This window comes from Pleurodeles waltl, chromosome 1_2 (genome assembly GCF_031143425.1).
Source record: "Pleurodeles waltl isolate 20211129_DDA chromosome 1_2, aPleWal1.hap1.20221129, whole genome shotgun sequence".
Lineage (NCBI taxonomy): Eukaryota > Metazoa > Chordata > Amphibia > Caudata > Salamandridae > Pleurodeles > Pleurodeles waltl.
In genome coordinates, this window is record NC_090437.1 from 1,143,502,223 (window position 1) to 1,143,646,401 (window position 144,179).

Genomic DNA, 144,179 nt, shown 5'->3' on the forward strand with positions numbered 1-144,179 from the left:
ATTTCCCGCTGAGTTGGAATGACCACTTAAGAGTGACTACAAGTGAGAGAGTGGGTGACTGATAATGAATAAACGTGTATGCGGGAGTGTTAGGGCGTGTGAGTGACAATGATAAAGAGTGAGTGACTGTTGGACTTTTGTCCTTATCCAGGGTCATCACCAATTTTTTTGCCTCCTGCCTCTTATTTTTTCTTACCTGTTCTTGTTGGCTTTAGAACTCTGAGCACTTTACCACTGCTAACCAGTGCTAAAGTGCATATGGTCTCTGTGTAAATTGTATTGTTGATTGGATTTCCATGATTGGCATATTTGATTTACTGGTAAGCCCCTATTACAGTGCACTAGAGGTGCCCAGGGCCTGTAAATCAAATGCTACTAGTAGGCCTGCAGCACTGGTTGTGCCACCCACATTAGTAGCCCTGTAAACATGGCTCAGACCTGACACTGCAGTGTCTCTGTGTGACGTTTTAAACTGGCAATTCAACTTGGCAAGTGTACCCACTTGCCAGGCCTAAACCTTCCCTTTTCTTAAATGCAAGACACCCTTAAGGTAGGCCCTAGGTAGCCCCATGGGCAGGGTGCAGTGTATGTTTAACGTAGGACATATACTAATGTGTTATATGTCTTAAAAGTGAAATACTGCCAAATTCGGCCTATCTCTCTCATAAGTTAACATGGGGGCTGCCTTTAAATATGATTAAAGTGTAGATTCCATTTGGGAGAGGATAGACATATGGGGTTTTGGGTCTCTGAGCTCACAATTTAAAAATACATCTTTTAGTAAAGTTGATTTTAAGATTGTATGTTTGAAAATGCCACTTTTAAAAATGAGCATTTTCTTGCTTAAACCATTCTGTGACTCTGTCTGTTTTTGGATTCCCTGTCTGGGTCAGTTTGACATTTGGGCTGTGGAATAAAAGTTAGTGCTAGAGTGATTGAGAATTAATGAGTGCTAGTGACTGAGAAAGTATGAATAGCAGTGAGTGAGAATGAGTGTGTATGAAAGCATGTAAGACAGTGTTAGAATGTGTTGTCATGCTTGCAAGTCTACCACTGGCCCTGAAATACCAAAGGTAATTATTGGCTTATAAAGGCACCACATGCAAAATACTAATGCTGGCATACTAGAGGCAATTCTTAGCATGGCAGGCACCTATTGCAAAATACTGGTACTGGGATAGTGTAGGTCATTCCAATGGGATCTAGTATAAAATACTTGCAAACTTGGAAAATGCTGGAGCTGGCATAGCTGAGGACATTTTTGGCTTGGAGGCACCTACTGCAAAATGCTGATACTTGCGCATTAGAGGTAGTACCTCACCTAAGGAAGGACAACTGTGGCATAAAAGAATGGCAATCATGAAATAATACTGGCCCTGACACACTAGAGGTATTCTTTCAAAACAGATAACCACTTTCCCCACCACTCCAAACCAACCCCCACCTCTCCTGTGGTACATGGATGGCCTTAATGGCAAACTTCTGGCATAGTGTATGTGATTTATGGCATAAAGAGGGCACCCATCCACACATTGAAAAAAATGGGGAGCATCAAGATTCATTGGCTTTCCACACTATAAAGGATTTGAATATTAATGAGTCTCCCTACAGAGCCTATGACTTTTGAGCACATTTATGTGAACATTGTGCTATCAATGAAGTATTTGTTCCTAATAAAAAAGTATTACTATTGGAAAATAAATAGTACAAAATTAAAACTAGATCATAAAACGGGGGCAGGCAATTGGCAAATTATGCACAGGTCACTGTACCCCCAGGACGTCAAGTGTCAAATGGAAATAAAAGCAGAAAAAAATGAAGTTAGCCGAAAAATGTATGAAGATTGGATGATGTTACACAGTAACCGAAAAATGTTGGCCGCATGCACAGGTGCCTTAGCAGATTCCTAGAATGTAACTACATCCCCTGCTGTAGGTATGCATGACTGGATGAGAAGTTGCATGTAACATTGATGCAACTTTTCTTTCTCCGAAAATAAGAAACTCTTCAGTATTCAATCCTTTGAGGCGGCCCTACCCCATACTCCTGTTGAGTTGCAGGTAAAATTCTCTTTTGCCAGCCGCTGATGTCAGACTGTGGCTGAGAATCAGGTGCGGATTTGCTCTCTTCCAAGTTCAGCATAACAAAGGGGCGAGCCCTACAGCTTGACTCAGTGCTTAATTTGTAAATAAAAAAGTGCCGGTGCCAAAAGCACTCCTCTTTAACACGCGGCTGCTGCAATTAAATGTAGGAAAACGGAATACGGAGACAGCGTAATCCTTCCTAAATCCATCTCGGTCCTCTTCAATACATTTAAAGCCACTCCCTGCCTCTTCAGCTCACTGTTGCAGCTTTCTGCTTTCACCCATTGTGGTGCTTTTTCGTTTTTCTCTTCCCCTTCCTTCACAAATGTGTCTTTTGCTCGCAGCAAATGCTTGAGGCAGAAGAATAAGCGCCAGCCCTCAAAAATAAGTGCAGGTGCTCAGCACCGGAAACAACAAGCACAAATTAAGTACTGGCTTGACTCAAGCTCCATTGAAGGAAAAACCGGCAGCACAGGGCTGCAGCTGTGGGGGAGGTAATCCACTGGGGCTGTTGTGCTAATATCTGCACCCCCGAACGAAGCCGTTTGCAGACCAAGTTGGCAAATAAACTTCCAGTTTATATTAAACTTGTCTTGTATTATGAACATCAGACCTGATTAAAACATGTTCTCATGTAAAAAAAAAAATCATTTCCAGAACAGGATTTCATTAACTCTTAACCTTTTACCATGCAATACGATTAAGCTTACTTTAGACGCTGATGTCCAGCAAAAGAATGGCAAGTGCACCTATAACTCAATTTAAAGACTATTTTCTCTTTTACAGAAAAACATATTTCTCATACTAGGCCTTCTTTTACCACATATACAATGTTGTTATGCTGCACATTGCAAGTTATCGAAATTCCAATGTTACCATAATTAGCTTACAATGATAAAATATTTAGGGTTCAGGTAATGGGCACATCAGCAATCTGGCTTTGACAAATCTAAATCAGAGTGCTACAGTAAGGTTGTAAATTCACATTAATAGTAAAGTTGTTGGTGGTTTACCATAAAGCTGGGTTATTTGTAGTTCTATATTTCTGTTAAATGCCTATATACAAATAGGCAACCAAAGTCTGAAATGTAGAGTGTGAATAGTTAAGCATTCATTTTTACAGGATAATGTAAATCGATAGATTTTGCGCCTTGTCCCTGGGTTCTTACTGAGCGTTCTGCACTAAAATACATTTTACAGCTAGAGCATGTCCCTTTATCTGCACTGTTCACTGTTAATCTTCAAGTTTCTATCACATTCTGGTTTCTACATTACAGTCACCAGAGTCCTGCACACATATTTCTGAGTAAGGGACCTCATGTTTGAGAAGTTCCTGCTTCGATGAAAGTGTTTTCAGTACAACATGACGCTATTCCTGGAAATTATAGGCCTGAGCTTCGCCATACAGATGCTCTGCTGATGGGTTGCAGTCAGCCACTGTCGATTGAGACCCTGGGAATTGTGGACAGATGTAGTCACTGGCAACGAGATAGGGGAGGCTGACATGGTAGGACATGGCAATGGACAGAGGGGGGAAGACACATACATGTACAGTCATACAGTGGTAAATGGAGAACACAGGGTCATGGAGGCACAGGGATAATTACACAATAAAATATGGATCAGATAGGCAAAAGGGCATCAAAAAATTCAGGGATATAGGGATGCGAAGACACAGGAAGACAAAGGGAGATTGAGACACATGGACAATGACCTGGGGAGATAGAAATGCAGAAAAACGAGCTTAGCGAGATATGGACATATAAAGACATGCAAATAGGAGGCATGAGGGGAACAAGAAAAAACACTGGGACAGAGAGAGACAACTGCAATGAGACAGGGTTACATTGACTCCAGTAGAAGGAGATGCAAACATTAGGACATGAAGAAATGTACACTGAGGAAGAGACACTGGAACAGGGAGTCACAAACTCCAAGAGATGGCCTTAGACCAGGGCAGTGGTAGAGGGGTGGTACAGACAGCAAGGCAAAGATACATCACACTGGGACATTGGAACATTGACAATAGTTCAGGGAGTCAAAAGCTCTTAAGAGAGTGAGAAAGGAACACTAGAAAGATATAAAGCGGCCTGATTCAATGAGGCAATTTTCACTTTTGAGAAGTTTACACTTTTGAGGAAGTTTACCATTGAGTGTAAATTACAAGTTACACTTTTTGAGTAGATTTACACTTGGATTTTATGAAGTCAAAAAACAGTAAACTTACTCAAAAGAGTACATTTCTCAAACATGCATAGTTCAGAGGCCCTTCATTTTGGTGGAGACATATGAGTTACATTTTTGGAGTAAATTCACACTTTAATTTTGTGAAAAAGTAGTAAACGTAGGCAAAAGTTAAATCACTCACAAGAAGTCAGGATTATTTTAGAGGCAATGTGTAAAGTATTTGTACAGACACACACAGTAACACAGTGAAAACATCACAAAAGGACTCAACACCAGTTTAGAAAAATAGCCAATATTTATCAAAATCAAACAAGACCAAAACGACAAAAAATCAACATACACAAGCAGAGATATGAATTTGAAAAGATTAAGGCCCACATCATGACATTGGCGGTAAATCCCGCTTACCGCCACAGTGAAGTCCGTCAACATACCGCCACGGTGGAGGATATCCATTCACCATATTATGACACACACACACACACCAATCCGAAAGAATACTGCCACATACACAAATCTGCCAGCCCAAAGGTCAGTGCTAAAGTGGCGGTACCAACAACCATACCGTTATGTCAACAAAACAACGCCCACCACATCATGACCCACGAATCACCACAGTGGATATTTAATGGTGGTAAACCATTGTCGGTACACACCGGCGTGCTCAGAATGGACACCGAAATACTAAACTACACAACATTGGCCAATACCAAATACACACACCTGACACTTATACACACACCACCCCACCACAGCACTATAAAACACCCACCCACAACCCTTTACGAATACAAATTATTGCCACCAGACTGACATCAAGACCACTGCGACAACTAGACACACACAGCCATACATCCCTTACACACCCCACTTCGCACACCCAAACACAGTACCCAACACCCACACATTTACACACACCACACAACACCCATGTCCCCACACAGGCACCCCTGTTTCACAGATGAGGAGTTGTGGGTCAGGGTGGAGGAACTAGTCAGGGTAGAGCCACAGCTGTTTGGAGCACAGGTACTGCAAATATCTATTGCCAGGAAGATGGATCTATAGCGGAGAATCGTGGACTAGGTGAACGCCGTGGAACAGCATCCATGTACATGGGACGACATTATGAAGAGGTGGACTGACCCACGGGGGAAGGTATGTTCCGTGGCAGCAAGGCACCAGCTCGCCATACAGAGGACTGGCGGTGGACCCCCACCTCCTCTCCCACAGCTCACAGCATGGGAGGAGCAAGTCTTGGCATTACTGCATCCTGAGGGACTCACAGGAGTTGCTGAAGGACTGGACACTGGTGAGTCTACATTTAATACTTATCCCCCCATACCTGCATGCCATCTCACACCCTCACCCTCACTCCACTCCATCCCACACACTCCACCTACACATATGACTAACCCCAATGCTAAACACTGCATGCTATTCCAAGGCATGGACAGCCCTCCCAGCCCTGCATGGACACCCATCACAAAAGCATGCACAGCATAGGGGAACTAACAATCCCATAATACATCACCATACACAAAAGGTGGCAGGGAAACAGCAACTATAGAAGGAAAGCTATGGATGTGCAATGTGTCACAGACACGGAGCATATTACTTTGCTTACATCTCCACAGGTGCCACAGCCAATCTCAGCAGAGAGGAGGTGCCATGACTAACCAGTCCCTCACAAAAAGATGCCCCCAGTGATGATAGTAACTCTGGACTTCAGGATCTGGAAGAACTACCTGGCCCATCAGGGACCACTGGTCAGTCGGTAACCCCAGCCCACCCTCAGTCCACCACAGAGCCTCCCCATCAGTATCCAACACCACAGTACCCACCCAGCATCGCCACACCGCTGTCCCCAGGACACGTCAATCAGCAGTGTGCCCACCTGCAAAGAGACCCCAGTCCACACCTCACATCCAAGACAATCAGGGACCTGGGGTCAGTGGCAGTGGGCACACCGTTCATGGGACAGAGGCACAGGGTATCAGGGACACTGGGAGGACTGCTGTGCGCCACGGGGGAGGACAGGTCCATGGGACCAACTCTCCAGGAGGCACTCACCAATGTCCTGGGGGCCTACCAACAATCCCAGGACACGATGGGCCAGATCCTTACCAACATGCAGGAGAACAAGCGTCTGCAGGAGGAACACCATCAGGAGTTTGGGGAGGACTTGTGGGCTCTCAGCACCACCATGAGCTCCATAGCAGGGGTGCTGGCAGACATGGCCAAGATCAAGAGTAAATGCCACTAGCCAGTCTATTGGCCAGCTGTCCACTTCCGCTGCAGCTAGTGGGCAGGAGGCCCCCCACAGGACCAACAGGCTACCAGCACCCCTTTCCCTGCAGAAGGTAAACCACCCCACAAACATTCCCTGCAACCCAGACAGAAGCCAGAGACACTTGCCAAGACCAAGACCACCGCCAGGAAATGAGACTCTCCTGATTGTCCCCATTGTGTCCCACCCTGTCACCTTGTCCACTTTGAACTGCCTTTGCTCCCCTTCCGATGGCCCCTGGGACACTGGAACTGTGCTACAAACAGACTGGAACCATACCCTGGACTTTTCTCTACCATCACCCCATTCTATTGCACCTTTCCCTCAATTATTTTCACTACAATAAACACTGTTGAACACAATTTGACTGACACAGTTTTATGTGTTGAAAATGTGCATTTATGGAAACAGTCACATCTAGTGCAAATGATCTGAACATTGTGATAGCATACACATAATGACCTGTAGCTGACTGTAGTAAACACATCAGGACACTGTTGTCATATCACCAGCATCTGTAGAAAGACAAGCCATAGGTGACAGTATGTTGAGATGCAAAGGACATGAATGCCTTCATGCTACAGCCACACAGAAAACATCAATAGTCAGAGTAATGGTCAGTTGCACCTTCTCACCTGTGTGTCATTGGAAGTATTAACCTATAACTGATGATCTGTTGTCCACATCTTCATCCTCTGCTTCCTCATCCTCACTCTCCTCAGGGTCCAGGGGCATCTCCAGTCTTCTCCTCCTGCAGAAAAGGCACATGTCATCTGAGGGCCAGGTTGTGCAACATGCAGCATACCACTATTATCTGGCAGACCATCTCGGATGAGTAGCACAGGGATCCACCTATCAGATGCAGGCATCTGAACATGGCCTTCAGGAGGCCGAAGGCCCTCTTGATTATTCTCCTGGTTTGCCCCTGTGCATCATTATAATGGTTCTCAGCCCCTGTCCTGGCATTCCTCACAGGGGTCAGGAGCCACAATAGGTTTGGGTAGCCAGAGTCAACTGCAAATAGTGAGGGACAACATTTTGCCTTACACAATCCTATTGGGATAACACTTGAAGGTATACACTGATACACAGTGGGTGGGGACTCTGGCTCACCTATTAGCCACACCCTGTGCCTCTGTAGTTGGGCCATCACATTTGGGATGCTGTTATTCCTCAGAACGAAGGTGTTATGCACGGACCCAGGACACTTGGCAGTGACATGGGAGATATACTGGTCCACCAGGCACACCATTTGCACATTCAGTGAGTGGAAACTCTTCCGATTCCTGAACACCTGTTCATTCTGCCAGGGGGGGGAATGCAATATGTGTACCATCAATCGCCCTAATAATATTGGGTATATGTCCCATTGCATAGAATCCGGCCTTCACAGTGGCCAAATCTTCCACCTGGGGAAAAGAAATGTAGCTGCACATGTGTTTCACCAAGGCAGACAATACCCTTGCCAGCACGATTGAGAACATTGTCTGAGACATTCGTGCTGCCAAGACCACTGTCACTTGGAAAGAACCAGTTGCCAGAAAATGGAGCACAGATAGAACCTGCACAAGATGGGGGATCCCAGCTGAATGATGGATAGCTGATATCAGGTCAGGCTCCAATTGTGCACACAGCTGGGTGATTGTGGCCCTGTCCAGTCTATAGGTGAGTATAATGTGCCTGCCCTGAAGTGTAGCCAAGTCCACAAGAGGTCTGTACAGGAGGGTTTGTCTCCTCCTCCTATTCATCCGCAGTGGTAGGTATCTAAGAGACACAAGAGTGAGTAGGCCGTCAAAATTTGAACAATGGAAACAGCAACTCAGTGTGCATACAGCATTAATATGATGGGACAGTGGGAATGGCAATATATGTGCAATTTTTGGCAATGACGCAGTTATGGAATATCTGTATGTAGTCCACCAACATGAAATGGTGACCGCCTGTACTGTACTTAGGGACAGGTGGAAGTGAGGTAACTCCGCTGACGTTGGGTGTCGTGGTGGAATGCAGTCTTGCACCGCCGTGCAGTTCCTTATTGGCTAATATGGGTCCCTATGGAGTACAGTGGCCAATGGGGATCAACGTCAGCGGTGACGGGGTACAACGTCGTGGACATGACCGACATTTTCTGTCTATAACCTCACTTGATGCCTGAGTTTCCACAGGAGAACACCTACACTGCATGTGCTGCTGTGACCTGTGTCTGGAACCTACCATGGCGTGTGTGACTGGGGAAAGGGCCCCTGCCTTCACTTCAGAGTAGTAGGAGCACTTGACGGATGGGGTTCTACCTAAGCATAGACAGCTGCATGGGCCTCCTGGGGTACAATGCATGTGGAAAGGTTACATGGAGATGTGTGTGCAGGCATCGTGTCATTTGGGGGGATGTTTGTAGGTCATGGTGGGCGCAGGGCGATGTGTGTGCCAATGGATTTGGAAATTAGATTTGTGGGCCATATGTGTGACAGGCTGAATTGTATGTGTAATGGTGTCCTCCTGCCTGCATCCCCACTGCAGGTCAGCAGCCATCAAAAGAAGGGATTGTGGCATGCCATTGCCAAGAATATGCGGATCCTGGGGGTCTACAGCAGGCAGAGCACCCACTGCAGGAAACAGTGGCAGTATCTGAGAAGCTGGGCACGAAAGACAGTAGAGGCCCAGCTGGGGATGGCCTCCCAAAGAGGAAGGAATGCCTGTCAGAACATGACCCCCCTGATGGCGGTGGCCTACTCAGAGCTGGATAGGTGCTTGATGGCATCACAGCAGCCACAAGGGGGTGAGTACAGTGGGCATTACTACAGTAATTGGTAGGTGGCATGGGATCCGGGTGGTGCGTGTGAGTTAGTGGGAGCGCCTTAATGGCAGGCCAGACATTGCAGCATGATCCAGCTCAAAGGTAATGGGTGTATGGTAAATGCAGGTAACCTAGTTCATTTGCATTCCATGTCAGTCAGGGCTTTATGGGTCCCAGGAGGTGTGCAGTTGGCGGTGTTTGGCCCTCATCTTGCTGTGGCATCTAGCCAAATCAATGCCAGTGCAATGCATAGTGCTCAATCCTGATCCCTGTGAGTGACGGTGCTGTGTATGCCAACTGTGGTTTTGCTGCTGTAACTGACCCAGTGCTCCCTTCCTCTCCCACCCCCCTTCTCCTGCTGTCAGCCTGTCCATGTGTGCATTAGCATCATCTGGCAGAGAAGCAGGGGCACCGGCAAACAGAGGGAGCTGCATCCCACAGTACCAAGGAGGCAACGTCCACTGACACCTAGGGAACCAGTGGGACGGAGGGTGAAGGGAGCACAACAGCGGAGACAGGAGGTGACAACACTGACTCAGATACCTCCTCTGATGGAAGCTCCCTGGTGGTAGCGGACACCTCTGTGACCACCCTAGCTGCAGGTACAGCCGGCACCCCCGTACCAGCACGACCCTCCCAGTAACCCCTCAGCGAGTTGCCCGTGCCCGCTCGCCCCGGAGGCTGGGCATCTCCTTTGCCCCAGGCACCTCAAGCCTTGACCCAGTGAGCCCTGCTGCTCCGAGTGAGGAGGCTATTGATCTCCTGAGATCCATTTCTCTAGGGAAGTCAACCATTGTGAATGCCATCCAGGGGCTGGGATCCCAGATGCAGCAATGCAATGCATTCCTGGAGGGCATCCACAGTGGATTGGCAGCCCAACAGAGATCGATTCAGTCTCTGGCCTCCTCTCTGATTGCAGCCATTGTCCCTGTTCCTACCATCCCCCCTCCAACTACCACTTCCCAGTCTCCTCAACCCCAACCCATCCCATGCACACATACAGATGAGCATGCACACAAGACATCACACAAGAGTGGCCAGTCAAACACAGGCACCACACTTCAGTCCACAAGCACTCACACATACAACAGACAGTTGCACATACATCCACATCCACTGCCTCCAATGCCTCCCCCTCCTCCTCCACCTCCCTCACAGTCACGTCCACACTCACACCTGCATGCACTGCTTCAACAGCCACCTCCAGCATCACCACACCATGCAGCACACACACCTCACTAGCAGACACCTCCACAACATCCATCCACGCATCCCCTGTATCCTCTCCCACCCTGTCTCCCCCCCTCCTAAAGGACACAAATGCAGGCACTCAGATACCCAACAGCCATCCTCCTCACATCAGCACACTGCCCATGCACCTGCACCCAAGTCCAGCAGACGAACTCCTCCAACAATCACTCCCACAACCTAGACTCCCATCCCTCCTCCCACCTCCCACCCCAACGCCCCTAAGAAGCTTTTCCTTGCACGTCTTGACCTCTTTCCTCCTCCCCCCCCCCCCAGTCTTGCCCATAAGAGCAGGGTCCCTATGACCCAGCCCAGTACCTCAGCCAAACAGTTCACGGGGTCAGTGGAGGAACCTCCTAGTCGTGGACGCAAGACACTGAAGGATCCCACTCCACCAGCCAGGTAAGGGAAGGATCCCACTCCACCAGCCAGAAAAAAGGGAATTATCCCACTCCACCAGCCAGGGAAGGGAAGGATCCCACTCCACCAGCCAGGAAAGGGAAGGATCCCACTCCACCAGCCAGGAGGGGTAAGGTTCCCACTCAACCACCAATGCAAGAAAAGGTTCCCACTCAACCACCAATGCAAGAAAATGTTTCCAGTCAACCACCAATGACCGGCAAGAAACCTACACCTCCAGCTGTAGCTGCCCAGGTGACACCTTCCCCTGTAGATACAATGCAGCCCTCACCTCCAACAGAGGCTGCCCAGGTGACACCTCCCCCAGCAGATACACAGCAGCCCTCACCTCCAGCAGAGGGCATGTAGGTCACCATCCAGGTACTGTTGTACAAGGAGCCCCCTCCAGGATCAGTGGGCAAGATCCCCACCTCAGTGACTGATGTCCTTGTACTCCCCAGCATTGGAAAATATGCATGGAGCCCCCTCCAGGATCAGTGGACATGTTCACCACCTCAGTGACTGTGACCTTGCACTCCCCAGCATTGGGAAATGGGCATGGAGTCCCCTCCAAAACAGTGGGGAAGTTCCCTACCTCAGTGACTGTGACCTTGCAGTCTTCAGCATTGGGAAATGGGCATGGAGCCCCCTCCAGAACCAGTGGGCAAATTCCTGACTTCAGCTGAGGTGCCTCCCACCCCCATCCCCCTGAGGTGCCTTTCCACTTCTGTGACGATGCCCATGCACAGTTTTGTGCGGAGTTAGCCAGGATCAAGTTGGGGCTTGGACTGTGCCTTGTGGTCATGTGGGCCTTATGTACTTTGGACTGGGCATTGGCCCTTTCAGGACAATTATTTATGTCCATCTGTTCAAAATTGGTTCATATGGTGGCTTTTGCCTTGCAAATACATTTTCAGTACTTCTGAACTCTAGTCCTTGTATTATTATGCTGTGTGTTGTGTGCCATTGGTTTTCCTCTGCAGCTGGTTGTGTGTATGGTGTGTATGTGTGAATGGTATGTGTTGTGCATGTGTGTGTCACTCTCCTTTTCCTCCCTCCCTCCCTTGGGTGCTAGGCGGCTGTACTCACTGTTGTTGTCTTCGTTGGCATTGGTATTCCAGGTGGAGCATGGCATAGAAGAGCATTGGGAAGACTTTAAGTTCCGGTTCCATGGCAGCGTTGAGCTTCTCTGTCTCTCTGTTGATGAGTCTTTGGTCTTCTGTGATGTGTTTCCACCAGGCTATTGATGGTGTTGGTACTGCCCCGGAAAACGTGGTGGTGTGGTGTGTCATAATGTGGTAGGCGGTACCTTGTCTTCCACCTGGCTGTTGATGGCTACCGCCGTGGTGCGTGGTGTTTATGCCCTGGCAGATGGTGTGGTACATTTGCTGTCTATGGGAGTTATCACCGCCATGGTCATAATTTAGCAGTAATTACCGCCAGCCTGTTGGCCGTATTACCGCAACTTTAACAGTCACCGCCAATGTCATAATGACCAAGTAAATCCCAATAACAACACTTGGAAACACAATAAATAGAAATGAGGCCATCACAACTTCGTTTATGTGGTTGTTCCCAACAATCCGATGCGACTAGCGTGGAGGACAGCGCCGGTCACAGAGACGCACCAACCCCCCGGTAAAGTAACTTTGGTAATGAGAAAAACAAGCTGGTGCACGAAATAGGGGCGGAGAGGTGTTGCTGCATCAGGTGTGGCATCGGCTCTTTACTGCAGAATAAAGGAGGTGATTCGGAGTTGGGTGTCATGGACATCGGTGACACTATACTTGGGACTCACTATATCACAGTACTTCATCAAGGCTGAGGTGGCATCGGGCCTGAGGCATTGGTCGGGTTTGTCACACTCCAGCAGCTCAACTGTCAGTCTGACCCAGATGTGTATTCAGTAGCCAGACAGAGGCGCGGAATGGTTAAGCAAGAAAATACCCACTTTCTAAAAATGGCATTTTCAAACAGACAACCGAAAAATTCAACTTTAACAAAAGATGTATTTTTAAATTGTGAGTTCAGAGACCCCACACTCCACATCTCCATCTGCTCCCAGTGGGACACTGCACTTAAAATATATTTAAAGGCAATACCCATGTTAATCTATAGGAGAGATAGGCCTTGCGATAGTGAAAAACGAATTTGGCAGTATTTCACTATCAGGACATGTAAAACACCAGTACATGAACTACCTTTTAAATACATTGCACACTGCCCATGGGGCTACGTAGGGCCTACCTTAGGGGTTTCTTATGTGTAGTAAGATGGATGGTTTGGACCTGACAAGTGGATACACTTGCCAGGTTGAATTGGCAGTGCAAAGCTGCACACACAAAAATTGCAGTGGCAGGTCTTAGACATTTTTACAGGATTACCCATGTGGGTAGCATAAGCAGTGCTGCAGGCCCATCAATAGTATTTGATTTAGAGGCCCTGGACACCCCTAGTGTACTTTACTAGGGACTTACTACTAAATAACTTATTTGCCAATCATTGAAATGCCAGTTACCACTGCAATTTAGACAGAGACCATATGCACTTTAGCACTGGTTAGCAGTGGTAAAGTGCCCAGAGTCCTTAAGCCAACACAAATAGGTCAGAAAAAATAGGAGGGAGGAGGAAAAACGTCTGGGGATGACCCTTCAGAAAAGGTCATGTCCAACAGTAGTCAAAAGCTTAATGACTCAAAATTGTATGTTAAATTTGTAAATTAGGCCCATACACTGGGAGCAGAGAGCTGGGAATTAGGACAAAGTAGCATAAATAGGGCACTTTTGATGACACTGCAGCGTAACCCAAACAACCCTCAGGTTTGAATAGTATTTGTGCTTTCCAAATTCCACTTTACATAGCATAAAATGCAACCATTCATACACAGTGCTAATTAGTATTTGTGCAATCAGTGAAGTGTTGGTACTGTCCACAAAATACAGGAGATCCTGCAGGAAAGTGGTTGTCGAGGTTGTCCTGTTTAAAGTGGTTTGGTACTGGAAAGAAGTGTTGGCAATCAACTATATAAGTGCAGCAGCCTTGCTGAGAAGGGTTGGTAATGTGCAATAAAAGTGCAGAAGCCCTCTTATGATGTGTTAGAAATGTTCAATGAAAGTAGTGCACCACTGGGTAGTTTTGGAACTCACTGCTGAGAAGTGTTGAGAGTATCCAAAAAACGTATGGGAGCCTTACGAAAAAGGTTTCCCTGGCAATCCTAAACTAGAAAAAAAGCAGACCATCCACTGTAAATAGGCTGGATGGTCTGATGCACCTAAACCAAAGAATCCAACTCAGTCGGGCTATTGGTACAGGGTTTCTACTGGCGCAGCCTGCGCAAACACTGCCATCAAAAACATAATGGCAGGGTAGACTCAAATAGAGCAGGTGGAGAGTCTGTTTGGCAGACAGAGGAGTATGCCACTTTTGTGCCAGAGTGCCCTGTCTGCCAAAATCAAAATCAACCTATGGTCTGCCAGCTAACCTGGAAACGAACACATTTCGCCTACACCAATCCAATGCTGCCATACTAACTGCAAAATACTTTGGTTGCAGTTCATTTATTGGGGCCCTCCAAGTTTCACATCTTCCGAAATATAGTAGCAGCTTGGAATCATGATGCCATACGTGCTTTAGAAATGCAGTCAGTGACAGTATGTGTAGGAGTAAATCGCAATAGGATAGCTCAAATGTTTTGGTGTCTGTCTCAGAAATATGTTTTTAATCTATCACAAGTGCCAAATGAATAAGACAGCTTGTGAGGTTCGTGTGTCCTGCTGTAGTTGTGCATAATATATCTGCTCTTGAGATACAAAAAAGGATTTGATGAAATGTAATACCACTCTGTAGTCCAAAAGATAGAAATTAATAGTCAATAGAAGCTGGATAACTATTCTGTTTTATAGTTCCTTGAATTAATTTAAATTTCATTTATATTCCTCAACATTTTTACTCAGAAGTACCTAAAGTATTTTATTGGACACCCAAAAAGTTCATATAAGGTAACAGTTTTAAGGACAATTGACAACGCCTCCTTTTTACATATAAGATGCTTCAGCCTACCGACTTTTTAAGACCATCTCAAGGGAAATGAGAGGTCATAATTGTAAAACTATTTTCTTGACTGTTTACTGATTCATATTCTCTGTTTCTCATGCAGTTCCAAGGTATTTGTTGTCCATCAGGTACTCCTTTATTAACTTCCCTATTCTGTGGATGATACTGCCAAAAGCACTTTCTCATATAATCTTGTTTTTTTGTTAATTACAACAGGCAACATGGACGTCCGCTTCCTCAAGGCTGGAATTTTGGACAACTGGGCCGATCGAAAAAATGAAATCCATTGACATTAATTAAAGGTATTACATCAATAGATTACAGCAATAGCAATAATCTTGTATTAGATGGTATATATATTTAGAAAGGTGAAGTAGCTGGTGGAGACTTGAAAGGAATCTCACCATTATGTTTGTGTTTCTTATAATAAACAGTATTGACCTTGGGTTGACACCCCTTCCTAATCTGATTAAATATATGGCTTTATGAAAAAGCAGAACAGCACCTTAGGCATCTTAGATCTAGGTTAGTTGACCACTGCTCTTACTAAAGCTACATTGTTTGCCCTTTTTAATATTGTTTTTAAAACTGAATTTTAAAACTGAATTTGAATTTGACTGCGCCACTCTTTTTTGTGTTTCAATGCCTAATCGTTTTATGTTTAATTTGAAGTGACTGTATGTACTGCTGATCACTACATAAATCGACTCGCAGTTGTGTTGGGAGTCTTAGGGTGTGGGGAACTGGTTTTTAGTTTGCACTTGCACTTTTTAACCAGAAGGCTGGGCCGCAAATCAGTTGGAGGCTCCCTTTTTCCCACTTTGCCTGCCATTTTGGGAGGCAGCCAGCAGTCGTATTGTGGGCCAGGGATGTCCCTAACCTTTTTAAGGAAATCCAGTGTGCAGATGGCAACCCCATCTACACTCAGCTGCGCTCAGCCCATGCTCAGCACCAGCCATGCTTCCCGATCTCCCCCAGGTCAGGGTCAATGTTTAACCTTCTCTTTGTTGGAGCTTCATTTGCTACACTCTGGCTCACATTGTTAAGGTATGTGCTCTACCCTGATTTCATCCCTCCCCAAGTCTGCACATATTGTTCCCATGACGTGCCAGGACCAGACTAGCCAGAGAACTTCACTCATCTGCCTCCCGGACCCACTATGAAGTCTGTCAATGTTTTAGAGGTCTAGGCAGCACAAATTAACGTTTGCTCCCTCTATAAGAATGAACTACATATTTTTGATCTAATAAGGGAGGGACAGCTGGACGTCCTCTTTCTCACTGAAACTTTGATGTCAGACAGCACAGTCCCAGATTTTGCATTAGCCATTCCTAAAGGTTACATAGTTTTTCATTGTGTTAGAGTAGACAAAAGAGGCAAAATGTAGCTATCATTTTAAGAAATGTCTTAAGTGTACCTCCTTTGAACTAACTAAGCTCCAGGGGGCAGATTGCTTGGCTTTTGCCTCACCCTATCAACTAAATCAATGGTGAGGGTCTTACTTTTATCACCTCTTCAGCTATGCTAGAGAATTTTTGTCAACTTTGGGCGACTGTCTATCTAGATATCTCCTGAAATACTCTAACTTTACTGTTCTGGGAGATCCGAACCTCCATCTTCATAAAGCTTCTGACCAGCATGTTCATCTTCTTGACAACATGACAGCTTTGAATATGAAACAAATATTAAGCTGGAACATGGGGCCAGATGTAGGAACCATTTTGCACGTCGCAAACTGTGAAAAACGCAGTTTGCACCATGCAAAACGGCCATCGCGATGCTGATTCACATTTTGCAAGTCGGTACCGACTCGCAAAATATGAATCCGACTCGCAAATAGGAAGGGGTGTTCCCTTCCTATTTGCGACTCGCACCGCGATGCAGAATTGCTTTGTGACCGCGAAAGCGGTCGCAAAGCAATTCGCAGTTAACACCCACTTGAAGTGGGTGGTAACTCATTGGCAAACGGGAAGGGGTCCCCATGGGACCCATTCCCCTTTGTGAATGCCGCTAAAAATAATTTTTCAGAACAGTCAGTGGTCCAATGGAACTGCAATTAAAAAAAAAAAAAACTGCTTTATTACAAAAGCAGTCACAGACATGGAGTTCTGCTGTCTCCAGCAGGCCACCATCCCTGTGGGTGCAGGGACTCGCTATGGGGTCGCAAAATGCGAACCACCTCATTAATATTCATGAGGTGGGTCTTTGCGACCCCATAGCGAGTCGCAGAAGGTGTCTGAGACACCTTTCTGCATACAATTTTGTGAGTTGCAAATTACGAGTCGGTCAGACTCGCAATTTGCAAGTCGCAAAATTTTCTTTTGCTACATCTGGCCCATGGTCCTTTAGGTAAAAGGACTATTTCTTTTTTTACCCTATCCAAACTGGGCAAAAGCCCCTAAGTTGGAGATCAATTACATCAATCCTCATCAGCAGTACACCACATCTGAGTGGATTTCCAGGCAGCCAATGTCTGCCTGTGGTAAATTGATAACATCATTGCTCCCATTAAGGAGAGGATTGTCTTTTCTAAAACCAGACATCCATCTGCTCCTTGGTTCAATGATGAGCTCAGGAAACTGCCCAAATAGTTCAGAAAACTGGAAAGGTTTTGGAGAAGGAGCTGTCTGACCTCAGACGTCTAACTCTATAAAAAGAGTTAAATAATTATCAGGGTAATTAAGGGGGCACAAGTGGATTACTGTGCCAATCAAATCTCTGAATCTGACAATAAACCAAGAGATATTTTCAAGATTGTCAAATGTTTTTTCATCTGGATACTTTGATACAGCCTCTAGAGGCTTCCCCTAAATTATGCACACAGCTTTCTGACTTTTGTGATAATAAAATTAACGTTATTGTGGATACTCTTGATCTTTCTGGACTTGATAGTCCCTCAAATATGAGCTGGTTGGAGGATCAGTCTATTTTACCACAAAAAACAGGGTTTCTTATCAGGGTTTGCTTCCATATTGCTAGAGAATCAGACCAAGCCCTAAAAACTTGAAAATCAGGCTCACCAGATGACGCATGTCCCCATTATATTCTGGCGACTAATAGTGCAACTTAATCTAACTCTCAACCTTATTTCAAGTAATTGCATACTTTAGGACAATCCCGAGTTGTTGAAAACAAGCTAAATTAATCCCTCTTTTGAAGAAGCCATTGGCCGATAAATCAGTTTTGTCTAACTTCAGGCATATCTCCTTTCTGCCTGCGTTTTCTAAGATATTTGAGAAACTAATTAATGGCCAACTGTTTAAGTATTTAGAATACCGCCTGCTGCTGCACCCATCTTAATCAGTCTTTCACCCTGGTCAAAGCACAGACTCTCCTCTTGTGGAAGTTTCTGACACTATCAAGCTGGCGGCTGGTTAATGGAAGCAAGTGACTTGGATCTGCTTCTTTTTATCTAACAGAAACCAGTCAGTCTTAAAGTCCCTAAGCCACTAAAGTTTAGTGCCCTCAGAGATCTGTCCTGCATCCACCGCCGTTTAATATTTGTATGACCTCCCTGGTGGAATGATTCCTTGGTGGAATCTTTTGGCATGTAGGTGTTGTCCAATGCCGATGACATGCAGCTTCTTCTTAGTTGGGACAGCAATGGATCAAATGCCCTAAGTAGATTTGAGGCCTCTCTGTCTGCAGTATTTCAGTGGATGTGACTGAGCAATTTACAGTGTAACACTAACATAACTGAAATATTAGTATTTGGCAGTTCCTCTTCCACTGGAATGGAGAATACTGTCCCAGTCTTGTTCCGCCTCCACCGACCCCTGCCACTGTTGTAAGTAACCTTGGGGTAAAGTTTGATAACAGAATGGCCTTTGGCCCCCAGGTGGACCGGGTGGTGGGTGTCGGTTTTGGCCTACTGAGATCTTTAAAGACGTTTTTGCTACCCAGAAGATGGTAATATATGTCATTATTACTTCTCAGCTGCATTACACTAGTTCCCTGTATTGGGGCCTACCAGTGTGCCAATTTAGAAGGCTCCAGATGGTGCAGAGTGCCTCAGCTTGGCTGTTAATAAACTTTCAGAGAGGACACCAAATCCACCATCATCTTAAAGAGCTGCATTGGCTGCCAGTCAACAAGAAAGTTTGGTTCAAGGGACTTATGCTGGCCCACATATCATTTCTTCAGACTGGGCTACAGTATCTAGATAAAAGGCTTACACCCTACTTCCCTGCAAGAACCCTTCATTCCTCAGATGCTATGTTGGTTGCTGTACCTAAAATTAAAAAGATAAAATGAATCTCTAGCCTAGAGCCTTGCACTCTATAACACCTTGATTGATTGATCTTCTTCACTTCCATTTCACTAGACAGCAAAGAGCAATGCAATGAAAGCGATATTACTCTGTTTTCTGGTTGACACAAAGTTTGTCATAAACTACTATAAAAATAATGTTGTGAAAACTTTTGTGATAAACTTTTAGCACTGGTGCATTAAACTGGAGTTTTGAGGACATACAAAACTGACACCAAAAAACACAAGCTTAGTATTGCTACACAACATAGCAATATCATCCTTTGGCAGGTGAGGTAACCACTCCATTTCATTTTCCTCCATACTGAATGGAAGGAAAATAGCCTATAAGGTTTAGGGATGTGACCTCTTCACACAGGAAGTGGTCACATAGTAGGTGTAGCCACTTAAGGTAACGGGCCCATTGGCCACTACCTGGTACTCCCCTAAACGCCCACTAAATGAAGTATTTAGTGGGCATCCCTAGAGCTGCAGATCAGATTTGATGGACACAAGAAGGCCAGTGACAAAGAAGACCCAAGGCTTAAGAACAGAAGTCCTGCTGCAAAAAGAAAAAGGCTCCAAACCCTGCCTGCTGCACCCAGGACTCGGCAATCACTGCTGAGGAGTCGACTGGATATCAGCCAGCCTCTAAGAAAGCCCATATGACCTCCAACCTTCTAGAAATTGCCAAGAACCTCCCTCTAGAGTCAAGGCATCACTCCCTGCACCCAGCAGGCAAGAACTAGTAAGGTCCAGTTCACTGACCAACCACTGACCAATGTACAGGACACAGCAGCCAGACCAAATTTCCCCCGTTGGACCCAGAGGACAAACCCTGTCAGTGCCATATTTGGTGGCACTGTGACATCAAGTGTCCGAGATATGTTATAGCCAAAGAAGCAAGCTCCAGTCTACAGACTTCAAGACACCCAAGGACCACCTCCCCGGAGTGGCCCTGCTGACCTCTAATCCACCCAAAAAGTGACCTGCTCCTGGCTCCAAAGACTTCCTGATGACATATCTGGATTGCACCCACCCACCATGGCCCCTGCATCGGAAAACTAGCTGTGCTGTAGGGATCCCTAACCCATTGAAACCTCTACCTTCCAAGAGAACTACCAGACTCACCATTAGGTCCATCTGTGCAGAGTGTTTCCAAGTGGTGCCCTTCTCCATTCTGCATCAGCTCCATGACTTGCAGCCGCTGCTCCCACTTGAACCGGGATCCGCCCAAACTTCCCCAGCTGGCCTACAGGACATCTCGAAGACCTCAACCTAAAAACAAAAGGTGACACCTGTGAGAGCATTGCTTGATTTTATATGCGTTTTTAAGGTTTTCTCCCATTGATTCTAATGGTGCGTGATTACGCACAAAAAGATTATTTTTGCTAAAATTTGAAAAATCATAACTTGAAAAGTACTTACCCATTTTTGATGATCTTAGTCTTAAAAATGTTATAAAAACATGAAGTATTTTTGTAAATTGATCTCGAGTTATTCTTTTGCGTGTGTCCACATTTATCAATTCTGTAAGTACAACAAAAGATTAGCCTAGCTGCTCAACCAAGCTACAAATAGAGCCTTAGGTTTTTTAATAAATACCCCTGGATACCAAGTTGTGGTTTCCTGGACTCTCTGCACAGAGCTCATTATTTTTGTACACTATATAGAGAGCCAGCCTCCTACAGGGGCCCCCTTTTTTCCATCTCTGCATAAAGGCGAACAGTGCATTTCCAACAAGAAGATCTTCAGTTCTTAATTCTCTGAAACAGCCGCTTTCCCTTCCTGTTGAGCTACGGGAGGACAGCTTCTATTGTCATGCCTAAAGCTGAGAAAGATGTGTGAACGGGCACTCTCCCAGGCAGCTCTGATAACAAAGGACTTCGGTCCTGATAATGAGTTTGGGGGTCCGTGGACCGCCTTGGTGGCAGCGGCAGTCCGACTGCCAGTGGCTTCATGGTCAGACCGCTATATTCAGATGCATGCGGTTCCATAGAGGAAAGATCTCAGTGGTCCTGCCGGCACCTCCATAGCAGCACAGACTGCCGCAGTGGCGACACAGGTCAATGAGGCCGCTGGAGCCAGTGTTTCCGCCAGTCACATTACAATGTTGCTTTCTTCCAACGTGACCATGGCAGAAACAGAGAGTGTAAAGGAAGGAACTCACCTGCAGGCAGCATCACACACCCTGTGCTGCCATGGAGCCGATGACACACATCCTACTGTTTCTCATAGATGGGAAACAAATTACACACCACCATCGTTTCACCCGATGGGAAGAACACACACCCTCCATGTGAGGACAAGCAAAACTCTAGCTTCCACACATGAGATGAATGCACAATCCACATCAGAGAGATGAGTCTAACACGATACATGCTGACAGTGGTCAACCCAAGATGAAGTACCTACCAAATCAAACATAACACAATGCAATGACACCCTGTTTGGATTGCCAAACACATATTCATACATTGAACATCTACCCTTGCCCTGGGTGACACCAGCACTGACCACAAAGTCAGATTTTGCCAACAACAGCAAATGCATCAGCAATCAGGATGAAACACACACAACTGTAGGCATATAACACAAACTACTCAGGAACAACAAAAAGGTAGAAATGTAAGGGCAGGACAAATGTGTACCCAACAAAACAACAACTTGAGTTTACTTACAACAAATGCTGAAGAGCAAGGGCCATTGACTAGTCAAAATACAAGTCCATGCACATGATTGTGCCAAAGCTTGACTCCAAGCACTGCCAGGGGACCTCCACAGGAAGGGGCATCAAGTGGGCATGCAGGTACCTCATGGATCATGTTTGGATGTGGTGGGGCTGGATTTGGGGCGGGTAGGTTTGGGAGGAGGGCTGTTTCTTCAGAGGGGTAAGCTTCTTTTTTTAGGGAGGGGTGTGAGGTATTGCAGAGGGGCAGGTGTGACAGGGGAAGACTTCGATGTGAAAGATATGGGTTGGAATGTGGATGGGGCCTCTTGGGTTTGGAACGGGGGCGTAGGTAACAGTGGAAAGGGCAAGGTCAAAGAGGAACATTTCTTCAGGAAAAAGGTGGGGTCATCAGAAGGCATTGGGGATTTGGAGGTTGAGGGAGTGGTGGTGTTGTCTGTGGGAATTGATGCTGCTGGTGTGTGAGGTATGCTTGTGTTTTGATGGTGTCCATTGCGTGTGTGAGTGTGGGTGTTTGTGTGTTTTGGGGGCTGTGAAGCAGAGGCACTGGGTGATGTGGGAGTGGTGAATGTGTGTGCAGCTGTTGGGGTCGAATCTGTAGGTATGGTGGATGTGGTAGATGTGTCTTTGTGTTGAGGTGGTGTCTGGGGGTATGATTGAAGTGGTGGATGTGTCTGTGGGCGTTGTGGTGGAGTCTGGGGGTATGATGTCTGCGATGTGTGGGTCTGTGGGTTGTGAGGTGTTGTTTGGGTGTATGGTGGGTATGGTGAATATGTCACTGGGTGTTATAGTGGTATCTGTGGGTACAGTGGTTGTGGTGTATGGGCTGGTGGGGTTAGTGTGGGTGTCTGTGGAAAAGGTAGCTGTTGTGGTGTCTATGGGTACATGCCATGTGTCTTATGGTGCTTGTGTCTATGTGTGCTACTTGTGTGTGTTGTGGTGGGTGCATGCGTATGGGTCTGTGTGCCTGGGACAGGTATGGGAATATGGAATTTAAGCAGGAGATGGTGGGTGGAGGATTGTGAGGGGTGGATATCTGCCATCGGTAAGGAGGCCAGAGCCTGAAAAGATCTCGGCATGCCTTCCAGGTATGCATTTGTCTGTTGAAGATGGCATTCACAATGGCAGTCTACCCTGCAGAGATACTCTTCAGGAGGTCAATAGCCTCCTCACTCAGGGCAGTAGGGGTCACAGGGGTAGGAGGTGATGTGCCTGGGGCGAAGGAGACAACCACTCTTTTGGGTGAGCTGGCATGGCCAACTGGGTGGGAAGCAACATGAAGAGTGGCAATAGAGCTGGGAGAGACAGACAAGGATGCAGGTCCTGATGGGCCTGCCACCACTAGGGAGTGGCCACTGGAGGTAAAATATAAAGATGACCATCTTGATCCTGTGTTCTCCGTTGCACTCCCCTCACTCTCTGGGCTGCTGAGTCCCTCTGTGTCAGTGGTATTATCCCCTGAGGCATTTTGGCCAAATGCTTACCTACTTGGTTCCGCCCTGTCTCCTTCGATTGCCTGGGATGATGCTGCAAATTCAAAGAGAAATAGGGTCAGTACATGTTGCTGATCACACTTGAACAACAGCTGTCATTAGCAAACATTATTATGACAGAAAGTAGGCCCAGGCACCAAAGTCCATCAAAGTTGCTCCTACATTTAGTTTTGAACAATTTTATTATTTTTCAAATTAGGCATACAGAACATTAATAGTAGTGCTGTATGTATCTGATAGTGATTACAACCGTGCTCAGGCAGTTTTACATACATGCTGTTATGTTGAGACAGGAGTTTCTGTTTCCAACCTTGAACTAACAAGCAAACTTAACGTGAGCCAAACAGGCAAACTGCAAGATTTATAGCTATAAGTGACATCAGTATTACAAACAGGCACATTACATTCCTTGAGGAGGATGGATCAGGCAATCCCACAGGAATCTCTGTCTATTGGTAAAATGGTATGATTGTATGTCTACACCTCTACGATATACCCAGACTCTGATTCTCTAGGTTTTACAGTTCATGATAGTGTGACGTCCACTGTCTGCAGTCCCCAATATGGGGAGTCATCATGCAGTCCTGGGGTGTGGATGCCAGGGGGTCGAGGGGGGTGTTCAATACCTTTGCCAATTAGGACTCTGTATTTCTACTCTTGGTCATGAAGGCACCTCCCCTAAGGCACCATTCATTTGTGGTACTCATGCAGCTCCTGCATATACATGCCCCAGCCACTTGCAATTGGAACCCTATGTAATCCTCTGTAATCCTCCCACCTAAGTTCAGTCTCCTCCGCTCTAGCCCATTTTAACAAGGCGGCACCCCAGTGGGAGAGTGTTGGGAGCGTGGGTGATTTTGAAATCATTGCAATAGCTCTTCTATCTATGAGAGCACCAGATCAATGAAGCGATTTGTTACAACTGCTCGCTTGGAGCGGTGAAAGAGTCCAAGCAGGGCGCTTTCTGCCTTATATAGGTCCGTACGTTACTCTGTGATGACCCCATTATTTGTTGCCAGAAACTGACCTATTCCGGACAAGACCAGAACATGTAGAGCATACTGGCAACTGGATCATGACACTGAGGGCACTCTGACGAGGTCCCAAACATACTATTTAGTGCATCAGGGGTTAGATAAGCCCTGTGTAATATATTGTACTGTATGCATTGGACTTTAGCATTTCTGGAAACTTTTTTGTGGTATATCAGCACTCTATCCCATTCTTTATCTCCGAAATCCCTGCCCACATCTTATTTCCATCTCGCATGCAACATCTGCAGGGGGGTCTCTGGTCGTGTGAACTAGTGCCCAGTTGAGCCAAGCGAATAGGTTCTGCCCACTGCCCGTGACATATGGCGCATGCATAATGGGTCAGGATCCGGTTCTGTGTCAGTTATGCGCAATTGCTCAGTCAGTATGGCAGTTAACCTAGAGTGTGCTATGAAATGTCCTTTCGGTATTCCCTCTTCACTATGCAGGTGATCAAAAGACTTAAGTACTTTATCATGGAATAATGCTCCCAGTGTCTATCCCTACCGCTTCCCACTGTTGCATGCCCGCCAGGCCCATCATTGACCGGAAGAACCTACACGACGCAAATTAAATTTTGGGGGAATACATCTGTAGCGCAGGCATTATTTTAATGCTTTGTTTATAACTTATATGTGCCACTGATAGGAGCGCACTGCACTGGCGGTGTAGCAGATGGAAGGAAAGTTTCTCGGACCAAGCTCTATGCATTGGCACTAGTACGCTGCCCCAGCTTGTCTAATAGTCTCCCCTCCAACCAATATGCCGGCCACTGCAGCTGTGCTGCTAAATATTAATGCTCAAAGTTGGGAGCTCCTAACCCACCTTTCTCGACTGGGAGTTGCAGCTTACGAAGTGCCACTTGGCGTCTGCCTTTGTTCCAGAGAAAGGCCCCCAACACAGCATGCAGCATGCAGAAGACCTTCCTGGGTATAACTATAGGGAGATTATGAAAAAAATACAACAGGCGTGGCAACGCTAACATTTTAGACAGCGCAATTCTGCCTTGAACTCTAAGTGACAGTGTGCTCCAGAAGAACATCTGTGAGAGTATGGTTGTAATAGCTCATGTGAGGTTTCCGTCTAGTAGATCCTGCGTAGCATGGTAGATGTTTATGCCTAGATAGCGAACGGTGGTAGTCTCCCAGTGTATATCCTGAGTTTCCACCCGGAAATGCTGTAGTGGGCAGCCGGGATGAAAATGGAAGAGACATTACTTGGACCAGTTGACCTCTATGCCTAACACCACCCTGAAGTCAGTTATTATCTTGGTTATAGCATTTACACTTTGACTTATATCCCAGATGTAAATTAGAACGTCATCCCCATACAAAGAGACTACATGCATGGTTCTGCACAGTGGAATCCCCTACTCTGCACCCTGCTGTCTAATATTTTGACCTAGGGGCTCCACAGCCAGGGAAAACAATAGTGGAGACAGGGGGCAGCCTTGTCATGTCCCCCTCGCCACTGGGATAGAGGGGGAGATGCACTGCCCCACTTTTACACAGGCCATGGGGTTCGCATAAAAAAGTTGTATAAGGTTATGCAGGCGCCCAGTTATGCGAAAGGCAGTGATGGTGGAGAACAGATAGCTCCAGTCCAGTGTATCAAAGGCTTTTTCCAGGTCCAACACTAGACATGCTGCGTATGGCCAGTCTTTCAGGGCCTGTTCCATGATTCGAAATAGCCTATGTATGTTGAGCATTGTAGATCTACCCGGGATTAATCCGTTCTGGTCTGTGTGTATTAGTAGGGGCAGCTGGGGTAATAACCTTGAGGCAATGAGTTTACTCAGTATTTTATAGTCGGACCCAAGCATTGACAGGGGACGGTAAGAGACCGTGTCCTGTGGGTGTTTCCCCGGCTTAGGAAGAGATATAATCAAAGATTCTCCTATTGTCTGGGGGAGTCTACTCTCTTGTAGCGCTGTCTGGTACATCTCCAGCAGTTTAGGTGCTAGTAATGGTAAATAGGTTTTAGAGAATTCAATGGGGTATCCGGCCATCCGCGGAGTCTTCCCAATGGCAGACGCTTGTACAGCTTTGCTGATGTCCTGGGTTGTTAAAGGCACATTTAGAGCCTCTGCATCAGCAGATCGTAGTCTTAGTGGTATCACTCCCTATAAAACGTCCTGTATCATCTGGGCTCTATTCAGTAGTAGGGGATTATATAGGTCTCTGTAGTAGGCAGTGAATGCATCATGTATGTCTACTTGATTGGTAAGCAAGCGTGTAAGCAAGCGTGTGGGAGACAGTCTGATTGCTGTGGTCTGAGACATGGGGGCCAAGCTATGCAGTAACCAGGCCAGTAGGTGCCGCGATTTGTCTACCTCAGCATGTATCCGCACCTGATATGCCTTAAAATCTAGGCAGCGGAGTTGATCTATGAGGCGGGCATGAGTTTCTGTGGCTGCAAGCAGTAGGTCCCTGCCTTCTGGGGTGTCCTGTGACAGTAATTCTATCTCCCGGAGTTTAGCCTCTAGGGTTACTAACTCTCTGTGTATCGTTGCACAAACCCCGGCTGTTGTGCGAATGCAATGTATGCGCAGCACTGCCTTCAGCGCCTCATATTCAACTGTGTGGGAGGTTGCTGTGTTCCAATTGTCATTTAGGTATTGTTTTAGAGCGGTCCTGAAACCCTCAGTCATTTAGGGCCCCCGGCTGTAATTGCATTGTGGGGTCTGGTGGTCACAGCTGCCCCCATCGGAAGTTGTCCACTATTGAATTAGGATTGGAGAAGGTTTTCCCAAGGTATTCTGCTGCAGTAACCAGTAACTGTAGGGAGGTGTGGCACAATGTAGGAAGCTGGATCTGTATATACTATATCAAAATGAGATATAGGCCCTCAGTACAACCCTGGTGGTCGGTGTTAAAGCAGAGGTAATACCGCCAACAGGCCAGCGGTAACAAAAATTGAATCATGACCACGGCGGAAACCGCCAATACAGACAGACACTTTAACACTCCGACCGCCACAGTAGCAACAAACACCGCAATGGTAACTGCCAACAGCCAGACGGAGGACAATATACCACCCACAGAATTACAACCCACCCATCCGCCAGCTTTTCCGGGGCGGTACCAACGCCATCAAAAGCACGACGGAAGCAGTACTTTGAAGGGAATCCACTCACCTCTCGACACTCAAGGAAGAACTAGGACACCATGGAGCCCAAGCTGCATGTCCTCCCCATGCTGGTGTATCGTCTCATATACCAGGAGCAGCAACGCCGGAGACGACGACCACGGTGAGTACTGCACCTAGCACACAGGGTAGGGGGAGGGAGGAGGAAAAAGAGAGTGACACACACACGCCACACGAAACACCCCCTCCCCCACCCTCACCCCTAACACCATGCACACAAACAGATGCAACAACATCACATATACACCCCATAAACCTCAGGAATAATGCAAGGACAAAAGGAATGGAGTCAAATTAGTGTAATATTAGAAATCTGTAGAAATACCCACATAAATAAATGAACAGCATGTACCAAATTTACAATATATACAATATGAGGGACAATGTCCAGACAAAAACAGTCTGTGGCCCACTGGGCCATAACACATAAGCCAAGCCCACACTTGACTCCTGCCTCAAAATGGAGAGAACACTGCAGGGGCATCAGGTCGAAAACACACAGGTACCTCAGGGGGGCAGGGAAGGGGGGGCACCTCAGGCGGAAGATGGTAAAACGCCACTGCTCCTGGAGGGGGCTACATTCCCACTGCTTGGTCCTAGGGAGTGCAAAGCCACAGTCTCTCTAGTGGGTGGTTTGCCCACTGCTTGGTCCTGGGGAGTGCAAAGCCACCGTCTCTCAAGTGGGTGGTTTGCCCACTGCTTGATCCTGGGGAGTGCAAAGCCCCAGTCTCTCTAGTGAGTGGTTTGCCCACTGCTTGGTCCTGCGGAGTGCAACACCACAGTCTCTCAAGTGGGTGGTTTGCCCACTGCTTGGACCTGGGGAGTGCAAAGCCAAGGTCTCTCAAGTGGGTGGTTTGCCATCTGCTTGGTCCTGGGGAGTGCAAAGCCACAGTCTCTCAAGTGGGTGGTTTGCCCACTGCTTGGTCATTGAGAGTGTAAAACCACAGTCTCTCAAGTGGTTGGCTCCTCCACTGTTTCTGGAGGGGACTTTGTGCCCAGTGTGCTTCATCCTGCCAAGAATAGGGTGAGTGGACGCCTTCTTCCACTGGTTCTGGAGGGGGCTTTGTGCCCTGTGTGCTTCTTCCTGGCAAGGAGGGGCTGAGTGGATGCCTTCTTCCACTGGTTCTGGAGGGGGCTTTGTGCCCTGTGATGCAGCACTTGGAGGGGGCCAGGTCACAGTCCCTCACCTGGGTGTCAGAGCCACAGGATTTTCAGAGGCCAGGATGCATGAAACTCCATGGAGGCAGGGCTACAGTCCATCCGCCGGTGGCTACGGCTGCACAGTGGTGGTGGTGGCGGTGCTGGTGCTGCCAGTGGTGGGGGAGGCTCCAGCCCTTCCCCTGCAGCCTCGGATGGCTGCCCACTGGGGCTGCTCCTGCTGGCAGTGGTGCTACTTTCAGCGGTGCAGGTGGCGGTACTTGCGGCGGGGCTTGCAGCTGTGCAGGCGGCAGTGCTGGCTGCGATGTAGGTGCCGGTGCTGCCAGTGGTGGGGGGGAGGCTGCAGCCCTTCCTCTGCAGCCTCGGACGGCTGCCCACTGGGGCTGATGCTGCTGACAGTAGTGGTGCTTGCAGCGGTGCAGGTGGCGGTGCTTGCGGCAGTGCAGTTGGCAGTGCTGGCCGCAGTGCAGGTGGCGGTGCTGGCGGTTGTGCTGGTAGCCACCAGGCCTTCACCTGCAGGCTCGGACGGCAGAAGTGCCTTGGCTGCTGTTCTGTGCCCCTTCCTGTCCTTGGCAGATGCTTGTATCACCTTGAGTCTGGCAGCTGGAGTCTTTGACGTGGCCTTGCTGGGTGGTTGTGGCTCCTTCTCCTTGCTGGATGCTGACCCCTTCTTGACCTTACCAGGTGGCATATTCTTCTTGGCCTTGGCAGGAGTTGGTGGCACTCTGGTTAGCATGACGTGTGCCCCCTTGCAGCCTGTGACAGCTGCGGAAATCACAGCGGACGTGGACTTGGAGGCTGAGGTGCTGGGCTGGGTTCTGGCCCGAGGTGAAGAATGGTGGGGGTAGGGAAGAGGTCAATGTTGGCTAGGAAAATCTTCATAGGGACATTGGGGCAGGAAGACGGTGAAGATTTGGGAGTGGAGGAAGAGGGAGTAGTTGTAGGTGGTGTCAGTCTACTGTGTTTTGGTGCAGGTGCATGAGCTGGATGCTCTTGTGAGGTGGATGGCTGTTGGGTGGGTGTGTACTTGAGTTTGTGTACTTTGGGAGGAGGGGTCACAGACACAGTGGGAGAGGACACAGGGGACGTGTGCATGGATGTGGGGGTGGTGACTGCCTGTGAGGGGTGTGTAGTGATGGCATGCTGGTGTTGGAGGCAGTGGATGAGGACATAGTCCATGCAGGTGTGAGTGGAAGCACTACTGGGAGGGAGGTGGATGACGAGTAGGAGGGGCACATAGTGGAGGCAGTGGATGTTGGTGTGTCTCCATGGAGATGGTGCTTGTGTGAGTGCCTGTGAGCTGAACTGTGGTGCTTCTGTTTGCCTGAGCCACCTCTTTGTGTTGATTTGGGTGAATGCTGGTCTGAAGGTATGCTTGGGATAGAGTGGGGTTGAGGGGATTGGGACTGGGTAGAGGAATTTGGAGGGGGGAGGCTGGAGGCAGGGACAATGGCTGCCATCAGTGCGGAGGCCAGAGCCTGAAATGCTCTCTTTTGGGCCGCCACGCCAGAGTGCATGCCCACCAGGTATGCATTTGTTTGTTGCAAATGCCTCTCGACACCCTGGATGGCATTCAGTATGGTTGACTGCCCAACAGTGAGGTATCTCAGGAGGTCAATAGCCTCCTCACTGAGGGCAGCAGGGCTGACTGGGGCAGGGTCTGAGGTGCCTGGGGCGAAGGAGGTGCCCACCCTCCTGGGTGAGCGGGCACAGGAAACATGCTGAGGGGCTTCATGAAGGGCGGTGCGGGTAGTGGGGGTGACAGCTGTACCTGTTGTTGGGGCGGGCACAGAGGTGTCTGCCACCTCCAGGGAGCTTCCATCGGAGAAGGAGTCGCTGTCTGTAGTGTTCCATCCTGTCTTCATTGTGGTGCTCCCCTTTCCCTCCGTCTCACTGGTGCGCTCACCCGCAGTGGATTTGGCCTCCAGGCCCATGTGGGATGCAGCTCCCTCTGTCGCCGGTGACTCTGCTCCTCCACCAGATGATGCTAATGCACAGAAGGACAGGGTGACAAAACAAAAAGGAGGGGAGAGACAGAGGATACACTGGGTCAATGCCAGCAACAACACTACCGTTGGCATACACAACACACAGGAATCAGCCCTATGCACTAAGCCATGCACTACCAGTTAAATAGTCACCAGCCCATGGGGTACATAGCATAACGCCATCAGCTGCACACCTGAAACAAACACGGCCCTGCCCAGTAGTAGATGCCCACTAACACCATTGGGGTTGGAGTGCTTCAGAGCCTGACCAACAAGGGACCTACCCTGCCATGTTCGCCCTGGCTTGGGGTACCCACAGTCCACATCCCCCATCCAGGTAAAACCTTAGCACGTGCAAAGTCATGATTCTGAATCTGTACTCACCCCCTTGTGGCTGCTGTGATGCCCTCAAGTGCCCAACTAACTCCGGATAGGCCACCGCCAGGATGCAGAACATCGGGGGGGGGTCAGGATACGACAGACACCCCTTCCTTGTTGGAAGGCCAGTCCCAGCTGGGCCTCCGCAGTCTTCCTTGCCCAGCGGTGCAGGTCCTCCCACCATTTGCGGCAGTGGGTGCTCCGCCTGTCAAAGACCCCCAGGGTCCGCACCTCCTTGGCAATGGCATGGCAAATACCCTTTTGCTGGTGAGCGCTGACCTGCAGGAAAAAGACAGCAGAAAAGGGATTAGTCATACCATCCGGACTGTCATACTCATGGCCCACCATATCCCTCCCATCCACTTACGCACATACATTGACCACCATACATGCAGCACTCTGCCCAGGACCCCTCAGCCCCCCCTACATGTGGCTTACACACACACACCACTCCATACATTCATGGACCACGCATCATGCTCACAGTGTACTCACCTGTTTGTCTGGAGGAGCATAGAGTAAAGTGTACTGGCGTAGGACCCCATCTACCAGTCTCTCCAACTCCTCCGAAGTGAAGGCAGGGGCCCTTTCCCCAGACACATGAGCCATTGTCACTTCCAGACACAGGTCACAGCAGCACTTGCAGTGTAGGTCTTCTCCTCTTGCAGGTCAGGTGGCAAGTGAGTTAACAGTTGGTTAGGTGTGTACCGTCACTGCCAGCGTATGTTGCCATTGGCTCCTGGAGCCCATAGGGCCTAATGTTAACCAATGCGAAGTTGCGCGGCGGTCGTTGAATGCCGACCGCTACAGCACACAACACCAGCGGAATTACCTCACTTCCAGGTCAGGCAGCCACCATTTCAGGGGGGCACAGGCCATGGCACCCAACTGCCTCACAGCAGACATTGGCACATCAACTGACTCTTGAAATCACCTACTGTTTCTGTAAAGGAAGAGATGCATCATTATTTCAACATATGTGTGAATATGACCCTCTGCTCACCGTTTTTCTTCCTAGACTTCAACCGTTGAGCATGAATATGAGATGGAGACATCCTCCCATTTATGGACCCCTGGTGGACCTGGCGACAATGGAGGACAGACACATTATCCTAAAACTGTGTGCCCAATTGGAGCCAGACCTGATTTCAGCTATCCGCCAGCCTACAGGTATCCCCGCACTAGTGCAGGTCCTGTCAGTGCTCCATTTCCTGGCAAGTGGTTCCTTCCAAGCGACAGTGGCCATGGCATCAGGGATTTCACAGCCTATGTTCTCCAACGTGTTGAGCAGAGTGTTGTCTGCCCTGCTAAAACACATGCACAGCTACATCATATTCCCCCAGGTGGAGGATTATATCCCCAACATCATTGGTGCCATTGATGGTACACATGTAGCATTTGTCCCCCCACGGAGGAATGAACAAGTGTTCAGGAATAGAAAAAGCTATCACTCTCTGAATGTGCAGATGGTGTGTTTGGCGGACCAGTACATCTCATTTCCCATGTGAATGCCAAGTATGCTGGCTCTGTGCATGATGCCTTCATCTTGAGGAATAGCAGCATTCCATATGTGATGTCTCAACTCCAGAAGCACAGGTTGTGGCTAATAGGTGAGCCCATGGTTCCCACCCAGTTGATGTAGGTATATGGGTGTGGGGTTGTCTCTAAGGGTGAGTGTATGTCTAACAGGTATCCCTCGAATATTTACAGGTGACTCTGGTTACTCCAACCTCTCAAGGCTACTGACCCCAGTGAGGAATGCCAGAACAAGGGCAGAGGAATGTTACAATGTGGCACATGGGCAAACAAGGAGGGTCATTTAAAGAACCTTTGACCTCCTGAAGGCCAGGTTCCGGTGCCTCCATCTGACAGGTGGATCCCTGTACTACTCACCCAAGAAGGTGTGTCAGATCATTGTTGCATGTTGCAGTGGGGGTCCTGTGGGGATGTAAATGCAGTGTTATTGTGTCTGTGTGTGCCATCTTGTGCATGAGTGTGTTTCCCTGTATGTTTGTGATTGCGCTGTCAGCTTTGCCTTGTGTGAGTGATGAGTTTGTGGGCTAGGTGATTCTCTCTAATGTGCATGCTTTAGTGATGGGTGTCCATGCAGGTCTGTGATGGCTGTCCATGCATTGGTGTGGCATGCAGGGCTTGGTTTTGTGATGGGTGGATTGTGATAGAGGGGTATATGTGAGGTGTTGGAGTTGTGGGTGTGAGGGTAGGGGTAGGAGTTTGTGATGGCATGCAGGTAGGGTGGGGGATATAATAGTAAAGATTTGACTTACCGAAGTCCAGTCCTCCTGCTACTCCTGCGAGGCCCTCAGGATGCATGATCGCCAAGACTTGCTTCTCCCATGTTGTTAGTTGTGGGGGAGGAGGTGGCGGTCCACTGCCAGTCCTCTGTACAGCTACCTGGTGTCTATCAACCATGGAATGCACCTTCCCTCATAGGTCGTTCCACCTCTTCCTGATGTTATCCCTTGTTCTCGGGTGCTGTCCCACAGCGTTGACTTTGTCCACGATTCTCCACCATAGCTCCATCTTCCTAGCAATGGACGTCTGCTGCACCTGTGACTCGAATAGCTGTGGCTCTACCCGGATGATTTCCTCCACCATTACCCTTAGCTCCTCCTCTGAAAACCTGGGGTGTCTTTGGGGTGCCACGGATGTGGTGTGAGTGATATGTGTGACGTTGTGCAGAGTGATGTGTGGGGTGATGCGTTGTGGTGTGTGATGTGAGGTGAGTGGATGGTGTATGGGTGATGGTGTTCTGTGACTCAGATTGAGTAGGTGCTCCTGGCTTGTGTCTCTCTCTGTTGGCAATATTAGTTTTCTTTGAAAGGGTTGTGGGTAATGTGGGTGTGTGTTTTATATTGGATTGGGTGTGTGGGTGTGGTGTGTGTATGTGTGTCAGGTGTGTGTAGTTTGAATTGTCCAATGTGGTGTAGTTGTGTAAGTGTGTGTGTATTTTGAGTGCGTCAGTGTTTACCGCCAATGGTTTACCGCGGTTGAAAGACTGCCACGGTGATTCATGGGTTCTTATACTGTGGGCATATTCCTGTTTGCGTAACGGTGTGGGCTTTGGTACCGCCAATTTATCACTGACCTTTGGTCTGGCAGACTTGTGTGAGTGTCTGTATAGTGGCGGATTTCTCTGTGTGGGTCATAATACCCGTAGCGATATACCGCAGCGGTCACTGTATCTTGGTGGCCATCAGCACGGTGATAGGTGGCATTTACCGCCAGGGTTGTAATGAGGGCCATAGTCTAACAGGTCATGTAGGTCCTGTAGTACTGAATATTGGGAGAATTCCCTTGCATCAGGGTGTAGTTTTCACCAGCAGTCATGCAGCGCCCATTGCTGCATTCACTGGGAGAACTGTGCTGCTGCCGGTACCACCGGTGATGTTGGTAGTGGGGGATGTGAGCGATCACAGTCTATATTTAATGCTGTTAAAATCCCCACCCACCGGCCACGAAAGGTGTGCCCATTTAACTAATACAGCAGACAGGCGTGCACACAATGCAGCTTGGTGGATGTTAGAGGCATAAACCCTTCCCAGTAACAGCCAATCCAGTGATCCCTCTACAAAGACATACCGGCCGTCTGCGTCTATGTCTGTGTCAGTGGATTGAAACAGGACCCCCGCCTGGACCCACACCATAGTTCCACGCACAAACCCTGAATATGTGGTGCAATAGCATTGTCCTCGCCATCCCTTTCGTAGCCTCACCTCCTTGCCTATAGCTATGGGTGTCTCCTGCAGCAGCACTATCGGCACCGCAAGGTGCCAAATATTTTGTTGTACTGCATGTCTTTTACTGGCGGTACCCAGACCCCGGACATTCCAACTCATTATGTTAATGTCTGCCATTTGATCAGAATTGTAGAGAGCATAGTAGGAGAGTTAACCGTTAGTCGCTGCTGGGTCAGGCCTATGACTGCGCATGCACCTGTCTTGTGTCTTCCTTGAACTTGATTATAGCTTGAACGAACACCCAACACTCCCATCCCAGGGCGGCCCTGAACATAGGGGTACCCCCAAAGCATGAACACATAATTCCAGATAATGCGGTTTCCATTTTACCCTACAGCGTGACCTGCGGGCACCCAGGAGTAGGGTGGGGGGCTGGCTAGATTGTGATAATGCCTTTGGTCTTGACTCATTGCAAACGCGCCGACTGACTCATACTACATGATATATTACCAACTGCTATATCCCCTTTCTATCATTTAAGTACATTAGTCAGTAGTCTTACTCAGCAAGGGTAAGCAGCCCAGGTGACCAGGGGGTGGTCAGAGCGCCCTTCGTACTGATCACAAACTCCCTGCTATATTAGCATATCTGCAATCTGTGGTGTTACCCCCCAGCAGGACTTAGGAGAGGGTCTCACTGACAGAGGCTTTAGATTCAGAGTCAGTTTGTTGCCTGTTATTGAGCTGTGGTGTGGCCTGTCTGTCTTCATGCCACAGTGCCATCGCAGCCGAAAGCGATTGTCTCTGTACCAGCTGTGCCTGGGCCGGGGAGGGGACAACTTTTCTTCTATTTGCATTGGTGCCCTGCGGTGTTGTTCTAGTTTGCTTTTTCCTTTTGGTTTGAACAGACCGCATAGTCAGTGACATCTCCACGCATTGCTCCACCCAGTCCCAGGCATCCGTGGGTTCAGTAAAGAAAAGCTGACCCCATTAGCTATTATCTTCAGTATAGCTGGGAAGTATGCGAGGCCAACCTGGCGCAGGTGCTTCTTAAGCCCTGTGAAGGTGGCCCGTTGGCTCTGGACTGTCGCTGTCTAGTCCGGAAATAAATAGAGCTGGGAGTTTTCATACTGGAGTGGCGTCTTCAAGTGCATTTTCCTTAATATTGTTTCTCTGTCCCTGTAGTTGAGTAGGTGAATTAATGCTGGTCGGGGTGGCGTTCCAGCTGGTGGTTTGCGAGCAGGCAATTCTGTGCACGCATTCTATAAGGTAATGCAGGGATAAAGCCTCTTTCCCCACACTTTGCACCAGCCAAGATTCCAAAAATTGGATGAGGTCCGATCGTTCTGCCCCCTCCGTGATTTATAGTGTTCCCCAATCATGAATCACGCGTTGCCCCAGAGCGGGGCCCGGTCATGTAGCAGGGAATCCACTCTTAATAAGCGGTGGGCTTGCCGCCAGGCGTTCTGCATGGCTCTGATCATGGGATTTATTGGTTGAGGAGGGGTATGTCCCGTGCTGTAGAGCACGTTAAGTCCCATTAGGGAGTGCAAGAGCGTCTGTTCCACCTCCACCCACAGTGGCGGATCTTGGACTCCCGGAAAAAGGAAGACCAGTTTCAAGAGGTGTAGCGAAAGGGCGTAATGTTCCACCAAGAGGAGACCCAGCCCACCGAACTCACGGCGGGCAAGTAATGTAGCCCTGGGTAGCCGGGGGTGTAGCGATCCCCAAACAAAGGCTCTGATGTGACGATCTGTCTCTCTAAGGAGACTCAAGGGGATCTCTAGCGGCAAAATGCAGAGAACAATAGAATCTCGGCAGGGTCACCGTGCGAACCGCTTGTGCTCTGCCCCACATAGAGAGGCCAAAATGTGCCCATTTGTCAAAGTCCCTTTTCATGCTGGCAAGCAGCGGGTCGCGGTTTGTCAGCCACCATATTCTCCAATCCTCTATTAATGTGGATGCCCAGATATTGAAGACGTGACTGCTTCCACCTGACTGGAAAGCCCTGCAAGGATTCACTTACTGTCACAGGGGATAGAGGGAACGCTTGGCTCTTATCCCAGTTGATCCTGTAACCCGAGAGAAGTTCAAAGTCATATAAAATGGTTTGGTGTTCCAGCAGGGACTTAGCTGATCCAGTGAGAGTTAGTAAGATATCGTCGGCGTATAGGTAAATGGTGGAACTACGACCAGGAATTGGTACTCCGTAATGAGACTTGATATGTGGATCACTGCCGCTAAGGGTTCTACGGCCAGCAGGAACAATAACGGCAACAGGGGACAGCCCTGATGGGTCCACCCCCTGATAGAAAAGATGTCGGATAGAAACCCACTGCAATTGACCTGTGCTGTTGGTGAGCCATTTAGCAAACACACCTTATTTATAAAGCTGGTCCCGAGCCCGAACCGTTTTAGAGTTTCAAAAAGGTACCACCACTCTATGTAATTGAATGCCTTCCCGGCGTCCAAAGAGAGAGAAAAGGCCTCCTCCCAAGAATCCTGTGTTGCCCAGAGAGCATGGAGCAGGGTACGCAAATGATTCCTAGAAGAACGGCCGGGGACGAAACCCACTTGCGTATGGTGTATGAGAGATTGGATGACCTTTTTGAGGTGGTTCGCTAAAATTCCTGTCAGTATTTTAACGTCCCCATTGAGGAGGGATATGGGGCGGTAACTGCTGCAAAGGAGGGGATCCTTATGTGGTTTGGGTAGTACAACTATGGAAGCTTTGTTGGAGATAGGGTGTAAGGAACCTGTCTGGTCCACCCAGCAGAAGGCCTCAAATAGAATGTCTACCGTATCTGCTCCCGTCCATTTATAAAATCCAGCGGAGAATCCATCCTCCCCAGGGCCCTTATGGTAAGGGAGTTTGGCTATTGCTTGTTCGATCTCTTCTTTGCTGATTTCCCCTTCTAAAAGACCCCTTCCAGACTCCGAGAGGCAAGGTATGTTCGCCTTCTCAAAGAAGGTGGTCAGCTTATCCTGATCTTCCACTGTTTCAGTAGTGTAGAGGGTCTGATAAAAGCGTCCGAACTTGTCCTCTATCGCCTGGGAGTGTATAATAAGCATGCCATCAGTGCCATGCAAGGCCGGAATGGCCAACGCCGCCTCTCTTTGGTGGAGTTGAGTAGCCAATAATCGTCCCGCCTTATCTCCATACTCATAATGACGACCTTTCAATCTTTCGTGTATTCCACTTGTGAGGTGAAGGGAGCATTAAGCTCCATTTTGACCTGTTCTAGGCAACGTCGGGTGTAGGAGGAGGGAGACAGGGTGCATTCACAGGTAGCCTGGGCTATGCAATTCTCCAGAGCTCGCTGTTTGTCACGCCTCTGGGCATTGGCAATGCCAGCATCCCTCATGAGTTGCCCCCTTATCGTTGCCTTTGCCGCAGCCCACAACAATTGGGGCGAGGAGACCGAGCCTTTGTTGTTGAGCAAATAAGTTGTGACTTGGGATCGGAGTTGCTCTTTCCCCCTCGGTGTCTGATATCTAGAAGTCTGAAGACGCCATGGAGGTGCCAGCCCCAGCTCCAGGGCCAATAAGACTGGGGAGTGGTCAGACAATGTGGCTGGTAAGATTTGAGACTCCCTAATCATGTGCAGCAGCTGGTGTGTAACGAGTAAATAATCTAGTCTGGATTGGGTCCCATGAACAGGTGAGACAAAAGTATATTCACGGTTTGATGGATGGGAGAGGTGCCAATGATGCAGCAGACCATGATCTGAAAGGAGAATACAAAAGGAAGAAGGTGGAGAATGCCACAGCGCTCGCACATCAACACAGGTTTTGTCAAATGTCCATCGATAGTAGTAGCTAGTTGTGGGTGCCAGGCTAGCCAAGCACCTGCCACCTCAGGTGTCAAGAGACCACAGACTGGAAACCAGTGAGTGGATGCATATACAATGTAAACAAAAAGGCCAGGGCACACCCAAAGTAAATCTCCATATTGTGGATCCAAGTAGTCATTCAAGAAAAGTTGAAGTCCAAAGAACAGGTGACAGTGGATATTTATTGACAGGTGAAAACAAGTGGTCAGAGTTCCAGTCAAAGACCACATAAAGCACAAATCCAAACAGCAAACAGCCGACATGTGTTTCATCTCCTAGATTTTGTCAAGGCTTCAGATATGCAAGAATATGCAAGTATAAATATATTGAAGGAGTTCCAATGAAAGGCATGTTGTCAATCTCCAGGTGGATCAATAATATACAGATTACAGGTCGAAAAGGAAGGCCATGATAAGCCTTCGAAAGCTGAGTAGAACCGTAACGGATGCGTCAGTAACAAGAATGAAATTCTTACTTTGGATGTGCCCTGGCCTTTTTGTTTACATGATCTGAAAGGATATCACCAAGGAGAGCCCTGTCAGTGTTGTTGCTTACGTCAAGTCCACCCGTTCAGTCAAGAATGGCGTCTTGCGCCAGGTTCCAATCCCCCCAATATGTACTGGGAGGGTCCAATCTCCGTCAGTAACCGATTTAGGGAGAGGAAAAAAAGGTGTTTGGAGCCTGTGGGAGCATAAATGGAGCCAACACATACTGTGGAAGCACCCAATTTAAGCTTGGCGAGGATATAACGCCCCTCAGAGTCGGACCACGTTTTGAGGAGTCTGAATTGTAAGGATCGATGAATGAGAATCACTACCCTGCATTTCCTCCCCGAGCCCTGCGTCTCACAATGCACGGACAGGGCTCCACTGGAGAGCACCTTCCCCCACCCAATCTCTACGCAGTTTCTCCGATTCTGAGGGAGAAAGATGTGTTTCTTGTAGAAGGACGCTGTCCGTCTTTTTGGATCGCAGATAGGATAAGACTTTTTGCCTCTTAATGTAATGTGTCATGCCATGTACGTTCCATGAAAGGACCGTCAGTGGAACTGTAGACCCCATTGTCAGGCTCAGTCTATCCGGTCTCAGTAAGCATGTGGTCCCCTGTACTCTAGCGCTCCTAAAGAAGAGACACTATGGTAGTGGCAGTTCTAGGATGGGTGGGTGGGGGCTGTGGAGGGGACCCTTGGTCAGGGAAAAGGAGAGGGGCGAGTGGGCAGTCAAAGAGACAAATAGAAGGAAATGGGAAAGAACAGAATACGTGGGGGAAGTAGGGTATGAACAGGCTAACTCAGAATATAGTAGAATACAATAAAAAGGAGTGGAGGGGGAGGTTAGGGAGGGAAGGTAGAGGTTAGGGAATAGAAATTGGAGGATACAAAAAAAGAGACACTGAGCCGGGGTCTATAGGAGCCGAGGCAATTACCTCACTGCTGTGAGCCCTGTTGAGCTGCGGGTCGGGACCTGCATGGCCCACGTGCCGAATGAGCGCAGATGCAAAGGGGGTGAGGGGAGGGGGAGCCCGGAAGGGACAGCAATAAACAGCCAGGGGAGGACAACGCTGGGCGGTATGCTCGGACATTGCAAACAGGGTCCAGGGGGAGTGTTTCGTGTCACGGGGGAGACCGAGAGGAGATCGGGAGGGGATACGTGGTAGAACTGAGATGAGTGGCCCCTAGCATATCTCAGGTTGAAAGTGGAAGGGTGACAGTCACACCGTGGCCGACAGCACCGGAGAGGAACTTTGGGGTCTCTGTGTCAATATCTCTAGTCAGCCCTGAAGAAGGGGAGGAGGGAGTATACCTTCGAGCCGGGGTCAGCAGATGGGATACGTTAAGTAAATATTAAGGGAAGTTGGGGGGTCCGGGATGCGGAAGATGAAGGGAAACACCGTGTGTCGCCTGAGAATCACTCCAGGGCAATGGACGGTTGTATAGGGGGGGACATGGAGTGGGGTCATGCGGGCTCCTGTGGTGGACTTCATGATGTGGTCTACAGTGGGCCATGATCGGTAACAGTCTCGTACCGACTTGGCAGGTGAAGGAGTTTCAGTAAAAAGGATGGCAGGTCTATACCCAACAGCATAAATCAAACATTGGCTTTAAGACAAAACATCTCATAAAGTGAACATACTGGCCAGGACAGGTTGCAGCCAGGAACATTTGAGGAACACATGAGGTAGTCAGCTTACGCTATGTCCCTGAAGCCCCATCTGGGGCAAGGCTCCAGAAATGACATAGTACACCCTGTGAGACAGATGTTTTAGTAGCCATATGCGAAGGGGTATACATTATCAACAGTAGCGGTAAAAGCATTAACTACAGTGCTAACTATCTCGGCTCCTTCGGAAGTTCAGCACAACGGGCGATCCATGGTTGGGGACGGTTTCAAAGGGGAGCAGGATTTGTCTCTGCCTTGATCCTGGGTGTGATTGATCACAGCCTGAAGGGTATGTTCTCGGCCTTCCTGTGATTTCAGTGAGCGATCAAAGGTCCTTCCCCTCTTCTGCGAAGCGGTGTGCTGATGAGGAGCAGAAACGGAGGGAGGATCTCCAGGGCAGGGGAGCCTGGTCTCAGGTGAGCGGAAATGAGGTCCATGGGTTGCATAGCAAGGTCATCCAAAAAGAAGGTACGGTCCGCAGGTTCAAGTAAGTCCCTTGGTTTGCCATCCTGGGTGATCCACATATGAGCAGGTTCAAAAAGACTGAATTTGATGTCCAGCTTCCTTATTTGCGGTCGCAAGGCCAAGAAAGCTTTCCGCTTCTCTTTTGTTATTCTTGAGGAGTCCGCAGCCAACAGTATTTCATGACCCTCTAGTGAGTACGGGCCTTGAGATCTGGCCGCATGATGAATTGTCGGGCCTACTTGTGACGGAGGAAGCGTGCGATGATGGGGTGAGGCCGTCCAGAGGTCGCTTTATGAAAAGGACCAATTCTGTGGGCCCTTTGAAACTCCAATGGCGGGTAGAAATCTAGGCCTGTGACTTCAGGAAGAAAGTTTCTGAGAAAGGCCTTGACATCAGAGCCTTACTTGAGTTCCAGTATACCAAAAAAACGGACATTGTCTCTCCAGCTCCTGTCCTCCAAATCTGTGATCTTTGCCCGCAGGAAATGTATCTCCGTGTCCTGTACTGGCATTGCCGTGATGTGATCCTCGACGGTCGTGAGGCGTTGATCCAGGTCTGTTACTGTCACTTTGAAATGGGCTATATCTGCCTGTATGGAGGTGGAGGCCGCGGAGAGGTCTGAGAGCTTCAAGTCCATTGACTCTAAGCGCCGTCCCACTGCAGTGATTTCCTGCAGTATGCGGTGAGTGACATCGGTCGGGAGTTGGCCGGCGGAGTGGGTCTCGGTAGCGCAATAGCTTCGGAGAACAGTACTTGGCAGGAATATCTGCCTAATGATTTCCCGCTTGCCATCGCCACCCGGAGAGAAGGGGTACAGGAGAGGATCTGCAGGATATCTTTGTGACGACGAGGCTATGTTGTGGCTTTGCAGGGAACATAGGTGTCTCCCACTAGTGGAAAATCCAGCATGAAGACCCCGCACTGTGTGCCGCAAAGTAGGCCTGGTGACAATGTACAACCGGGAGCAATAGGGCTATGTGGCCGTATCTGATCTCAAGGGTGGTAGGCTAAACGTTCCTCACAGGTGCTGGTGAGCCAGTTGGATCCTCTGCATTGCTAACGGCCCAGCCGAGGCCCGTTGCAATCAGGCCCAGACCCTGTGAGGGGCTCCAGTCCTGTTTGTGCAAGGTGTGATGTCTCAATGCAAGGTGCGCCTGCAGTAGATATGGCCTGATCACCTTGGCAAGGGTGATGTTCCAGTACCTGGATCAAGGTGCACCTCCGGATCATCGGGGGTAAGATCCATCCCCATAGCAACACCCAATCTGTGCTGACTATCAGTCCTCGATGGAGAGCCCTCTTCTTTTGGTTCCCACTGTTCCAGGTGGGCGATCAATTGCAGATTAAAGCCTGCATGTGCAGCTGAGGGGGTAGCAAATCTATGTAGTTGGGGCGGCAGGTAGGAGTAGAGTGCCCCCCTCATGTGCTGCCAACTCCACGTGGTCTGCTGGTGGAGGTGCCCACTTGAACCTGCTCAAGTGCGGGGGAGAAGATGGTAAGCAGCCTCTTCCCGGCTCTCCCTCCGCTCCCTCATATTCTCCAGGGGCTCGGGTGGAGCCTCAGCCAGGTCTCCGGGGGTCATCAGTCGTGGGCGGGCCCCAATCCACCACACGCGACTGGGCATGACCCGCCCCAGCCGCCTCTCTCACCTCATGTCTTCTCCGCGTGAGGGGAGAATCCAGGCCGATGCTTGTCATCATTCCCATTCCGCCCGAAGCAACAGTTGGGAAGGGGCTGATTTTTTATAGTGGTTAGATATACGATTCCCATTGCGATGTAAGGAACAGTATGGTAAGTGTTGGACTTCAAAGTGATTATATTTACTATTTTCTATCCAATGTAAACAACAGTAGAGAAAGTGTTGGACTTTAGAGGGGAATTATTTACTATTTCCAATCCAATTTAAGCAACAATAAGGAAAGCAATGGACTTGGATGGGGCTAGATTTACTATTCCCACTCTAATCTAGGCATAGTAAGGAGAGTGCTGGACTTCAGAGTGGTTAAATGTACTAATCTCAATCAAATCTAAGCAACAGCAGGAAAAGTTAGAGGGGTTAGATTTAGTATTCCCACTCCAATCTAAGCAATCGGAGGGAAAGTGCTGGATTTTGGAGGGATTACATTTTCTATTTCCACTCCCTTTGTTGCATTTCAGAAAAGGTACAGATACCATTTCAACACAGTCATTTTTAAAACATATTTAAATAATTACCTACGTTTAATTAATAAAACATATGTAAACTAAAAATACATACTATATGAATGTAGCAAAAGTGAAATTTTGATATAAAAAACAGAATACAAAATAAAATAAATATATAAAGACACCAAAAAAAGTAAAATATAAATAAAACAATAAAATAACTACTAACATTAAACAAATAAAAACATACAAAATAAAAAATAGAAATTGCATTTGTTGATAAATATTATTGAATACATGCATCAATTATTTAATACAAAGTTCAAATGAAACACATGACAAATGCTTTACATAATAATCAGGTAAAAAATAGATAATTATCAATTAAATATTTAAAAACCCAACAACCAGCTCCTAAATTATTAATTATTATCACAAATTAAACTAAAATAAATGAAATAGCTATTAAACAATTACAAGATTTACCTATTAACCAATTAAATATTTAATTTGCATATGTAATTTACCTTCAAATAAATAGCATTAAAAAACGATTCTCTGTAACGATTACCTTTCCACCCTATTACCCTAGAAACCCAACCTGCTACTAAATTATAAACTACTACAAATCTTAAAAAAATAAATTATATATTCAAAATTATATTCTATCTATCTATGAAAATTATACTACTATTAACAACAACTACAAGTGATATACATACTATAGTTATATATTGTTATATATTGCTAGTAATTGTTAGTAACTGTTAGTAATGGGGTCTCTAGTTGGCAGAGGTACACCCTTCTCCAAGTAGGGACTACAATCCTGGTCATGGAAAGTCACACACAATCCAAATTATCCTGTGCCCACCCTCTGGTAGCTTGACACTAAGCAGTCAGGCTTAACTTAGATGGCAATGTGTAAAGTATTTATACAATAAATCATACGGTAACACAGTGAAAACACCACATAAATACACCACACATGTTTAGAAAAATATATGATATTTATCTGGTTAAATTAAGGTTCAAACGATAAAGATTCAATAAGTACAAGTTGAGATATCACCTTTTCATGATTAAAAAGTCTTAAATCTTAGAAATCAACAGTTGTCTCTTGTTTGCACAAAGTACCTGGATTGTGTCAAAAATACACACACGGAGAACACAGAGGAGGAGATGCATGAAAAAATAGGGTGTGTGTAAAATTTTCCGATGCAGCACAGACAATGCATTGTTTCTTTCCATGCTGTAAAGGGCTTTGTGCCAATTTCAGCACCCAGTCTTGGTTCCTCACTGCGATGCAGGCATCTTTTTGATGCCCAGAGACGATGTGGGAAAATCCTGGGCGTGCATGAAAAGTCCAGTAGGAGATGTGTTGAATTTTCTGTTGCACAGCAGGCGCTGCATCAATTCTTTACTCAGGAAGTCGGGCTGCGTCTTTCCGGCTCGGCTGTGCGGCGATCACTCGGTCACAAAACAGCTGTGTGGCATTTCTGGCAGTCTGTGAGTCAGTTTTTGGCACACAAGGAGTTTCCTGAAGAGATAAAGGGGGTCATTCCGACCCTGGTGGTAAAAATCGCCAGGGCCGCGAATGACGGAAGCACCGCCAACAGGCTGGCGGTGCTTCCTAGCCCATTCTGATCGCGGCGGTAAAGCGGCGGTCAGAAACCCGGATCTGGCGGTTTCCCACCGGATTTCCCCCGGCTGGGCGAATCCGCCAGGGCAGCGCTGCAAGCAGCGCTGCCCTGGGGATTCTGACCCCCTTCCCGCCAGCCTGTTTCTGGCGGTTTTCACCGCCAGGAACAGGCTGGCGGGAACGGGTGTCCTGGGGCCCCTGGGGGCCCCTGCACTGCCCATGCCACTGGCATGGGCAGTGCAGGGGCCCCCTAACAGGGCCCCATGAAGCTTTTCACCGTCTGCTTAGCAGACAGTGAAAAGCGCGACGGGTGCAACTGCACCCGTCGCACACCTGCAACACCGCCGGCTCCATTCGGAGCCGGCTTCTGTGTTGCAGGCCACCTTCCCGCTGGGCCAGCGGGCGCTAACATTGTTAGCGCCCGCTGGCCCAGCGGGAAGGTCAGAATGCCGCCAGCGGTCTTTTGACCGCGTGACGCTGTTTGGCGGTTCCTTCCTGGCGGGCGGCGACCGCCTCCCGCCAGAGTAGGAATGAGGGCGAAGTCTTTTTGGCCCTGCAGCTTCAGAAAACAGGCGGCAAGCTCAATCCAAACCCTTTGTGAGCACTTCTCAGCAAAGTCAGAGGGCAGCAAGGCAGCAGGGCAACAGCAGGACAGGAGTCCTTCTCAGCAAAGCAGTCCGTATGAATCCTTTGGGCACCCAGGTAGTTCCTCTTGACAGGTTGTAGGTTCAGGTCCAGAAGTGTCTGAGTTGGTGGGGTCAGGGACCCAGTTTATATACCCCAAAATGCCTTTGAAGTGGGGAAGACTTCAAAGAGTGGGTTTGAAGAGCACAAGTTCCCCTTTCAGAACAGATCTGTCTTCCAGGGTCCCAGTAGGGGGTTTGGCAGTCCATTGTGTGAGGGCAGGCCACTAGCCTTTGAAATGGAAGTGTCAGGTCTTCCACACTTCCAGCCCTGGAAGACCCATTCAGTATGCAGATGAGTGCAGGTGTGACTGAGTGTCCTGTGTTTGTGATTGTCTGGGTGGAATGCACAAGGAAGCAGTCAACCAGCCGAGCCCAGATGTTGATTGGAGACAGGCTGTAAGGCACAGATGGATTTTAAGTGCAGAGAAATGCTCACTTTCTAAAAGTGGCATTTCTCAAATAATCATATAAAATCCAACCTCACCAATAAGCAGAATTTTCTATTACCATTCTGGCCATACTAAATATGACCTGGTTACCAATTTCTGATCTAAATCTAACAGTCAAGCAGTATATGAGGGTAGCCTTAGTGCTATCCTATGGAAGGAGCAGGCCTCACAGTAGAGGGAAATTAATTTAACAGTTTTCCACTACCTGGGCATCTAAAACACACATGTACATGTCCTGCCTTTTACCTACGTAGCACCCTGCCCTATGAATTACCTAGGACCTACCCTATAGGTAGAAAAAGGGGAGTTAAAGGCTTGGCAAGTACTTTCACAAGCTAAGTCGAAGTGGCAATGAAACTGCACACAGGCTTTGCAATGGCAGGCCTGAGACATGGTTAAGGGGCTACTGATATGGGTGGCACAACAAGTGCTACAGGCCCACTAGTAGCATTCAATTAACAGGTTGTGAGCAGATGTCGTACACTTTCCTAGGGTCTAACAAGTAAATCAAATTTGCCAATTGGGAATTAACCAATGTTACCATGTTTAAGCGAGAGAGCATATGCACTTTAGAACTGGTTAGCAGTGGTAAAGTGTCCAGGGTCCTTAAGTGAGGTTAGAAAAAGAAAAAGAGGAAGGCAAAAGGTTTGGGGGTGACCCTACAGAGAGGCCATTTCCAACACATATATATATATTACCTACTGGCGGTCACCTATAGGTAGTTATATTTAGGACTATGTTTCCATAGGAAAATCGTTTTTTGCCTCATCTATATCTTTGGCACCGTTTGACGAATCCTCATGAAATAAAAAAAAAAATGTTGCAGTGATTCTTGTTTCGGGGTGATCTGACAAGCAGGGGAGGAGAAAAAGTGGGTGCAAAAAACATTGTGTTTCCCATGTTAATTTCCATAGGATTTTTTAGACATGACTACAGGCCGAACCACTGAACAGATTTACACCAAATTTTGCAGAAAGCTAGCTGTCGGTACGCAGATTATGCCTTTGCTTATTTGGTGTGAATCCGTTCAGTCGTTTTTGAGAAATTTTGAGAAATTCTAATTTTCATATCTCTAGCTGCAAAGTATGCACACACAAAGATGAGCTCATACAGGGAAATGCACACCTCTGATTGGCTGCCAACACTTCAAACCAGGAAGTGTTGGCAGCCATCTAAATCCAAGTGCCAGAAAAAACTGAAGAAAAAAAAAAAAAGGGACACCCCCAGATCAAAAAGAATTTTTTTGTACATTATTTTTTTGCCGCAAGTTCGCAATATTCATGAATTCGCAGCAGAAAAATTATTAAAAACAAGAGCGGACTTCCCCTCTTGTTTTTATATAGGCCCCTGTGTGGGCCAGGTCCAGGGGGCACAGCTAATTGACCTACACAATATATAATTGTTGACATAGTCTATGCCATCTTTGATATTCTCACTGCAACATTTGCAATAAAATTATTGATGAGACAACTGTGCATGGAGAGGGCGCGGGTTATAGTTACCTTAGGGCTCAAGTTTTACTTAAAAGAACTAGAACTGCTGAATTTCTATGGTTTTATATGAGTAAATTCAGAACCTAACTATAATGTCCCTGTAACCTTTGTTTTTTTCAGTGAATATATATATATACATATAGATATATATATATATATATATATATATATATATATATATATATATATATATAAATATAGTTAATTAAAAGCAATATTTATTACACTTATATGAAAGTCACCAAAATTAAATGCAACAATATTCTTAACAATTATATCCTATGCAAACATACAATATTCTTAGCTCAATATTCTGGCCCACAATATTTTTGCAAAGCTGATACTTATTTAACACAATATTTCGGAATCAATATTTGTTTCATTCACCATATTTAGCAAGTGCCCGTTTTGAATATGTCCCTTTTCCCATAGAAAATGTAGTTGTACAACTGTCAATGATTTTCTCTACTCTGGCACAAAGGAACCACAAGCCCAATTAAAACTGTGTTTAATGCTCTCTGTAAATTATGTCCACTCCTAAAAACATGCTTTTCAACTTTGCGAATGACTCCCATCTTTAACAGGGGGACATTCTAAGCTTTCTTTTCCCACAAAAAGGGTTAGTGCATGACTATCAAATTGCCTTTCTCCATTCCTGAACAAAGGATGTATCAGCCCCTTTGAGGAAGTCTAGTTGTACTCCCCACATGTCAACATCAACATTTGGACTCCTATAAATAAAGCAGCACATCTTGAGGTAATTATTCCCATGAAAAAGACTTTGAAAAATAATTTGACTTTCTATAGTCTTACACAATGAGCATACCAGCTCAGTTCAGGAACTCATTCAGTAAGGCATGTGTATATGATTTGGCCTTCAAATAACAAGACCTTCAGTGCTGTCATAAACTCTCGTAGTCAACATAGGGACTTCAGAATGTTTCTTTCTCCATGAAAAAGGCCGTTACACCACTACCAAACTATCTTTTTCTATTCTTTGGCAAACACATAAGCCTTGTTAAAGAGTTCTTAATTTGCATCCCTAATATAAAATGTGGGATCTCAAATGGAGTTTTTCAGCTTTATAAAAGTCTCCATTGTTTCAATTGGGCACATTTGAAGAATGTGTCTTTCCCCCCGTAAAGGTGGTTGTACTACTGCCAATATGATTTTTTTCTACTCTTGTACAAAGTATGGGCCCATTTGGAAACCCAGCTATATATTTTATGTATCTAACTACAGGTATTTATGGCGTGTGACAGCGGCAGTGGTGCCGCCAACAGGCCAATGGAGAAGACCACCAAATTATGACCAATGGCGGTAATCACTACTGAATGCAGCCAATCCACCACCGGCACTGCCACTATGGTTAGCCTGCCATGGACGGGGGTAGCCACCTTCAGGTCAGCGGAGACTGTTCCCGCTAGACAGATTACGAAGCTGCGCACCACCAAGGTTTCTGCCACCATGGAAACCCTGGCAGAAACCAACTCTATAAAAGGAGACACCTACCTTCAAGAACACATACCTGTCTGAAGTCACCATGGAATCTGAACTGCACGTCCTCCCACTGCTCCTGCTTGCCCAACGACACCGGAAACAGCGATGGCAATGACAACACCCTCACTTGTCACTGTTGTAATTTGTGAAAGTAACTACGCACACACAACGTACACATCCGGGACAGGTGTTGAGGGCAACACCCACACGTACCCTCACAATGTTACACACATTCACACACAGCCACATACACACATACACACACACGGCCAACACAAACACCAATCCACAGACACACAGCACCGGCACATCCAAGCACAACAATACACAACACCAGGAATTCACACAACTACACCACAACCACAATACCTCAAACGCATCATCAAGTAACCACAATACACACCTCCAGCTGACATTACATACATGCAACAACACATAACAACACCTGACAACCAATGCACACCATCACACAAGCATACAATGAAGGATACGTCATACCACACAAACACACCACACAGCGGTTCTGATATACCAATCACCACACACACGTACGCACACAGTACAACCACACAAGGGCAAATGACACAACAACTACCACATCTCAACATAAACAATACACACAAAATCACATACATGCATGTTCCAAGCCAAAACCAAAAGAGCCATGTTGAAAGAAAGGCAGGACAAATATGTGACCATGGGACTAACAACTCGTTGGCCTAGAAATATTAAAAATAAAATGCAAACAAATAGGGAACTATGTAGAAAATAAAAGCCGAAAGGCCAGTCTAATCAACAATATGCACATTGCACATATGGCATATCAGTGTACCCCTACATGACTCCTGACTGCTAAATGAACTCCACACGGTAGGGGTAACAAGGGGCAGGCTGGCACCTCAGGGTTTAGGGAGGGGGTGGAGGGGGGTTTAGGCTTCGGTTTTGGAGGGGGTTCTTTGTACTTGGGGGGCTTAGGGTGAGGTTTGGGAGAGGGCTGGGAACACTTGGGAGGGGTCAACTTCTTTGCCGGGGAAGGGCATGGGTACTAGTAGTGGGGCAGGGAAGGACTTGGAGGTGGAAAGGCTGTACTTGGGTAGGGACACAGAGCATTTGGAGGTATCACGGAGTGAGGGAGGAGTAATGAAGAGAGAAAACTCTAAGAGGAATACATTTTTGGACACACAGGGCAGTCATGGCAAAAGGGTTTGTGAGTGGAGGGAGAGGGAGTGGTTATAGGAGGTGTCTTGGTGGATGTCTTGGGTGCATTTTGGGTCGAGGAATGCTTGTGTGTGCTGGGTGTTTGTTGGGTGGGTGAGTGTTAGACTTTTCATCCTTGGCGTGGTCTCCCTTAACTTTTTGCCTCTGTTCCCCAGGTTGTTGATGTGTGCTGGACTCTGATTTTGCAGAATGTGTTACTCTGGGCACTTTACCACTGCTAACCAGTGCTAAAGTACAAGTGCTCCTATACCAAATGTGTGTGTAATTGGCTATACATGATTGGAATATTTGATTCACTAATAAGTCCCTAGTAAAGGGCACTAGAGGTGCCAGGGCCTGTAAATCAAATGCTACTAGTGGGCCTGCAGCACTGTTTGGGCCACCCACATAAGTAGCTCTGTAATCATGTCTCAGATCTGCCACTACAGTGTCTGTGTGTGCAGCTTTAACTGTAAATTCGACTTGGCAAGTGTACCCACTTGCTAGGCCTAAACCTTCCCTTTTCTTACATGTAAACACCCCTAAGGTAGGCCCTACGCAGACCCAAGGGCAGGGTGCACTGTATGGTTGAGGTAGAACATATAGTAATGTGTTTTATATGTCCTGACAGTGAACTATTGCTAAATTTGTTTTTCACTGTTGCAAGGCCTATCCCTCTCATAGGTTAACATGGGGGCTACCTTTAAATCTGATTAAAGTGTAGATTCCCTTTGGGAGCGGATGGACACTTGGAGTTTGGGGTCTCTGAGCTCACAATTTAAAAATACATATTTTAGTAAAGTTGATTTTAAGATTGTGAGTTTGAAAATGCCACTTTTAGAAAGTGAGCATTTTCTTGCTTATAACATGTCTGTGACTGCCTGTTTGTGAATTCCCTGTCTTGGTCAGTTTGACAGTTGGGCTGGTTGCACCTCGCACTAGACAGTGACACAAAGAGAGCTGGGGTGTAGCCTGCATATTCTGATGAGCCATCTGTGCTAGGAGGGAGGGGAGGAGTGGTCACTCACACCTGAAAGGTGCTGTGCCAGCCCTCACACAATGCAGTCTCCAACCCCCTGGTGAGTGTCCAGGGCCTGGCCTGGGCAAGGCAGGATTTCACATTCAAAAGAGACTTTACTTTGAAATAGGCCTTCTTCAAAGGAGAAATTGGGTATCAAAAGGGCACCCAAAACCACACACTTTAGAACACTTCTGGAAACCAAGAGGAACCTCTACCTGGAGAAGAGCTGAAGAGCTGAGGAAGAAGAGCTGCCCTGCCTGTGATTGTGCTTTGTGGAGCTATCCTGCAGTTGCTGCTTCTGCCAGAGTAAGAGGGCAAAGACTGAACTTTGTGTGACTTCCATCTTGTGAAGATCTCTAAGGGCTTGATTTAGAGCTTGCCTCCTGTTGTTTGAAGTCTCAGGGACAGCAAAGACTTCTCTCTGCCAGCACCTGGAGTCTCTGTTGAGACTCCTATTCTGCCCTGTGGTGTCCATCCATTCCCTGGGACCCTGAAAGGACAAGCTGGCAACCTGAGAGGAGGAAATCCACGCACAGAGTGCTGTGCGGGGAAAAGATTGACGCAACTCCGATCTGTGGCTAAAGAAACGATGTGCCGCCGGCTCCGTGGCTGAAAATCATCACCCGCCGAAAACACGACAGAAGAATCGGCGCACAGAGCTTGAGAAACGATGCGCTGCATCGCTGATGGAGACTGAGAGATTGCAACCCGCGCTGTATGGTTTTCAGATCATCATGCAGCTGGATATCCGACGCAAACACCGCTGGGTGTGTAAAAATAATGCAAGGCCTGCCCGGACCCGAGAGTGCTGACCGTATCGATGCATCGCTCTCCTGCGGAGAGAAGAAATGACGCACCCCGACCTGACCAAAGGAGAAACAACACAAGGTCTCGCTCGTGAGTGAAATCGACGCTTCGCATGCCCTTTTTGATGCACACTCGCCCATGTGGGATTATTTTTGATGCACCCAAGGTATATTTTCACGCTAACAGTGTTAGTGTGTGTTTTAAACTATATAAATACTCTTTTTGCTTTCTAATTGATAACTTGGCTTGTGCATTGTGGATTTTTGTCTTTTTGGTCTTGTCTTGTTTTCTTTAGAGAAATATTTCGTATTTTTCTAAACTTGTGTCATTTTGTAGTGTTTTCATTAAGTTACTGTGTGTGTTTTGGTACAAATACTTTACTCCTAGCACTCTAAAGGTGAGCCTACTGCTCTGCCAAGCTACCAAGGGGGTAAGCAGGGGTTAGCTGAGGGTGATTCCCTTTTACCCTGACTAGAGTAAGGGTCCTTGCTTGAACAGGGGGTAACCTGGCTGCCAACTAAAGACCCCATTTCTAAGAGTGAGTGTGGCCATTTATGTGTTTTGGGTGGAAGGAGGAGGAGATGCTGGGAGATTCCATGGTGGGTGGGTGACTGTCTTTTAGGGAGGTGTCTGAGGAATGGACAATGTGCTGCATGCAGGTGTGTCGGTGGTTGTGATGTCTGCAGATGTGGTGACTGGGGTGAATGTCTGCAGGTCTGCTATTGTGCTGGCTGTGGGTAGGATTAGAGTGGTGGCTGTATCATAGAATGTTGGTGTGGTGTCTGCTGGTGTATCTGGTGTAGTGTCTGTGAAGGTGGGGCAGTAGGGGAGTCTGTGCAGGTAGAGAATATTGGTGTGTCTGCAGGTGAGTGTTGTTTGTGGCAGGTTTTGTGGTGCTTGTGTCTGTCAGCTGTAGCCTTGGATGTTGAGGTGGGTGCATGCTTGTCTGTCTTTGTGCTTTGGGGAAGAGGGGTTTGGGACTGGGAAAAGGTAGGTGGAGAGGGGACAGAAGACAGAGGGTGACTGGCTGTCATCAGTGTGAAGGCCAGAGCCTGAAAGGGTCTCTGTAGTCCAGCCAGTGCACTGTGAATGCCCTCCAGAAATGCATTGCACTGTTGCAAGTCAGTTGCTAGTCCCTGAATGGCATTCACGATGGTCCACTGACCCACAGAGATGGACCTGAGGAGGTCAATAGCGTCCTCACTGAGGGTAGCAGGGCTGGCAGGGGCAGAGGTGCCTGTGACGAAGGAGACACCCACCCTCCTGGGTGAGCAGGCGCAGGCAGCTGGGTGGGGGCTACAGGAGGGTGGTGGTAGTAAGGGGAGTGGCGGACAGAGATGGTGCAGGGCTGGTCCCAGAAGGGACTGCCACTGCCTGGGAGTGTCCACTGGAGGAGGATTTCAAAGATGAAGTGGAAGATCTGGTCTCCTCTGTGGCACTCCCCTCGCCCTCCGTGCTACTGGGTCACTTTCTGTTGCTGGTCGCAGCACTCTGGGTCCCGTGGCCAGCAGCATTCCTACTCACCTGTGCCCCGTCTCCTTCGCCTGCTGATGCTGATGCACACAAATAGAGAGAGGGAGAGACAGTGAGATGGAGAAAGAGGGTTAACGTATTCCTTACATAGACACATTTAAACATGCACATCTATAGTTAAACATCTCCTGGCTAGGGTATCTCTGTTGGCGTTACACATATCCTACATCATGTCACAACATGCCACTAATTGCAAGCCCTGCATGTCAAGCCTCACATCCACATCAAATTCCAAGTAAGTTAGCATGACTAGAGTAATCCACATGATCACCAGCAAAGTCATGTCTGCATGCACATCATGCCCTGGCTGAAGTACACATGACTACCCGATTCCTTAACATACCTCTCCATACTCCTACCACCGTTGGAAGAGCAGGTGACTGAACAAAACACTTCAGGCTTGTACTGGGACTACACCGGATCAGTCCATGTCCATTTGTAATGTCCCTTGAAAGTAAAGATTGCTCCACTCACGGACCCACACAGCACCTGTCAGTCACATAACATGACTGACCTAACACAATGTACAGAAATGGCAATATGGATCCATAAACTGATGTAGCCACTAGAGGTTGGACTCCCATAAAGGTCACATCTGTTGTGTAGAATAGGAGTCTGGGATACAGCAATGAGATTAGTTTGACCCAATCACAGAGGAAGATCTGCAGACACTAAACACATATACACCACCACTATTCGTACATCTATGTAAATCTACAATGGCCTGCATTGCACACATGATACATCCACAGACAATCACTAAGAGCTGTGTCACAACTAATGAACTTCAGGAGGCCACATAGTATATCATAGGACACCTACCATTCCACCTGACATGCAGTTACAGTAGTACGACTTGACAAAATTAGCAAACCTACATCACTCATACCATTCCTGATATGTGCTTACCTGTACCAAAGTTCAGACAACACTCGTCAAACAGAAATTACATGTATGTATGATGCACACATGGACCTACACGACTGTCATTGCACTGACAACTTATCCCACTACTACATTGGGCAGCTACAGGAATGATGATACAACATAAATATCATATCACTATTGCATAAGTCAAAGAAATCTTTATCCTGTTAAACTTAGCCACATCAGCTAGGCCAAGGTTGGCAGTCATTGTTCCACTTCTTCAGATCTGCCCCTAAGTAACCATGATGTAGGCTGCAACTGAGCTATGTTGCACTGTAATTTGTAGGGCATTGGTACACATGAGATTGACATAACATATTGTCAAAGGCAAGATCTGCCTATGCACTTACCTCCTCTAGAACAAAACCATTGGGTTGGAGGAAATATCCGCACAAGTCAAGAAGATGGAAATGCATGATGATTCAAATTATACTAAATCAGATACCCAAATCATATTAGTCTAGTGTTGCTACATTCACATACCCCATAGATTGTGATTGAACAGACAATGGGGATACAAATACTAAGCCATAAGTACAGCCCTATAAAGGCCATATCTGTGGTGTTAATGAGATGGCTGCCTCACATGGAGTCTATACCTTTACCAGTGCTAGATGTCTACAGTCCCTGAACCACGAATGAGAGTCAGCCAGTGGCAACTTCTTGTGATCAATACATGTGGGAGTGGACAGACACCTTAGAGACACTAATGCTCATATGCTGATGGAAGGACCAGGTCATACTCAATGAGTAGGGTGATACACAAGCTCACATCCATAGAAATGGCAGGATGGAGTCACACATGTGGCATTGTTATTTGTACATCTCCACATGCAGACATGGAGATGTCTTGATACAGGAGATGTAAATTTACTGATAACAACCCATGAAGCCACATCTATTACTCAGGCAAGGTGGGAACTGCACATGTCCACTGGTCTACATAAATGTTACACTTACTACATTGTCACAGAAGCTAAAGTGGAGCAGCAAACATCATACAACCAGTGCCAAGTATCTGGATACATTCAGTACTCCCCCCCTTGTGGCTGCTGTGCTGCCCTGAAATGCCCATCCACCTCAGGTAGTCCACCACCAAAATGCAGACCATTGGGGGGAGGTCAGGGTCTGATAGGCACCCTTCCTTCGTTCGGAGGACATCCCCAGCTAGGCCTCCGTGGTCTTCCGAGCCCAGCATCTCAGGCCCTCCCACTGCTTGGGGCAATGGGTGCTCCCCCCAGGCTGTGGACCCCCAGAGTCTTCACTTGCTTGGCGATGGCATGCCAGTTCCATTTCTTCTGATGGGAGTTCACCTGCATGGATGACACAAACAAAAAGAGAAAGTCATGTACTCATGCACCATACCAACAGAAGTGGATACTACACATCTGCCACAGCAAGTACCCACACATGCACATCCCTCCTGCTCATGCGCCTTCATTCTACGGCCTCTGCATGCATATACTACCTTACCAGTACACATGCCCGAATCAACGTCATACACAACCCCTATCACACATGGCTAGTCCATAGGACTCATGTGCTCCTCTGGTGCCCCATATAGATCTCCTTACAGGGGTAGGACCTCCTCCACCTTCTTCCCCAGTTCTTCTGGGGTGAAGGCAGGGGTCCTACCACCTGCAGGACGTGGCATGATGGCTCCCAGAGGCAGTACACAGCAGCTCACCTCATGGAGGTCTTGCTAGCAACAGTGTCAGGAGTCAAGTGAGCATGACTGCATACAATGGCAGTCACGGCTGTCACGTACAGGACCGTCACTGCAGGTGGTCACTGCCATTGGCCCCAGTCCAATACAGGCAGCTATCTTAACCAATGACAAGCACTCTGGAGGGCAATGAGTGACCAGTGCCATCAGGTGACATCAGAGACCCCTCCTGATAGGTCCTTATCTGATAAGTTAGCCAATACCCCTCTCAGGGCTATTTAGGGTCTCTCCTGTGGGTTCTCTTCAGATTCTACTTGCAGGTTTCCAGCAGGAATCTTCTGCAACTACTACTTCATCCTATGACCTCGGATCAACTGCAGCCTGCTCAGGAACCACTGTAACAGCAACGAAGTATCCACAAGGGATACTTTTCTTCTGCAACTTCAGCTCCAGTCAGCAACTGCAGCAGTTTCAATGGTGTTTAGGCTCTGTCTTCACTCTGCACCAGAAGGACCGAAGAAATCTCTTGTGGGGTGAAGGAGTCACTCCCCTGCTCACGCAGACACCTTCTAAGTTGACAACCGTTTCTCTTGGACTCCTCCCACAGCAACGAGCGTGCTCCTTGGAACACAGAGGATGGACCCCATTGACATAGTCCACTGTCCCAATGTGGAGGAGGTAAGAACTTGTCTTCTCCCAGAACGACAGTACACCTGTGCACCGCATCTTCTTCACCTCCTGAGGCCTCTGTGCACTATTTGCAAAATTCTTTTGTGCACAGCCTGGCCCAGGTCCCCAGCACTCTATCCTGGGACGCTCAACTTGGTGAGTTCATCTGTGGTGGCGTAGGACCTTCCTTTGTAGTGCTGCATCAACTGCATTTTTCACCTCCTTTGTCCCTGTGTCTTGGGACATCCGTGGGTGCTATCTGGTGCTTTGAGGGCTCTCTGAAGTGCTGAGAGCCCCATCTTCCTCCTCACACAGAGTTGAGGCCCCAAGGTCCCTCCTGGGTCCAGATAGTGCCTAGTTGATGCAAAACGCGAATTTGCCGAAAGCAAGGCTTGTTGGAGGAATCCAGCGCGAAAACTCGCCTGCATCCAACTTCACGATGTGGGACATCCTTTGCATCATGCAAGAACCCCTGGCATCTTCCTGGGGTGCATTTCCGCATTCTTCTTCCAACTGGGGATTCTTCTTCTGTACCCTCTCCTGGGTTCGCAGGGCCTCCTGTCCTTCCTGGAACTTCTTTCGACTTCTGGACTTGGTCTTCTTCTTTTGCACGTTTTTAGTTCCAGGATTCCACAGTTTTTTGTTTGGAGACTTGGTTGGTTCTTGGAATAAGTCCAATCACGAGGTGTAGTGTGTCCTTTGGAAACTTGAAGTACATTACTCCTGCTTTTCTGGGCTCTGGGATGGGGTAATGTACTTACCTTTACTGTATTCTTACTCTCCCAGCAATTCTGCACACACTACACTTGTCTAGGGGGCAATTCGTGATTCGCATTTCACTTTCTTAGTATATGGTTTGTGTTGCCCCTAGACCTATTTTCTCCCATGTCATTCTATAGCATTTCCTATTGTTTGCACTATCCTATGTCTAATTACTTGCCTTATTTTGGTGTCTAGTGTATATATTATGTATAATAGTTACCTCCACAAGGAGTATTGCCCCTAAGATATTTTTGGTACTGTGTCACCCAAATAAACTACCTTTATTTTCGGTAACACTGAGTATTGTCTTTACTTGTGTGTAAGTACTGTGTAACTATAAAGGGTATTGAATGAGATTTGCATGTCTCCTAGTTTAGCCTAAGCTGCTCTGCTATAGCTACTTCTATCAGCCTAAGCTGTCAGAACACAACTACATTTCAATAATAAGGGATAACTGGACCTGGTGGAGCAACCTTTGACCCTGCTTGCAGGTAGGTCGCTCCCCGCTCCGTCTTCCGTGCTACCTCCTTTCCCGTTTCCTTGCTGCTTTTTTGCTTCCCCGCCACTGTGTCCCCTGCGGCCCCTCCCGCCTCCCACCTCCTTCTCTCAACGATCATTCAATTTTCCCCGCCGCTGCATTCCCTGCGGCCCCTCCTGCCTCCCACCTCCCACCTCCTTCTCACCTCTTCTTTAGGTCATTTCCCCACCGCTGCGTCCCCTGCGGTCTCACCCGCCTCTCACCTCCTTCCCTCACCGCTCATTCCATTTTCCCCGTCGCTGCGTCCCCTGCAGCCCCTCCCGCCTCCCACCTCCTTCTCTCACCGCTCCTTTCCATTTTTCTGCCGTTGCGCCCCCTGCGGCCCCACCCCCCAGCCCTCTCATAGTACAAGCCCTCCCGCCTCCCAGCTGCCACTCCCACCCTCCCCTCCTCTTATGGCAGCCGCGGCGCGCTAGCAGGGAGCAACCTTGACCCTGCTTGCAGGTAGGTCGCTCCCCGCTCCGCCTTCCGCGCTACCTCCTTTCCCGTTTCCTTGCTGCTTTTTTGCTTCCCCGCCGCTGCGTCCCCTCCGGCCCCTCCCACCTCCCACCTCCTCACCTCTTCTTTAGGTAATTTCCCCGCCACTGCATCCCCTGTGGCCCCTCCCGCCTCCCACCTCCTTCTCTCACCGCTCCTTTCCATTTTCCCGCCGCTGCGTCCCCTGCGGCCCCACCCCCCAGCCCTCTCATAGGACAAGCCCTCCCGCCTCCCAGCTGCCACTCCCACTCTCCCCTCCTCTTATGGCAGCCACAGGGCGCTAGCAGGGAGCAACCTTTGGTCCTGCTTGAAGGTAGGTCGCTCCCCGCTCCGCCTTCCGCATTACCTCTTTTCCCGTTTCCTTGCTGCTTTTTTGCTTCCCTGCCGCTGCGTCCCCTATGGCCCCTCCCGCCTCCCACCTCCTTCTCTCACCGCTCATTCCATTTTCGCCGCCGCTGCATCCCCTGCGGCCCCTCCCACCTCCCACCTCCCACCTCCTTCTCACCTCTTCTTTAGGTCATTTCCTCGCCCCTGCGTCCCCTGCGGCCCCTCCCGCCTCCCACCTCCTTCTCTCACCGCTCATTCCATTTTCCCCGCTGCTGCGTCCCCTGCGGCCCCTCCCGCCCCCCACCTCCTTCTCTCACCGCTCCTTTCCATTTTCCCACCGCTGCGTCCCCTGCGACCCCACCCCCCAGCCCTCTCATAGGACAAGCCCTCCCGCCTCCCAGCTGCCACTCCCACCCTCCCCCTATGGCAGCCGCAGCGCGGCCACGCAGCAGATGCGCGCAGCGGGCACGCCGCTGGCGCGCCAAAGGCGCGTCACAGGCAAGCCTGTCTGCGCTCGTCCGTGCCTGGACCACGCCCAGCGCCACCCCCCCTGGTCCGCGAGACCCCTGCACCTCCAGACGCCGCTTCACGGCCGACCAACTCAACACCCTCAATCCCGGCTGCATCACAGCATGCTCCCAGTCCTCACCAAGGAACACCCACGGACCCTTCGCATGCCGCACCTGCAGATTCACCTGCGACAGAACAACGAAACCAACAAAGACCGAAACTAACCACCTCCACTGCATACTCCTCAACACCCGCTCCGCACGCAAGCACGCTATCGAGCTCTGGGACCTGCTCGACTCCCCCGCCCCAGACGTAGCTTTCCTGACCGAAACCAGGTGGAACGACTCCTCGGCGCCCGACATCGCAATACCCATCCCGGACGGCTACAAGATCATCCGTAGGGACCGCAACAACGGAATCGGAGGAGGCATAGCCATCGCCCACAAATCCTTCCTCAAGATCGACACCCACACTGACAACTCCCTCAAGACCGCCGAACACCTACACTACCGCATCCACACCAACCCCAACACCACTCTCAGAGGAACGCTCATCTACAGACCCCCCGGACCACGAGCACCATTCAGAGAATCCCTCGCCGACCTCACCAGCACCCACGCACTCACCTCAACAGATTACATCCTCCTCGGGGACCTAAATTTCCACCTGGAGAACAACAACGACACCAACTCCACTACTCTGATCGTCAACCTCACCAACCACGGCTTCAGACAACTCGTCAACACACCAACCCACATCGCCGGCCACACGCTTGATCCCATCTTCTCCTCAAGCACCCACGTCACCTTCAACCATACCAGCGTACTCCACTGGACCGACCACCACGGCATCCACTTCACCTACAAGAAACATACCGAGCACCATCGCACTCAACAACCACCCCGCTGATGCTGGAGCAAAGTTATGGAAGACCAGCTTACCAACGCCCTCTCCCAGAACCCACCCCCGACTCCACCGACCCAGACACCGCCGCCAACAACCTCACCCTGTGGATCAACGACTGCGCCAACACCTTTGCGCCACTCAAAAAACCCACCGGCAACCAAGCCAGAAGAAAAGCCACTTGGTTCACCGACGAGCTCCTAAATTCCAAACGCGACTGTCGGAAGCTAAAAAAGGAATGGCTCCTCAAACGCACACCTGACAGCCTTACAGCCCACAAGGACGCCACCCGCAAGCACCACCAACTCATCAGACAAGCCAAACGATCCCACTTCAAAGACCGCCTGGACAACAACGCACACAACAGCAAAGAGCTCCTCAGCATCGTGAAAGAACTCTCCAACCCCAGCGCCAACATCAACGACATCCCTCCATCCCAAGAACTCTGCAACGCACTGTCCACCTTCTTCCACCGGAAGATCACCAACATCCACAACAGTTTTGACGCCACTCCCATGCCAGACCCCACCCCCGAACACTCCACCTGTGCAAACCACCTGACCTCCTGGACCAACGTGAACGACACAGAGACACGCAAGATCATGAACTCCATCCACTCATGATCTCCGTCAGACCCCTGCCCCACCACGTATACAACAAAGCCAACTCCACCATCGCCCCCAAACTACGGAAGGTCATCAACATCTCCTTCGAAACAGCAACATTCCTTGAAAAATGGAAACACGCCGAAATCTGCGCCCTCCTCAAGATGCCCACAGCAGACCCCAACAACCTCAAGAACTTCCGACCCATCTCCCTGCTCCCTTTCCCAGCAAAAGTGATTGAAGAAATCGTCAACACACAACTAACCAGCCACCTCGAAGACAACGGCATCCTAGACCCCTCCCAGTCCGGCTTGAGACGAAACCACAGCACCGAAACAGCTCTTCTCGCCGCCACATACGACATCAGACACCAAATGGACAATGGCGAAAAATCAGCCCTCATCCTCCTGGACCTATCTGCCGCCTTCGACACAGTCTGCCACCGCACCCTGAAATCACACCTCCACGAAACCGTAATTCAAGGAAAAGCCCTCGACTGGATCATCTCATTCCTCTCCGGCAGAACCCAGAGAGTCCGCCTCCCCCCCTTCCGTTCCGCCAAAGCCACCGACATCATCTGTGGCGACCCCCAAGGCTCATCCCTCAGCCCGACGCTGTTCAACATCTACATGGCCCCCCTCGCACAAGTGGCCCAACAACACAACCTCAACATTCTCACCTATGCCGATGACACCCAGCTCATCCTCTCACTCACCAAAGACCCGCACACCGCCAAAACGAACCTCCACGAGGGAATGAAATCCATTGCCGAATGGATGAGAAACAGCCGTTTGAAACTGAATTTGGAAAAGACGGAGGTCCTCATCCTCGGACCCACCCCCTCCGCCTGAGATGACTCCTGGGGGCCCACCGCACTAGGAACCCTGCCGACACTGTCCGGCCACGCTCGCAACCTGGGCTTCATCCTCGACTCCTCCCTCACCTTGTCTAAACAGGTCAACGCAGTTTCCTCCTCCTGCTACAACACACTCTGCATGCTCCGCAGAATCTACAAGTGGATCCTGACAGAAACAAGAAGAACAGAGACACAGGCCCTCGTAAGCAGCAGGCTGGACTATGGCAACGCACTCTACACAGGCATCCCAGCAAAAGACCTACTACGCCTCCAACGCATCCAAAACGCCTCCGCCCGGCTGATCCTCAATGTACCCCGCCACATCCACATCTCCCACCACCTTAGAAACCTTCACTGGCTCCCCGTGGACAAAAGGATCACTTTCAAGCTTCTTACCCACGCTCACAAAGCGCTCCACGACACCGGACCAGCCTACCTAAACAACAGACTCAGCTTCTACACCCCCACCCGTCAGCTCCACTCCACTAAGGACATGTCTGCCCTCAAAATCGCCACCCGCGAACACCATCAGCTGATCAGTGCCACAAAAAGAACATCCTTCAAAGACAGACTGGACAAGAACACTCACAACAGCAAAGAACTCTTCAACATCGTCAAAGAGCTCTCCAACCCCAACGCCAGCTCCAACTCCATCACGTCCTCACAAGAACTCTGCAACTCCCTCGCTACCTTCTCCCATCGAAAGATCACCGATCTAAACAACAGCTTTGGTTCACAGACCCAACCAACCACCACAGAACCCACAGCCCCAGCCATCACCCTCAGCGCCTGGACACACATCAGCGCGCAAGAGACCAAAACTACCATGAACACCATCCACTCCGGTGCCCCCTCGGACCCTTGCCCCCATTTCATCTTCAACAAAGCCGACGACATCATCGCCCCCCATCTCCAGACCATCATCAACAGCTCGTTTGCATCCGCCACCTTCCCCGAGAGCTGGAAACACGTGGAAGTCAACGCTCTCCTGAAGAAACCCACGGCGGACCCCAGCGACCTGAAGAACTTTCGCCCCATCTCGGTCCTCCCCTTCCCAGCCAAAGTCATCAAGAAGACTGTCGACAAGAAACTGACCAGATTCCTCGAAGACAACAACCTGCTCGACCCCTCCCAGTCCGGATTCCGAGCCAACCACAGCACGGAAACCGCCCTCATCCCAGTCACCGATGACATCAGAACTCTGCTGGACAACGGAGAAACAGCCGCCCTCATCCTCCTCGACCTCTCGGCTGCCTTCGACACTGTCTGCCACCGCACCCTAATATCCTGCCTCCGCTCCACCGGTATCCAAGGACAGGCCCTGGACTGGATCGCCTCCTTTCTCTCTAACCGCTCCCAATGAGTCTACCTCCCGCCTTTCCGCTCGGATCCCACCAAGATCATCTGCGGCGTCCCACAGGGCTCCTCGCTCAGCCCGACTCTCTTCAATGTCTACATGAGCCCCCTCGCCTACATCACACGCAAACACAACATTAACATCATTCATCTCCTACGCCGACGACACCCAGCTAATACTTTCCCTCACCAAGGACCCTACCACCGCCAAGACCAACCTGCAGGATGGAATGAGAGACGTTGCAGAATGGATGAAACTCAGCCACCTGAAGCTGAACTCAGACAAAACGGAAGTCCTCATCCTTGGAAACACCCCGTCCGCCTGGGACAATTCTAGGTGGCCCACGGCCCTGGGCACCGCACCAACCCCCTCAGACCACGCATGCAACCTCGGATTCATCATGGACCCGCTTCTCACCATGACCAAACAAGTCAACGCCGTCTCGTCTTCCTGCTTCCTCACTCTCCGCATGCTCTGAAAGATCTTCCGCTGGATCCCTGCCGACACCAGAAAAACTGTGATCCACACCCTCTTTACAAGCTGCCTGGACTACGGAAACACCCTATACGCAGGAACCAACGCAAAACTCCAGAAACGTCTTCAGTGAATACAAAACGCCTCCGCACGCCTCATCCTCAACATACCCCGCCACAGCCACATCTCCGCCCACCTGAGACACCTGCACTGGCTACCCGTCAACAAAAGGATCACCTTTAGGCTCCTCACCCACGCACATAAAGCCCTCCACAACAAGGGACCCGAACACCTCAGTTTCTACACGCCCACCCGTCAACTTCGCTCCACCAGCCTCGCACTCGCGGCCGTCTCTCGCATCTGCCGCACCACGGCAGGTGGGAAATCCTTCTCCTACCTGGCGGCCAAGACATGGAACTCCCTCCTCACCAACCTCAGGACCACCCAGGACCACCTCGCCTTCCGGAGGCAGCTCAAGACCTGGCTCTTCGAGCAGTAGTAACCCCCACCCCCTAGCGCCTTGAGACCCTCACGGGTGAGTAGCGCGCTTTATAAATATTATTGATTGATTCGACTAGTAACACCAGCTCCCTCCCCCCCCAGCGCTTTGAAACCCTCACGGGTACGTAGTGCGATTTATAAATCCAATGATTGATTGATTGTATAAGGTGAAAGTACCCAAGGTACCCACTAAAAACCAGGCCAGCCTCCTACAGTCACTAAAATAAAGTACCTTTATCTTTGGTAACACTGAGTATTGTCTTTTATTATGAATAAGTACTGTGTTATAGTGGTATTGCAGCAGCTTTGCATGTCTCCTAGTTCAGCCTAAGATGCTCTGCTACAGCTACCTCTAGACAGTCTAAATTGCTAGAACACTGCCTACATTTCACTAATAAGGGATAACTGGACCTGGTATAAGGTGTAAGTACCTAGGGTACCCACAAAAAACCAGGCCAGCCTCCTACATTGGTGGTGCAGAGGTGGGATAAGTACTTACAATTGGTTTACTGCTTTATTACTAGTGCTTTTCACAAGAAAAGTTTACTCCAATACTTAATCATTCTTAACTTTCTAAAACGTTCTTTAAAACTTTCTAAAACTTTCAAACGTTTCTGAAAAGTTTTTCTTTTCTCTAAAAAGTGAGGCCCAATAGTTTACTAACTTTTTACTCTTTTGCCTAACCTCTTTCTGTAACTATGTCTAGTGTAGAGGCTACCCCCAGAGCTGTACAGACAACTTATGAAAATATGAATTTCAGAGGTTTGAGGGGTCTCTGCATAGAAAGAAGTTTAGGGATTGGGAAAAACCCCAACAAGGAATTAATTTTAAATCTCCTCCTGCAGGAAGACCAGCATCATTCTACTGGTCAGGTACGGTCAGAGGGGGAGGTAAAGGGAGATTCCAACCAGGCAGACTCTGGAAAGCATTTTGAAGATCCTGAGGAGGGTCTTTCCACAAATCTTTCCATCAACAAACCCCCTAGTGTAGCTGGTAGTGGGAAGGGGTCACACCCAAGTAGGGCTCCCTTCACACCTAGAGGCCAGGTAACTAGGGTTACTCAAGTTACGGAAAGATCTGCCTTTGTCATGTACCATGTCACTTCTGTCTCAGAGGTGTCACACACATCTAACCCTGTGGACCAGTCCCTAGATAGGAAACTCAGAACGCTGAGGTTAGAAGAGGCCAGACTGAGGCTTCGGCAGCACCAGTTGCCCTTAGACAGGGAATCCCTGGCTGTGGAAAGGGAAAGGCAGGGTTGGGGTTAGTCTCCATGGTGGCAGCAGCAGTAGTTTCAGGAGCTCTAGTGTTAGGTAACATACATTTGATTCCAGAAATCTGCACAAGATTGTTCCCCTTTACAAGGATGGGGATGACATTTATAAGTGGTTTGCTGCACTTGAGAGGGCGTGTAAAGTTCAGAGGGTCCCTCAAGCACAGTGGGCTGCTATCCTGTGGTTGTCTTTCATTGGCAAGGGGAGAGCCAGACTCCATATTTTCAGGGAGGATGACTCAGACAACAACCATGTTCTGAAAGGTGCACTCTTGGATGGTCTAGGCTTAGCCTCTGAACAATATAGAATCAAGTTCAAAGAGGCCAGAAAGGAGTCTTCACAGATTGGATAGACTTTGTAGACTGTTCGGTGAAGGCCCTAGAAGGTTCATTAAATGACAGTAAGGTGACTGACTATGAAAGCCTGTATAACTTAATTCTGAGAGAGCATATATTGAACAAATGTGTGTCTGATTTGTTGCACCAGTATCTTGTGGACTCAGATCTGACCTTGCCCCAAGTATTGGGAAAGAAGGCAGACACATGGGTCAGAACAAGGGTGAGCAGAAAAGCTCATACAGAGGTGACAAGGACAGCAAGAAGAAGGATGGTAAGTCTCATGACAAGGGTGGGGACAGAGATAAAAAATCTTCAGAGACTTCATCAGGCCCACAAAAATCCTCTGGGGGAGGTGGGTCCAAATCCTCCTCAAATCAGCAGAAAAAGCCTTGGTGTTATTCATGTAAGAAAAAAGGCCATTGGGCAAGTGACCCCACTTGCCCCAAGAGAAACACCAAGCCTCCCACCACCACAACCCCCACTGCTTCCACTAGTGCCCCTAGTAATAGCACAGGTGGTGGGAAAAACACTACAAATAGCCAATGAAAGGATGTAGCTGGGCTCACTTTTGGAAATGTAGTGGGGGTTGGTCTTGTTAGGGAGACCACTGAGGCTGTTTTAGTCTCTGATGGTGCCATTGACCTTGCCACCTTAGTTGCTTGTCCCCTTAATATGGATAAGTACAAGCCACTACCCCTAATAAATGGTGTTCAGGTTGAGGCCTACCGGGACACAGGTGCCAGTGTCACTATGGTGATGGAGGAACTGGGTGCCCCTGAGGAGCACCTACTTGGTCATCAGTACCAAGTGACAGACACCCAAAGCAACACTGTTAGCCATCCCATGGCTGTTGTGAATCTCAACTAGGGGGGTGGTTCTGGAGGTTTTGGTATCCACTGACTTACCTGTAGAGTGTCTCTGAGGCAATGACTTGGAGACTTCAGCTTGGGGTGAAGTGGAATTGGAAGCCCATGCAGCAATGCTGGGCATTCCAGGGCATATCTTTCCTCTTACCAGGGCTCAGGCCAAGAAGCAAAGAGGACAGGGAAACTTAGATCCTGGAACAATGGACCAAGTGCTCCCAAAAACTTGGGGTAGGAAGGGCAAACCTTTGTCCACTATCCCTCCCTCTCCAGATGATTCCCCTTTTTAATAAGGAGAAATCAACTTCCTATGCAGAACCTACACCAGAGGAGCTTGAAGCTGACACAGCTTAGCTCTTGGGTGTAGGGGGGCCTGCCAGGGAGGAACTGAGTGTGGCACAGCAAACCTGTCCTACACTAGAGGGTCTCAGACAGCAAGCTGTCAAACAGCAAATGTGGGTATAAGTGATTCCCACAGAGTTTTCTGGGAGAAAAATCTCCTCTATACTGAGGTAAGGGACCCTAAATATGGTGCCAGCAAAAGACTGGTCATCCCTTTACAGTATCTGGAATTCCTTCTAACTGTGGCACATGATATTTCCTTGGCTGGACATTTGGGGAAAAGTAAAACATGGGACATGCTTGTTCTCCCTTTTCATTGGCCTCATATGCCAGAGGACACCAAGGAGTTGTTTCACTCCTGTGTGACCTGCCAAGCCAGTGGGAAGACTGGTGGCACCCCAAAGCCCCCTTAATCCCACTGCCAGTGGTTGGGGTGCCCTTTGAGAGGTTAGGGGTTGATATTGTTGGCCCACTTGTCCCTCCAACAGCTTCTGGCAATAGATTCATCCTTGTGGTAGTGGGCCATGCCAGAAGCAATCCCCTTAAGGACCACTACAGCACCTGCAGTGGCAAAGGCCCTCCTGGGAATATTTTCCAGGGTGGGTTTTCCTAAGAAAGTTGTATCAGACAGAGGTGGTAACTTCATGTCTGCATACCTCAAAGCTAAGTGGAAGGAGTGTGGTGTAACATACAAATTCACCACCCCTTATCATCCACAAACAAATGGACTGGTTGAGAGGTTTAACAAAACCATCAAATGCATGTTCATAGGACTCGCTGAAAAACTCAGGAGATGGGATGTCCTCTTGGCATGCCTCCTTTTTGCCTACAGGAAGGTACCCCAGAAATGAGTGGTCTACAGCCCCTTTGAACTCCAGTTTGGGCACCCTGTTAGGGGTTCCCTTGCTCTTGTGAAAGAGGGGTGGGAGCAACCATTAAAGCCCCCTAAACAAGACACTGTGGACTATGTACTTGGCCTAAGATCCAGAATGGCTAAGTACATGAAAAGGGACACTAAAAACCTTCAGGCCAGCCAAGAGCTTTAACAGCAATGGCATCACCAGAAGGCTGTCCTGACAGAGTACTACCTAGGACAGAATGTGTGGGTATTGGAGCCTGTGTCCCCAAGAGCATGCCAGGACCAATGGAGTGGACCCCATCTCATTGTGGAGAAGACAGGTGAGGTCACCTACCTGGTAGACCTGGGCACTGCCATAAGTCCTCTTAGGGTACTTCATGTCAACCGCCTTAAACCATACTATGATAGGGCAGACCTAACCCTGCTCATGGCCACATATGAGGGGCAGCCGGAAGAGATTGACCCTCTCCCTGACCTATTCTCCAACACTGAAGCTGATGGCTTAGTGGAAGGAGTGGTGCTTCCAGACTGCCTCACAACAGAGCAGAGGGAGGACTGCAAAAACCTCCTAGGCCAATTTTCTGACTTCTTTTTCCTCCTACCTGGTGTGAACATTCAATTGATACTGGAGACAGTTTGCCTGTCAAAAGTAAGATTTATAGCCTGACCATTTCAGAGACTGTATTAAATCTGAGGTACAGAAAATGATGGACCTATGAGTTATTGAGCCCTATGATAGCCCCTGGGACAGCCCAGTGGTGTTTGTCCCCAAACTTCATTGCAAAGAAGGAAACAGAGAAATCTGGTTTTGTGTGGACAATAGAGGACGTAGGGGGCATATTTAGACTCTGTTTGCGCTGGATTTGCGGCATTTGGTTTGTCGCATATCTGGTGCAAACTTAATGCCATATTTATATTTTGGTGCTAGACCCATCTAGCGTCAAAATATTGGAGTTAACGTCATTTTTTGCCTGCGAAAAACTACCTTGTGTCAATGAGATGCAAGGTAGGCGTTCCCAGGCAAAAAACGACTCTGAGGCCCTTGCTCCTTATTTATTCTCCAGTGCAAAAATCATGCACGGGTGGAAGAGGGCCTTAAATAATGGCACTAAGCCTGCTTCGCACCATTATTTAATGCCTGGGTCAGGGCAGGCATTAGGGGACCTGTGGGATCATTTCCATGGTCAGGTACCATGGAAACAGCCCACAGTTTCCCTTCCCTGCCCAAGGGAGAACCCCACCCATCCCCTCCCATACCTACAGGACACCTAAGGATGGGGGACCCATCCCAGGCAAGTCCAGGTAGGTATTTTTTATTTTTCTTTCAAAGTGCCATAGAGGGGCCTAACTTGGCCCGCTACATGGCATTGTGTCAATGGCCATGCCCAGGCAACATTAGTCCCCTGGGCACGGCCATTGGTCCTGGGGGGAATGACTCCTGTCTTTACTGAGACAGGAGTCATGTCCATGGGGGTTGTGCACTACAAAAATGACGCTAATCAGGTTAGAGTCATTTTTCTGACTCCAATCTGACTAGCGCCATTCTTTGACGCACAACCTCCTGTTTCCCCTGTCCCCCACCCGGTTAGTGTCATTTATTTTTACGTTAATCGGGCCTTACCACCAGCTTGCGCCATTCCTAAAATATGACGCCCGGCTGGTGTCCAGGAATTCCGCTAGCCGGCAGTATAAGCAAACCTGCGCTAAAGCAGGTTTGCAGCAAAAAGTATAAATCAGGGCCTTAATACTGTAACAAAAACAGATGCTCACCCTATACCCAGGGCAGATGAGCTCATAGATACACTGGCTTCTGTCAAGTGTCTTAGCACCTTTGATCTGACTGCAGGGTATTGGCAGATCAAGTTATCAGAGGATGCTAAAGCAAAAACTTCATTTTCTACCATAGGAGGGCATTATCAGTTCACAGTTATGCCCTTTGGTTTGAAAAATGCACCTGCCACTTTCCAGAGGTTGGTGAATACAGTCCTCCAAGGTTTGGAAGCTTTTAGTGCAGCATACTTAGATCCATTGCCGTATTTAGCTCCACCTGGATGACCACCTGGTCCACCTATGGAAAGTTTTGGAGGCCCTGCAAAAGACAGGCCTCACTATTAAGGCTTCAAAGTGCCAGATAGGGCAGGGTAAAGTGGTTTATCTGGGCCACCTGGTAGGTGGAGAACAGATTGAACCACTACAGGGGAAGATCCAGACAATTATGGACTGGGCTCCTCCAACTACTAAGACCCAGGTCAGAACCTTCTTATGTCTCACTGGGTATTACAGGAGGTTCATTAAGAACTATGGCATCATTGTTGCCCCTCTTGATGACCTCACTTCCAAAACGATGCATAAAAAGGTATTATGGACAGCCAGCTGTCAGAAAGCTTTTGAGGAGCTTAAGCAGGTTATATGCACTGCACCTGTCTTAAAAAGCCCAAATTACTCCAAACAAAATCATTGTCTAGACAGATGCTTCTGAACGGGGGGTTGGGGCATTGTTATCCCAACTTAACTCAGAGGGCCAGGATCAACCTGTTGCTTTTACCAGTAGGAGGTTGACCCCTAGAGAAAAGCGTTGGTCTGCCACAGAGAGGGAGGCCTTTGCTGTGGTCTGGACCCTGAAGAAGCTGAGACCATACTTATTTGGGACTCACTTCATTGTTCCGATAGACCACAAACCTCTCTTATGGCTAAAACAGATGAAAGGTGAAAACCATAAAGTGCTGAGGTGGTCCATTTTCCTACAGGGGATGGGCTTTACAGTGGAACATATACTTGGGAGTAACCACTCCAATGCAGATGGACTCTCCAGATATTTCCACTTAGACAATGAAGACTCATCTGTGCAAGGTTAGTCTTCTTGTCCCTCGTTTGGGGTGGGAAGTTGTGTAGGAAAGTACCATCTTTCTTGGCATTTTAGCCCCCAATTTCTGCCTGTTTGTCAGTATATTTTGCCTGTCTCATTGGGATCCTGCTGGGCAGGACCCCAGTGCTCATAGTTTGTGGCCTAATGTGTGTGTTGTCAGTATTGCTTAACTGTGCCACTGAAGTTCTGCTAACCAGAACTCTAGTGCTTATGCTCTCTCTGCTTCCAAATTAGTCACTATAGTTTAGTGACTTCATATTCCAATTCCAATTGGCACACTGGGACTTATAAGTCCCAAGTATATGGTACCTAGGTACCCAGGGCATTGGGTTTCCAGGAGATCCTTATGGGCTGCAGCATTTCTTTTGCCACCCATAGGGAGCTCAGGCAAACCTTTCTTCAGGACTGCCACTGTAGCCTAAGTGAAATAGCGCCCACACTATTTCACAGCCATTTTCACTGCACTTACGTAACTTATAAGTCACCTATATGTCTAACCTTCATTTACTGAAAGCTAGGTGCAAAGTTACTAAGTGTGAGGGCACCCTTGCACTAGCAAAGTTGCCCCCACGCTGCCCAGGGCCAATTCCCCGGACTTCGTGAGTGCGGGGAAACCATTACACATGTGCACTAAATATAGGTTAATACCTATATGTAGCTTCATAATGGTAACTCTGAATATGACCATGTGAGGTGTCTAAGATCATGGAATTGTCCCCCCATTCCAAATCTGGTATTGGGGGGCCAATCCCATGCATCCTGGGGGATCCACCATGGACCCCCCAGTGCTGCCAAACCAGCCCTCTGAGGCTTGCACTGCAGCTACAGCTGCTGCCACCTCACAGACAGGGTTCTGCCCTCCTGGGGTCTGAGCAGCTCAGTCCCAGAAAGGCAGAACAATGCATTTCCATTGGGAGGAGGGTGTTATGCCCTCTCCCTTTGGAAATAGGTGTTAAAGGCTTGGGAGGGGTAGCCTCCCAGAGCCTCTGGAAATGCTTTGAAGGGCACAGATGGTGCTCTCCTTTCATAAGCCAGTCTCACCGGTTCAGGGATCCCCCAGCCCCTGCTCTGGCGTGAAACTGGACAAAGGCAAGTGGAGTGACCACTCCCCTGTCCATCACCACCCCAGGGGTGGTGCCTAGAGCTCCTCCAGTGTGTCCCAGACCTCTGCCATCTTGAATGCAGAGGTGTGAGGGCACAGTGGATGCCTCTGAGTGGCCAGTGCCAGCAGGTGATGTCAGAGACCCCTCCTGATAGGTGCTTACCTGGTTAGGTGGCCAATCCTCCTCTGAGGGCTGTTTAGGGTCTCTCCTGTAGGTTTCACATCAGATAACGAATGCAAGAGCTCACCAGAGTTCCTATGCATCTCCCTCTTTGGCTTCTGCCAAGGATCGACCGCTGACTGCTCCAGGACCCCTGCAAAACCACAACAAAGTAGCAAGACGACTACCAGCAACATTGTAGCGCCTAATCCTGCCGGCTTTATCGACTGTTTCCTGGTGGTGCATGCTCTGAGGGCTGTTTGCCTTCACCCTGCACTGGAACAAGAAGAAGTATCCCGTGGGTTGACAGAATCTTCCCCCTGCTAACGCAGGCACCAAACTTCTGCATCGCTGGTCCTCTGGGTCCCCTCTCATCTTAACGAGCATGGTCCCTGGAACACAGGAGCTAAACCAAGTGACCCAGACAGTCCAGTGGTCCTTCTGTCCAAATTTGGTGGAGGTAAGTCCTTGCCTCCCCACGCCAGACAGTAATCCTGTGTACTGCATGATCTGCAGCTGCTAGGACTTCTGTGCACTTTTTCAAGGAATCCTTTGGGCACTGCACAACCCAGGTCTCCAGCACTCTGTCCTACATTGCTCAAGTTGCTGAGTTGACCACCGGCTTCGTGGGACCCTCCTTTGTAGTGTTGAAACAACTGCATGCTCAGATTTCTTGAACACCTGTTTAAGTGCTTCTGTGGGTGCTGCCTGCTTCTGCATGGGCTCTCTGTGCTGCTGAGTGCCCCCTCTGTTTCCTCTTCCAAGGGGCGACCTCCTGGTCCTTCCTGGGCCCGGGCAGCACCCATTTTCTTCAGCCGCAACCTTGGCAGCTAGCAAGGCTTGTTTGCGGGCATGCTGGAAGGAAACAAATCTCCATCCTCCAGCATGCCGTGGGACATCTTCTGTGCAAAGGAAAAGTTCCTGGCATCTTCTGTTGTTGCAATATCTTCAGCTTCTTCCACCCAGAGGCAGCCATTTTGCACCTTCATCTGGGGTTTAGTGGGCTCCTGCCCCCCCTGGACACTTTCGTGACTCTTGGACTTGGTCCCCTTCCTTTATAGGTCCTCAGGTTCAGGAATCCGTCTTCAGTGCTTTGCAGTCAGTTGTTGTCTTTGCAGAATCTTCTATCACAGACTTTAGTGTGTTTCTGGGGAAGTAGGGTAAGTTTACTCCTACTTTTCAGGGCCTTGGGGTAGGGTATCTTGGACACCCTTAGTGTTTTCTTACACTCCCAGTGACCCGCATCACACTACACTAGGCCTGGGGTCTCTAAGTGGTTCGCATTCCACTTTCTTAGTATATGGTTTGTGTTGCCCCTAGGCCTATTGCATCCTATTGTATTCTACAGTGTTTGCACTACTTTTCTAACTGTTTACTTACCTGATTTTGGTTTTTGTGTATATTTTGTGTATTTTACTTACCTCCTAAGGGAGTATATCCTCTGAGATATTTTTGGCACATTTTCACTAAAATAAAGTATCTTTATTTTTAGTAACTCCAAGTATTGTGATTCTTATGATACAGTGCTATATGGTATAAGTAGTATAGTAGGAGCTTTGCATGTCTCCTAGTTCACCCTAAGCTGCTCTGCTATAGCTACCTCTATCAGCCTAAGCTGCTAGAACACTACTAATCTACTAATAAGGGATAACTGGACCTGGCATAAGGTGTAAGGCCAGGCTCCTACAAACCGTACTAGTGGTACAGGCGGGGATGTGGAGAGTTGACAGAAGCCAACCCGCCATACTCATTATGTGGCAGTCTTCACTACCAGCCCATTGGCGATGAAACCTCCACGTGGCCTGTGAGGGCCATAGTCTTACCAGCCAGTATTCAGTTTGTGCTGCTGGCTGCCAGTGGCTGCCACCAGCACACCTTTGGGGGGGTTGAAGTACTTTTCAAACGCACACAGGGCCGTGGTCCAGCATAAATGAAACACTACTCTAAATGTGCCACTTACGCTTGATATTCCAATGCACCTGACCATGAAAGCTCACTATATTATGTTACTGTTCGGCATGAAGGCAGGAGACTGAAGGGGCTTTGTCAGATGCATGTCTGCGCTCTAGTAGGCCTTTTGTTTTTGGAATTCCTCCATTTAGCAAAGGTGGCTAAAAGTGAAATACAAACCATGAGTAACAGGCTTGAAGGCAATCGCAGACTGACTAATAACATAATCTACAACTCATTTGTTTAGGTTGTGCATGGATCGGTGCCTTGCGGCTCACCTCTCTTCCTTAATTTCATTGGACACCTTCCTGCATCCAGCAACCACTGTCTACGTCCAGCTACACAACATCAATCCATTGTTTTAATGATTGCTGTCTATTGTGAATGTCCCAGCACCTTTGGGAAATGGAATTGATATGCCTTATGTAATTATCTATGTTGTTTTTCAAATTACTCTTGCACCTATTGGTAATGCCTGCTTCACATAAATCCACATAAATAAATCTGGAAAGTACCACCTTGAACCTGCTCCCCTTTTGCGTCAAAGCACAAACATATGCATTCTCTGTAAGTTAATGTATTACCTATATTCCCAAGCATCTCTCTCCACTTTCTCCTGAGGCAACAGTCAAGGTGCAGATAAAGGTGCAAACTGGTTTTAGACACAATGCCACACAATCATATCAACAATATGTTAAAGCATTTGAAATGTTCCTTTCTGATTCATACCCCACTAGCTTTTTGAAACATGTTTTTTATTGCGGCAAACAGAATTCTGTTCCACATTTTTGCAATGCACCATTGGGAAGATGTGGCGTACCAAAGTGAAAAGCTTGGCATGGTTGGAGTGACATTTTGTTTTAAACACAATGTGCTTCATTACACACCTACAATAGTCATTCTTCATATGAAAACCACACACCTGGAAAAATAACTGTGAACATCTTGTTCCGAGAGCTGTCGGCTAAATGTGAATATCAGCAGTCTCAACCCCTATCTGTGCTGTGATCATCATCCCATACTACCAAAGTCAAACATACAAGAGGATAAGGGGAACAGGAGGTGGAGGGCCACCAACAGGACAAGACGGTCAAGGATCAAGACCATGTGTGCAGGAGGACAAGGTGCAGGTGAAAGAGGACCATAATGATAAAGACCAGGAAGTCTAACAGGATCAGAAAGACCAGGTTGAGATGGAGGACTAGAAGGAAGACTTGTTCCAAGTGAACATGTAGGACGAACAACACTTGAAACAAAGAAGGGCCAATGGAGAGGCTCGCTAGGAAGACCAGGAGCACCACGAATGGAAGGACCAAAGGAGAAAGAAAGAGTAGAGTAAGAAAGAAGGATGGTCTCAGGGAGGACCAACCACCAGGAGAACCAAGATCACCAGGGAGACTAAGATAATTGGGATTAAGACCAGGATAACAAATGTCAAGATGACCAGTCAGACCAGAACAAGAAGGACCAAGCCATGAAAGAGAAGGACCAGGGGGACCAAGACCAGTATGACCAAAATGACAAGGAAGACCAAAAAAAGAAGAACTGGGGGGTTAAGAGGAGGACGAGAAAGAGGGACAACCATGATGACCAGGGGTTTAGAGCTGTCAGGAGGACCAGAAAGATCATAAACACCAGAAGGGTATTGTTAGAAATGGGGTCTTTGGTTGACAGTCAGGTTACCCCCTGTTCAAGCAAGGACCCTCACTCTAGTCAGGGTAAAAGAGAATCACCCTCACCTAACCGCTGCTTACCCTCTTGGTAGCTTGGCAGAGCAGTAGGCTTAACTTCAGAGTGCTAGGTGTAAAGTATTTGTACCAACACATACAGTAACTTAATAAAAACACTACAAAATGACACAACACAGGTTTAGAAAAATAGAAAATATTTATCTAAACAAAACAAGACCAAAACGACAAATATCCAACATACACAAGTCAAGTTATTAATTTTTAAAGATTAAACTAAAAAAATAGCGCTTGGAAACACAAAATGCTTCGATGAGGTGTTAACACGGTGTCGTGACGGAGTCGTTCCAAACAAGCCGACACCAGCGGCGCCAGACACGGAGTCGCGTAGACCCCAAAGTACAGTACCTTTGGTGAAGAGTGAAAGAAAGTCGATGCGCGAAGTAGGGGATCGCGGCGTCTGTGCGAAACATTGAATCTGTGCACTTCGAGCGGCGTCTGTCACGACGTGGTGCGGCGAATTCCACGGAGTTGTGGATTTCAGGGGGACTGCAGCGGCATCGGTCCTTCGAAGGTCGTCGCGTTCCAGTGAAGATCACGGAGTCGGTTGCAGGAGGCGTCACCGGATTCAGCAGCGGCGTTGGTCCAAAGTCATCGGAAGTCGATTCCCTTGGATTTCCACCAGCTTTCCTTTCAAGGGCCCAGGGACTGGATTGGGCACCACTTGTCAGAGCAGGAGTCTCTCCAGAGACTCCAGGTGCTGGCAGAGAGAAGTCTTCGTTGTCCCTTAGACTTCAAACAACAGGAGGCAAGCTCTAAATCAAGCCCTTGGAGATTTCTTCACAAGATGGAAGACACACAAAGTCCAGTCTTTGCCCTCTTACTCTGGCAGAAGCAGCAACTGCAGGATAGCTCCACAAAGCACAGTCACAGGCAGGGCAGCACTTCTCCTCAGCTCTTCAGCTCTTCTCCAGGCAGAGGTTCTGCTTGATGTCCAGAAGTGATCTAAAGTCTGTGGTTTTGGGTGCCTTTCTTATATCCAATTTCTCCTTTGAAGTAGGCCTACTTCAAAGTAAGTCTTTTTTTAATGTGAAATCCTGCCTTGCCCAGGCCAGGCCCCAGACACTCACCAGAGGGTCGGAGACTGCATTGTGTGAGGACAGGCACAGCTCTTTCAGGTGTAAGTGACCACTCCTCCTCTCCCTCCTAGCACAGATGGGTCATCAGGAAATGCAGACTACACCCCAGCTCCTTTTGTGTCACTGTGTAGCGTGAGGTGCAACCAGCCCAACTGTCAAACTTACCCAGACAGGGAATCCACAAACAGGCAGAGTCACAGAAATGGTATAAGCAAGAAAATCTTCACTTTCTAAAAGTAGCAAAAGACTACAATTCCCTCTCCGGAACACATAACATCCTATTTACATGCAGCAAAATGAAACCAACTTAGAAAACATATCATTTATTACTATAATAATACAAAAGATTAAACCACATACAAAATTATAAATAACCCCCCTATCAAAACCATAAAATACAGAGGACAGAAGAAAGTGCTCAGAAATAAAGTGCACGTGATTTTGAAAAAAACAGGACAAAGAAGTCCATAAGTAATACACTTTCTAAAAGTGGCATTTTCAAACACATAGGGGGTTATTCTAACTTTGGAGGAGGTGTTAATCCGTCCCAAAAGTGACGGGAAAGTGACGGATTTACCACCAGTCATATTACGAGTCCATTATATCCTATGGAACTCGTAATACGGCTGGTGGTATATCCGTCACTTTACCGTCACTTTTGGGACGGATTAACACTCCTCCAAAGTTAGAATAACCCCCATAATCTTAAAACCAGCTTTACTAAAATGTATTTTTAAATTGTGAGCTCAGAGACCCCAAACTCCACATGTCCATCCGCTACCAAATGGAATCTACACTTTAATCAGATTTAAAGGTAGCCCCCATGTTAACCTATGAGAGGGACAGGCCTTGCAACAGTGAAAAACGAAATTAGCAATATTTCACTTTCAGGACATATAAAACACATTACTACATGTCCTACCTTATCCGTACACTGCAACCTCCTGCGGCCAGGTGGCCTGGAAGAGGCCTGGGTGGGGATGAAGCGCGCGCTGCGCATAGCAGCGTGGACGTGGCAGCGGCAACTGCTGATTGCCTGGCAAAAGGCAGCAAGAAGAAAGGAAAGAAAGGACAGTGTGCGATGTGGCCGCCCCCCCTCTTTTATTGTTGAACCATGGGCCCCAGGGGGAGCCCCAACCGGTGCCCATGGCCGGGGAAGGACAGCAGGAGGCTGTGGCAGGCTCTTCAGGGCTGGTGGAAGTGGGTCAGGGGTTTTCACAGCAGGCAGTGCAGGTGACAGTGGAGCCGTTGGGGGCAGAACAGCCTCTTGACCTTACTCTGGCCGGGGTCACGGCGAGGGGGGCCAGGTTGGACGCGGCAGGTGAGAGTGGGAGTATTGCAGGACAGGACCAGGTGGGCGGCACTGCCGCGGCAGCCCTGGGGGACACAGTTTTTTGCTCTGGAGTCAATTCAGGTAGCCAGAGGGATGAGGGTCGGTCGGTGAATGATGGGCTGTTACATGACAGAAGGGGGGCCAGCCGCCAACCGTCTACGGACTGGGCGGCTGTTGATATTGAGGAGCAAATTCAGGAACAATGGAAAATGGTTGAGAAGACAGAGCCCAGATGGGAACATTTGTGTAAAGATAAGGGCGAGGTGGAAAGCAGGTCCAGGAAGGCGAAGAGGAAGGCGGGGCGGGTGGTTGCCTAGAGGAGGGTTTTGGGCCAGAGAAGGGCAGTTGGATGTGGATATCGCAGAAAGAGCAGGGGGTAGTGCAGGAGGCTTGTGCAGCTGGAGGGTCTGGCAGCCTGATGTCAGCATCTGGCGCACACGGCCAGCCGCGGCGCAGAGAGTCAATGCCGGCGTCTGAGGCAGGCAGAAAGGTGGTGAAGCCAACGGAGTGCAATACAGCCCCTGGATGTTGGTCGGAAGCATTAGAGGGGTCGTCGGCAGCCTTCTCTACACTGTGGGAGCGCAAGAAGGACACAACTGGTTTGCGCCAGGGGGTCCCAGAGACAGGGAGGAATTCTGCATGGGGGATGCTATTGGCGTAGAAGAAGGTATGGGAATGGATGAGGAAGCAGTGCTTGAACTGGATTATGAAGAGGAGCTGGATGACTGGGAAGAAGGCGAGATTCAGGAGAAAGAGGTCAGCGGGGTACCAGGGAAGGGGCAGGGGCACAAGAGTGGCACAACCCACTCTTCTGTTTCTGTTTTACAGGTGCCTATGTCGGTGCAAGGACACGCGGTCTTACGCAAGGATGGCGGAAGGCGCAAGGTGGAAACAGACGATGGAGCAACAGCTCAGGGGCTGCATGGTAAAGGAGAATGGTGGGCACCATGTGAGGTCAAGAAGGGCATAGGGTGCTCGACGCAATACAAATCTGTAGGGAAGGATTCCATACACCTTCCTGTAGAGACAGGTGACGGGAGTGCAGTTGGGGCAGACAAGAGGATGGAAAAGAGGGCAGCGGTAAAGGAGGGGGTTGAAGATAAAGGGGATGAGGGGAATAAAGACTATGAGGATAAAGGGGTGGCGGGGCACAGGAAGAGGTTTCCTTACATGGGTCTCACTTTGCCTTTACGGTCGCATGTGGCAGAGAAGACGAAGGCGAGGATTTGAAAGCACGAATATGTTGATGTTTTCAAACTCCTGCATACAGACATACAGACTTTAGCCACTTCCCCCGTCAAGCTGCACATGTGAAGACAGATCTCTGCTGCAGCACTCCAACAGTGGGAGCAATGTCCCAAGTACTGACAGTTTCTAGAAAAACCACAAATTGAAAGTGCAGAACCGGTGATGCTAATGCCAGTCATTCTGATCATGTGCAAAGCAAACTATACGCAAGTAAATGGTGTATTTCTCAGTTAAGACGTCGTGAACAAGTTAAGCACTTTACGGAGGAGAGACAGCAAGCTGGCAAAATAGCCAGTGCCCTGAACGAGTGAAGTGCAGCAGGGAACAAATGTTATCTTCTTTACACAAGACTATCTATAAGTTGCACATTTAGGAGACTATTCCCATTAGAAGGTGTGCCAATTTACTAATTGTCATCCACCTATCATAAATATGGCTACAAGATAACAACTGGGATGCAAAGCTTTAACCTATATATTTGTATACATATTTCAATATCAATTTGCTTCACTTTCGTACTATTCCTGCTTTACAATGGTGCATCTCTTGCTCAATCACTTGACATTTAGGTGATGACACCCTCTACACTTCATGCCTATAAAGATGCTTTTGAGGATGAAATATCTCAGCACTTTTCTCCTAGAGTTTATCTGCATATCAAGGGTTTAATCGAGGTACTTTAGGTGAGTGCACGTAAATTGGTTAGGCATGTATAGTCACACCTGTCAGCATTTTCAGTTTCCAAGGAACTGATAGTGACTCATTTTAGAGGGTGGCCACATTGAAATAGATGAAGAGGAAGCTTTTCATGGTAATTGAACTTATTGAAGGCAATTTGCTTGTTTGGAGGGTGACGATAAGCGCAAGGACGGTGACACCCCCAAATGAGGGTGAGCTAGGAAGTACTGAAGTAAGGGGAAAAACCGGGAAGTGCCATTTCCCCAATCAAATGCAGTCCTTATCTACTACTGTAAACTGTGAAGCAATCGCTCACACTGGATCACGTGTACTCATTCTTTTTTTTTTAGCAGAGGGAATTAGTAAATGAGAGCTGTATTTCATACAAAAGGTTTATGATGTTTTTTTGTATCTGTGTTCGTTTTTAGATTTCTTGCAATCGTTTTGGGCCATCAGACCTTTGAATTCTCTGGGTAGTAACAACATGGTTTCTGTTTTACTGTCCTTTTATTTATAAGTGATGTTTACACCAACAATTTGGCTCCAAGTAACTTATGTCTCTGAAGATATTTGCTCAGTTACTGGATCCTCCATGGAGTACACCTGTCAAACGTTTATTATAGCTACACCAGGTTGGGGAGACCTAATTTTGAAATCTTAATGCAGCACAACTACACACATGGGTAGACTACGACATAAAATAGGCACGGCTCTGAAATAAAAGTGGCTTCCATTAAGGAAGGGGAGTTTGAACATTGGTTCAATTTGTAAATTGGGGCAATTTTGAAATTCCAAAAATAAAGACACTGCAGAGGCGTTTTTCAAGGTTTGCTTTGCTAAACCCCCATCCTAATCCCTATTTACTCAGGTATTAAACTCCAGTTGTCCTTTACTCGTAGTAGTGTTGTAGTAGTGTCGATGTAGCTAACTCCTCGTTGGAATGCTGGATTACAGATGCATTCGACCAAATAGCTCCTTTGGCTGTTTGGAATCTCCAGAGACAGAAACCATCAGCTAAGTGGTTCAGAGATGAGCTACTCCTACGTCAAAAGAATTGCAAGCGCTTAGAGCATTTTGGTGTAAAGATAATGACCCTGATAACGCGTCCAGCCCTTTTAAATTACCTGTACCTGGACACGTTGGAGGTCTGTGAAATCTTTTAACCGAGTCGGGCTCTCCTCATCCTCAATAGTCGAGTCACTCAAATCAATAATCAATAACTGTTGTAATCGATAATCAATACTCAATTAATAGATCAATATAATACATCAGAAATCAATAACAGTTGATATTTCTGCGCACCATGACCTTTCAGTCATGAATAACCACACCAGTTTATTAAAAGTTAGTGAATTTATTTCCCTATATTAACAAAGCTAGCACGATATATATGTGTCTCAAAACCAATTGATATATGTATATGAACATTACTAGCTGTCCATAACGGCGGAAGAAACGCAATCTACGTAAAATCTGAATAATGATACACCCTGTTATAGCAATGCAAATCACCAATGTGACTAACTGTATTTGACTAATTGCATACATTCGGTCAGCATAACAAGATTTCAATTCTTCATGGTACATTGAATGAATACCTCGACTAACCTCTAATTAGCATTGGCATGTGGGACTTCATGCAAAACGAATTTAGTCGACACAAATTTGGAAAAGTCCTAGCTAGGATCCTATCAAAATAGCAGTTGGTACCTAAAAGGAAAAAAAATACAATGCATAATACATTTATCCTTTCATATTTACCAAATACAATCAGCATTCAAGAAAAGTCTTCGTCCTTCAGGTACCGGTTGATCAGCATGGGGCAAATTTCAAAGGGGCAAAGTTAAGGGCAAGCTTCCTTGCAACGGCAAGGAGAATAGGGCAAAGTTACTGCATGGGCAAGACGGGGCAAATCAAAGTTAAAGTCTCTAGGGTGAGAATTCTTAAAGTCTCTTTCTCTCAGATAGAGAAAAGGGCATCAGAGTGTCGTCCAAAATGGAGTCTGGCATCAGGCTTCAAACTGGCATCGAGGAAAATGGCTGACTTCTCTTTGTCCGGTGGGTTTAAGTAAGAAACATTCCAAATTCTGTAGGGTCTTCCATTGGAGGGTTCATAGGTTGGCTTCAAATTGTCCAATCAAAATTGTCTTTTACTAGCGCCCATTTATGCATACACTGTCCTTGGCGCCTTGGAACACAAATTGTATCATGGTTTGCCAATTATTTTACTATCTGTACCTTCATTGTCCGCACCTGCAGAGACTGACCTTGTATCAAAGGGGATGTAACCGGCCTAGCACGAAACCTTGGAGATAAGTGTACCAGCCAGTTTCTACTGGAAAAATACAACTTCAAGCAAGAATATATTTCATTAATTCAAGGAAAAAAGAATCACGCAGTTAGAATTTGAAACCAAGCAACTAGGCCAAAGCCTGTACTAAATTCAAGCTAAGCAAAACAGTTTTCAAACAAGAAATCATGGCATACATTTGCGATTATGACGGATTAATACATTTTTAATACTTCATGATTAATAAAGCTCGTTTATAATGATGGCGAACTGCCCCGAGGGCACAATTTCCCTTGTACATTATTTCTTTTACTTAAAATTACACTTCAATATATATGTCGGTTACACAGTGTACATGAATATATGTCGAACCCTCTTTTTCTGCGTCATCAATCCCTCCTCTGATGACTAATTATGTCATCACATCAAATCTACCCACAAATTTTATTCCATTAAAATTCTGTATAGTAATTTGGCACTTCAGTCAATTCCCTTTTTCTTTTAGTCCCTTTTGACTTCTCCCTATAAATTTCCACCATTTTGTTCTCTATTTTCTCTTCTCTTTTTCTTTTGTTCCTTGCTTTTAACATTTTGAAAGCTTTCCATATTCCCCAAGAACCTAATAGACAAATTAATATTATTAATATTCCCTTTACTATTTTTAGTAACAATCCGTTCCAAACGTTGCTGAGCCAATTTCCCACAGATCCTTTTCCAATTTTCTCCCAAACTCCGGGTTCTTTCAATTCCTTTAAATCTACACTTTCTCTAGTTAAATTTTTAAGCATTGTTCTAATTTTTCCACTGTTGTCGGGTATATAGGTACAACAGTGACGCGTACCAAGCATTTTGCAAACGGCGCCATCCTTTGCTAAAAGAATGTCTAAGGCAAGCCGATTTTGAAGAGTCATAGCTCTTTCTGCAGCGAGTTCAGCATCCATCAGGATTATAGCTCTCGAAAACTTTGTCAACATGTTATCCACAATAGTAGACAACTTTCGTATTTTGATTGAATTCAATATGACTCCTACTGAAGGAATCATAGCTCCAAATATATCTCCTACCACACCAGCAGCTGTCTCCCTTTTCTGAACATGATGTGATTCAGACAGCCTTGGAAATTTCTTTAAGTCATCTAACTGGTAAACCTTTGGGAACAATATTCCCAAATAACACCTCCCATACCATCCTTTAGGAAGACGATAATAGGCGTTGAGTCCACAAATATAATATACTCCAGGAATAACTGGGTCTTGTCCATTCAGCATGAACGTCCACTTTTGTTGAAATGCGTATGTGTGTTTACATTCACTCGTTCCCACAAAAACTGTGTCATAATATGATGGAAATCTATGTATACAAAATCTTCCCACATGCAATGTATCTAAGGCTATTTTCCCTTGTGTCTTTATTGCGGCAAAAGCATAATTACCTACAGACGTCCTTTCGTGCAACTCCTTCTCTAATTTCTCCTTCATTTCGTTCTTTCTGTCGTCAGTGTGGTCTAAAAATTCTATTTCTATTGGTGAAAGCAAGCATGTAAGGTTCTCCCTATGTGCGTGAGCTGTGTGGAAAGGGGACATTGGTTCGAAAAATTCCCTCATTAATTTGGCAGACCAATCTCTAGCTATCTTACTTAGGTGCCCTATTATGGGGACATATGCAAATGTAACATCGTAATTAGTATAGAAATAATGAATGTCTTTTTGAGCATAAAATCTGGAAGCTACTATACTACATGTAATTCCATACGTAAGAGGCATGCTGTGATACGTTACCCCCTCCACTACTGAGGTAGGTATTTGTGTACACACATAACAATCTTTCGCATCCATGGTCTCAACATACTCACTCAGTAAGCGATAGAAAACGTTAGATGAAAGTTCCTTCTTATCATGCAAGTGTCTCTCGTCTTGCTCGAGTCTCTTCAGAGCTGTTAGTTCAGTAACGATAATAGGTTTAGAAGTAGAAGCATCATTCGTCTCACTCTCGCCTTTACCATGCATTCCAAGAACTATTGCTACAATTATTAGTACGCATGCGATCAGTAAGCCTATACACATGTATTTACAACACTTCATTTTACGCCCCTGTGTAGTGAAGCTAGTCATGATCTGTATAGAATCAGAAAGCTGAAGACACTTTATCAAAGCGTATTTGCAGGGTTTTTTTTTTTTTTTTTTTTTCTAAGTTGCAGGTATTTACAAAGCTGAACGAGTTCAATGTTCACACAGTTTCTTTAGCAGCTTAGTCTCTTATCGGTTAGCAGCGTTGTCTCAAAATCAGTTTCAAAGTCAATCAAGTTAGCAATGTCTTAGCCGGTTGAAAAGTCAATCAGGTTAGCAATGTCAAGTTAGCAATGTCTTAGCCGGTAAAAGAAAATCAATCAAGTGATCAATGGTTTCAATCAACAGAGTCCATAAAGTTTTTATTTCCAAAATGAAGTTCTGCCTCTTCGTTCTCAAGGCTGAGGGATACGAATTCGTCTGACCAATCGTTATTGGCTACGTATGCCCACTCCGGACCGGAATACCTCCTGCTCAGTATCCTTTTTCTTTTCAGTTTTGCATCTCTCTTTGATTCTGTCTCACTGGTACTTTCCTCTTTGGCCAAGTCCTTTTCTTCACTTGATGTTGGTACCACGACAGACACTTCCTTTCTTTTCTCTTTCACTCTTGGCCCTTCACTGTCGTTCAACGTTTCTCTAGTTCTCAGTTTCACTGGTGATATACTTGGTCTTCTTTTTGCACTAGGTCCACTTGAAGGGCCTGCGATCTCTTCTGAAGAAGTTTGAGCAGTTTCGTTCTGTTCTGCCTTGTCCTCTCCTTCTGGGGAGTCAATCAGGTTTTCCTTTTCTTTTTCTGTACCGTCTGCTTCTGGGAAAGCCCTCCTCTGATCAGGCTCTCCTGCTTCTTCGCCTCTTTCGAGCCCTTTGTCACCGTTGCTTTCTTCAGGCTCTTTGTCACTTTCAGCTGCTTCAGGCTCTTTGTTACCTTCAGCTGCTTCGTCGCTGTCTGAGGCTCCTCCTTGGTCTTCCCCAAGTGAATCGGTTGCTTCGTCCTCAGAGAATATTTCTCCCTCCTCTATTTCTGCCTGTTCGCTTCTAGTTCTGTTTTGCTCTGCCTCAGCGCTCGGCACTTTGTTATCAGGTACTGGCAGTTTCAGCGCTTCAACTTCCTCATCTGTGGGACACAATACCCTCTTTGTGTGACTGGCGTGAATCCAGTTGGGAACTCCCGCACACTTCACAGCGGTGGTAGTCGTCAAAATCACTTGGAAAGGTCCTTTCCAACGGGGTTCCAAACACGACTTCCTCACGTGCTTCTTTATCACGACCCAGTCACCTGCTTTCAGGGTGTGTCCTGGACCTTGGATCGGTGGCAAGGTGGTTGCCTCCACCTGGTGAGAGAAAGATCGAACCACATCAGCTAGACCTTTGCACTAGTCTAACACCATATCATCTGTAATATTCAAAAGCGCATTTGCAGGAACTGCTGGAAGTCTCATAGCTCTGCCCATGAGAATCTCGTGTGGGGACAATCCAGTCTTTCTGTCAGGGGTGTTTCTCATTGACATTAGTACCAAAGGCAATGCGTCAGGCCATTTCAAATTTGTCGATGCACATATTTTCGCCATTCTCGATTTCAATGTGCCATTCATTTGCTCCACTAGACCTGATGCTTCAGGGCGGTAGCTACAATGCAGCTTTTGCTCAATGTTCAGTGCTGCACAAAGCAATTTTATTACTTCATTATTGAAGTGACTTCCCCTATCTGATTCTAAAGAGATCGGGAATCCGAAACGTGGTATTAACTCTCTCAAGAGTAGTTTTGCAACTGTGAGACTGTCGTTTCTGCGTGTAGGGTATGCTTCAATCCAGTGACTAAAAATGCACACAATCACCAACACATACTTCAAGCCTCCATGCACAGGCATTTCAATGAAGTCCATTTGCATCCTGCTGAATGGACCCCCTGCTCTTCCAATGTGGCTCAAATTTACTACTGTTCCCTTCCCTGCGTTCATCTGTTGGCAAATGACGCAGCGGTGGCAAACTGCTTCAGCAACTTGACGGAATTTGGGGTTAAACCAATCAGTTTTAAATAACCTAATCATGGCATCCCTCCCAAGATGAGCTTGTCCATGGTAAAATCTGGCTATCTGTGTCAAAAGGCTATTTGGAAGAACGAATTTCCCTTCACTTGAAACCCATAATTCATCTAGTCTCTTTACACATTGTGATTTAGTCCACGAGAGTTTTTCATCCTCACTGACACCATTCTGTAGGGATTTCAATTCGTCCATTGTATCTATAACTTTTAGAGCAAAGATTTCGCTTTGTTCAAGTTCTGGTTCACTTATCAAATTCCATTCATCCCTGAGCAATATACAGTTCAATGCGCAAAACCTTGCGACTTGATCCGCATATCCATTTCCTAGGGAAACATAGGGCCTGATTTAAACCTTGGCGGACGGCGGAGGCCGTCCGCCAAGGTTCCGCCGCCAAATGACCGCACCGCGGTCACAAGACCGCGGCGGCCATTCTAACATTTCCTCTGGGCCGGCGGGCGCTCTCCAAAGAGCGCCCGCCGGCCCAGAGGAAATGCCCCTGCAACGAGGACGCCGGCTCAGAATTGAGCCGGCGTAGTTGCAGGGGTGCGACGGGTGCAGTTTGCACCCGTCGCGTATTTCAGTGTCTGCATGGCAGACACTGAAATACTTTGCGGGGCCCTCTTACGGGGGCCCCTGCAGTGCCCATGCCATTGGCATGGGCACTGCAGGGGCCCCCAGGGGCCCCGCGGCACCCCCTACCGCCATCCTGTTCCTGGCGGGAGACCCGCCAGGAACAGGAAGGCGGTAGGGGGTGTCAGAATCCCCATGGCTGCGGAGCGCGCTCCGCAGCCATGGAGGATTCCCCCGAGCAGCGGAAAGTCGGCGGGAGACCGCCGACTTTCCGCTTCTGACCGCGGCTGAACCACCGCGGTCAGAATGCTCGTGGGAGCACCGCCAGCCTGTTGATGGTGCTCCCGTGGTCGGTGGCCCTGGCGGCCCCCATAGTCTTGTCCCTTCGAGTGTGCACTGCACTTCACCACTGCTACTTCCCCTGGTAACTGAATGGCATGTAACAATTCTCTTATTCTTTCACCTTTTTCACTGGTGATCCTGAAGAGGTCATGAAGCCTCTCTGTGACCACAATTGTCCAAAATCATGCACTATTCCAAACCCGTATTGGCTGTCAGTGTAAATGGTAACTTTCAATAGTGCCGAAAGTTGGCATGCTCTAGTAAGAGCTACCAATTCTGCTACTTGTGCAGAGTAAACCCCTTGAAGCCAAGAGGCTTCCAGAACACCTGTTACAGTACATACAGCATACCCTGCTTTCAATACACCCAGTGCATCTCTTAAACATGAACCATCAACAAAAATGATTTGATCATTTTCTTCTAATTTGGTATCTTTGATATCAGGCCTTGGTTTGGTGCAAAATTCAGTCACCTGAAGACAGTTGTGCTCGATGTCTTCAGCGTTCTCAATTTCAGCATTTTCACTGGGAAACAAGGTTGCTGGATTCAACGTAGTGCACCTTTTCAGCTGCACATTAGGTGATCCCAGAATTATTGTTTCGTACCTTGTGAGTCTAGCACCAGTCATGTGCTGTGTTCGGGAACGTGTCAAAAGTATCCCGACTGAGTGAGGGACCATGACTGTTAATGGGTGTCCCATCACTATTCCTTCACTCTGAGTGAGGCTGATACCAACTGCTGCTACGGCGCGCAAACACCCTGGCAGTGCTGCTGCGACCGGATCCAAAGTAGCTGAAAAATACGCTACTGGTCTGTTTATGCCACCATGGGCTTGGGTCAAGACAGACAAGGAACATGCATCACGTTCATGACAAAACAATGTGAAAGGCTTTGTGTAATCAGGCATACCTAAAGCTGGAGCCCTGCACATGCATTCTTTCAATTCAATAAAAGCATCCATCTCATCTCCTTTCAGCTCAATTTCATCCAATGCATCCTTCTGGGTCAGTTTCAGTAAAGGTTTTGCTAGAGTTGAGAAGTTGGGAATCCATTGGCGACAGTAGCTCACCATCCCCAAAAACTTCCTCACCTCCCTCCTCGTCTTTGGTGGACTCATTTGAAGTACACTTGTTATTCTTTCCTTCATTATTCTCCGTGACCCTTTCTCTATTTGATGACCCAAATATTTCACTTTCTTCTGACAGAACTGCAATTTTGAAGGAGACACCTTGTGTCCATTCCTTCCCAAATGGTTCAATAGGGCAATGGTGTCGGCTGTGCAGTCACTTTCTGTCTTGGATGCAATCAGTAAGTCATCAATGTACTGTACTAGGGTTGACTCGAATGGCAATTCTAATGCTTCCAAGTCTTTCTTTAGAATCTGATTGAAAATTGACGGTGACTCCGAAAACCCTTGAGGAATTCGACACCAACTGTAAACTCTGTCTAATAATTTGAAACAAAAGAGAAATTGGCTGTCCTCATGAAGAGGCACCGAAAAGAATGCTTGTGACAAGTCGATGACTGAGAACCACTCGACATCGCAAGGGACTTGAAACATTATCACAGTTGGATTTGGTACTACAGGGCTGCATTTAATTATGATGTCATTTATTTTCCTCAAGTCCTGCACAATTCGGATCTTTCCACTTGGCTTTATTAGTCCCATGATTGGTGAATTACATGGACTGCTTAACACTTCTTTCAGTACTCCCTGTTTTACAAACTCGTCAATGAGTTGGGCGACTTTCATGAGGGTGTCTTGTGCCATATGGTATTGTGGGGTCTGGGGAAAGGTTACATTGGGTTTTACGGTCACTTTCACTGGTTCCACTCCTTTCACCAATCCCACCTCTTTTCCTGTCATATCCCACACTTCTTTTCCGACTGTTTCCCGTAATTCAGCTGGAATATCTGCTTCAGTGATCATCGGAAAAAGGGTAATCAGAGGATATTCTTCATCGACAGTTTCCATCTCATCCCCTTCTACACTGTCCTCTTCTTCCCCATCACTGCTCGTCTGAATTCTAATTCCATCGTTCGAACACATAATCGAACATCCCAATTTGCACAATAGGTCTCTCCCTAACAGTGATATCGGGCTTGAGTCACATACCACAAAATTATGTGACCCTTGATAGTTACCAATTCTGACTTGTACTGGATCTGTGATTGGGTTCGTCAGGTACCTGTTTGCTACTCCCACTACTTGAACTGTTCTCCCTGAAAGTGGCAGATTTGGTACTTCAATGCTCCTAACAGTGGAACGTGTAGCTCCTGTGTCAACCAAGAATGAAACACGATGGCCCATAACTCTTCCCTCCACATACGGGCCCTTTTGATCAACTTCCAAGGATGCTGCAAGCACACAATTTCCCTCCTCATCTGAACTTTCACTCTCCCATGCATCGTTTATTCCATTCTCACTGTGTAACGGGAACTGATGTACTGTGTCATTTTGATTCATTCCTTGACCCGTGACCTGTTGAGGAAGCATTGCTTGCTGCTGATTCATTGGTGCTAAGGGTATTTGCATTTGCTGATTAGGTACCATAGGAAACTGCTGTTGCATTGGCTGCAATTGTGTCATTTGCACACGAGGCATTTGCACCTGTTGCGTTTGCATGGGTTGTAGACCCTGCATCTGGTTCATATTGTTTTGAAAATTTGGATTCGGACCTCTCAGTTTCGGTCCTCTCATAGTCTGAAATGCATTGACATCATTGTTTTGCTGACCTACACCTTCCTGCACCATCATTGGGCACTCCCGTTTCCAATGCCCGACAATTCCGCACGTGTGACATGGCATCACCTTCTTCATTGCCTGTATACCATTTGGAATCATAACGGTATTCAAATCTGGACCATTATTCACAAAACCTCCTCGACCTCTGCCTCTCATCTGTGGCTGAAACATAACATTTCCCTGTTGCTGCTGCTGCGGCATCTGTTGTTGAAACCCTTGCAAACCTTGTAAACCTGTCTGAGCTGCTCTGAGCTGCATCACCATCACCTTTTCCTTCAATCTTTTCTGCTTTGTCTCAATCTCATCACTGCAGTATTTTGCATAATTCAACACTTCATCGATCGACTTTGACTGCCAACAAATCAAATGCGATTTAATCATCTGGCTAATTTCGGGTCTCAGCCCTTCCACAAACCTGAACACAAAATGGAGCATGTCTTTTGGTTCAATCGTTTCCGTGCCACTGTAATTTTTAAACGCTTTCAACAACCTCTCATAATACGCGTGTATAGATTCTTTAACCTCTTGAGCGGTCCTGTCAATCCTTTGCCAATCCACATTTTTCGACGCAACCTTGGTTTTCAAGTGCTCGATCACCTTGTGGTACAAACTCATTACCATAGGTGATGGCGCACCTGTGTCCCTATCTCTCTCTGGTTCACTCGTCGGCCAACCTACAGCCCTTTTACAATCTTCCCACAAATCAGCCGGAACCACAATTTCAAATAAGGTATTCAGGTCTTCCCAGAGACACTTCGCGAGTTTCACAAATCTATCCGTTTGTTGATACCACTCTATCGGCTTCTCTCTCAATTTGGGAAAGTCATCCGTAAAGGATTGAATATCGCACCTGTGCCATGGTACATGCACACGTTTTCCCCCTGCTGTCTCTCTCATTGGTAACATGGTTATCAGATCGTCATTCTGTTGTTTTTTCTCACTTCGTTCTGAAGTGTTTTCCTTCTTTTTATCCTTTTTCTTGACCCACCTGCTTTCCCACTTGTCTAAACATCTCCAAACCTGTGCACCCTGCAGTATCTCTTTAAGGTATGTTTTCATCCCTGCGGATCTCATGTGTTCAAAATCTTTTGTCTCAAAGTCTAACCTGTAACTTCTGCTCAGGTGTTTGGTCTTACCTATATCGATCTCGTTTCTGTCTGCAATTTCTTGTAACTTCTTATGTATGTTGCTCACTTCTCTTGTAATCCTAGGGCACATGTATCTTAGTTCTTCCTCTGTGTATGATTCTAATCTGTTCAAACCAATTGTTCCCTCTACCAGTTCGTCTGCCTCCATACCCAACCTTATTTTATTCAGGTATTCTTCTCCCTTCCCGCTTGATGTACTCTGTGGGGAGTTCAGGCTGTTGAACCATTGTGTCAACTGTTGCGCGTTCAGTCCCATCAATGTAGCAGTTACATCAACTGCCATCGACGGTTTCTGTAATGTTTCAGTCTGTGAGGTTAACGGTACTAATAGTGGTGGATGTGACCTTACCACGGTTGACGGAGCACAAATTGGAATTGGACTAAACTCCGACAAGGACCCAGATCCATTTGGCAGTGCCACTATCGGAGTTGTCTCTGGAGTGGTTTCTATGCATCTTCTCCCTGTCCCATTCTGTATCATTAACCCTTGGTTGCTGGAGCTTGAATTTGCCTGTATGTACAGTGGTACTGGTGGACCTACAGTGATAGGTAGAGATATTGCATCTGGATTCTGTCTGTTCCCCGAATTCTGTGGCATGTTAATCCACACATTGTGGTTCATCATTGCTGGCATACCTAACTGGCTTTCTACCACTCGCACTTCTGGTGTCTGCTTTTGGGGCATCGAGAACTGTGTTGATTCAGCTTGAATCAATGTCGGTCTCTGATAGTTTTGTCCTCCCTGCGCCATTGAATCGGAAGTCATTCCCACATTATGCTCATCGCAATAGTGCCTTTGGACCTGTGGCTGATAGTTATCAGCAGGTTTCAATGTTGGCACGTCTGGGTACATCCTCTGAACCCGTGGTATTCGTGGTGAGAAAGGCATGTCAGAACTGCTCGGCCTCTGAGATCTTCTCAAATTTGGCGTCACATTACCCTGTATTGGTTCTGGAGGGGCAGTACTAATGCTTGAGCCTTTTTCGCTTTCCACATATGGTGGTGGGCGATCATTCAGTAATTGTATAATGAACTCCTCATCATCTGACTCGTCTCCCCTTTTCGAGTTTCTATTGCTCTCTCCTTCCCTGGACTGACTCCTGTTTGTCTTACAGGTGGCTTTCCTTCCTTCCGTCTCCTCTTCCTCGGCAATCGCTGGAAACAATTTAATTCCCTGCAATACGTCTGATCTCCAAACCTTTTGTGTGCTGTCCCATCTAGCATCCGCTAGGGTCTTTTCTACTTTCCTTATTCTTGTCTCAAATTTCTTTTGTTGTTGATTTCTAGCTATTAGCTCCCAAATTGCCAATGCCTCAAACTGTGCTGGCCTTGGGGGTACTTTCATGTCGTATAGCGCAAACCTCAGATTTTCTAAAACCCTTAGGTTAAACGACCCGTGGATAGGGAACGCTACACTTCCATGTTTTTCTGTTAATTTGCACCATTGCTTTAGCCAAAGACACGGCGCTACACCCTTTTCTTCAATGACGATGTAAGCTGGTGTACCCTCAGGCGGTGTTTCTTCTCCTACATTTGCTTTAATATAAACATCTCCCCTCATGGCACTCTTAAATGCTTTGAAAAATTTCATCCTTCCGTCTTTTGTTTTTCTGACAATATGTAATCAATAAGTGACTTTAATTCCCGGAATACTCTTCGCTTGCCTTTCCCCTTCCAATTGCGCTTCACGGACTGCGTCCAATCCGTGCGCGACCCTTCTCACCAACCGACCTATCCCAGCGCGGCTCCTAGTGACGTCACACTCACACACTGCGGCTGACAAAGTCCTGCGGCTTGTCCTCTTTTCATTCGGCTTCACTCATAAACTAATTTCTGCAATATAACGCGAGCACTTAACCAAAAGAATAAAACAGATCTGTCGGTTTACTACAGGAAGGGTAACACAACCGCTTCAGAAACCTTAGGGATTTTTCACTAGCCTCGGCAGTTATTCCATCTTTCTCGGTTTCCCACTTTCGCAAGCAAAATTTGACCCGCAAACTTTACTCTCAACTGATCAATGAACTATTCTAGTGCACTTTAGAATTCGTCAAATCTCAAAGTCGAAGTTTTCTTTCACTCGGCAACATTCATACCGACTTGTTGACCACGCCCGATCAACCTATTAAACCGACCAGATCACAACATCAAACAAGTGTCACATACACTTTTCAACATACTCCGGAGTCTCTTGACCTCGCAGGGCCCGTCTCAACATCAACAACCACGTGGACAATTTTTCTGCTCAAAGCGCCACACACATGTGAAGTTCGACGACTTCCCTACTCTCACACCTTTGGAGTAACACTCCTCTAATATCTTTTAACCCCCCTTAAAATCCTCACAAACTTCTCAATTAATCTGCGGCGATAAGCTGTGCAAGCGCGAAACCCTAACTTCACTCATACCGTCACTAGAAACGCTGAGACCGTTCTCATACCTGCATGTTCCTCATTCGCAAGCTCCGAGATCCCGGGAAAGTCATTGGGGACTTAGGGCATCATCATCTCTCCAACTTGTTTTATCAAAGAAAATTCTAACCTGACTCTGTCTATTGTTCGGATGGGGTCCCAAAGGGCTAAACCATCAATCTCTGCTACCATCTACTGATAACGCGTCCAGCCCTTATAAATTACCTGTACCTGTACCTGGACACGTTGGAGGTCGGTGAAATCTTTTAACCGAGTCGGGCTCTCCTCATCCTCAATAGTCGAGTCACTCAAATCAATAATCAATAACTGTTGTAATCGATAATCATTACTCAATTAATAGATCAATATATTACATCAGAAATCAATAACAGTTGATATTTCTGCGCACCATGACCTTTCAGTCATGAATAACCACACCAGTTTATTAAAAGTTAGTGAATTTATTTCCCTATATTAACAAAGCTAGCACGATATATATGTGTCTCAAAACCAATTGATATATGTATATGAACATTACTAGCTGTCCATAACGGCGGAAGAAACGCAATCTACGTAAAATCTGAATAATGATACACTCTGTTATAGCAATGCAAATCACCAATGTGACTAACTGTATTTGACTAATTGCATACATTCGGTCAACATAACAAGATTTCAATTCTTCATGGTACATTGAATGAATACCTCGACTAACCTCTAATTAGCATTGGCATGTGGGACTTCATGCAAAACGAATTTAGTCGACACAAATTTGGAAAAGTCCTAGCTAGGATCCTATCAAAATAGCAGTTGGTACCTAAAAGGAAAAAAAAAATACAATGCATAATACATTTATCCTTTCATATTTACCAAATACAATCAGCATTCAAGAAAAGTCTTCGTCCTTCAGGTACCGGTTGATCAGCATGGGGCAAATTTCAAAGGGGCAAAGTTAAGGGCAAGCTTCCTTGCAACGGCAAGGAGAATAGGGCAAAGTTACTGCATGGGCAAGACGGGGCAAATCAAAGTTAAAGTCTCTAGGGTGAGAATTCTTAAAGTCTCTTTCTCTCACATAGAGAAAAGGGCATCAGGGTGTCGTCCAAAATGGAGTCTGGCATCAGGCTTCAAACTGGCATCGAGGAAAATGGCTGACTTCTCTTTGTCCGGTGGGTTTAAGTAAGAAACATTCCAAATTCTGTAGGGTCTTCCATTGGAGGGTTCATAGGTTGGCTTCAAATTGTCCAATCAAAATTGCCTTTTACTAGTGCCCATTTATGCATACACTGTCCTTGGCGCCTTGGAACACAAATTGTATCATGGTTTGCCAATTATTTTACTATCTGTACCTTCATTGTCCGCACCTGCAGAGACTGACCTTGTATCAAAGGGAATGTAACCGGCCTAGCACGAAACCTTGGAGATAAGTGTACCAGCCAGTTTCTACTGGAAAAATACAACTTCAAGCAAGAATATATTTCATTAATTCAAGGAAAAAAGAATCACGCAGTTAGAATTTGAAACCAAGCAACTAGGCCAAAGCCTGTACTAAATTCAAGCTAAGCAAAACAGTTTTCAAACAAGAAATCATGGCATACATTTGCGATTATGACGGATTAATACATTTTTAATACTTCATGATTAATAAAGCTCGTTTATAATGATGGCGAACTGCCCCGAGGGCACAATTTCCCTTGTACATTATTTCTTTTACTTAAAATCACACTTCAATATATATGTCAGTTACACAGTGTACATGAATATATGTCGAACCCTCTTTTTCTGCGTCATCAACCCCATTAGCAAGGCTAATTATCGGTTTCCCCTTAAAGCTTATCATGACTGAATCAGACAATATTGTCGTGATTTCTACGTCAACAAAGTTGTTTTGCAAGATCTGTTGCATTGTAAATGCTTGTTTATTTAAGTGGCCACTATCTATGCCTCCATTCCACTCCACTATAGAGACGTGCCATGTCTTGACTCTTGGTTTAAATTCTCAGAGGTCTGTTCTAGATTGCTTCATCATGTCAGTTAAATCTGGCTCACAACCTGACCCAGCTTCCCCCTCCATTTTGGTGCGAGGGGAAGAAGCCGTACAGTTGGTGTTTTGGGAGCTATTGACTATTCCCTGGTGTCAGGCCAGGTCCCACTGCATTGCAAGATTGCAATAGTGGTTCCATTGCTTGAAAAACCTTTGTTAGACCCCACTAAGCCTGAAAAATATTGGCCTATTTCACTGTTACCTTTTTTCAAGGTTGCAGAAAAATACATCAATCAGCAGCTTTCCACCTTTATTGAGGCTAATAAATTACTCCATAGGATGCAACCAGGCTTCCGCCCCTCCTACATGTTGGAAATGGCCTTTCTGCAGGGTCATCCCCAGACTTTTTGCCTTTCTCCTTCTCTTTTTCTGACCTCATTTTTGCTGGCTTAAGGATTCTGCGCACTATACCACTGCTAATCAGTGCTGAAGTGCATATGCTCAATCAATCAATCAATCAGTGAATTTATAGAGCGCGCTATGTACCCGACAGGGTTTCGAGGCGCTGGGGGGGGGGGTGCTGCTAGCGTTCGAAGAGCCATGTCTTGAGGAGTCTCCTGAAGGTGAGGAGGTCCTGGGTCTGGCGTAGTGAGGTGGGGAGAGAGTTCCAGGTCTTGGTGGCGAGGAAGGAGAAGGATCTGCCGCCAGAGGTCTTGCGCTGGATTCGGGGGACGATGGCGAGGGCGAGGTTGGCAGAGCGGTGTTGACGTGTGGGGACGTAGAAGCTGAGTCTGGTGTTCAGGTAGGTGGGTCCGGTGTTGTGTAGTGCCTTGTGTGCGTGGGTGAGGAGTTTGAAGGTGATCCTTTTATCCACAGGGAGCCAGTGGAGGTCCTTCAGGTGGGGGGAGATGTGACATCGGCGGGGTATGTCGAGGATCAGGCGGGCGGATGCGTTCTCGATGCGTTGGAGTCGTTTGATGTCTTTCGTTGGGATGCCTGTGTAGAGTGCGTTGCCGTAGTCAAGTCTGCTACTGACGAGGGCTTGAGTCACCGTCTTCCTGGTTCCTGTTGGAATCCACTTGAAGATCCTGCGGAGCATGCGGAGGGTGTTGAACCAAGAAGAGGAGACAGCGTTGATCTGTTTGGACATGGTGAGAGCAGAGTCGAGGACGAAGCCGAGGTTTTGTGCGTGGCTGGCTGGGGTGGGTGGGGGTCCGAGGGCGGTGGGCCACCAGGAGTCGTTCCAGGCCGAGGGGGTGCGTCCGAGGATGAGGACTTCCGTCTTGTCGGAGTTGAGCTTCAGGCGGCTGTTGCTCATCCACTCGGCGATGGATTTTAGTCCCTCGTGGAGGTTGGTTTTGGCGGTGAGCGGATATTTGGTCAGGGAGAGGACGAGCTGGGTGTCGTCGGCGTAGGAGATGATGCTAAGGTTGTGATGATGGGCCAGTTGTGCGAGGGGGGCCATGTAGACGTTGAACAACGTTGGGCTAAGAGAGGAGCCTTGGGCGACGCCGCAGATGAGGTTGGTGGCTTTGGAGCGGAAGGGTGAGAGTCGGACTCTCTGGGTTCTGTCGGAGAGGAAGGATGAGATCCAGTTGAGGGCTTTGTCTTGGATGGCGGCTTCGTGGAGATGGGTTAGCAGGGTGCGGTGGCAAACTGTGTCGAAAGCGGCTGATAGGTCGAGGAGGATGAGGGCTGAGGTTTCGCGGTTGTCCATTTGTTGTCTGATGTCATCTGTGGTGGCGAGGAGTGCGGTCTCAGTGCTGTGGTTTCGTCTGAATCCAGATTGTGAGGGGTCTAGGATGGAGTTGTCTTCTAGGAAGTGGGCGAGCTGTGCGTTGACGATCTTCTCGATGACCTTCGCTGGAAAAGGGAGGAGAGAGATCGGTCGGAAGTTTTTGAGATCGTTGGGGTCAGCCTTGGGTTTCTTGAGGAGGGGTTGGATTTCTGCGTGTTTCCAGCTGTCCGGGAAGGTGGCGGTGTTGAAGGAGAGGTTGATGATCTTGCGGAGTTTGGGGGCGATGGTGGCTTCGGCTTTGTTGAATACGTGATGTGGGCACGGGTCCGTGGGAGAGCCTGAGTGGATGGAATTCATGGTTGTTAGGGTTTCGGCGTCGTCTACTTGGGTCCAGGTGGGGAGGCGGCAGGCGTGGGAGGAGTCGTCGGGGTGGGGTCTGGCGGAAGTGCGGTGTTGAAGCTGTCGTGGATGGCTGCGATTTTCTGGTGGAAGAAGGTGGAGAGATCGTCGCAGAGTTTCTGGGAGGGAGGGACGTCGTTGACGTTGGCGTTAGGGTTGGAGAGTTCCTTCACGATGCAGAAGAGTTCTTTGCAGTCGTGGGCATTGTTGTTGAGGCGTTCTGTGAAGTGGGCGCGCTTGGCGAGTCGGATCCGTTGGTGGTGTTCACGGTTGGCGTCCTTGAGGGTAGCAAGGTTGTCGGGTGTGCGCTCGAGGATCCATTTCTTCTTGAGTTTCTGGCAGGTGCGTTTGGAGGTGGTCAGTTCGTCTGTGAACCAGGCTGTTTTTTTCTTTTCTTGGTTGGCGGTGGGTTTCTTGAGTGGGGCTAAGGTGTTGGCGCAGTTGAGGATCCATTGATGGAGGTTGATGGCGGCGGTGCTCGGGTCGGTGGGTTCGGGTGGTGGGTATTTGGCGAGTGTGCTGGTTAGTTGGTCTTCGGAGACTTTTCCCCAGCGGCGGTGAGGCGGTAGAGGGCTGCGGTGGTGTTCGGTGTTTTTCTTGAAGGTGAAGTGGACGCAGTGATGGTCGGTCCAGTGGAGTTCGGAGGTGTGGCTGAAAGAGATGTGGTTGCTTGAGGTGAAGAGTGGGTCAAGCGTGTGTCCTGCGATGTGTGTGGGGGTGTTGACCAGTTGACGGAGTCCGAGGTTGAGGAGGTTGGTGGTCAGTGATGCGGTGTTGGCGTCGTTGTTGTTTTCCAGGTGGAAGTTTAGATCCCCCAGGAGGATGTAGTCTGGAGAGGCGAGGGCGTGGGTGCTTGCGAGGTCGGAGACGGTGTCGCTGAAGGGGGCTCTTGGTCCTGGAGGGCGGTATATGAGGGTTCCTCTGAGGGTAGTGTTGGGGTCCGTGTGAATCTGGAAGTGGAGGTGTTCGGCTGTCTTGAGGGTGTCGTCCGTGTGGGTGTGGATCTTGAGGGTAGATTTGTGGGCGATGGCTATCCCTCCGCCGATTCCGTTGGTGCGATCTCTTTTGGTGATCTTGTATCCGTCAGGTATGGCGATGGCGATGTCAGGGGCCGAAGAGTCGTTCCACCAGGTTTCGGTCAGGAAGGCCACGTCTGGGGCGGTGGTGTCGAGCAAGTCCCAGAGCTCGATGACGTGTTTTCGTGCGGAGCGTGTGTTGAGGAGGATGCAGTGCAGGTGGTTTGTGTTGGTTGTTGCTGGCTTCGTTGTTCTGTTGCAGGAGAAGTTGCAGGGGCGGCAGGAAAAAGGTCCTTTGGTGTGCTTTGGGGTGGCCAGGAAGCACTCTGTGGAGGGGCCAGGGTTGAGGGCGAGGAGTTCGCGGGCCGAGTATCGGAGGCAGGAGTTGCGGGGGACGTGAGGACCAGGGGGGGTGGCCAGCCATTAAGAAGGGAGGGAGGAGCAGCTGGGAGGCGGGAGGGAGCGGCGAATGGGGGTGCGAGGGGGGCGGGCCGCAGGGAGACAGCGGCATGGAGCGGAGAGCAAGTTGGAGCGCACAAGGGGCGAAAACACGAAGGCACAAAAAGTCGAGCAAAATACAGTCACACAATGAAAATAATCAGAGAAATACACTAATGGCACAGTATACAATCGGGGAAACAGCAATCAGAGGGGCACAACGGGGCAGAAGCGCAGGAGGCGAGGCGCTTGAAAAACAGTAAAAACGCACTACAGGGCGGCGAAAAGTGGCACAATCAGAAGGGGCACGGCGGGGGCAGAAGCGCAAGAGGCAAGGCGCTGAAAATAGAAAAACACTTACAGGACGGCGGAAAAATGGCACACGGGTCAAGTGAAGCCTCGAACACGCTAGCAGCAGCGTGGGCGGGGGTCAGAGGCAGGAGACAGCAGGTTGGTGCTGCGGACGTAGGGGGCGAGCTCAGGACCTAAAACAGGTCAGAGGTCGCTCACTCGCGACGCGCAGCGCCAGCCATTAAGAAGGGAGGGGGGAGGAGCAGCTGGGAGGCGGGAGGCGGGAGGGAGCGGCGAATGGGGGCGCGAGGGGGGCGGGCCGCAGGGAGACAGCGGCAGGGAGCGGAGAGCAAGGGGGAGCGCACAAGGGGCGAAAACACGAAGGCACAAAAAGTCGAGCAAAATACAGTCACAATATGAAAACAATCAGAGAAATACACTAATGGCACAGTATACAATCGGGGAAACAGCAATCAGAGGGGCACAACGGGGGCAGAAGCGCAGAAGGCGAGGCGCTTGAAAAACAGTAAAAACGCACTACAGTGTGGCGAAAAGTGGCACAATCAGAAGGGGCACGGCGGGGGCAGAAGCGCAAGAGGCAAGGCGATGAAAATAGAAAAACACTTACAGGACGGCGGAAAAACGGCACACGGGTCAAGTGAAGCCTCGAACACGCTAGCAGCAGCGTGGGCGGGGGTCAGAGGCAGGAGACAGCAGGTTGGTGCTGTGGACGTGGGGGGCGAGCTCAGGACCTAAAACAGGTCAGAGGTCGCTCACTCGCGACGCGCAGCGCCAGCCATTAAGAAGGGAGGGGGGAGGGAGGAGCAGCTGGGAGGCGGGAGGCAGGAGGGAGCGGCGAATGAGGACGCGAGGGGGGCGGGGCCACAGGGAGGCAGCAGCAGGGAGCGGAGAGCAAGGGGGAGCGCACAAGGGGCGAAAACACGAAGGCACAAAAAGTCGAGCAAAATACAGTCACAATATGAAAACAATCAGAGAAATACACTAATGGCACAGTATACAATCGGGGAAACAGCAATCAGAGGGGCACAACGGGGGCAGAAGCGCAGGAGGCGAGGCGCTTGAAAAACAGTAAAAACGCACTACAGGGCGGCGAAAAGTGGCACAATCAGAAGAGGCACGGCGGGGGCAGAAGCGCAAGAGGCAAGGCGCTGAAAATAGAAAAACACTTACAGGACGGCGGAAAAACGGCACACGGGTCAAGTGAAGCCTCGAACACGCTAACAGCAGCGTGGGCGGGGGTCAGAGGCAGGAGAAGGCAGGTTGGTGCTGTGGACGTTGGGGGCGAGCTCAGGACCTAAAACAGGTCAGAGGTCGCTCACTCTCGACACGCAGCGCCAGCCATTAAGAAGGGAGGGGGAGGGAGGAGCAGCTGGGAGGCGGGAGGCGGGAGGGAGCTGGGAATGGGGGCGCGAGGGGGCCGGTGCCGCAGGGAGGCAGCAGCAGGGAGCGGAGAGCAAGGGGGAGCGCACAAGGGGCGAAAACACGAAGGCACAAAAAGTCGAGCAAAATACAGTCACAATATGAAAACAATCAGAGAAATACACTAATGGCACAGTATACAATCGGGGAAACAGCAATCAGAGGGGCACAACGGGGGCAGAAGCGCAGGAGGCGAGGCGCTTGAAAAACAGTAAAAACGCACCACAGGGCGGCGAAAAGTGGCACAATCATAAGGGGCACGGCGGGGCAGAAGCGCAAGAGGCAAGGCGCTGAAAATAGAAAAACACTTACAGGACCGCGGAAAAACGGCACACGGGTCAAGTGAAGCCTCGAACACGCTAGCAGCAGCGTGGGCGGGGGTCAGAGGCAGGAGACAGCAGGTTGGTGCTGCAGACGTGGGGGGCGAGCTCAGGACCTAAAACAGGTCAGAGGTCGCTCACTCGCGACGCGCAGCGCCAGCCATTAAGAAGGGAGGGGGGAGGGAGGAGCAGCTGGGAGGCGGGAGGCGGGAGGGAGCGGCGAATGGGGGCGCGAGGGGGCGGGGCCGCAGGGAGGCAGCGGCAGGGAGCGAAGAGCAAGGGGGAGCGCACAAGGGGCGAAAACACGAAGGCACAAAAAGTCGAGCAAAATACAGTCACAATATGAAAACAATCAGAGAAATACACTAATGGCACAGTATACAATCGGGGAAACAGCAATCAGAGGGGCACAACGGGGGCAGAAGCGCAGGAGGCGAGGCGCTTGAAAAACAGTAAAAACGCACTACAGGGCGGCGAAAAGTGGCACAATCAGAAGGGGCACGGCGGGGGCAGAAGCGCAAGAGGCAAGGCGCTGAAAATAGAAAAACACTTACAGGACGGCGGAAAAACGGCACACGGGTCAAGTGAAGCCTCGAACACGCTAGCAGCAGCGTGGGTGGGGGTCAGAGGCAGGAGACAGCAGGGTGGTGCTGCGGACGTGGGGGGTGAGCTCAGGACCTAAAACAGGTCAGAGGTCGCTCACTCGCGACGTGCAGCGCAAGCCATTAAGAAGGGAGGGGAGAGGGAGGAGCAGCTGGGAGGCGGGAGGCGGGAGGGAGCGGCGAATGGGGGCGCGTGGGGGGCGGGCCGCAGGGAGGCAGCGGCAGGGAGCGGAGAGCAAGGGGGAGCGCACAAGGGGCAAAAAAACGAAGGCACAAAAAGTCGAGCAAAATACAGTCACAATATGAAAACAATCAGAGAAATACACTAATGGCACAGTATACAATCGGGGAAACAGCAATCAGAGGGGCACAACGGGGGCAGAAGCGCAGGAGGCGAGGCGCTTGAAAAACAGTAAAAACGCACTACAGGGCGGCGAAAAGTGGCACAATCAGAAGGGGCACGGCGGGGGCAGAAGCGCAAGAGGCAAGGTGCTGAAAATAGAAAAACACTTACAGGACGGCGTGAAAAACGGCACACGGGTCAAGTGAAGCCTCGAACACGCTAGCAGCAGCGTGGGCGGGGGTCAGAGGCAGGAGACAGCAGGTTGGTGCTGCGGACGTGGGGGGAGAGCTCCGGACCTAAAACAGGTCAGAGGTCGCTCACTCGCGACGCGCAGCACCAGCCATTAAGAAGGGAGGGGGGAGGGAGGAGCAGCTGGGAGGCGGGAGGCGGGAGGGAATGGCGAATGGGGGCGCGAGGGGGGCGGGGCCGCAGGGAGGAAGCAGCAGGGAGCGGAGAGCAAGGGGGAGCGCACAAGGGGCGAAAACACGAAGGCACAAAAAGTCGAGCAAAATACAGTCACAATATGAAAACAATCAGAGAAATACACTAATGGCACAGTATACAATCGGGGAAACAGCAATCAGAGGGGCACAACGGGGGCAGAAGCGCAGGAGGCGAGGCGCTTGAAAAACAGTAAAAACGCACTACAGGGCGGCGAAAAGTGGCACAATCAGAAGGGGCACGGCGGGGGCAGAAGCGCAAGAGGCAAGGCGCTGAAAATAGAAAAACACTTACAGGACGGCGGAAAAACGGCACACGGGTCAAGTGAAGCCTCGAACACGCTAGCAGCAGCGTGGGCGGGGGTCAGAGGCAGGAGACAGCAGGTTGGTGCTGCGGACGTGGGGGTGCGAGCTCACGACCTAAAACAGGTCAGAGGTCGCTCACTCGCGACACGCAGCGCCAGCCATTAAGAAGGGAGGGTGTGGTTCTAAAAATTCTGGACCCATGTAATCTACTTTGCCACAGCAGTACGATTTTAGTATCAAAAGACCGATAATGACTAGTACACTAAGCATGAGCATTTTCGCTCAATTCCAGCAGCGTTTTCACCTCGAAATCGCCATTTTCGTCCTGCACTCGTGGCTCCCATTTTATACACGGTAGCCATTTTTAAAAGTTGCCCTCACATAGGCTTATAATACAGTCAGATTTGATTCCAAGGACACGTACACCTTGATTGACTTTTCTCTGACCTGGGCAAGCTGGAACCATTGCCTCAGGCCAAACCTGTTTGGTCAGTCCCTCTCCCAGTGGCCGAATCAGATAGCATCAAGGCACACCATGCCATAAAACCCTTATTATCGCTCACACACCCTGCCTAATCTTGCTCACACCTGCACCTGCTCTTTTCTTCTTCTTACTTTACAAGGGGGAGGTGCCCGTTTTTATTGGGGGTCCACACTTATCTGATGTAAAATACTAGGCCTTGCCGGGTAATTTATTATGGGTTGGATGACATGAAATATGAGGTTTCATCATGACACTGTTTTTTCCTTTGTAGTGAAAACATGTGAATGACCAACCAAAATGTCAAGAATGTTTGCCTGAAGCTTAAAAAACTGTATATAAGGAAACCTGACTTTGCATTGAAACACAGTCTCCTGAGAACATACAAATCGTGCTGTTGTACTTCTAGGACACTTGTCAATTGGTTGCAGCCAATAAATTCGATCTTTGACTTCACCTAGAAGACTCTGAGTTTCTGTAGTCTGAATCAGGAAAGTACCCGAGGTCTTTGGGTGTACCCTGGCACGCTGGGTTACCGGAGCAGTACCGGTTCTGAAAAACCCAGTACCTCAGTTGGCGCCCAAATGTGGGGCGATACCACCGGTACCGGTCCAAGCCTGAGGTCCGTGGGGAGCTTTGTGTGAAAATTCTGGAGGAAGGCCGCCACTTCATCGACCCATGCATGTCGACGTGGTCCGAAAGTCTTTGCTGCGAGGTTCCCCGCTTCCCGACGGCTACGAAGGACTGCTGCTCTGGCTATCGCCCTGATTTGGACCCTTGATGTTTGGTAGAGCGAAACGATAAGACGAGTCTTCTGGTGACATCATCAATATTTTCAGTTAAGTATAAGTGGAGCGTCTCCCAGTCCTTAGTTGGACACTTGGTTTGGTCCTTAGTTGGACATTTGGTTTGGTATCCCTTTGGGATCACTTTGATTTGGAACTTGCAAGTACCAAAGCCGAAGGACTCGTGTATTCACGAGACTATCGTAAACGATAATCCTTTGAAGTTTGAAGCTAGACTAGTGAGCGAAGATGCCTGGTCTTAGCAGACTTGGAAATTTGTTTTGTCTTGGTTGTAAAAGGGACTCCCGGTTGGAGGACTCATGTCCGGTTCCTCCGATTGGAACTCCAACCTTTGAACTATATGTGAAGCACGGAGTAGGCCCCATCACGTTTAATAAAGTATGGGTCCGCTATTCTTGGAAATAAATGTCTGTGAGGCTGTTGTTGCAGTTTTTTGGAAACACTATTGAGAAAAGTTTTCTTTTCTCTTGTAAATATGACATACAACTAGGATCTGCAAACGGTTCTGTAAGTAAATTGCGACGGCGCTATTTATGAAAAATGGCTAAAGCGCGCTGTATTGTGTGTCCTGAGTGTTTTCTGTTTATATCTGAAATGAGCTCAATGTGTGTTTGTGGGTCTTCTTGATGTTTACAGTTTGTTAAGTAAAATGTTGGTTAATTAATATTAAGTAGAATCTTAGAAAAAATCCAGAAATGAACCGTGTGATGTGCTAACATAGCTATATGTTACTCTTTAATTTATAGAATGAGCAATTGTGCACATATACAAAACTGCCGTTAAATGCTTAATAAATTAGAAAACACATTCAATAGATATAAATAGGGCCCCCCCAAAAAAAAAAACGAAATTATCTATTTTCAATTCAGCCAGCACTTTCCCAGTTAAACATGGGTGGAATTTTGCATAACCTTCCTTTTAAATGAAAGTGGCGCAAAAATGTGACGCATTTCAAGTTAGGCTTATGCGCTTAGGCTTGTGAGTTAATGTATCCCAAATAATAGGCAAGGGATGCAGCTTGCTTTTATATGTGGAATTATCACAACAAAAAAAAAGAATAATTGGGTTCTTATTTTTTTTAAAAAAAAGAAAATTATTAATTATGGAAAAATTATTTAAAAAATAAGTGCCTTTCAAAATCGTTTTTTAAAATGTATAAAGCTTAATACCTATACTATGACCTCCTAACATTAAAATTTAATTTAAGTTATGTTGCACCGCTAAAATGACATTTGTATGTGCAATTTTCCCTTGGCGCAGGAGCAAACAAGCTCATTTCTATAAAGTATAAGTTAATATTTTCAATGGCTGACTCATGGATTGTGTAATAGACATTCTGGTAATGCATATTATGCAAGAAAATTGTAGGATATTGATTTTTTAATGCCTAAAATATCAAAGTCGATTTTGGGCAAAAGCACTGTTTAAACTGCATTTTCTTTCATTCAGAGTACTTTTTAAAGTGTCTCAGGCTTCAGTAAATGCATACATTTAGGTTTGATATCTATTTGCAGGTTGTGCATTCTTATGATTCAATGAGTCAATGTGCCAGTACAAAGGCTTGTTTTAATATCAAGGTTGAAGGTTCTAACTTCAGCTGGGCCTACTGAGACGTTCATTCATTCGAGGTTGATGAAATATGTACCATTGCACGGGATTGCAACAAGCATTTATTCTAACAACTGGTATGTGTGTTATTAAGGTTTGTGAATTATTCACAGTAAATATAGTTTAATAATCTGGAAATAGAGATAATTTTTTTAGCGCCTAAAAAGGAATTTTTTTTTTTTTTTTTAAATAAAGTGAATTATTGCAGGTTAGAAGGAAAATAGGAAGGCCTACTGTCTTTGACAGATTCAGAGTGGCAGAAGCTAGGAGAGCTACAGAGGCTGGCTCAAGTCACGCTGCTGAGATGCTATCTTTAGTTTTCCCATAAACAATGGAGGAGGCTGTCATGTTGACACCTGTGGCCTTTTAACTTAGTGCCTTGTCTCTGTGAAATGCAGAATGACCCTACGGGCCTCTAAAAGTGGGATTTCTGGTTTCTCCAGAAGAACATCAATACAATTAAATAATTTAATTCCAAAGGGAAAATATAAAAAAAAGGGGTTTCTTCGAATGTCCCAACATCATGTTATATGCTCTGCAGAACTGATACATTTGTGTCTCCGCTCTAAAAAAATAAAATGATGCCTGCTAGTTGCTTTTATTTGACAGAAAACGAAGTGTTGCATTAAGTCTTAGACAGAAAATAAGATGCAGCCCTTTTTTTTATTTATTTTTATTTTGAAGGCTACATGCCTTAATGAGAACGATTTGCCAATTAAGACTTATTTTTCACAGTGGAAATTGTAGGTGCCAAATTAATATGGAGTGTCAGTGTAACAATTTTTACTTTTAGAAAGGTAAAACTAAGGTGGCTTGTTGTGGCGAAGTAACTGACAAGAGGGTAACAGTTAAGTAATGGAAATTTATTTTTATGTATTTGGTCCTATCATGAATTGTTCTTGCTGGTCCTGTATGTTAGAAGAGAAACAGTAAAGTTATATTTGACAGCAGATTTCCATTGCATGGTGGTCTACTGTCAAAAGGAGGGTAAGGATTTTAAACCTGACAAATTAAACAGGCCCAAATATTGGGTTTTGGGCTGCAGGTTTACAGTGCATAAAGTACATGACATGGTGTTGTGTGTCACCGCTTATTCACACATGCTATTGTTTTGTCTATGCTTTTTGTGCTTGATACACAGCAAGTATATCTGATGGCTTGACGTTTTGTGCGTTTTTATTATTTTTTTTATTTGTTTTTTTTGCATGTTTGTTGCTGCTTTTGATACTATTACAAGCTCCCCTGTGTTGTGAGGGGATGGTCATGACGATGCCCATCGCTACGCAACAGTTGGTTGAACTTGTTCTGGTTACTAAATTCCACAGATAATGATATTTCATGCTATGAACATAAAAGACAACACTTCACCAGTGAATGTCTATTTGGCTATAATGGTATTGAAGGAAAATAAAAAGAGATATACAGGATCAAAGTGTGTCACCTGCAGTTAGACACGTTACTGCCCCTTCCCTTAAAGGAACAGGCAGCCCTACATTTATGTATCCTTGATTGGACCTAAGGATGAAATTATAGATCTGTGACTCAAGGTGGCCTAATTTCTATATTACATTAGTTAATAATGTTCTGTTTCCTAAGTAGCATATGGCTTTCGTTCCTTAAAAGAAAACCAGGTTTTCATTTTTTCCTGAAGAAGGAACTGAAACATTAGCTAGGAGTACCGTATATGGTGTAGTCGCCAACGGTAGAGTTAAAATTTGTGTAACTTTTGCCTTTGTGTATCACCCGTACTCTCTGTGTTGTGTCACATGCCTGACTATCACCCAAATAATTTTTTTTGTTCTTCCTATAGATTTTTTCTTTTGTTACTTCCCCTGACCAATGTCGCATCATGCTTAGTTATTGAGATTTTAGCTATGTCCTAGTCCCATTTCTCTTTTTCAAATTCCTTTCACCAGTCAGACCTTTTATTATTATTGATGTATTGTTCAGGTTCACATTTCCAGACTGCAGTGATGTACCAGGGACCCCCATGTTATGTATAATTCCCTTTGGTATGACCAGACTGGTTTTCAAGAATTTGCCTTAGGCCTGCTTCAATGTTTTCCAGCCTGACTGTCAGAGTAGCGATAGACTGGTTAACTGACTCAATATTACAGTATAGTAAGACAAGTTTTCCATCTCAATAGGAGATATCTTATGTTTACCTTTTTGAACATGACGAATTTTCAATGTCTATTTTAATTTGGTTTTCGGTTCCCTTCTGTTCCCGCTACTTTAATATTTGGTGGGATCAGATGTGTCCTAATCATGCAAATATCAGGACCCTCTAGTTCTTGTCTTTTTGTTTGCACATTTGACTATTAGCCTGTGTATTGCATAGTGCACCTGATGCACAGTTTTTAAAGGAAGGTTTCTACATGTCCCTGATAATCGGTATCATGTGATTTCTCTATTGAGATGTTCTAAGGTAAGGAGGAACACCTAGACTTAATCATTGAAGAAAATATGTGTTTACCCCATTAGACAATGCCACTGTGTGAGGAAATCCATTCAGATAGAATTCTCATGTAGCTATAGATGGCAGAGAATTATGGAGAGAACCCAATTAAAGATGCTAGAGACCCTGTTTTGCCCTTCTGCCTTTGTCTTTGTATTTTATGCCCATGGTGTATGGCTACTCCTTTGAAGATTGCAGACCACCTGCTTGCAGTCCCCTTGTTAAAAACCATGAACTGTTTTTTTTTACTAAATTGAAGGAAACTAACAACTGTGGCACATTTCCTACGTCACTAGATTCTGCGGGTATCAAGTCATAATAACCTGCAGGACATTGATTTAAGCCTAATTCCCATCAGTGACAGCTACAAATGAAAGACGGACGTCTTGGCCTTACAGTCTCAGCACCCAGAAAGTAGCAAAGCTGGACAGCGATCGCCAGCGCATGGTATCGTACTTGCTCCATCAGACGGCGTTGGACATCACAAAACCAAAGTTTCAGTGTAAAAGAGCTAAGGAGAAGGATTCCTGTTGTTGATGGCAGAGCTGTTTTGAGGTTTCATTTCTCTACCTGTCATGTGCTGGTAACCTCTGACAGTGTGCAATCCCTTGAGCCCCTTGGCCTGAGTTTTGGCCACACACCCCCTTTTCTTTGCTCCAACGGAAGAAGGGCAGTGCACCGGAGATTTCAAGTTCGGAAAAAGGCACTATATTGTGGTGCCCATGAAAGAGCAGCTTGAGCGTCCTCTGACACTACATAATGAGTGTTGGAGTCTGAAAGTGCTGCTGAGCTTGAGCTATTTCCCAATTAATGGTGCTTGCGTCTGCACGAGATGATTTGTGCCCTTGATCAATGAAGAGCACATTGTTTGTAGTGTCTGCCACAGAGGAGAGACACTGGTGCATTGCTTTAAGACATTGAGACTTTCGAGTGAGCTGTGGGTGTTTGCCAGGAGGGCACTCCAACTAAGCAGTACTTTTCTCACGAAGAGGCCTGAATTGAGAGGCCCATGCGAAAGAAAACAACAAAAGAAAATTTGATGGACAATAGAAGCCTGCCAGAGAGGCTTTTTGAACGGACTCTGGGCATAGTTGGTTTCACATGAGGTTTCCGTGTGATTGTATAGACTAGGTGTTAGGAGACTGATTGTTTTGCTGGCATTGTTTTAAAGTACTATTCTGTTTAGTAAAAGCAGAATAAAGTCTATTTTCTGTGGAAAGAGTACCCCCTTTTCACCTTAGAGCATTGATGAGAGTCACCACTGTTCCACCTGAACATACAAAAATTACTGAAATGCAGAGGAGCCCTAAAAATGTTACTAGATAATTTTAGGATTTGCTTTTTGGTTAGGGTTGTGAAAATTATTATTTCATTTGTAATAGTGGTCACTACTTTCTCCCGTTGTCTATATGTTCTTAATAACGTGTTTTCTAGTGTCTTTTAAACATGACGTTGTCATTTATGGGTGGGATTGTTTTTCTCTACTCAATTGACTTCTGCACCCACTTCCCAACCTATGTCTTTTCCTACTATTGTTTCTTTGCACTCTTTTCACCCTTTTCCTGAACATGAGCAGGTTAGAAGATCAGAATTCGTAAGCAATTCTTTTGTACAGCTTCTGCATCAACACTAGTTAGTAGTGAACATCACTAATTGTTGGGTGTGTGATCTTATGCCACCTACTGCAGATAGAGGTATTCCTTATTTTGTCCTGCCATATGTGGCCTTTTGTGCTACTTCATGTTCAAGGAGACCTGTCCAGAGAGAGTTACCAAGTACTAGAATTTTGCTCCAGCGACATCTCCATGGCCTTATAAACATAGACCTGGACTCAGATTAGCATGAGAATAGGTTTATTGCCTATGTAAGGGCAAAAGGAGGGTTTGTGGTTCTAAAAATTCTGGACCCATGTAATTTACTTTGCCACAGCAGTACGATTTTAGTATCAAAAGACCGATAATGACTAGTACACTAAGCATGAGCATTTTCGCTCAATTCCAGCAGCGTTTTCACCTCGAAATCGCCATTTTCGTCCTGCACTCGTGGCTCCCATTTTATACACAGCAGCCATTTTTAAAAGTTGCCCTCACATAGGCTTATAATACAGTCAGATTTGATTCCAAGGATACGTACACCTTGATTGACTTTTCTCTGACCTGGGCAAGCTGGAACCATTGCCTCAGGCCAAACCTGTTTGGTCAGTCCCTCTCCCAGTGGCCGAATCAGATAGCATCAAGGCACACCATGCCATAAAACCCTTATTATCGCTCACACACCCTGCCTAATCTTGCTCACACCTGCACCTTCTCTTTTCTTCTTCTTACTTTACGAAGGGGAGGTGCCCGTTTTTATTGGGGGTCCACACTTATCTGATGTAAAATACTAGGCCTTGCCGGGTAATTTATTATGGGTTGGATGACATGAAATATGAGGTTTCATCATGACACTGTTTTTTCCTTTGTAGTGAAAACATGTGAATGACCAACCAAAATGTCAAGAATGTTTGCCTGAAGCTTAAAAAACTGTATATAAGGAAACCTGACTTTGCATTGAAACACAGTCTCCTGAGAACATACAAATCGTGCTGTTGTACTTCTAGGACACTTGTCAATTGGTTGCAGCCAATAAATTCGATCTTTGACTTCACCTAGAAGACTCTGAGTTTCTGTAGTCTGAATCAGGAAAGTACCCGAGGTCTTTGGGTGTACCCTGGCACCGCTGGGTTACCAGAGCAGTACCGGTTCTGAAAAACCCAGTACCTCAGTTGGCGCCCAAATGTGGGGCGATACCACCGGTACCGGTCCAAGCCTGAGGTCCGTGGGGAGCTTCGTGTGAAAATTCTGGAGGAAGGCCGCCACTTCATCGACCCCTGCATGTCGACGTGGTCCGAAAGTCTTTGCTGCGAGGTTCCCCGCTTCCCGACGGCTACGAAGGACTGCTGCTCTGGCTATCGCCCTGATTTGGACCCTTGATGTTTGGTAGAGCGAAACGATAAGACGAGTCTTCTGGTGACATCATCGATATTTTCAGTTAAGTATAAGTGGAGCGTCTCCCAGTCCTTAGTTGGACAATTGGTTTGGTCCTTAGTTGGACATTTGGTTTGGTATCCCTTTGGGATCACTTTGATTTGGAACTTGCAAGTACCAAAGCCGAAGGACTCGTGTATTCACGAGACTATCGTAAACGATAATCCTTTGAAGTTTAAAGCTAGACTAGTGAGCGAAGATGCCTGGTCTTAGCAGACTTGGAAATTTGTTTTGTCTTGGTTGTAAAAGGGACTCCCGGTTGGAGGACTCATGTCCGGTTCCTCCGATTGGAACTCCAACCTTTGAACTATATGTGAAGCACGGAGTAGGCCCCATCACGTTTAATAAAGTATGGGTCCGCTATTCTTGGAAATAAATGTCTGTGAGGCTGTTGTTGCAGTTTTTTGGAAACACTATTGAGAAAAGTTTTCTTTTCTCTTGTAAATATGACTTACAACTAGGATCTGCAAACGGTTCTGTAAGTAAATTGCGACGGCGCTATTTATGAAAAATGGCTAAAGCGCGCTGTATTGTGTGTCCTGAGTGTTTTCTGTTTATATCTGAAATGAGCTCAATGTGTGTTTGTGGGTCTTCTTGATGTTTACAGTTTGTTAAGTAAAATGTTGGTTAATTAATATTAAGTAGAAACTTAGAAAAAATCCAGAAATGAACCATGTGATGTGCTAACATAGCTATATGTTACTCTTTAATTTATAGAATGAGCAATTGTGCACATATACAAAACTGCCGTTAAATGCTTAATAAATAAGAAAACACATTCAATAGATATAAATAGGGCCCCCCCCCCCAAAAAAACGAAATTATCTATTTTCAATTCAGCCAGCACTTTCCCAGTTAAACATGGGTGGAATTTTGCATAACCTTCCTTTTAAATGAAAGTGGCGCAAAAATGTGACGCATTTCAAGTTAGGCTTGTGCGCTTAGGCTTGTGAGTTAATGTATCCCAAATAATAGGCAAAGGATGCAGCTTGCTTTTATATGTGGAATTATCAACAAAAAAAAAAGAATAATTGGGTTCTTATTTTTAAAAAATAAAATAAAATTATTAATTATGGGAAAATTATTTAAAAAATAAGTGCCTTTCAAAATCGTTTTTTAATATTTATAAAGCTTAATACCTATACTATGACCTCCTAACATTAAAATTTAATTTAAGTTATGTTGCACCGCTAAAATGACATTTGTATGTGCAATTTTCCCTTGGCGCAGGAGCAAACAAGCTCATTTCTATAAAGTATAAGTTAATATTTTCAATGGCTGACTCATGGATTGTGTAATAGACATTCTGGTAATGCATATTATGCAAGAAAATTGTAGGATATTGATTTTTTAATGCCTAAAATATCAAAGTCGATTTTGGGCAAAAGCACTGTTTAAACTGCATTTTCTTTCATTCAGAGTACTTTTTAAAGTGTCTCAGGCTTCAGTAAATGCATACATTTAGGTTTGATATCTATTTGCAGGTTGTGCCTTCTTATGATTCAATGAGTCAATGTGCCAGTACAAAGGCTTGTTTTAATATCAAGGTTGAAGGTTCTAACTTCAGCTGGGCCTACTGAGACGTTCATTCATTCGAGGTTGATGAAATATGTACCATTGCATGGGATTGCAACAAGCATTTATTCTAACAACTGGTATGTGTGTTATTAAGGTTTGTGAATTATTCACAGTAAATATAGTTTAATAATCGGGAAATAGAGATAATTTTTTTTGCGCCTAAAAAGGAATTTTTTTTTTTTTTTTAAATATAGTGAATTATTGCAGGTTAGAAGGAAAATAGGAAGGCCTACTGTCTTTGACAGATTCAGAGTGGCAGAAGCTAGGAGAGCTACAGAGGCTGGCTCAAGTCACGCTGCTGAGATGCTATCTTTAGTTTTCCCATAAACAATGGAGGAGGCTGTCATGTTGACACCTGTGGCCTTTTAACTTAGGGCCTTGTCTCTGTGAAATGCAGAATGACCCTACGGGCCTCTAAAAGTGGGATTTCTGGTTTCTCCAGAAGAACATCAATACAATTAAATAACTTAATTCCAAAGGGAAAATATAAAAAAAAGGGGTTTCTTCGAATGTCCCAACATCATGTTAAATGCTCTGCAGAACTGATACATTTGTGTCTCCGCTCTAAAAAAATAAAATGATGCCTGCTAGTTGCTTTTATTTGACAGAAAACAAAGTGTTGCATTAAGTCTTAGACAGAAAATAAGATGCAGCCCTTTTTTTTAAATCTTTTTATTTTGAAGGCTACATGCCTTAATGAGAACGATTTGCCAATTAAGACTTATTTTTCACAGTGGAAATTGTAGGTGCCAAATTAATATGGAGTGTCAGTGTAACAATTTTTACTTTTAGAAAGGTAAAACTAAGGTGGCTTGATGTTGCGAAGTAACTGACAAGAGGGTAACAGTTAAGTAATGGAAATTTATTTTTATGTATTTGGTCCTATCATGAATTGTTCTTGCTGGTCCTGTATGTTAGAAGAGAAACAGTAAAGTTATATTTGACAGCAGATTTCCATTGCATGGTGATCTACTGTCAAAAGGAGGGTAAGGATTTTAAACCTGACAAATTAAACAGGCCCAAATATTGGGTTTTGGGCTGCAGGTTTACAGTGCATAAAGTACATGACATGGGGGGTCATTCTGACCCCGGCGGTCTTAGACCGCCGGGGCCAGGGTCGGCGGGAGCACCGCCGACAGGCCGGCGGTGCCCCGCAGGGCATTCTGACCGCGGCGGTAAAGCCACGGTCAGACCAGCAACACTGGCGGTCTCCCGCCAGTGTACCGCCGCCCTTTGGAATCCTCCAAGGCGGCGCAGCTAGCTGCGCCGCCGAGGGGATTCCGACCCCCCCTACCGCCATCCAGTTCCCGGCGGTCCGCCCGCCGGGAACCGGATGGCGGTAGGGGGGGTCGCGGGGCCCCTGGGGGCCCCTGCAGTGCCCATGCCACTGGCATGGGCACTGCAGGGGCCCCCGTAAGAGGGCCCCTACGAGTATTTCACTGTCTGCTTGGCAGACAGTGAAATACGCGACGGGTGCAACAGCACCCGTCGCACCTTCCCACTCCGCCGGCTCGATTATGAGCCGGCTTCATCGTGGGAAGGACGGTTTCTCCTGGGCTGGCGGGCGGCCTTTTGGAGGCCGCCCGCCAGCCCAGGGGAAACATCAAAATACCCACCGCGGTCTTCCGACCGCGGTACGGTATTTTGGCGGCTCCCGCCGGGCGCGCGGTGACCGCGCCCAGCGGGAGTCAGAATGACCCCCATGGTGTTGTGTGTCACCGCTTATTCACACATGCTATTGTTTTGTCTATGCTTTTTGTGCTTGATACACAGCAAGTATATCTGATGGCTTGACGTTTTGTGCATTTTTATTATTTTTTTTATTTGTTTTTTTTGCATGTTTGTTGCTGCTTTTGATACTATTACAAGTTCCCCTGTGTTGTGAGGGGATGGTCATGACGATGCCCATCGCTACGCAACAGTTGGTTGAACTTGTTCTGGTTACTAAATTCCACAGATAATGATATTTCATGCTATGAACATAAAAGACAACACTTCACCAGTGAATGTCTATTTGGCTATAATGGTATTGAAGGAAAATAAAAAGAGATATACAGGATCAAAGTGTGTCACCTGCAGTTAGTCACGTTACTGCCCCTTCCCTTAAAGGAACAGGCAGCCCTACATTTATGTATCCTTGATTGGACATAAGGATGAAATTATAGATCTGTGACTCAAGGTGGCCTAATTTCTATATTACATTAGTTAATGATGTTCTGTTTCCTAAGTAGCATATGGCTTTCGTTCCTTAAAAGAAAACCAGGTTTTCATTTTTTCCTGAAGAAGGAACTGAAACATTAGCTAGGAGTACCGTATATGGTGTAGTCGCCAACGGTAGAGTTAAAATTTGTGTAACTTTGGCCTTTGTGAATCACCCGTACTCTCGGTGTTGTGTCACATGCCTGACTATCACCCAAATAATTTTTTTTGTTCTTCCTATAGATTTTTTCTTTTGTTACTTCCCCTGACCAATGTCGCATCATGCTTAGTTATTGAGATTTTAGCTATGTCCTAGTCCCATTTCACTTTTTCAAATTCCTTTCACCAGTCAGACCTTTTATTATTATTGATGTATTGTTCAGGTTCACATTTCCAGACTGCAGTGATGTACCAGGGACCCCCATGTTATGTATAATTCCCTTTGGTATGACCAGACTGGTTTTCAAGAATTTGCCTTAGGCCTGCTTCAATGTTTTCCAGCCTGACTGTCAGAGTAGCGATAGACTGGTTAACTGACTCAATATTACAGTATAGTAAGACAAGTTTTCCATCTCAATAGGAGATATCTTATGTTTACCTTTTTGAACATGACGAATTTTCAATGTCTATTTTAATTTGGTTTTCGGTTCCCTTCTGTTCCTGCTACTTTAATATTTGGTGGGATCAGATGTGTCCTAATCATGCAAATATCAGGACCCTCTAGTTCTTGTCTTTTTGTTTGCACATTTGACTATTAGCCTGTGTATTGCATAGTGCACCTGATGCACAGTTTTTAAAGGAAGGTTTCTACATGTCCCTGATAATCGGTATCATGTGATTTCTCTATTGAGATGTTCTAAGGTAAGGAGGAACACCTAGACTTAATCATTGAGGAAAATATGTGTTTACCCCATTAGACAATGCCACTGTGTGAGGAAATCCATTCAGATAGAATTCTCATGTAGCTATAGATGGCAGAGAATTATGGAGAGAACCCAATTAAAGATGCTAGAGACCCTGTTTTGCCCTTCTGCCTTTGTCTTTGTATTTTATGCCCATGGTGTAGGGCTACTCCTTTGAAGATTGCAGACCACCTGCTTGCAGTCCCCTTGTTAAAAACCATGAACTGTTTTTTTTTACTAAATTGAAGGAAACTAACAACTGTGGCACATTTCCTACGTCACTAGATTCTGCGGGTATCAAGTCATAATAACCTGCAGGACATTGATTTAAGCCTAATTCCCATCAGTGACAGCTACAAATGAAAGACGGACGTCTTGGCCCTACAGTCTCAGCACCCAGAAAGTAGCAAAGCTGGACAGCGATCGCCAGCGCATGGTATCGTACTTGCTCCATCAGACGGCGTTGGACATCACAAAACCAAAGTTTCAGTGTAAAAGAGCTAAAGAGAAGGATTCCTGTTGTTGATGGCAGAGCTGTTTTGAGGTTTCATTTCTCTACCTGTCATGTGCTGGTAACCTCTGACAGTGTGCAATCCCTTGAGCTCCTTGGCCTGAGTTTTGGCCACACACCCCCTTTTCTTTGCTCCAACGGAAGAAGGGCAGTGCACCGGAGATTTCAAGTTTGGAAAAAGGCACTATATTGTGGTGCCCATGAAAGAGCAGCTTGAGCGTCCTCTGACACTAAATAATGAGTGTTGGAGTCTGAAAGTGCTGCTGAGCTTGAGCTATTTCCCAATTAATGGTGCTTGCGTCTGCACGAGATGATTTGTGCCCTTGATCAAAGAAGAGCACATTGTTTGTAGTGTCTGCCACAGAGGAGAGACACTGGTGCATTGCTTTAAGACATTGAGACTTTCGAGTGAGCTGTGGGTGTTTGCCAGGAGGGCACTCCAACTAAGCAGTACTTTTCTCACGAAGAGGCCTGAATTGAGAGGCCCATGCAAAAGAAAACAACAAAAGAAAATTTGATGGACAATAGAAGCCTGCCAGAGAGGCTTTTTGAACGGACTCTGGGCATAGTTGGTTTCACAAGAGGTTTCCGTGTGATTGTATAGACTAGGTGTTAGGAGACTGATTGTTTTGCTGGCATTGTTTTAAAGTACTATTCTGTTTAGTAAAAGCAGAATAAAGTCCATTTTCTGTGGAAAGAGTACCCCCTTTTCACCTTAGAGCATTGATGAGAGTCACCACTGTTCCACCTGAACATACAAAAATTACTGAAATGCAGAGGAGCCCTAAAAATGTTACTAGATAATTTTAGGATTTGCTTTTTGGTTAGGGTTGTGAAAATTATTATTTCATTTGTAATAGTGGTCACTACTTTCTCCTGTTGTCTATATGTTCTTAATAACGTGTTTTCTAGTGTCTTTTAAACATGACGTTGTCATTTATGGGTGGGATTGTTTTTCTCTACTCAATTGACTTCTGCACCCACTTCCCAACCTATGTCTTTTCCTACTATTGTTTCTTTGCACTCTTTTCACCCTTTTCCTGAACATGAGCAGGTTAGAAGATCAGAATTCGTAAGCAATTCTTTTGTACAGCTTCTGCATCAACACTAGTTAGTAGTGAACATCACTAATTGTTGGGTGTGTGATCTTATGCCACCTACTGCAGATAGAGGTATTCCTTATTTTGTCCTGCCATATGTGGCCTTTTGTGCTACTTCATGTTCAAGGAGACCTGTCCAGAGAGAGTTACCAAGTACTAGAATTTTGCTCCAGCGACATCTCCATGGCCTTATAAACATAGACCTGGACTCAGATTAGCATGAGAATAGGTTTATTGCCTATGTAAGGGCAAAAGGAGGGTTTGTGGTTCTAAAAATTCTGGACCCATGTAATTTACTTTGCCACAGCAGTACGATTTTAGTATCAAAAGACCGATAATGACTAGTACACTAAGCATGAGCATTTTCGCTCAATTCCAGCAGCGTTTTCACCTCGAAATCGCCATTTTCGTCCTGCACTCGTGGCTCCCATTTTATACACAGCAGCCATTTTTAAAAGTTGCCCTCACATAGGCTTATAATACAGTCAGATTTGATTCCAAGGACACGTACACCTTAATTGACTTTTCTCTGACCTGGGCAAGCTGGAACCATTGCCTCAGGCCAAACCTGTTTGGTCAGTCCCTCTCCCAGTGGCCGAATCAGATAGCATCAAGGCACACCATGCCATAAAACCCTTATTATCGCTCACACACCCTGCCTAATCTTGCTCACACCTGCACCTGCTCTTTTCTTCTTCTTACTTTACGAGGGGGAGGTGCCCGTTTTTATTGGGGGTCCACACTTATCTGATGTAAAATACTAGGCCTTGCCGGGTAATTTATTATGGGTTGGATGACATGAAATATGAGGTTTCATCATGACACTGTTTTTTCCTTTGTAGTGAAAACATGTGAATGACCAACCAAAATGTCAAGAATGTTTGCCTGAAGCTTAAAAAACTGTATATAAGGAAACCTGACTTTGCATTGAAACACAGTCTCCTGAGAACATACAAATCGTGCTGTTGTACTTCTAGGACACTTGTCAATTGGTTGCAGCCAATAAATTCGATCTTTGACTTCACCTAGAAGACTCTGAGTTTCTGTAGTCTGAATCAGGAAAGTTTCCGAGGTCATTGGGTGTACCCTGGCACCGCTGGGTTACCGGAGCAGTACCGGTTCTGAAAAATCCAGTACCTCAAGGGGAGAGGGAGGAGCAGCTGGGAGGTGGGAGGCGGGAGGGAGCGGCGAATGAGTACGCGACGGGGGCGGGGCCACAGGGAGGCAGTGGCAGGGAGCGGAGAGCAAGGGTGAGCGCACAAGGGGCGAAAACACGAAGGCACAAAAAGTCGAGCAAAATACAGTCACAATATGAAAACAATCAGAGAAATACACTAATGGCACAGTATACAATCGGGGAAACAGCAATCAGAGGGGCACAACGGGGGCAGAAGCGCAAGAGGCGAGGCGCTTGAAAAACAGTAAAAACGCACTACAGGGTGGCGAAAAGTGCCACAATCAGAAGGGGCACGGCGGGGGCAGACGCGCAAGAGGCAAGGCGCTGAAAATAGAAAAACACTTACAGGACGGCGGAAAAAACGGCACACGGGTCAAGTGAAGCCTCGAACACGCTAGCAGCAGCGTGGGCGGGGGTCAGAGGCAGGAGACAGCAGGTTGGTGCTGCGGACGTGGGGGGCGAGCTCAGGACCTAAAACAGGTCAGAGGTCGCTCACTCGCGACGCGCAGCGCCAGCCATTAAGAAGGGAGGGGGGAGGGAGGAGCAGCTGGGAGGCGGGAGGCGGGAGGGAATGGCGAATGGGGGCGCGAGGGGGGCGGGCCGCAGGGAGGAAGCAGCAGGGAGCGGAGAGCAAGGGGGAGCGCACAAGGGGCGAAAACACGAAGGCACAAAAAGTCGAGCAAAATACAGTCACAATATGAAAACAATCAGAGAAATACACTAATGGCACAGTATACAATCGGGGAAACAGCAATCAGAGGGGCACAACGGGGGCAGAAGTGCAGGATGCGAGGCGCTTGAAAAACAGTAAAAACGCACTACAGGGCGGCGAAAAGTGGCACAATCAGAAGGAGCGCGGCGGGGTCAGAAGCGCAAGAGGCAAGGCGCTGAAAATAGAAAAACACTTACAGGACGGCGGAAAACCGGCACACGGGTCAAGTGAAGCCTCGAACACGCTAGCAGCAGCGTGGGCGGGGGTCAGAGGCAGGAGACAGCAGGTTGGTGCTGCGGACGTGGGGGGCGAGCTCAGGACCTAAAACAGGTCAGAGGTCGCTCACTCGCGACGCGCAGCGCCAGCCATTAAGAAGGGAGGGGGGAGAGAGGAGCAGCTGGGAGGCGGGAGGCGGGAGGGAGCGGCAAATGGGGGCGTGAGGGGGCGGGCCGCAGGGAGGCAGCGGCAGGGAGCGGAGAGCAAGGGGGAGCGCACAAGGGGCGAAAACACGAAGGCACAAAAAGTCGAGCAAAATACAGTCACAATATGAAAACAATCAGAGAAATACACTAATGGCACAGTACAGTATACAATCGGGGAAACAGCAATCAGAGGGGGGCAGAAGCGCAGGAGGCGAGGCGCTTGAAAAACAGTAAAAACGCACTACAGGGCGGCGAAAAGTGGCACAATCAGAAGGGGCACGGCGGGGGCAGAAGCGCAAGAGGCAAGGCGCTGAAAATAGAAAAACACTTACAGGACGGCGGAAAAACGGCACATGGGTCAAGTGAAGCCTCGAACACGCTAGCAGCAGCGTGGGCGGGGGTCAGAGGCAGGAGACAGCAGGTTGGTGCTGCGGACGTGGGGGGCGAGCTCAGGACCTAAAACAGGTCAGAGGTCGCTCACTTGCGACGCGCAGCGCCAGCCATTAAGAAGGGAGGGGGGAGGGAGGAGCAGCTGGGAGGCGGGAGGGAGCGGCGAATGGGGGCATGAGGGGGGCGGGGCCGCCGGGAGGCAGCGGCAGGGAGTGGAGAGCAAGGGGGAGCGCACAAGGGGCGAAAACACGAAGGCACAAAAAGTCGAGAAAAATACAGTCACAATATGAAAACAATCAGAGAAATACACTAATGGCACAGTATACAATCGGGGAAACAGCAATCAGAGGGGCACAACGGGGGCAGAAGCGCAGGAGGCGAGGCGCTTGAAAAACAGTAAAAACGCACTACAGGGCGGTGAAAAGTGGCACAATCAGAAGGGGCACGGCGGGGGCAGAAGCGCAAGAGGCAAGGCGCTGAAAATAGAAAAACACTTACAGGACGGACGGAAAAACGGCACACGGGTCAAGTGAAGCCTCGAACACGCTAGCAGCAGCGTGGGCGGGGGTCAGAGGCAGGAGACAGCAGGTTGGTGCTGCGGATGTGGGGGGCGAGCTCAGGACCTAAAACAGGTCAGAGGTCGCTCACTCGCGACGCGCAGTGCCAGCCATTAAGAAGAGAGGGGGGAGGGAGGAACAGCTGGGAGGCGGGAGGGAGCGGCGAATGGGGACGCGAGGGGAGCGGGGCCGCAGGGAGGCAGCGGCAGGGAGTGGAGAGCAAGGGGGAGCGCACAAGGGGCGAAAACACGAAGGCACAAAAAGTCGAGCAAAATACAGTCACAATATGAAAACAATCAGAGAAATACACTAATGGCACAGTACACAATCGGGGAAACAGCAATCAGAGGGGCACAGAAGCGCAGGAGGCGAGGCGCTTGAAAAACAGTAAAAACGCACTACAGGGCGGCGAAAAGTGGCACAATCAGAAGGGGCACGGCGGGGGCAGGAGCGCAAGAGGCAAGGTGCTGAAAATAGAAAAACACTTACAGGACGGCGGAAAAACGGCACACGGGTCAAGTGAAGCCTCGAACACGCTATGCTCTCTCCTTAAAACATGGTGACATTGGCTCATACCCAATTGGCTTATTTAATTTACTTGTAAGTCCCTAGTCAAGTGCACTACATGTGCCCAGGGCCTGTAAATTAAATGCTACTTGTAGGCTGCAGCACTGGTTGTGCCACCCGCATAAGTAGCCCCTAAACCATGTCTCAGGCCTGCCTCTGCAGTGCCTGTGTCTGCAGGTTCACTGCCACTTCGACTAGGCATTTAAACGTACTTGCCAAGCCTAAAACTCCCCTTTTTCTACATATAAGACACCCCTAAGGTATGGCCTAGACAACCCATAGGGCAGGGTGCTGTGTAGGCAAAAGGCAGGACATGTACCTGTGTAGTTTACATGTGCTAGTAGTGTAAAACTCCTAAATTCGTTTTTACACTGCTGTGAGGCCTGCTCCCTTCATGGGCTAACATTTGGGCTGCCCTCATACATTGTTTGAGTGGTATCTGCTGATCTGAAAGGAGCAGGAAGGTCATACTTAGTATGGCCAGAATGGTGATACAAAATCATGCTGACAGGTGAAGTTGGATTTTATATTACTATTTTAGAACTGCTACTTTTAGAAAGTGAGCATTTCTCTACACTTAAATCCTTCTGTGCCTTCCAATCCACGTCTGGTGAGGTTTAGTTGACAGCTCCCTTGTGCATTCACTCAGACACACCCAAAACACAGGATACTCAGCCTCATTTGCATACATCTGCATTTTGAATGGGTCTTCCTGGGCTGGGAGGGTGGAGGGCTTGACACTTGCATATCAAAGGACAGAGGCCTGCCCTCACTCAAAGGACTGCCACACCCCCTACTGGGACCCTGGGAGACAGGATGGAATTGAAAAGGGACCTTGTGCACTTCTGAGCCACTCTTCGAAGTCTTCCCCCACTTCAATGGCACATTTGGGTATTTAAGTATGGTCTCTGACCCTATCAACTTAGACACTTCTTGGGGTAGACACTCTACCTCCCAGACACTTCCTGGAGAAGAGAACCTGAACCAGAACCTGCATCCTGCCAAGAAGACCTGCCTGGCTGTTCAAAGGACTCACCTGTCTGCTTTCTGTGAAGGACTGCTGCCTTGCTGTTGCCCTGCTACCTTGCTGCTCTCTGGCTTTGGCGAAGAAGTGCTCTCCAAGGGCTTGGATAGAGCTTGCCTCCTGTTCCCTGAAGTCTCAGGACCAAAAAGACATCATCTCTACAAGAAGGACTCCTTGTGTGGTGACATTCGATGCACAGCCTGCCAGAAACGACACACAGCCTGCGCCATGGTGAAAATTTCACTGCACACTGCCGTACAGCCGAGCCGGAACGACACAGCCCGACTCAGAAGGAGGAATCGACCTAGGGCCTGCCGTGTGGTAGAAAATTTGACGCAACGCCCACCGGATCCACGCATCTTCCCCGGGGCATCTGAAAACCCCACAACCCGAAGAGGATCCACGACCGAGCACCGGAAATGAACACACAGCCGTCCCTGCGTGAAAACTAAACAACACAACATCATGTGCGGCCCGAGAAATCGACGCACACCCCTTTGTTTCCACACATCTCCTCTGTGGTTCTTTGCAGAGATTTTGCACGCGAACCAGGTATTTTGTGCTTGAAAGAGACTTTGTTTGCTTTTAAAAGAATTAAGACACTTTATATCACTTTTCAGTGATATCTCAACATGTACTTATTGCATTTTAATCGTTTTGACCTGCATTTATCCAGATAAATAATATATATTTTTCTAAAAACTGTGTGGTGTATTTTTGTGGTGCTATATGGTGGTATTGTATGATTTAATGCACAAATACTTTACATTTTGCCTTCTAAGTTAAGCCTGACTGCTCAGTGCCAGGCTACCAGAGGGTGGGCACAAGATAATTTGGATTGTGTGTGACTTACCCTGACTAGAGTAAGGGTCCTTGCTTGGGCAGAGGGTAACCTGACTGCCAACCAAAGAACCCCATTTCTAACACTACAGTACAGAGTCTGCTTTATTTCTTATGTCAGAATCCATTCATCAAGATTTGGACAGAGGTGACACTGCAGCACTGCTGATGCTAGATCTCAGTGCAACTTTCGAGACGGTATCCCACAACGTATTGATTGAACATTTGTGAAGTTGCAGTGTCGGTTACAAAGCTTTGCAGTGGGTTGCTTCATTTCTGAGGCATCACAACTTTCAGGTGTTTCAAAAATGCTTCCATTTGCGGATTTTCCTACAGCAGCAGAGAGTGCCTCAGGGCTCAGCTCTGAGTCAAATGTTATTTAACATATATAATATATATATATATATATATATATATATATATATATATATATATATATATATATATATATATATATATGTATAAATGTATATACACACATATATGCCCCCTGCAGCGTCAGGGTTTTAACATCATTTTGTGCACAGATGACACTCAGCTTATCATCACCCTGTCACAAAAGTTTGTCAATATGGCCTCTGCATTGAAATATTGCCTCACAGAGGTCGCCCAGTGGATAGATCTCAACTGTCTCAAGTTGAATGCATGGAAAATGGAGGTTCTCATCCTGGGTAATCAACCCTACATTTGGACCACCGCATAATGGCCAAACACTCTTTTCCATTTGCCCGTACCCAAGCCCACGGTTAAAAACCTGGGCATTTGGTTTGATGAGAAGCTCAATTTTGACTGTCAAGTTTGGGGGTCTTAAAGACTCTTAAAAAATATGTTATGTTTCCTGCCAGAATCTGCCGAGAAAACTGTAGTCTGGTTGATCATGCAGGCACTTGTTTTGTCCAGGCTGGATTATTGCAACTTCCTGTCCTTGGGGGTGTCTAAAACTCGGCTGAGTAGACTGCAGCAAGTGCAGAATGTAGCGGTCCATCTTCTGCTGGGCCTTTTCAGAAGGGCTTCTATGGGTACTGCATTTACCCAGCTGCACTGGTTGCCTCTGAAACAAAGGGTTTCCTTTAAAGCCCTGTGCCTTTGCACAGGACTGTTTTAAAAAAAAAAGGTTTTCACTATCTACGCTATTTCATCCAACCTTATTTCCCTGACAGGAATCTTAGGCCCATATTTATACTTTTTGACGCTAAACTGCGCTAACGCAGTTTAGCGTCAAAAAATTTAGCGCCGTCTAACGCCATTCTGAAGCGCCATGCGGGCGCCGTATTTATGGAATGGCGTTAGCCGGCGACTAGCAGACCGGCGCTGCCTGGTGTGCGTGGAAAAAAAACACGTAGACCAGGCAGCGCCGGCGTAGGGGGAAAATGGCGTTAGGGCGTCTTAAAATGGGGCAAGTCAGGTTGAGGCAAAAAAATCGCCTCAACCCGATTTGCGCCATTTTTTTCGACGCCATTTAAATGACTCCTGTCTTAGTAAAGAAAGGAGTCATGCCCCCTTGCCCAATGGCCATGCCCAGGGGACTTATGTCCCCTGGGCATGGTCATTGGGCATAGTGGCATGTAGGGGGGCACAAATAAGGCCCCCCTATGCCACCCAAAAAAAAAAAAAAATTATACTTACCTGAATGTCCCTGGGATGGGTCCCTCCATCCTTGGGTGTCCTCCTGGGGTGGGCAAGGGTGGCAGGGGGGGGTCCCTGGGGGCAGGGGAGGGCACCTGTGGGCTCATTTTGAGCCCACAGGCCCCTTAACGCCTACCCTGACCCAGGCGTTAAAAAGTGGCACAAATGCGGGGTTTTTTGACCCGACCACTCCCGGGCGTGATTTTTGCCCGGGAGTATAAATACGACGCATTTGCGTCGCGGTCATTTTTTTAGACGGGAACGCCTTCCTTGCATCTCATTAACGCAAGGAAGGCGTTCACGCAAAAAAATGACGCTATTTGCCCATACTTTGGCACTAGACGCGTCTAACGCCAAAGTATAAATATGGCGTTAGTTTTGCGCCGAATTTGCGTCGAAAAAAACGACGCTAATTCGGCGCAAATGGAGTATAAATATGCCCCTTAGTCTTTCCCGGGCTCTGCTGGCTAGCATTCCCATAGCAAATAGAGTACATATTAGCAGCTGCTCATTTAGTTATCTGGCACCAAAATTGTAGAACTCCCTGCATCTCTAGCTTCAGCAGGCCCCATAGGGAAATCTCTTTTCCGAAAGAAATAGAAAACCTGACTTTTCAGCCTGGGCTGATCTCACAATACTTTGGCAGTGCTTGCGGATAATTGCAAGTTGCTTTTTTCAGCGCTGTGACACTTTGTTGAAGTAGCCATGTGCTTTATAACTCGCAGTATTTATGTCACACTATTAAATGCATTTTTGCATGCTGCATGCAATGTTTGTGGTCATACCAGAGAAATCAACAGCAAAAGCTGATCCACCAGAATTTTTTTTAAAAGTGGGCCCCCAAACAGCCAAAGAATGAGTGACATTGCCCTTTAGGCCAGTCCCATTCTGCCTACAGGGAGTAGCTACCATTGGTGTAGCCGGCGCAATGCACCGGAGTCCAGAGGTGGAACTGGGCCCACGCGGCTCTGCATTAGATGATATTATTTTAGAGGCTGCCTGCTGTGATTTTATTTAGACAGGATGCATGCCAGGGGCTTGGTTGTGTTTACTTTTCACAGGAAGCGGTACGGACGGAGTAAAGGATGAGGAAACAATAATGAAGAGAGAGCTGAGGGATAAAAGTCAAAGAGGGGGTGAACAAGGTGGAGGGAGGCAGGTAAAGATGACAGAATAGGAGAAGGAAATATGGTTGAGCGGGCTAGAGAATGGAGATATGGAGGAGCAAAGAGTGCAAGGGAAAAGGAAGAGATAGGAAGCAGAAATATGGAAAGAAAGGATGAAGGAGTTGAGCATGAATGTGAGACAGAACAGGGGCAAGAGAGAACCTAAGAAGAGAGTTAGAGAGTAGAACATTACATTCATGAAGGAGATTAGAGGCAAGTGGGGTTAGGTGAAGAGTGGACAGTAAGTAGGAAAGACGAGTAGAATGAGGAACATGGAGGCCCGTAAATTACGTTAATGTAGCAGGTGCAGTGACACCTGGGTCCAAGGGTGTCATGGGCACGCTGCACCTCATTTATGGTAGTATTTTAATACTGGCCGGAGCCGCCTAAATTCGTTGCTTGCAATAAGGCCCATAATCCCCAGGCTAGCCCTTGCCTGCATGTCCGCATTAACCTTTTGTCCTACGTAGGGTGGTTATGTTCTGATAAGTGTATCCAGGGAGGGACATATTCTACAGCTTTGCAAACTTTTGCTTTTCCGTTTCCCTGTAATTGATGTGATGGATTCCCTTAGCCTAGTATTGTGATGTGCTACACGCCTCTCGCTTGGTTTCCTCCAGGAACTCTGACTTTCCTCTTGTTTTTCAAATTCGCTTTTCAGCCCTGGTTATTCGTTTTGGCTCACCTACCCGGTATTACATCATCTGTGCTTTTAGACCTTGTTTCCTACTATTATACAATAGCAAAAAAACGGCTGTTCAAGTTATCTGAGAACTTCAAACTCGTTTAATTATAATTCCGTGTAGGAGCAGAGTAGTCGATTGTGTCATAGAAACCACAGGCGTCGTTATCGCATTGGAGATTAGCACAGTGGAAAACAGTTAACCAGTGATGAAGCAGAAAATGAAGGTTTTGATTTATTAACGCTTAAACGTAGTGTTGAAATAATCATGTGTGACTTTAACCGAACTAATAAAGATTGTAGGGGGACAAAATGTGCCCTCAGAGTAGTTTGCCATCATTTATACGCGTGCTTTATATAACGTGGTGTATTAGAATTGCACTAATCCGACATAATCATAATCACGGTTTAGATGCTCGTATTTTTCCACTGTGCAAATAAATGTGTATTTTTGCTTGAAGCTGTACTTTTCCACAGAAGCTGTTCACATGCTTATCTTAAAGTTAGTGCCAGCCTGGCATATTTTCTCTTTAATTCAAGGTCGACTTGCAGGTGCAGACAATGGAGGCTCTGAAAGTGAGCTAATTGGTAGACAATGTTGCGATTTGCGTACCCATCTCCAAGGATAATGTATGCTTAAGTAAAGCTTGAGAACTGTCGTTTTTGATTGGACAATTTGAAGCTAACCTATGAACCCTCCAATGGAGACCCTACTGGACTTGAACTGTTGTCTATAAAAACCAGGTGCACAAGAAGAAAGTAGCCATTACCAGCTCGATACCCGCCATTTTGACTTCGTAGCTATTATGGCCCACTTTGCTGCGACGCCATTTTGAGAGACTTTGATGCTTTCTCTAGTCGAGAGAAAGAGACTTTAATGATTCTTGCCCTAGAGACTTTAACTTTGATTTGTCCCTTTGCATGAAGTAGTAGTTTTACCTTGCCGCCGTGAGGCAATTGTCCCGTTCACCCCTGCCCCTTTGCCCAGTCCCATGCCGATCGAAACGGTACCCATGATGACCGAAGAACGGTACCTGTGAGACGAAGACTTCCTTGTATGCTGATCGTAATTGGTAAATATGAAAAGAAATTGTAAAATTGCATTGTGTTTCTTTTAGGTAACCAACTGCTGATTTTGATAAGGGCCCTAGCTAGGAGTTTTCTAAATTTATGTTGCTAAATTGTTTTTTTGCATGAAGTCCCACATGCCGATGCTAATTTGAGGTTAGATGAGGATTCCATATGTCGCACGATGCAATTTGAGATCTTGTTATGCTGACTAAATGTACGCAATTAGCCCATTACAGATTATCGTATTAGTGATTTGCATTGCCATTATCGAATGCCTTGTGATTCAAATGCTACATAGATTACACTTGTTTCGATGTTATGGACAGCTATTAATGTTCATATATGTTTATCATTTGGTGTTGAGACACATATATATTGTGCTAGCTTTGTTAATATAGGGAAATAAATTCACTAACTTTGCAATAAACTGGTGTGGTTATTCCTGGCTGAAAGGTCAGGGTTCGCCGATATGTATTCTGGATTAATTGTTAAGTGTTATGTTGTTCAAGGTGTTGCTTATGTTCGTTATTGATTATCGATTTGATGAGATTGATCGATTAAGAGTACAGAGAGTTCCCACTTAGTCAAAAGATTCATCGGCCTAAAGAGCGTCCGAACACAGGTAAATTGTTACCACGGTTCGCTCTATCAGTAGATGGTAGCAGAGGACGGTTTCGTCTTTTGGGACCTTGTACTCTTAAAGTACATGGTGTTGAATTAACGGTTACGCATTTTGAGGCCTCATTCGAGAAGTTGAATTAGATTTTCTTGGATAAAACTGATTGACAGAATGATGATGGGCTAGGTCCACCGCGACTTTCCCGGGATCTCGGAGCTTGCGAATGGAGAGAATGGAGGTGTGGAATCAGCGTTGGCGGTACTAGTGATGGTATGAGTGAAGTTAGGGTTTTGCGCTTGCACAGCTTATTGCCGCAGGGTGTGTGAAAAGGTTGCGAGGATTTTTTCTTTTAAAGGATAGCGGGGGTGCGACTCCGGGTGTAGAAGTAGAGAGGTCGTCGAACTTCATAGAAATAACGGAGGTGCGGCTCCGAGTGTGAGAATAGGGAAGTCGTCGAACTTCATGTGCGTCTGGCGCTTTGTGCATAAAAAGGTCCACGTGGTTGTTGTTGTTGAGACGGGCCCTGCGAGGTCAAGAGACTCCGGAGTATGTTGATCCATGTTGTGGTCTGGGCGGTTTAGTAGGTTGATCGGGCGTGGTCAACGAGTCGGTACGTGTGTTAGGGAGTGAAAGAAATTTCGACTTCGGGCTTTGACAAGATTCTAAGTGCACTAGAACAGATCATTGACAAGTTGAGAGTAGGTCTGCGGGTCAGATTTGCTTGCGAATGTGGGGACTGAGAAAGACGGAATAGCGGCCGGAGGCTAGTGAAAGGTCCCGAGGCTAGTGAAAGGTCCCTAAGGTCCTGAAGCGATTGTGTTACCCTTCCTGTAGTAAACCGACAGATCTGTTTTATTTTTTTGGTAGCTCGCAATATATGCAAGAAGTTGTTACGAGAGGAGGTGAGTGAAGGAGGACTAGCCGCGAAGCTTTGTCAGCCGCAGTGTGTGTGAGTGTGACGTCACTAAGAGCCGCGCTGGGATAGGTTGGTTGCAGAGAAGGGTCGCGCATGGATTGGACGCAGTCCGTGGCACTCGATTGGAAGGGGAAAGGCAGGTGAAGAGTATTCCGGGAATTAAAGTCACCTATTGATTACAAATTTTGTGGAATTAAAGTCACCCATTGATTATAAACTTTGTGAAATAAAAGACGAGGAAAATGAAATTCTTTAAAGCATTCAGGAGTGCGATGAAGGGGGAGTCTTACATTAAAGCGAGTGTAGGAGAGGAGACGCCGCCCGAGGGTACACCAGCTTACATTGTAATGGAAGAGAAGGGGGTAGCTCCGTGTCTTTGGCTAAAGCAATGGCACAAACTGACAGAGAAACATGGGAGCGTAGCGTTCCCGATATATGGGACATTCAATATAAAAATTCTAGAGAATTTGAGATTCACGATGTATGACATGAAGGTGCCTCCAAGGCCAGCCCAGTTTGAGGCTCTAGCGATCTGGGAACTCATGGCCAGACAGCAACAGCAGAAGAAGTTTGAGACCAGGATGAGAAAGGTAGAAAAGACACTAGCGGATGCTAGGTGGGATAATGCACAGAAGGTGTGGAGGTCAGATGTATTGCAGGGAATAAAATTGTTTCCCGCAATTACTAAGGAGGAAGAGGAGACAGGTAAGAAAGCTACCTGTAAGACAGACAGGAAGTGTTCCAAGGATAGAGAGGACGAGGAAAAGTTGAGAAGAGAAGAGGAGTTAGAGGATGAGGAGTTGATAATGCAATTGCTGAACGACCGTCCACCGCCTTATGCGGAGAATGGACAAGGTCCAAGTACCAGTTCTGCCCCTCCGGCACTGGTACAGAACAGTGAAACCCAGAGTTCAGGAGCGTCATCGGGATCTAAGGACCCGAGTCTGTTGTTCACCCCGCAGATACCGCAGGTTAGGAGAATATATCCAGATGTGCCCGTGTTGAAACCAGCAGAAAATTATCAGCCGCAGATGCCAGGGTACTACAACAGTGATAACACTGCAGGAATGATTCTAGAGCAGACCGTAAGGGGAGGACCGAATGGCTACAACCAAACAATGGCACAAGCTGAATCAACTCAGTTTTTGATGCCTCAAAAGCAGATGCAGGGAGGGAACGCACATGCTCAAATGACGGGGAGCCAGATGGGCATGCCGGCAATGATGACCCATAGTATGGGGATGAACATGCCACAGAACATGGGAAATGGACAGAACCCAGATGCGATATCACTACCCATTACTGTAGGTCCACCGGTACCTTTGTATTGTCAGCCTAACTTAGGTATGAGCGGTCAGGGATCAATACTGCAGAATGGGACAGAAAGGAGGTGCATAGAGAACACTCCAGGGATAACTCCGATAGCGACTCAGCCAAATGGATCTGGATCCTTGATGGAGTTTAGTCCCATATGTGCTCAGTCAACACTGGTGAGGTCGAGCCCCCCACTGATAATACCCCTAACATCGAACACTGAAAAGTTGCCTCAACCATCAATGGCAGTCGATGTGAACGCTACCCTGAAGGGGGTGAATGCGCAACAGCTGACACAGTGGTTCAACAGTCTGAATTCCACACAAAGTTCAGCTAGTGGGAAAGGAGAAGACTATATGAATAGGGTCAGGTTGAACATGGAAGCACAAGAATTGGTGGAAGGGACTATGGGTGTGAACAGGTTAGAGTCCTACACGGAAGAAGAGCTGAGGTATCTATGTCCCAGGATTACGAAGGAAGTGAACAAGATACATAAGAGTCTGCAAGAAGCAGCTGATAGAAACGGGGTTGACATAGACAAGATGAAACACTTGAGCAGGAGCTACAGGTTAGATTTTGGGACCACAGATTTTGAACACATGAGGTCAGCAGGCATGAAGACACACCTTAGAGAATTGTTGCAGAGTGCCCAAGTGTGGAGGTGCCTAGACAAGTGGGAAAGCAGGTGGGTAAAGAGGAAGGAAAAGAGGAGGGACAGTGCTACAGAGCACAATGAGAAAAGACCGCAGAGTAGTGATACAGTAACTATGTTACCAATGAGGGAGACAGCAGGGGGAAAATTAGTACATGTACCATGGCACAGAAGCGACATTCAGTCTTTTACGGACGATTTTCCCAAACTAAGAGAGAAGCCGATTGAATGGTACCAACAGACTGATAGGTTTGTGAAGCTTGCAAAATGTCTCTGGGAAGATCTGAATACGCTCTTTGAGATTGTGGTTCCGGCAGATTTGTGGGAGGATTGCAAAAGAGCTGTAGGTTGGCCGACAAGTGAACCAGAGAGAGACAGGGAGACGGGTGCACCATCACCTATGGTGATGAGCTTGTACTATAAGGTGATTGAGCATTTGAAAACGAAGGTACCCGCGAAAAACGTGGATTGGCAGAAGATTGATCGAACGGCCCAAGAGGCTAAAGAATCGATTCATAGTTACTATGAGAGGTTGTTGAAGGCGTTCAAGAATTACAGTGGCACGGAAACAATTGAGGCGAAGGACATGCTCCATTTTGTGTTTAGATTTGTGGAAGGGTTGAGACCAGAGATAAGTCAGATGATAAAGTCGCATTTGATTTAATGGCAGTCGAAACCGATTGATGAGGTCTTGACTTATGCGAAATACTGTAGCGACGAAATTGAAGTGAAACAGAAAAGGCTGAAAGAGAAGGTGATGATGATGCAGCTTAAGGCAGCTCAGACAGGTTTGCAAGGTCTGCAAGGTTTGCAAGGGATGCAAGGGTTCCAACAGCAGGTACCGCAACAGCAGCCGCAGTTGCAGGGAAATATGGTGTTTCAGCCACAGGCCAGAGGCAGAGGCAGAGGAGGTTTTGCGAATAATGGTCCGGATTTGAACACTGTTGTAACGGATGTGCAGGCAATGAAGAAAGTGATGCCGTGTCACGTGTGCGGAATTGTAGGTCATTGGAAACGCGAGTGCCCGATGGTGGTGCAGGAAGGTGCAGGTGCAGGTGCAGGTGCAGGTGTAGGTGTTGGTCAGCAAAACAATGATGTCAATGCATTTCAGACAATGAGAGGACCGAAAATGAGAGGTCCAAACCCAAATTTCCAGACCGTAAATCAATTGCAGGGATTACAACCTATGCAGCCGCAGCAGATGCAGATGCCTCGTATGCAGATGACGCAAATGCAGCCGATGCAACAGCAGTTACCTATGGTACCTAATCAGCAAATGCAAATACCTTTGGCACCAATGAGTCAGCAGCAAGTGATGGTTCCTCCACAGGTAACGGGTCAGGTAATGAGTACAAACGGCACAGTACAACAGTTCTCATTACACAGTGAGAGTGGAATAAACAACGTATGGGAGAGTGAAAGTTCAGGAGAAGAAGGAGATTGTGTGCTTGCGGCATCCTTGGAAGTTGATCAAAGGGGTCCGTACGTAGAGGGAAGAGTAATGGGTCATGGTGTCTCATTCTTGGTTGACACGGGAGCCACACGTTCAACTGTTAAGAGTAGTGAAGTACCAAATTTGCCACTCTCAGGGAGGACAGTTCAAGTGGTGGGAGTAGCAAACAGACATCTGACGAACCCAATAACAGATCCGGTACCAGTCAGCATTGGTAACTATCAAGGGGTACATTAGTTTGTGGTATGTGACTCAAGCCCGATAGCGCTGTTAGGAAGAGACCTATTGTGCAAATTGGGTTGTTCGATCATGTGTTCAAACGAGGGAATAACAATACAGACGAGCAGTGATGGGGAAGAAGAGGACAGTGTAGAGGGGGATGAAATGGAAACGGTCGATGAAGAGTATCCTCTGATTTGTCTTTTCCCGATGATAACTGAAGAAGATATTCCAGCCGAATTCCGGGAAACAGTCGGAAAGGAAGTGTGGGACATGACAGGGAAAGAGGTGGGATTGATGAAAGGAGTGGAACCAGTGAAAGTGACGGTAAAGCCCAATGCAATCTTTCCCCAGACCCCACAATACCACATGCCACAAGATACCCTCATGAAAGTTGCTCAACTCATTGCCGAATTTGTAAAACAAGGGGTACTGAAAGAAGTGTTAAGCAGTCCCTGTAATTCACCGATAATGGGACTAATAAAGCCAAGTGGAAAGGTCCGACTCATGCAGGACTTGAGGAAAATAAATGACATCATAGTCAAATGCTGCCCTGTTGTACCGAATCCAGCTGTGATAATGTTTCAAATTCCTTGCGATGCTGAGTGGTTCTCAGTCATCGATTTGTCACAAGCATTCTTTTCTGTGCCTCTTCATGAGGACAGCCAATTCCTCTTTTGTTTCAAATTCCTAGACAGAGTGTATAGTTGGTGTCGAATTCCTCAAGGGTTTTCTGAGTCACCGTCGATATTCAATCAGGTTCTAAAGAAAGACTTGGAAGAGTTAGAGTTGCCATTCGAGTCAACCCTAGTACAGTACATTGACGACTTACTGGTTGCATCGAAGACAGAAAGTGGCTGCACAGCCGATACCATTGCCCTGTTGAACCATTTGGGAAGAAACGGACACAAGGTGTCTCCTTCCAAGTTGCAGTTCTGTCAGAAGAAAGTGAAATACTTGGGTCACCAGATAAAAAAAAGGATCACAGAGAATAATGAAGGAAAGAATTACAAGCGTACTTCAAATGAGTCCACCAAAGACAAGGAAGGAGGTGAGGAAGTTTTTGGGAATGGTGGGTTATTGTCGCCAGTGGATTCCCAACTTCTCGACTCTAGCGAAGCCCTTGCTGAAATTGACCCAGAGGGATGCTTTGGATGAAATTGAGCTGAAGGGAGATGAGATGGATGCTTTTGTTGAATTGAAAGAGTGCATGTGCAGGGCTCCAGCTTTAGGTATGCCTGATTACACGAAGCCTTTCACATTGTTTTGTCATGAACGTGATGCATGTTCTTTGTCTGTCTTGACTCAAGCCCATGGTGGTGTAAACAGACCAGTAGCATATTTTTCAGCTACTTTGGATCCGGTTGCAGCAGCACTCCCAGGGTGTTTGCGCGCCGCAGCAGCAGTTGGTATCAGCCTCACTCAGAGTGAAGGAATAGTGATGGGACACCCAGTAACAGTCATGGTCCCTCACTCAGTCGAGATACTTTTGACCCGCTCCCGAACGCAGCACATGACAGGAGCAAGACTTACAAGGTATGAAACGATGATTTTGGGCTCACCGAATGTGCAGCTGAAAAGGTGCACTACGTTGAATCCAGCAACCTTGCTTCCTGGAGAAAATGCCGAAATTGAGAACGCTGAAGACGTCGAGCATGACTGCCTTCAGGTGACTGAATTTTGCACAAAACCTCGACCGGACATCAAGGATACTAAACTTGATGAAAATGACCAAATTCTTTTTGTTGATGGTTCCTGTCTAAGGGATGGAATGGGGATTTTGAAAGCGGGATATGCTGTCTGTACTGTAACAGGGGTCTTGGAAGCGGGATGGCTCCAAGGAGTTTATTCCGCACAAGTAGCAGAACTTGTAGCCCTTACTAGAGCATGTCAATTGTCTGCATTGATGAAAGTCACCATTTACACTGATAGTCAATACGGGTTTGGGATTGTGCATGACTTTGGACAACTATGGTCACAGAGAGGTTTCCTGACTTCTTCAGGATCCCCAGTGAAAAACGGGGAAAGAATAAGGGAATTGTTACATGCCATTCAAGTACCAGCTGAAGTTGCAGTGGTAAAGTGTAGTGCTCACACAAAAGGACAGGACTATGTTTCTCTGGGAAATGCATATGCGGATCAAGTCGCAAGATTTTGTGCCTTGAACTGTATATTACTCAGAGATGATTGGAATACGATAAATGAGCCAGAACTCGAACCGGCTGAAGCATTTGCCTTGAAGGTCGTAGATACAATAGAGGAACTAAAAGCATTACAAAATAATGTCAGGGAGGATGAAAGAGATTCCTGGATTAAATCACAATGTATAAAGAGACAAGACGAGTTATGGGTTTCACATGAGGGAAAATATGTTTTGCCAAATAGTCTCTTATCACAGCTTGCGCGGTTCTATCATGGGCAAGCTCACCTAGGGAGAGATGCCATGATAAGATTGTTTAAAACTGATTGGTTTAACCCCAGATTTCGTCAAGCTGCAGAAGCAGTTTGCCATCGATGTGTCACTTGCCAGCAGATGAACCCAGGAAAGGGAACAGTTGTGAACGCGAGTCATATTGGTAGGGCAAGCGGTCCTTTTAGTCGTATGCAGATGGACTTCATTGAGATGCCTGTGCATGGGGGTCTGAAATATGTGTTGGTGATTATGTGCATTTTTAGTCACTGGATTGAGGCATACCCCACACGTAGAAATTACAGCCTTACAGTTGCAAAGCTATTATTGAGAGAGTTGATACCACGTTTCAGATTCCCGATCTCTTTAGAATCAGATAGGGGAAGTCACTTCAACAACGAGGTGATAAAGTTACTCTGCGAAGCACTGAACATTGAGCAAAAACTGCATTGTAGCTATCGCCCTGAAGCATCAGGACTGGTGGAGCAGATGAATGGCACTCTGAAATCGAGAATGGCGAAAATATGTGCATCGACAAATTTGAAATGGCCTGACGCATTGCCCTTAGTGCTAATGTCAATGAGAAACACTCCTGATAGAAAAACTGGATTGTCTCCGCACGAAATTCTCATGGGCAGGGCTATGAGACTTCCTGCAGTTCCCGCAAACATGCTTTTGAATATTACAGATGATATGGTGTTAGACTACTGCAAAGGACTGGCTGACGTGGTTCGCTCTTTCTCTCACCAGGTGGAAGCAACCACCTTGCCACCGATCCAAGGTCCAGGACACGCACTGAAAGCAGGTGACTGGGTCGTGGTGAAGAAGCACGTGAGGAAGTCGTGCCTGGAACCCCGTTGGAAAGGCCCTTTCCAAGTGATCCTGACGACAACTACCGCTGTGAAGTGTGCGGGGGTTCCCAACTGGATTCACGCCAGTCACACAAAGAAGGTGTTGTGTCCCACAGATGAGGAAGTTGAAGCGCTGAAATTGCCAGTGCCTGATAAAACAGTGCCGAGTGCCGAGACAGAACAAAAGCGAACTGAAAGCGATCAAGCAGAAGCAGGAGAGAAAGAGATATTATTGGAGGGTGAAGAGTCTGACTCACTTGGGGAAGACCAAGGAGAAAGTTCAGACAGCGACGAAGAAGCTGCAGGTGACAAAGAGCCTGAAGCAGCTGAGGGTAGCAAAAAGCCTGAAGCAGCTGAAGGTGACAAAGAACCTGAAGCAGCTGAAAGTGATTAAGAGCCTGACGAAAGTAACGGTGACGAAGGGCTCGAAAAAGGTGAAAAAGCAGGAGAGCCTGATCAGAGGAGGGCTTTCCCAGAAGCAGACGATACAGAAAAGGGAAAAGAGAACGTGATTGATTCCCCAGAAGGAGGGAACGAGACAGAACAGAACGAAAAAGTTCAAGACTCCACAGAAAAGATCGCAGGTCCATCAAACGGACACGGTGCAAAGAGAAGACTAAGTATCTCACCAATAAAAGAAAAGGGTAAAGAAAGTTTGAACGAAGGAGGAAGGCCAAAAGTGAAAGAGAAAAGAAAGGAAGTGACTGTTGTGGAACAATCGTCAAGTGAAGAAAAAGACTTGACAAAAGAGGAAAGTGCCAGCGAAGCAGAGTCGAAAAGAGAAGCAAAATTGAAAAGGAAAAGGATACCAAACAGGAGATATTCCGGTCCTGAATGGGCATATGCAGTCAATGACGATTGGACTGACGAGTTTGTATCTCTAAGCATCGAGAACGAAGAAGAAGAAGAGATACCAATAGAAAAGAAAAGTTTCATAGACTCTGTTGATTGAAAGAGTAGTAAATGATATTGCTCGCTACAATCTAACGTGAAATAAACAACCAGCTGAGACATTGCTAAACCGGATGAGACACTTGCAGAACTGATAAAGACTGAGTTATTGCCGAATTGAGACAAATGCTGCTAACCGATAAGTGACTGGCCTTTTGAAGAAGACGGTGTGAACATTGCGCTCGTTCAGCTTTGTAACTGAATTGCTAAGTAGTTTCATTTATAAGTGCTTCTAACTCTCTGATTCTATACAGATCATGACTAGGTACGCTACACAAAATAATAGAAAGAGATATTGTAAATATGCGTGTATAGGCTTGGTAATTACATGTGTACTAATAATAATGGCAATTGTGTCTGGAATGCATGGAAAGGGTGAAAGTGAGAATATCGAGGCTTCTACTATTGCTCCTGTTACTGCCACTGAACTAACACCATTGAAAAGACTAGCATTGGATGAGAGGCTCTTGCATGATAAGAAAGAGCTTTCGTATAACGTTTTCTATCGCTTGCTAACAGAATATGTTGAGACAATGGATGCGAAAGATTGTTATGTGTGTACCCAGATACCGACATCAGTGAAGGAAGGGGTAACTTATCACCACATGCCTCTTACATATGGGATTACATGTAGTATAGTAATGTCTAGGTTTTATGGTCAAACTAACATACAGTATTTTTACTCGAATTATGATGTTACCTTTGCTTATGTTCCTATAATAGCACAGCTAAGCCAGATTGCTAAAGATTGGGATGCTAAAATAATGAGGGAATTTTTCGAGCCAATGCAACCTTTTGAAACGGCTCATGCTCATAGGGAGAACCTTACTTGCTCAGTCTCTGCAGTAGAAATAAGCTTTTTAGATCGCACAGATGATAGAAGGGCACAAATGAAGGCGAAATTAGAAAAAGAGTTACATAAGAGGACGTCAGTAGATAATTATGATTTTGCTGCTATAAAGACACAAGGGAAGATAGCTTTAGATGCTTGGCATGTAGGGAAATTTTGTATATACCGAGGTGAATCTTATTATGACAATATTTTTGTAGGAGCGAGTGAGTGTAAACATACGTTTATTTTTAAGGCCAAATGGACATTCATGATGAACGGACTTGACCCTGTCATTCCAGGTGTATATTACATTTGTGGGCATAATGCCTATTATCGTCTTCCAAAGGGATGGTGGGGGAGATGTTATTTGGGTATAGTGTTCCCAAAGGTTTATCAACTGGATGACGTATCGATGATTCAAAAGACATCTGGATCCCATCGTATCCAGAAGAGAGAGACCGCAGCTGCTGTGGTAGGTGATATATTTGGAGCCATGATTCCTTCATTGGGAGTTGTGCTGAATTCCATCAAAATAAGAAAGTTGTCTACTATAGTGGATAACATGCTGACAAAGTTTTCAGGTGCTATAATACTGATAGATGCTGAACTTGCAGCGGAAAGAGCTATGACTCTTCAAAATAGGCTTGCTTTAGACATTCTTTTAGCAAAGGATGGAGGCGTTTGCAAAATGATTGGTGCAAGACACTGTTGTACCTATATACCCGATAATAGTGTGAAAATTAAAACTATGCTTGCTAATATAACAAAAGAAAGTGCAGATTTGAAGGAACTGAAAGAACCAGGAGTGTGGGAGAAGGTTGGAAAAGGACTTGCTTCAGTGGGACATTGGATTGGGGGAATTTGGAATGGAATATTATTGAAAATAATAGAGGGAATATTAATAGTAATAATGTGTGTATTTGGAATTTGGGGAATAAAAAGGGGAATAATAATGATTATGGAAAGAATTAAAAGAAGAAAAGAAGAGAAAATTATGAAAAGAATGGCAGAAGAATACAAAGCACAAACTAGGGGAACTAAAAGGAAAAGGGAACTGACAGAATTTTAATGGAATAAAATTTGTGGGCTTAATTTGTGTGATGACAAGTAGTCATCAGAGGAGGGATTGATGAAGCAGAAAATGAAGGTTTTGATTTATTAACGCTTAAACGTAGTGTTGAAATAATCATGTGTGACTTTAACCGAACTAATAAAGATTGTACGGGGACAAAATGTGCCCTCAGAGTAGTTTGCCATCATTTATACGCGTGCTTTATATAACGTGGTGTATTAGAATTGCACTAATCCGACATAATCATAAACGTGTGCTACGGTTTGCTTGTTTGAAATGCTTTAGCTTAGCATTACTTTAGCGGAGGCTTTGGCCTAGTTGCCTGGTCTCACGGTTTAGATGCTCGTATTTTTCCACTGTGCAAATAAACGTGTATTTTTGATTGAAGCTGTACTTTTCCACAGAAGCTGTTCACATGCTTATCTTAAAGTTAGTGCCAGCCTGGCATATTTTCTCTTTAATTCAAGGTCGACTTGCAGGTGCGGACAATGGAGGCTCTGAAAGTGAGCTAATTGGTAGACAATGTTGCGATTTGCGTACCCATCTCCAAGGATAATGTATGCTTAAGTAAAGCTTGAGAACTGTCGTTTTTGATTGGACAATTTGAAGCTAACCTATGAACCCTCCAATGGAGACCCTACTGGACTTGAACTGTTGTCTATAAAAAACAGGTGCACGAGAAGAAAGTAGCCATTACCAGCTCGATACCCGCCATTTTGACTTCGTAGCTATTATGGCCCACTTTGCTGCGACGCCATTTTGAGAGACTTTGATGCTTTCTCTAGTCGAGAGAAAGAGACTTTAATGATTCTTGCCCTAGAGACTTTAACTTTGATTTGTCCCTTTGCATGAAGTAGTAGTTTTACCTTGCCGCCGTGAGGTAATTGTCCCGTTCACCCCTGCCCCTTTGCCCAGTCCCATGCCGATCGAAACGGTACCCATGATGACTGAAGAACGGTACCTGTGAGACGAAGACTTCCTTGTATGCTGATCGTAATTGGTAAATATGAAAAGAAATTGTAAAATTGCATTGTGTTTCTTTTAGGTAACCAACTGCTGATTTTGATAAGGGCCCTAGCTAGGAGTTTTCTAAATTTATGTTGCTAAATTGTTTTTTTGCATGAAGTCCCACATGCCGATGCTAATTTGAGGTTAGATGAGGATTCCATATGTCGCACGATGCAATTTGAGATCTTGTTATGCTGACTAAATGTACGCAATTAGCCCATTACAGATTATCGTATTAGTGATTTGCATTGCCATTATCGAATGCCTTGTGATTCAAATGCTACATAGATTACACTTGTTTCGACGTTATGGACAGCTATTAATGTTCATATATGTTTATCATTTGGTGTTGAGACACATATATATTGTGCTAGCTTTGTTAATATAGGGAAATAAATTCACTAACTTTGCAATAAACTGGTGTGGTTATTCCTGGCTGAAAGGTCAGGGTTCGCCGATATGTATTCTGGATTAATTGTTAAGTGTTATGTTGTTCAAGGTGTTGCTTATGTTCGTTATTGATTATCGATTTGATGAGATTGATCGATTAAGAGTACAGAGAGTTCCCACTTAGTCAAAAGATTCATCGGCCTAAAGAGCGTCCGACACAGGTAAATTGTTACCACGGTGCGCTCTATCACCATCGAAAATAACAGGAACAATCTAAACTGTAGTTTTAGGAAGCAGAATTCACATGTTTCTAATGTATCGTTTGCAGCATGAGAGACCTTGTTTGATCAGTGTTATTCAACATTAAAAGCTGCTTCTTCAGTGCTGTGTCAATGTATAAGTGCATGAGATAGGTTGTACTTCTCTGCTTTATAAATGTCTTCTAATGGCTGTGATCCACCCAATCTTTTACCTTCTAAAGGCTATTCCTTATTCCCGGAAAGCGCCAGATTTGAACATCAATCATTCATCTTCAGGAGCAAATATTTTTGCTTGGGGTTGTTTGCAGGCTGCAGTCTGTTTGGATGCAAAAAATGGATTGTCTGCATGGTGCTTTGATTGGCCTGTGTATCTCAATCAAGCTTTTGTTAACGCGTCTGACCTTAATAAGTAAACTTCTAAGGGGACGTAAATAGGTCGATTAACCTTTTGACTCGCATTTAAGATGTTCCGACCATAGATTCAGTACAGGCAGGTCAATAATCAATAATTAATCATCAACATCAATAATCAATGACATCAGTAATCAACAGGAGTCAGTAATTGTCAATCACCATGACTGAGAGGTCTTGAATAACCACATCTTTTAGTAAAATTTAGAATGTTTATTCCCCTATTTTAACAATGCTAATGTCACGTGTCATAATCTCAAAACCAAATGATAAACATACAGAAACATCACTGGCTGTCCAAAGTGGTGAAAGAAACACAATCTAATCAAAGTGTGAGCCACTACACATTCTAAGGTTACGGTGCAATAATAATAACAAAAACAATTGCGCAAACAATATCACATACATTTAGATTCAGCAAAGGAAAGATATCAACTGTTACTTCCCTACAGCAAATTCTCATTAGTGAGGACCCTTATCTACCATCAGATTAGCATTAGCATGTTGGGCTTCATGCACAACAATTTAGTTAACACAAATTTGGAAAACATCTTACTATGGTTCTATCAAAATAGTGTGGTTGGTACCTAGAAAGAAAAAGCAAATCTACATAGCAAAACACATGCATAACAATATACTTTTCCTCAATTGGATTGGCAAGCTAATATAGTCTTCATCATCAGAACATCAGTTCGGTCAGCAAGGCATCAGGATTCAGCATCAAAGTTCAGAAAACGCAGAGGACTTAAGCAGTTTGAAAGAATAGAGGTAAACCCTTAAGAAAAATTGAGAGAATGGCGCATCTCCTCTTGGTGCAGTCCGGCTAAGTTAGATTCCCAAAAACTACTTCGCAAGTCCCTATTGGTCAAGGGATCGCATGTTCACACATCTTCCGATAAAACTAAAACATCAAATCTATAATTTCTACTAGTACACGCTTCACATGTCGCTGATTGGCTTCTCTTGTACTGTCCTCATCAGCTTATACTCCAGTCAGTGTGATTATTGTTCTTCTCCTAAGAAAGTCAGTCTTACACACATTACACTTACAATGTTACAATTAGCAAGAACAGCATCTTCTAACAAGTGTTTCTCATGAGAAAAACTTTTATCTACGAGCACATTTGATCAGCACGGTGGAAAATCACAATTTAATTCTCTAAGCAGACATTTTATTAATTGGTTTAGAAATACAGCTTGACATGAGGCCATGCAACTAGGCCAAAACCTCCGCTAAGTTAAAGCCTTTAATTAATAAAGCTGATACATAATGCATACCCCTTAATGTAATGTACTACTACATTAATCAAACATAAGCTCTATATTTCATACAATAATCCATTAATAAGTATACTTCGTGAATATTGGCGGCCACTCACGTGGACACATTTTCAGATGCATGCATTATTTTTCACTAGGTTAATACATTTTCCACGCAAATCCATTACTCAGAATACATGAATATTCATTAATCATTTTTATTAACACACCTGCTACAGCACTTTCAGTGCCCGGAAAGGAAAGTGTTGAGTGTAAGCCCAGGACAAGTGCAGGCCCGGCTCTCTTGGCAGCATTCTGTTTTCCACCTGGCAGAAGTCCACAGGCAGTGCAGGATGTGGTGATTCAACAAATAAGAGCGAGGCGTTCATGGCGATTTGCACATTTGTTGATATTAAATATTTGCATTTCCTTAGATGACGTAAAGGAAAAAAAAAATATGTTGTTCAACATTTGCTATGGTAAAACAAGGTTGGTCGCACATACAATGCATTGCTCATCCTTTTACACACGAGAAATGTCAATGTACATAATAGAATTAATTTTCATATTAAAGTAGTCATGGCAGGTCTGTTCCTGGTAATGACAGCCGGGCTTTGTGAGGCAATGCTTCAGATAAAAACCAGGGAGTGATTCACTACTCTACAACTCCTTCCTTAATGTCTGAGAAGTGACACAATTGAAAAATACCTAGTTGGGCACGTGTTAAAAAATTCCCATGTGAAAGGGAAGCAGGAAAAGTCCAGAGAATTTTCTCCGCGTTTTTCCTGAAAAAGATTATTGGTCGAAAATACATCAAGAGGCAGAAGAACATCTGTTAAGGTATACTATATTATGTGGAATGGACTGAGTCATTCAAGACAGATATAGTTAAGAGAATATAGAATTAAAGGTTCAAGCCAAACTTCATTAAAACAGTAAACATTTATCACCTAACGGACATAATTTCCAAACAAAGTAAAAAAAGGTGTATTCACCACTATACTTCTAAAGGAAAAGAAAAAAAGCCAGTATGAGTGTTTTTAGTTGGGATATGTAGAAGAAGACAATAGGAGGCTAATCAGTGAGCGAAGAAGGCTGAACTGATATGGGGGATTAGATTTTATGGAAAAAGTGGCCTCCTGGTTAAAGCTTAAGGATTTCTACTCAGAGGGTTCCCTGACACATAGACTGACGAAGAGGTGCATGTCTAGGAAATTAGAAAACATTCATTCAACTACAAGAAACAGAGACCATAGAGGATGTGTTTGTACAAATACCAGATGCCTCCCTATGAATACCCAAGGATATCAATTGAGACCATATCCGTACATTAGTGGAGAGACTCGAATAGAGTGGAACGAGGCTCTCGAATAACTTTATGAGTTGAGGGCCCCAGGAGAGAGAGCAAGGGGGTGCAAGGAGCAGCTTGTTGTGCTTTGTGCCTGAATGTCGGAGGGAGGGGAGTGTATGTACTTGCCTTTAGTGCCCCAGCGGTGCACCGGGTG